This window comes from Pteronotus mesoamericanus, unplaced genomic scaffold (assembly GCF_021234165.1).
Source record: "Pteronotus mesoamericanus isolate MK-2021 breed Mesoamerican mustached bat unplaced genomic scaffold, CSHL_Meso_final contig_25, whole genome shotgun sequence".
Lineage (NCBI taxonomy): Eukaryota > Metazoa > Chordata > Mammalia > Chiroptera > Mormoopidae > Pteronotus > Pteronotus mesoamericanus.
Window position 1 is genome coordinate 16216301 of NW_026555105.1, and position 129214 is coordinate 16345514.

The 129214-nt window shown below is 42.3% G+C and overlaps 3 protein-coding genes and 1 non-coding gene across 5 annotated transcripts; 2 read left to right on the forward strand and 2 right to left on the reverse strand.

Annotated features, from left to right (window-relative positions):
* Positions 1–19911: 19911 nt before the first annotated feature.
* Positions 19912–24462, forward strand: GHRH (growth hormone releasing hormone). The gene is made up of 4 exons (XM_054573416.1): positions 19912–19991; positions 20311–20415; positions 21821–21940; positions 24444–24462. The coding sequence occupies exons 1-4, from the start codon at positions 19912–19914 to the stop codon at positions 24460–24462; spliced, it is 324 nt and encodes a 107-aa protein (XP_054429391.1).
* A 6934-nt stretch (positions 24463–31396) lies between these two features.
* Positions 31397–83911, reverse strand: RPN2 (ribophorin II). Of its 2 annotated transcripts, XM_054573784.1 has the most exons (18): positions 83778–83911; positions 80128–80318; positions 68831–68926; positions 68133–68308; positions 64062–64137; positions 62891–63025; positions 60627–60803; positions 58051–58169; positions 56928–57033; positions 46183–46274; positions 44477–44591; positions 41967–42161; positions 40624–40710; positions 39289–39384; positions 37863–37938; positions 36171–36300; positions 34657–34704; positions 31397–31716 (listed from the first exon to the last, which is right to left on the reverse strand). In XM_054573784.1, the coding sequence occupies exons 1-18, from the start codon at positions 83788–83790 to the stop codon at positions 31704–31706; spliced, it is 1941 nt and encodes a 646-aa protein (XP_054429759.1). In that variant the 5' UTR covers positions 83791–83911; the 3' UTR covers positions 31397–31703. The 2 variants fall into 2 exon arrangements, with proteins under 2 accessions (XP_054429759.1, XP_054429760.1); XM_054573785.1 differs by lacking the exon at positions 34657–34704.
* On the reverse strand, positions 47255–47377 carry LOC129070990 (small nucleolar RNA SNORA40). The gene has a single exon (XR_008529161.1). It is a non-coding gene; the product is annotated as a small nucleolar RNA SNORA40 (small nucleolar RNA).
* On the forward strand, positions 83635–119959 carry MROH8 (maestro heat like repeat family member 8). The gene is made up of 24 exons (XM_054573783.1): positions 83635–83924; positions 86623–86744; positions 86993–86994; positions 88794–88964; positions 92329–92448; positions 93099–93178; positions 93953–94097; positions 94995–95090; positions 96167–96271; positions 98957–99092; positions 100541–100659; positions 102225–102374; positions 104174–104334; positions 106216–106351; positions 108353–108543; positions 109560–109697; positions 109958–110072; positions 110406–110546; positions 111627–111791; positions 112383–112538; positions 114644–114766; positions 116217–116316; positions 116570–116635; positions 119794–119959. The coding sequence occupies exons 1-24, from the start codon at positions 83635–83637 to the stop codon at positions 119940–119942; spliced, it is 3177 nt and encodes a 1058-aa protein (XP_054429758.1). The 3' UTR covers positions 119943–119959.
* Positions 119960–129214: the final 9255 nt, after the last annotated feature.

Below are 129214 nucleotides of genomic sequence, written 5' to 3' on the forward strand. Positions count from 1 at the left end.
TCCCTGAATCCCTGACCCACAGAATCACAAGCTAAATAAAAGCACTGTAAGCCACTAAGTTTGGGGGTATAGGTTAGAGAAACTCTCTAAGGAGACTTCCCTTACTTTCTCTCACAGCTCCCTACCCATTTCTTTGACAGCATTACCACATCTATAATCATCTTTTTTGTTCACTTATTTATTATCAATCTCTTCCCCAAAAGAATGTAATCTCTAATTTTCTTTGTTGGCTCCCGTCTCCTAGCACCTAGGTACATGTAGTTAAAATGGCTGGGACCAGAAGCCGGAGCCCTTCTGAAGGGTACTGGAAGAGAACATGGACTTCGTGGAGTGGAGGGAAAGCTGGAATTTATCACTTGGGCTGCCCAACATCTGAGCCCCTGTTTGTGGGAATCCCAAGAAGCAGGAAGAGGCAGCTCCCTCTCCCACTACGCCAGATGGATGGGGTAGACACACCCTCTCCTCAAGCCCTGCTAGAGTAAGGATGCTGGACCTAATCAGAAGCCCCCACCCCAGACTCTGAATCTGAAGGCAGAAATGCCAGCTACTAGGGTGAGCCAGGAGTCCGGGGCCTTGTTCAGAGCAGGCGGTTCTTGGGGCAGGGTCCTGGCCACATCTTGCTTTGGGTGGTTCCATCAATTCCTCCTCTGCCTTAGGTTCAGCCCAAGCGTGAAACCAAGAATGCTGGATTGAAGCAAGGGGCTGCGTTCCTCCAGAAGACAGAGACATTTTCTGTGTGCTAGGAAGTCCAGGGACACATTCCTACTGGAGCCAGCAGGGCCCAAACAGCAGTGCAGATTCATCAAATTCTGGCCTCTTTCTCTGGGCCTCCGGGAGCCTCATAGCAGATAAACAACTTTGACTGTTCAAGGCCTGTTCTTTTCTTGCTTTCCACAAGGTGTGGACTCAGGGTTGGAGTCTACTCTCAGGGTCTGTAAATATATAGTGCCTATTCTAATACGAAGAAGGAAAGGTTCACATTTCAACACTGGGCTCATTAGAAAGGTCATCACACAGAATTTCCATCAGAAAAGAGATTACATGCCAATACCAGAGAGGGCCTGCCCTTCCCAGGAAAACCCAAACACCTGAACTTGTTCTTGAGACCCCAAATCTCCCAGAGTTCTGAAACCTGAACAGCTTTATTCAGCAGACATGCCAACTGTATGTCAGGTAAACACTGGGGACAAGATCTTGACCTCTGGTGGGAGAGACACATAGAAACAAACTAATACAATAGGATATTTTGAGTTCTAAGAAGTGTGTGCGGAGTGACATAAGAACCCAGGAGGTGCATCAGGCTCTGCCTTTGGCAATCATGGAAGGCTTTCCAGAGTAGGTGACATTCAATCGCCAGGAGGAGATTGCAGCAGAAGCGAAAGCCCAGGCCAAGGCTCACACTCTCAGTTCCCCCAGAGGAGATAGTCAGAACGTTCTCTCTCTGAAATGCTTCAGTCATGGAAACAGCACAAACTTTATATGCATCCAACATCTGGATGGTATTAATTATCTCCTCATTTATCAAGTGCGCCATTAAACTTGACTCTAACCAACAGCACAGTTGGCTCCCTGGGTTAAATCCACACTAAATATTCAATTAAACACAGCACAAGCACAATTATATTTGGCAGGGATTAGTTCACGTGTCCTGTGAAGGCACTTTTCCAGCTAAATAATAATGGTGCCTTTTAATTGGGTGGTATCTTCCTCTTGAGGGAGTTGAAGCGGGGCTGTTTCCCCAGAGGGAGACAGAAACTGGGTGTCGTCATCTCCATTTTGTAGTTGGATGAACTCAGTAAAGAGATCTGGCCCTCGCCACAGAAGGTGGGATCTTATTCCTGCTTCAGGACCTGGTTCAAGTGACCTCCTCTTTAAAGATTTTTCAGTTCCCCCAATGGCAGTTCCCAGCAGTACACAGCAGTGAAAAGGCTAAGAGAAATGGATGAGCCCTCTCTGTGTGCCGTGAAGGATCCCTGTGTGTCCTGTGAAGGATCCCTGACCTGCATTCTCTCACTTGATCGTCCCAGCAACCCCAGGGGAGTGTTTCGTTTTCACAGCTAAGGAAACGGAAGCATAGAGAAGTTGAGTGGAGAGTCCTAGATTACACAACGAAAAAGCATTAGAGGCAGGGTTCGAACCCAGGCCTCCAAGCCTATTTTCTTAACCACACACAATTCTGGCCCATTTATTCAACGAACAAGTATTTTTTGAGCACCTACTGTATACTCAGTACTTGCTAGGGATACGGTAGTGAGACAAACATGGCCCCTGCCCTAACAAAGATCATCCTCTAGCAGGGAAAACAGATTTAAAATATCTCCACAAACAAGTATTTAATTATGTATCAGGCAATGTTAGCAGAATTTGACAGAACTAAATAAGACAGTAGCAGGGCACGAAATGAAACCAGGTCTCTTAATGGCCCTTTCTTTTCTCTAATTCAGGGATCAGTCCATTTTCCTTCTTTTTTAGATTTGGTAGCTTTTGCAGCCAAGCAGTGTCTAAGGATGCCAACACAACTCGGGGAATTACCACATATCCCACTCTGAATCACAGCTTTCCGGGCTGTAAGATGGGAATGAAAATAGAAAAAGACTGTAAGCAACACAAAATGTCTATCAACAGGAACTGCTTAGATACGTAATGACAAATCTATACCATTGAATACGCAGCTCTGAAAAAGCATGAGGCAACTCTAAATGCTGGAGAAGTGTTGCTAAGACATATTGAGTGAAAGAACAAGGTACAGAGTGTTGGGTATGGAATCCTGCCAATTGTGTAAATAAAAAAGGAGAAAGGAGATAAAGGAACACGCTTACATAGACATGGGCTATCTTGAGCAAAGATGCACAAGAGGCAGGTCCCCTTCCGGCGCGGACCTAAACACTGAGGGTCATATGGAGACTTACTCTTAATGTGTGCCATTTTGTACCTTTTGAATTTTACACCCTGTGCATGTACCTTCTTGAAAGATAAGCCAATCAGTTCATGACAATTTTAATACAACATTTGCTGAGGATAAAAATGCAGTCAAACAGACCTGCTCACATCCACCCACCTCACGGTGTTACTGTTAGTTTCAAAGGAGAGGTCAGATTTGGCAGCCCTTGGGAAATCTAAAACAATTAGAACACATAATGCTCTTAATGAGACAATGGAGGAATGAGGGCCAGAGAAGCAAAGAGGAGAAAGGAAGAGGAAAAGAGAAGAGAGACAGAGGCCATGCATAGATAGAGTGACCAGCAGAGAAAATCCACAATTTCCTCAGCGCAACTGAGACCCCAAAAGGCACTTGGGCTACCTGCTTCTTTCTAGCCAGCAGCCAGGTTGCCATGGTAATGCAATAGCCTGGGATAAGCTTATTTATGATCCTGAAAACATAAAAAAAAAAAAAAAAAAAAAACCACCAGCAAGCTGCTGATAGGCAGCAATGAGCACACAGGGTCCTAGTGAGCGTGGGAGGAGGCCTCGGGGTGACCTTCCTGGAGCGTGAGGTGCCCCCTTGAAAACTGGTGGGATCAGCCTAGAGCAGAGGGTTGCAAACCTGAGCATGTTTCCAATCACCTGGAGAGCTAGTGAAAGCACAGACGGCTCTGCCCGTCCCCAGAGATTCTGATTCAGTAGATCTGGGGTGGGGCATTTCTTAAAAGTTCCCAGATGCTGCAATTTGGGGACCACATTTGGAGAACCACCATCGTAAATAACTTCTAAAGTCCTCTCCAAATCCGGATTCTGTGAGCTGTGGGCTTCAGCTTCCACTTGCCCTGAGCACATCCATCCCTGCCATCAGCTCCTCCATTAACTAAGCAACTACGACGTCCTGACAGAAGGCCAAACATAAGTTGTAAGGTGTCCCAAAGCACCTGGTAGGCCAAGGGCTTACGGGGCAGTTTCCGAGGCAAAGGCCAGTGCCTCATATAAGCAGTTACATGGGAAGATTGGCCAGCGTTCCAGCTGTCTTTGCCAGAACTCCCTTCTGGGGCCAATTAACTGGGTGTGATGACCAACAGGTGCCACTGGGCCAGAGAAAGGCAGCTGCCAGTCAAGACTGGCAGAGCTGGCTAGAAAAGATTTGAAAATAACAGAAGCCAAATCTTCAGGCACTATAATTTACAGCAGTGGGATCCCACTTCCCCACAGAAATGGAGACAGGCAGACACATGCGAACACCCAGCCCCATCCAGCACACGCTGCATGCTGAGTGAGAACGCTCAGAGCTGGGGTAGAATGCAACAGTAATGGCAAGTCCCTCCAAATTGAAGATTTCCCGTATATTCAACAAATATTTGTAGGGCACCAACAATGTGCTAGACACTACTCTGGGTGAAGCACCCCTGGGGCCATGAGCAAGAGTAGCCCCTGCCCTCACGGAGCCTGCGTTTAAGTAAAAGGAGACAGACGTTACGCAAAGAATCATACAAGTTAATTGTGCTGTGGTTATGTAAATGAATGATCTTCTTCTTAGGAAATAATGCTTAGGTGTTTAGGGCTAAAGGGACAAGATGTCTGCAACTTATTCTCAAGTAGTTCAGAAAAATAACAATCCTGTATAACATATTGTATTATATTACCCATATATGTATGCTTATATAAACTATATTTTATATATATATATATATATATATATATATATATATATACACCTATATAGAGAGAGAGAATGTGACAAAATGTTAACAGTTGTTGAATCTGGGCAAAGAGTATGTGGGAGTTCTTTGTATTATTCTTGCAACTTTTCTGAAAGCTCAAAGTTATTTCAAAATTATGAATTAAAAAAGAATCACATAAATACATGAAAAACTATGCCAATGAGGAGAGTTATTTTTTAAAACTGTGTAATGGTATAAGGACCTAAAAATGAAATGGTATGTCTTAGATTGGGAAGCCAAGGAGGGCTTCCTGGAGGTGGCAGGTTTGAGCTGAGGTCTGAGCGGAGGTTGACCAGAAGCAGAGAGTTGCCTTGCAGGCAGAGGACACAGCTCCAACAAAAGCTCTGTCAGGGGAACTGAAAAAAAGAAATCAGGGCAGCTGGAACAGAGAGCCGCCACATCCTCCCCTACCCCGCACCCTCTCCTTGCCGGCCCAGAGGTGAGGAGCTGGGTCGGGGCAGGGTTTGTGGGGAGGGCTGCTCTTCTGCCCCTGGACAGGGTATGTTTTGTTTCTTCCCTACCCTTTCTGGTTCACGTTCTCAGTGTGTCTTCCTTTGGCTCCCCTCCAACCTCAGTGCTTAAGATTCTACCCAAATGCAGTTCCTGGGGCCAAGGCCCAGAATCCCAGCAACATATGGCAACGTCATTTGACAGCTTCTCACAGCCCCCGTCCCTTTAGCTCCATTTCATCCCCAAATCCCTGGTTGCCATCCATCTATCAACTCCTTTACCTGCCATTAACACTCACACACGAACACACACATGGGGCTGTCATGTAAACTTCTTTCTACAGTTGGCTTCCTGGGCCTCAGGCAACCGGCTCCATCTGTGGATGGCTCCGTACATTTTCCATCTGCTCTCCCTCCACCGCCGGTTTCCTGCGAGCTCACATGGAGCTGCCTTTGGATTTCCTCCGGGGGTTCAGCCAAGCGCAACTCCAGGTGATTTTGAAGCACACACCTGCATAATGGACGTGGGGCATCTCCAAAGCTTCATTCATCTAGGTTATCCAAACATCTTGCAGACATGGGGCAACCTCAAACCAAATCCTGGTAACACCGTCGAACTTCCAGAGGATGAGCACCATTTCATTAGGTGTTCATTGCATCAGAAGGTTCAGAACGTAAAGGGAACTTTGAGATCTTATAGTCTAAACACCTCCATGTTGGAGATCAGCTCAGAGAGGTGAAATAACTTGTCCAAGACCACAGAACAAGTTTGTAGAGGAACTGGACCTAGAAACCAAGCTCCCTGATGCTCAGTGGAAGGGCAGGATCCAGTTACTAAACCAGTTAATAATCAATGTACAGCACCCCCCAGGAAACGAACATTCTGAATAGCAGTCACCTTACAGTCCTTATCTATGAACTAAGCAGCCTGGAGAGCCTTGGGGGGAGACGAGCCCCACGAATCTGTCTCGTTGCATTTAGCAGCTACTTGTTGTGTTATTTTTGTCCCTTTGGTTTCATTTTCGACCTGGTTCCTATTTCACAGTTACGACTAAAGGCCCTTGGGTGAGGAAAGGGGAAGTTGGGAAGAAGATTCTTTCCTTTTGTACTCTGTCAACCTTTCCAGACTTTTTTTTCCTTCATAACATTTCCTTTCCTGGGCCCTGACAAGCTTTTCAAAGCTCCTGCATTTGCAATCCTCTGTACGTCTTCACTGTAATTATCTTGGGAAAATTTGAATTCCTTATCGTGGCCTTGTGACAATACCGGCTCAAGATAAGCAAGCCGGCTTCCATTCCGAGGTCTTGTCAAATTGCCCTCAATAGGTTGACTGAATGGGAATTATTGTTAGTTTTTTTTTTAAACTGTGATAACGGCATTGTGACTATGTTAAAGAAAGAGCCCATATCTTTTTGAGATACATACTGAAATGTTTATGGATGAAATGATATGAGGACTGGGATTTGCTTCAAATTATTCTGGTGGGGGGAAGTAAAGAAAAACATGCTCCCTTAACACACTTTCCCCACTGCCTTTCTCTTCCAAGTTCTTTTTGCTGCATCTTTCTCAGCTCTACTTCCCCATCCCAACCTAGGAAATCTGTTGATTTTGAATCTGGGGATGGGATTTGCCTCCTGGAGTCTCAGCAGAGACAAGAGTATGGGGGCTGAAGCCAAAGGGGCTTGCATTCAAAATTCCAGCTCCACTGATAAGCACAGTGATTGAGGACAAACCATTTCTGTGTCTTAGCCCCAGCTGTCCCACCTGCAGGGTGGAGACGGGAAATTGACAACAAACAGCCTGCTTTTCCAATTTGTTCTTCTGGCCCACCTTTTCTTCCCCATTCTGCCTCCACCTGCCCTGAAAATGTGTGCCCTCCCCAAGGTTCCACCTGTGCCCCTTTGCTCTTCAAAAGCTCCCCCCACAGCTTCAGCCACCTCCTCTGAGCCTTGGCCCAGCTTAGATCCAGCTGTTTGTTATCTACCTCCTCCTGGAGGTCCCATGAGTCCTAACACCCACCGCACCTAAATCAGAACTCATCGTTCCTCCTCCTAACCTGTCCCCCACCAAAGAATCCGGTCCCTTCTTAAGGCCCCCATCTGGAAACGTCAGCTTGATGTCAACATCTCCCTCTCCTCCACTGCCCTCATCCCACCTACACCAGGCCCATGGTCCCATCTTCCGGAGCCCGCTCAAGTCCACCTCCAGGTGCTCCTGCCACTTCCTTGGTTGACCTTGGCTCAGACCCTCAGGACCAAGGCCTGGACAGGTATAGAAGCTTTGTAACAGGCCACTCCACTCTCCAGTACCCCTCCAGGCTGCTGACAAAACTCTCCTTCCAAAACTGCCCCTCTGGACTTGAAAGCGTGCTATGGGCTCTCCCCGCTGAGAAGAGAAAGACCCAAATTCCTTAACGCAGCATTTGGCACCTTGCACAGCTTGGCCTTCATGTATTGTTCCAGAATCATCTTCTACGTTTCCTACCAGTGAAGCCCTAGACCTGGGTGTCTCAGACTATGGTCTCTCACGTGCATCAGGATCATCTGGGGTCTTGGTTAAAAATTCAGAGCCCTGGACTACATGAAACTAAAAAGGTTTTGCACAACAAAGGAAACCATCAACAAAATGAAAAGAAACCTACTGAATGGGAAAAGATTAACCAAAGATATATTTGATTAGGGGTTAATATCTAAAATGTATAAAGAACATATAACTCAACACCAACAAAACAATTCAACTAAAAAACGGGCAGAGGACCTAAATAGACACTTATACAAATAGACATATAAAAAGATGCTCAATGTTACTAGTCATCAGAGAAATGCACTTCCACAATGAAAATTAAAACCACAATGAGCCCTGGCTGGTGTGGCCCAGGGTATTGAGCACCAGCCTGTGAACCAAAAGGTTGCTGGTTTGATTCTCTGCCAGAGCACATGTCTAGGTTGTGGGCCAGGTCCCCAGTTCAGGGCATGCGAGAGGCAACCGATTGACGTTTCTCTCCCTCTCTTTCTCCCTCCCTTCCCCACTCTCTGAAAGTAAATAAATAAAATTTAAAAAAAGGAAAAGAAAAACCACAATGAGCTATCACCTCACACCTGTCAGAATGGCTATCATCAATAAAGCAACAAACAACAATGCTAGTGAGGATGAGAGAAAAGGGAGCCCTCGTGCACTATTGATGGGAACGCAGATTGGTGCAGGCACTAGGGAAAACAGTATGAAGTGTCCTCAAAAAATGAAAAATAAAATTGCCTATGACCCAATGATTCCACTCCTGGGTATATATTCAAAGAAATCTAAAACACTAATTCAAAAAAGATATGTGCACCCCCTTGTTCATTGAAGTATTATTTACAATAGCCAAGGTATGGAAGCAACCCAAGTGCCCATCAATAGGTAAGTGGATAAAAAAGCTGTGGTGTATAGATACAATGGAGTATTATTCAGCCATATAAAAGAATGAAATCTTACCATTTGCAACAACATGGATGGACCGAGATGGTATTATGCTAAGTGAAATAAGACACATAGAGAAAGACAAATGGCATATGATTTCACTTGGAATCTAAAGAACAAAATAAACAAGCAAAACAGAAACAGACTCATAGACGCAGAGAACAAACTGATGTTTGCCAGAAGGGAAGGTGAGAGGGAGACGGGTGAAAAAGCTGAAGAGATTAAAAAGTACAAATGGGTAGTTACAAAGTAGTTACAGGGATGTAAAGTTCAGCATAGGGAATATAGTCAATAATATTATAACAACTACGTATAGTGCCAGGCAGGTACTAGACATTGAGAGGATCACATTGTGAATTATATAATTGTCTAACTACTATGTCATATACCAAAAACAAATTTAAAAAATACTGAAAGTCAACTGTGATTGAAAAATAAAATTTTAAAAAATTACTAACTTGAATTTTAAAAATGCAGAACACTGGGCCTTACTGCAGACAACTGAATCTGGCGACCTAGGACGAGCGTACACGAAGGCCTGAGACCCTCAGCTGGGCCACACCAAATACGTGACCATTCACTGATTATGCCTCCAGGCCTCTGCTCACGCTGTATGTGTCTCCCCTTTCTTCAAGGTACAGCTTAAATGTCATCTTCTCTGCAAAGCCTTGTCTGCTACCCAGCAAATGAATTCCCCGCCCACTCTGCTCCTACAGCACAAGGCACATGCCTCTGTTATATACCTTGTATAGCACACTGTGTGGAATCATATTTGCCTGCATGCCTTTCTACCTAGAATGGTTCCTCCGCCAAAACAAGTCTGCAGACTGCCTGGAGTCCCCAGCCCAGTAAATGGCACACAGCAGGCACTTGATAAATATCAGCTAACTTGAATTGTATCTTACTACCTCTTGGCTCCAATGGGTGTTCCTACATTGTGTCTGATAGGTGCATTATCAAAGGATGGATGAAAGTGTGAATGAACGATGAAATATGCAAATAAATTAATGATGAATTTTCATCATTGATTAATATTTCATCATTGCTTAATGTTGTGCATGCCTGAGACTATGTCTAACGTGAAGGATGTGTGAATTGGGTCAGAGGTGAACCTGGGACCTTGGGTTCCAGGTTCACTGGAGAAATCACCAAAGTTCCGATGGTAATTAGAAATGTCCCTCAGACTGTGGCCTCTCAACTGCATCAGAAGCACCACGAAGAGTGCATGTGAAAAGTACAGCGCTACCTTGCAACACGATCTCTCTGTCATCAGCCATGGGAACTCCTCACTTATTATATGGAACACTTCACCTTGCAGGGTCCTCAGAGACCCTACTGATAGTGCTCAAAGGGAAATCCGGTATCTGTCGTGAGGAGCTGGGAGAAATCAGCCTTACGACTCTGAGGCTGGGGCACGGGTGGTGCTGTTCCAGGGCGGTAAGGCTTGTCCAGGGGCAGACAAGTGCCACTTCCACCCCTGGCTTCCCCGTTTACTGTCTGTGTGAGATTGAACAAGTTACCCAGTGGCTCTGACACTCAGCTTCTTTCCCCATGAGATGAGATCACCTTGGGCGCCTCACCTTTACAGTGACGGATTGACATCACGTGTGTTCTGTGACTAGCACATAGCCATCATCCAGAAAAGTTACTGCTTTCCTGCTCCAATCAGGGCAGCTAGAATCCTGTGAACCACCCGGTGGTGCTCAGTGAGGCTGACCCGGGAGCTGGAGCGACAGGAGTCAGGCAGGAAACCGGGTCTCAGCCGTGGATTAGGGGTGGATTCTGGGGTGTAGAGGGGACTTCCAGCTCCAGGGTGGGACTGAACGTGGAAGCTGATCTGCTCTGTGGTCTAGGTGTTCAGGACCACATGATGCAGGGTGGCGGGCAGCCAGCAGGATGTGGCTAGACGGGGAACCTTGGCCCTGGAGGGGATCCCCAGGGACTCTGCTTCCAGTTTGGAGTGAGGGCCCTTCGGCCCTGACTCGGGAGCCTAGGTTTGCTTGCATCCATGGGTAACGGAGCAGCTGTAATGGCACTGCAGCCACAGAGGGGAGCAAAGCTATAACCTGGCTCTTGAAACTGGGCTCCCATTTCACATAGGAAACTGGAAACTGGAGTTCCAGGCGGCCTTCGGGATTTCCTGTAAAACGTTCAAATAACGGGAACTTCCTCTCCCTGTGTCTGCAGATTCTGTTGTCACCAAAATCCTCCAACTCAGACTCCAACAGATGCCTCCTCCTCACCAGGCCGTGTTCTTGCCTGATGAGCCAGGCTAAAGGAAGGATCCACACAGGGAGCTTTCTCCTGGGGATCCTGGGGCAGAGGCTGAGCCTGGGGATCACACAGCCTCCCCTAACTGGAAACATAGCTGAGAAACCATGGCAGGAACTGGGCAGAGAAAGATGGGGGGTCTGGGTGGTGGTGGGGCGGCGGCTCCTGATAGATGTAGCAGACCTGGGCCCCTCGATGCTCCCCAGGATTTCACAGTGAACAAAGCCTGGCGCTTGGGACCTCTGGCATCCGTGGAAGCCCGACATCGCCAATGTCTGGGGAACAGCGACATCTCCTGGCTGCCTGCCGCCATGGCCCTCCTCCCTGGTCAGAGAACCACATGGCACTCAGAGACCCATCTTAGATGCCCAATGCCTTTAGAACAGTGATTCTCAACCTTATCTCACAACGCACATAAACTAATTACTAAAATTCTGCAGCACACCAAAAAATATTATATTTTCTGCCAATCTGACAAAAACTAGGTATGATTTTAATTCATCCACACCGGATGGCTATTGTGCTGGTCGTTGTCTTTTTTTTCTTTTTAATTTGACAATCTAAAGGAAAAGAGGTCAGTGCCGCTGACTACATAGTTAGGCATTGTATGTTTTAAAAATTCTTGCAGAACAGAGGTTGAAAATCCCTGCTTTAGAAGCCTGGAACAAAGAGGGTTTGGCCTCTGATTCCTGCAGTATGGGGTGGAGCCCCAGCGTCTGCATTTCTAACAACTTACATTTCAATAAAACTGGGGGAAAGGAAGGTGTGGAGGGCTCAGAGATAAATCAGGTCTGGTCTCAGATGCCCCACAGGTCTCAGGAAAGTAGAGACTTTCCACGTGTAAAATCAGTCAACCACAGGCAAGGCCAGCCGGCGGGAGCAGGTACAGGGATGCTTCTTGGAGAGGCGGAATCCCAAAGGGTCTTTACCAGAGAGGTTTCCCGAAGGATCAGCCTTTCTGTGCCAGCGCGCCTGGCACCTGCACCACGTCTCCCAACCCAGGAAAACAACCTGGTTAACACTGATAATGGCTGATTTGGTGCAGCCCCAAAGACGCCAAGCAAGATGACCGACTGTTCAAAATAAGGGGCCAATGTTTCCAATCAACCAGAGTCATTTCATTGATTGGCTAAATCTCATACAATCAACGTCACCTCTTAGAAAGAGCTGTTCTAATGACCTTCCCAATGCAGACTTTTCCAAAAAGAAATGAGCTTCTGAATCACCACCCGATCACAGGCCCTTGTGCTTGGGTAGGATGTGAAGTAGGAGAAAGGACTCCATGAGCCCCATTTTATAGAAGAGGAAACTGAGGCTCAGGGAAGTCAAATGACTTTGCCTGAGGCCACCCAGGAAGGCCAACCACTCGAACCCTGGTCCCTCACTCTACATAGCACTCATCAGTGCTCCTGTGACAGCTTCTGCTGCGGACTCCATGGAAGGCAGGCGCGAGGGAATCTGGGAGTCTGGGGTCCGGGCCTCCCCTTCCCTGCACAGTGGCCTCGGGCTGGGAAAGCTGCCATCATCCAGGGAGGGCGATGAAAGCAGCTTTTACAAAGCAGGGTCTGAGGCCCTCAGACAGGCCCCCTTTGTCACTTCCTCTGCCCACCCCCCAGCCCCCATGCCCACTGCCTCTAGCATCATCCTCTCTGAATGGCTGGCTCTGACACACTGGAAATTTGCAACACAAATGCTCAGCTTGTCTCTCTCGGTGGAGCCCCGCTGCCCTGGCCCTTTTGGGGCCTTTTAAAGCCTGCCTTTCTCTGGGTGCTTTTTTTTCCACAGTGCAAGCCCCCGGCCCCTCGATGCAGGCAGGATCTCTAATTAACGCTGGGTTAAACCCCCGTCCTGAGAAGAGAGCTGGGTGGCAAGCGAGGCGAGGCGTTCCCGCACCGCCTCTCGGAGGATAAGTACATGGCTAGGGCAGGAATCGGACGGCTGGGCTCTTGCTCTCAAGCCTCCTCTGGCTTCCTTCTGCCACCCTCTTCCTCGATGGGTTTGAGGATTGACTGCAAATAAAGCTTGTCACCCAAGATGGCTGCCAGCTCTCCCCCCACCACCCCTCCTGGCTTTCAGAGCTCAGCTCTGATCAGAAGACCTAGAGTAACAGCTACCTCTTGCCAAGTGTAACAGACATTTTACATGCGATTTCTGATCCTCACAACAACTTGAGGAGTCAGGGATCATCACCCCCATTGTACGGATGCGTTAACGGAAGCTCAGAGAGATTAACTACCTTGCCAGAATCAAGCAGCTTGCAAGTGACAGAGCTGGGTTTCAAATCCAAACCCGTTTGCCACCCAAACTTGTGTCTCCTGATTTAGGCCTTTCTCTGTTCCTGTCTGATACTCTCGCAGCCTCACTGTAACTTTGCTCTTCTCTCTGTTCTTTATGTCCTTGCCTGGGTCTGCCTGCCCAAGGTAATTCCCCAGCTCCTCACACACCCGCCTGCGGCAGCTCTCTGAAGTCAAGCGCATGCTACTTTCCTCTTAGCACCCAAGAAAATGCCATTCGGGGGAGAAAACACCCACCCCACTCTCCTGTCAGCAAAAATGGGACCAGGCCTTCTAGATATGGACCGCTAATCCAGCCATCTCTGTGTGAGCCTAATTAGGTGGTTAATAAGTGTTTGTAGGATGAGGAAATAACTGCTTCTTTCAGAACTGGTGGGGTAGCTCTCCAGCACTATTCCTGAGAATGTAAGAGGTACTGCCACTTCTGAAAATAGTTTGGCGGTTTCTTAAAAAGTTAGCTCTTCACTTACCATATGGCCCAGCAATTCCATTCCTAGGTACCTATCCAAGAGCAAAATAAGTATATGTTCGCACAAAGTACACACATGCTCATAGCAGCATTATTTGTAACAGCTCCACTGGAATCGACCTGTATCCCGCAAGGTGAATGGGTATAAAACGGTGGTACATCCATACAATAGAACACTACTCAGCCATGGAAAGGAACTGACTACTGACACATGGCTCAACATGGATGAATCTCAGAAACATCAGGCTGAGTGAAGGAAGTCTAACACCAAAGACCACAGGTTATATGATTCCATTTCTGTGAACTCTCCAGCAAAAGGAAAACTACAGAGACAGAAAGCAGATCAGTAGTTGCCTGAGGCCGGGAGTAGGAGTGCGAAATGACAGCAAACTGACCGAAGGGAAGTCTCCGAGTGGTGGAAGGTGTTCTAAAAGAGGGTCGTGGAGGTTGATGGTGGCACAACTGTGTCAACTTGTGAAAACTCATTGAACCAGAGACTTCAAACAGTGACTTTTATGATATGTGAATTATACTTCAATATGACTGTCAAAGTTCCTTTAAAAAAAAAAAAAAAGTAAAAGTAAAACTAGCGGACCATGGAAGGGCCTTAGGAGACCCTCAGGTTAGTGTGGGGTCCCGAATGGGAAGTCAAAGCCTTGGAGTCCGGGCTCTACCGCTGCCCAGCCGTGTGACTGTGGGCAAGTGGACGACCTCTCTGTGCCTCCGTTTCCTCGTTTACAACAACAACAATAATAGCACTGGTAAGAGCCAGTTTATGAGACTGACTCTGTCCCAGGCCTGGGCTGTATACACTGTTAACGTTTAATCCTCACTCAGAAGCCCAGCTCGTCGATGAGGAAAATGAGACGAGGCGTGAAGTCCCTGGTACAATGCCTGGCACAGGGTTTCCACTGGGGTTAAATTCTGATCCCCGTGGCTACTCTGTGGGTCCTACATCTGCTCTCCAGTCTGATATCCGTTCTGGCTGCCCAGCTCTATGTGGTCTCTGCCATGCATTTGGTGAGATAACCCCGCAGCTCCTGACTGTATGAGAACCCATTGGCCTGAGGGCTCCTGGCTGTTCCATCTGCCACCTGCTGCTGTGACCTGTCAGCCCACTCTTAATCCCTGGGGTTCTGGCCTGACCACTTCATGTCCAGGTTGGCAGGGTGGCATGCCGCTCAGCCCCTGCTTGTACGGGGAACATCTCATGTTTGCTCTGTGCCAAAAACATGGCTCAGTGAAGGCCAAGAAGCAGTATCATGAAGTATCATTGCTAGGAGGTTCCTTCAGGAAGCACTAGTCCCAGCTGACTTACGGAAGTGTCTCAGGTGCAAAGGGAGTCTCCACTCCTCCCTCTTCAGCCAGAGCAGTCCAGTTCATTTTTAAAACCTGTTTTATAGACTGAGCTTCTATACAAGATTTCCAAAGAAAGGGATGTGCACTTTTTTAAACATTTGAAAGCTGTTGTTCTCTGCCAAATCTTGGTTGTCCAGATATAGAAATGGAGGTCCGAAGGGTAGAAATGACTTGCTCAGGATCACAGAGGTTGTGACTGACAGACACAGGAGAGGCGGCAGGTAGGTGGGCTTGAAGCTGAGAGCTCTTCCTGCCCATCCGCGGCAGCCCAACAGGAGAACAGCGTTTCTGCTTCACACAGTTTTATGCCACTTTTTGAGGATCCTTTAGCTACAGGCTAGAGAAATCTGGAAGCATAACCCTCTCAGGGTATTCTGTCTCTTTCCTCTCACCTCACACATCTCTGACACAACCACCAATTTGGCCACCTCGATACGTGTCAGTGGATGCTCCCGGGCAAGCTGCCTGCACCAGCCTGGGACCATAGCAGGTGTAAATCAAATAGAGGAAAATCTTGATAATTGGACGACAAGGGAGATGGTGAAAAACTTTCCTACTAAGGAGAGAAAAACACTTATCTCTATGTTGGCTCCCGTAAAGTGAAATAAGGTGGTACATGGACAAAACTATATGAACTTTTTTAAGACATGTTGATCTCAGAGAGTAAATGAACCTTTGGTGTTTTCACTGTTAAGAGTGCTCCCATTATTAGAGTAGCAGTATTACACTCTCTGTTCTTTGTGGAATAATATAACGTTGTCCTCTGTGTACTCCCTCAAAGATAAAGGGATAGTCCAACATGAACCTCAGTTTGTAAGGGGCAAACCTCTTTCCCCTGTTGGGGCTCGTCAGTGTGATGCTAAAAATGGCCCTTTGGTTGACTTGTGAGTAATTGATTCTCTGACGCTGACAACACTTAGGAAAATGAAGGTATAAATGATGGCAGCGTTGCGCAGCCACCGAAGCAAACGCGAGCCTGAGGACCGTGGAACTGGAGCAGCGCCTCATAGCAGAGGGAGATCTGCCACATCGCAGGTGAGAGGCGGCAAGAGAGTTGACCTTCCCACCAACTCAGAGACACCAAGTCAAAGAGGCCCACTACCATCCTCTTTGCCCGTGGACTGGTGAGTACATTTAGGCCCCTCGTTAGGGGCTCTGTAACATGATTTTTGATGGTTGGCGCCATATTGCGCTTGTCTGGGATGTGTGGCACCTCGACCCATGAGCTGTGGCAGGCAGGTAGACATCTTGCAGGTATCTGTCGGAGGCGCATGAGGTCTCAGTGCTCCTTCAGGCATGTGTAGGCAGGCTTCTGGGGCAAGGTGGGCTGGCTAGATTCTCCTGTCGACAACGGGCTTCTGCCATGGATCAGAAAGGAGCCAAGCAGCTGTGCAAGTCAATACTGCACATCGATCGCTGAGAACCGATTCAACATAATTGCCTGGAAATTGATAACATTTCGCTTTCTTGCTCAATTGCAGCTGCACTCGTCCCTTTAGGTTTTAGATACAATTACCTGCCCTTGGAGCGCTCCATTACCCCCCTGCCTGTTTTCTGATTCTTACTTTAATGGTCTTGAAGTATTTGTGTCTTTCATCATAAGCCGCCTCAACCCCCAACTGGAAGGAGACGGGGTGTCATTCCCTTGAGTGACAATTCAAGACAATTCCTCGTTAAAAACTTAGATCTCCTGAGAATTGGAACACTATTGGCAAAACAGTTTATAAACTGGACTGGGGTCCTTAAATTATAAAGCAGAATATTTAAGAAAGGTAAACAATTTTTCTCCCCAGGTGTTCAAAAGAGGCCTTGGTAGTTCAGGGATTTGAGACCTGACCTCTGTTGTTAGCAGAAGAATTCTGCAGAATTCTCGTGGCATTTTTGGCCTGAAAGCTGGCGAAAGGTGCCAACTGATGTAGATCAAGTGCCCACTTACCCTGAATCCAGATGGACCTCATGTATATCTAATCACAGAATTAGTTTGTAAGCTCTGTAGAAAGCTAACTGATCCCCGTAATGACAGATGATAAACCCTTAAATGCCTCTGGAGACATCAAGGAGTTGTCGATGGTGTTGTTGGATTTGTGCTACACTTAAATCAGTGAATTCTAGCTCCTTAGACTGGTCATATGGAATGTGTCTGTCAATAGCTCCTTTATCCTTGGTGATGCAACCTCTATTCTACTCATAGCATAAGCTGGATAATTCTTATTGTTTTCCATCTTGGTCTAATGGGATTTTCCAACCCCATGGACTGGGTTCTCACAGCCCAAATGTTGCTGTGGTGCCTGACCCATCCCTGGGGCACTTGGTTTATGGCAAATGCTGTGCGTCTTGATTGACCAGGCCATGTAGCTGCTCAGCACCATTCTGAATGAGCAAGGGGTTGCTGGATTTACTATGACTTACTCTCCCAATCTGCCTTCTTACTATGTTATTTTCAGCTCCCTAAACCACTGTATGTATATAGGGATGCGCCAACCAAGCAGGTGTTTCTGTTTGTCCCCCTTTTTCCTTCCCCAGAGACCCAATGACAAAGAGCAAAAGCTTTCGGTTTCCCCAGACCCGTTTCCCACGTGCAGGTGATGAATTCTGAAGCGCCCCATGAATGCGGAGCGCTGTGAATAGGGTATTGTATCTGGGAGGCTGCTGCGGGGAGCAGGAGGAAGTCGGCTGGCCTGGGAATTGCGAGGCCCGTCCTGAAGCGCGCACTCCGAAACTAATCCCACGGAGGACCATGGAGAAAGGCCCTTCTCTCTGGGCTTGTTTCCTCAGCTCTAAAATGAGGATCGCAATACCTGCCCCCAGGGCGAGTGTGAGGGTGGGCTGTGCGGGCCAGGAGGGCACGGGGGGCTGGGGATCACCTGTGCCAGACCCTGGAGAAGGTGCTGGAGGCGGGGAGGCCAAGGGAGGTCGTAGGCCAGGAGCAGAGGTTTGGGCTTTGTTCTGGAGGGAGGGGCCAAGGGCTTCTGAGCGAGTACCTGGGGTGATTAGAGGCCTGGATGTGCACAGGTCTTTAAAGGACCAGCTACAAAGACAGGAAAGCCCAGGCTGCAGCTGGGAGACAGAAAATGGAGCGGCTGTGTAAAGGGGCCCTTCTTGCCCCCAAAGATCCCCCTGCTTAGGAAACTGGCAGTGGACCAGGTCAGGAACGGGGGAGCCACATGTGATATGGTGTGACAAGGAGGACAGAAGACTGAAGATCCTTGGTTTGGGGATCAAAGACCTAAGCTAGATGCAAAACACGTCTGAAGGGCCTGTCGAGTGGATGAAGGTGCAGGAGCTCTGGGTGGCATGGCAGGTGGATGTCGAAGGGGCAGCCCTGGGGGGCAGATACCATGTTCTCATCTCTTCTGTAGCCTAGTCCTTGCCAGAAGCTTAACAAATATTTTCAAGTTAAGGGGACTTGGACTTGACACAGTAAGAGGAACCTCCTAACAAGGAGAGCTGTCTGGAAATAGGACCGAGGTAGTGAGCTCCTTGTCATTCACTGGCAACAAGTGTTTGAGCAGGAACTGAAAGATTGCCTGGGGGTAGGGTGGAGGGAGCGTGCACATCAAGGAGGGGCTGATGACTGAGGCCCAGATGGCGGCTCCCTCCAGGTGTGGAGGTGCTGGGTCGCGCGTGCATTGAGCTGCCCCATGTGTGCTTCCTTGGGTCTCAAGGCAACCCTGGGTCAGGACCCGGTCTCCGGAAGGAGTGCAGTGAGGCCCTGAGAGGTCAGGCGAGCCCAGGAAGGGAAGGCAGATTCTGCCTGGGCCGATCCTGCTTGCCAGGAATGCCTCCTAGGCAGGATCGGGGTGGAAATGGAGCAATGAGGGGTGATCATGGGAAAGGAGGGTGCCCTGCCCTCTCTGGAACTAGCGGGGCTTCTGGACAGGTCTGTATCCCCTTGAAGTGGATACCCCGCTGAAGGGGGTGGGGAGCATGGGAAATGGGAAGACCCAGTTAGTTCCCGGGGCAGGGCTGAGTCACACCAGGGCAGGTCTGCGCTGACAGTGGAGGCACCTCCCCAGCAGAGGAGGGCTCTTTCCCTGTTGACTGTTCTTCCTCTAATTGCAGAGAACCACATGGCAGGCCCCAATTAAGGGTAATTACATGATCTATGAGATAATTCTGCTGCATGAGCTCCCCAGGCTCCCTGGTCTCTTCCACGACTCAAACTCTTTGGTGAAACCTAAGTGTCTGGAGCCAGATTTATAGCCTTCCCTTCTCTCCGACTCCACACAAAACTAAAACAGCTCATGACTAATTTGACTATCCGAGCAGGTCTAATATTAGATCATCACAGCAAAAGTTTGTGGAGCATTCCCCACGTGCCCAACGACAGGTGCCTCATTTCATCTAATGCTCACAAGGACCCTATGCAGTAGACATAGTTAGCGATTCCATTTTATGGACAGGGAAGCTAAACTGAGGCCCAGAAAGGAGAAGCCACTTGTCCCGGAAGGCACAGCTAGAGATGGCAGAGCCTGATGGTGAACTCAGGTTCGACTGACTCAGGGCCCGAGCAGTCAGCCTGTTCTGAACTGTCAGGGCCACATGGGGGTGGGGCGTGTCTTGGGAGAGACCAGGGGAAGATGCTTGCTCCTCCCCTGTCGCTTGCTGAGGCCTGAACTCCATGTATAATGCCTCAAAGGAAGGGGCAGTTTCACCACTCTCTTTATTTCCTGCTCAAGCCTAAATCAGCAGGATAGCTCCAGCATGTCCATTTTACAGATGGAGAAAATGAGGCCAAAACTCGGGACTGGCAGGGGCAGAATTGGAACCCAGGTCTATCTGATTTCTGGGGTCTGGGTGTTTTTTTCCTACCCCACATTTACAAAAGATAAAGGACCAAAGCTTGCACTGAGCCAGGTCCAGGGCTGGGCCCACCCAGCCAGCAAAGGGCATCTCTGTGGTCGTGGCTACCTCTGGCCTTCCCTCCTGTCATCTTCCAGGTGCCACCACAAGGGTGAAGGATGCTGCTCTGGGTGTTCTTCCTCATGCTCCTAACCTTCAGCAGTGGCTCCCACTGCTCCTCACCCTCCCTGACCCTCAGGTAAGCAGCCCTGCCAACAGGGCTTGGATTTCTGCTGCCCCGAAACCGTCCCTGTGGGAGGAGGGTGCTTAGAGGATGCAGAATCAAGCCATCAGCTGGCCTCAGCCGTCTCCTCAGGCAGCCCCCACTGCCCGCCTCTGGAAGGGGGCCAGGCTCTGAGCTCCAAAGAGGTTGTCCAGCCCAGGTTCCAGCTCTCTCTGGGGATGAGCAGGGCCAAGGGCAACACAAAGCCTTACAGAGACCTGCTGAGTGTAGCTACCTGGGTCCCCTTGCCTGGTTCCACCGTCCTGCCCTTTGACCTTTGACTCCTCCCACATAGGATGCCGCGGTATGCCGACGCCATCTTCACCAACAGCTACCGGAAGGTGCTGGGCCAGCTGTCGGCCCGCAAGCTGCTCCAGGACATCATGAGCAGGCAGTTGGGGTGAGCAGCCACTCTTGGGATTGCTTTCTACACTACACAAGCATCAGTTGGGAGGGACCAAGTTTGGCCTCTCCCTCTGCACAGCATCCGTCATTTCTGGACTTGTCAGAGCAGAAGGACCCCAATGTCAAAGCTTTGCTTACCTCTGGCTATTAAATGATCGTTGAACACCTATTATGTGCCTCTCCTTATGCTGGGATCCAATAGTAACAATACTGATGGTAGTTACCAGTTGAGTGTGATTCTGTGCCATAAACAAAGGCTCTGCACCGGGACACTCACATGTCCTTGGCACACTGCTGGACACAGTAAGCCCTTGGTAGTGTTAGCCATTATTCTTCATTTCTTATTTGCTCTAACAACACTACAAAGTAGGACTCTTACCCCATTGCCCAGGGCCATTAATAACTTCTAAGGAATACACACCAAAGATTGGCAGAGCTTAACTCCACAGCCTGGGCATTTTGGAAAAATTCCAAAGGTATAGAGAAATTGCATCGATGGTACAAAGGACTTCCACATACGCTTCCCTATATTCAACAATTCCTAATATTTTTATCATATTTGCTTACTCTATATCTATACCTAGATAGAGATCTACACATATACATGTACACACTTATTATTATTATTAATATTATTATTTTGCTAAACTCTTTGAGAGTAAATTGCAGTCATCATGACTCTTTACCCTTAACTACTACTGCAGGTATCTCCCAATATCTAATGAAATGACATTCTCTTACATAATCACAGTATAATTATCACTTAGAGTCCCTATTCAAATTTTCCCAAAATGTCCTTTACAACAATTATTTCTTTTTGTGATTTGGGATCCATGGGTTGCATTTAGTTGTTATGTCTCTTTAGTTTCTTTTAATCTGAGGCAGTTGCTCAGTCTTTGGAACAGCTGCCATTGACATTTTGTTTGGTAAAGGCCAGTTGTTTATGGAATGGCCCTCACATTGGATTTGCCTGATGCTCCCTCATGACTGGACTCAGGTTATGCAACAGAAGAGATGCTGCTATCATCTCTGTGCCTCGTGTCAGGAGGCGCACGAGGTCACTTTGTCTCATTATTGGTGAGAGTGACTTTGATCACTTGGTTAATGTGGTGTCTGCCGGGTTTCTCCTCTGTAAAGTTAATCGTTTTCCCCTCGTAATTAAGAATTAATCTGTGGGGAGATATTTTGCAAATGTCTATTACAGAGCCTATGCTCTTCACCATACTCGTATATACTGCCTTCCTATATGTTGCTGAATCCAACTCAGCTGGGTGGGAGCATCCATACCAGATATCAGAATAGGCACAGGGACACACCTGCTCTATTTGCTTTGCCCTGGCCTTTCCCAGACCTCTCCACCCAAACAGCAACCTCAATTGTTTCTCTTTCTGATGAAACAGAGAGAGAAACCAGGAACAAGGAGCAAAGGTACGGCTTGGCCGTCAGGTGGACAGTGTGTGGGAAGACGAAAAGCAGATGGCATTGGAGAGCATCCTGGTGGCCCTGCCAAGGAAGCACAGGTAGGAATACGTGCATGTGTGTGTATATGTGTGTATATATGTGTGTGCATGCACGACATGTGTGTATAGGTATATTTAGGGAGCTCAGAGGCTTCCTTCCCTGAAGGTCAGCAGGATAAGGAAAGAATCTTCTCCCCTCCAGTCATGGGGCTCTGCCGGCCCCTCCTGACTCCCATCAAGAACTGGACCAAGGGCAGAAAATGTGAGATAGTGACTAGATCTTATCCACTGCTGCATCTGCAACATGCAGCAAGAGGCCAGGCTCAGCGTCTGTGTCCAAAATCTTTACTGACTCAGTCGTTCTGGGATAAGACCCAGGAACCTGAATTTTCACAAGTGTCCCAGGAGGTTCTGTTGGGCACGATCTGAGAGGTGTGTCCTGGGTCCCTTGCCAAGTTCACAAAACTATAACGCCAAAGGAAGTCCAGCCCCTCCTGACACCCTCAGGTAAACCAGCGGGAGCAGCACTCCTGCGAGGGAGAAACAGAGCAACAGTCATTGCCCATCTCAGTGACTCTCACCTTCCCACGGGGAGTCAGGGGAGATCAGGAATGAGTGTTCCCATTTTACAGAGGAGGGAAACTGAGGCAAAAAGGGCCAGCAGCTGGTTTCAAGTCAAGGACTGGCAGGCCCAACCAAGACCTGCTCTGCTTCTCTGAAGTTCCTTCACAGGAAGTGCATTTAACAGATAGTTTCCCAAGAATGGCACAACTGGAGGAACTCTGCTATAATTTTGAGGCTGATTTTCAACTGTGAGCCCAAACATGCATGCCCCCGCACGACTCTGCCAGGCACCTCTGGATCCATTAAGCAAATCCAGTTCCCAACAGAGCTCTCCGTGTCCTCCCTCACCTTCTCCCCAAACTAATTAGATACCAAGAGCTCGGGGATCTCGCCAACTACAGTCCTGTGGAGACACCAGCGGCAAGCAGCAGGCTGACAGGCAGGCTGCCGGGGGTGCGGGAACCAGGCTGGGGGGCAGGATGCGTACCCGGGCTCCAGGTCTGGTTTTGTGGCCAATTGACTGTACACGGCAACTGGTTTCCTAGTTTCCTCCGTGAAAGGAGGGGGTTAGCCCCGACCACCTCGAAGGTCCCTAACTCTTCTAAGTGTAATGCCTATCCTGGGCCTCTCACACTGGGATTAGGTCATCACTCACCTGCTTTATGACTCCTTCCAGGCCCCAGTGGGGTGAGTGGCCCCACAGGGAAGCCAAGCCCTAAGAATGCAGGCTTTGTTCCTGCAGGTCAAAAGCCACGGCTTGACAGAGCTCCAAGTCATAGTACAGTGGGAAAGGGCCTGGAGGCTGCTACAGCCATCGGTCCGGCAAACACCAGGATGTCACTAGTGAGCCAGGGCAAACGGAAACTAAGCGTGAGTCCTTCCATCTTGGTGACGCAGAGCAGGATGATTTGCTGGATGGCACACTTCCGCACTCACCACACTCGTGTCCCCTAACAGCCCTGCACGGTAACTGAGGTTCCGATTTCTCTGCCCTCCGGCCCCTTAAAGATCATCCAGTGACTTTTACGTGCCAGGCTCCGGGCTGAGGGTGCAGCAGCGGTCCCTGCCCTCGTGGCATTCCTAATGCACCAAGGCAGGCAAAACTTAAACAAGTACTTGTAAGGCGGATTGGTTAATTTGTAATAAATGATAAGAGACGCAAGGGGTATGGTGAATGTGTGTTCCGTAGGGATAACCTAATCTAACCCTGTCTGGGGATGAGAGGTGACTTCAAGGGGAAGTGGCCAGCCTGGGATCGCAGTGGGAGTGGGTCAGCAGAACTGGGGGTAAGAATGAGGTTCTTTTTATTATTTTTTAAAAACTCTTCAATGATAGTTGACATGCAATATTACATTAGTTTCAGGTGTACAACATAGTGATTTGACATTTATACAGCTTACGAAGTCATCACCCCGGTATGTCTAGTACCCATCCGATACCATACATAGTTATTATGATATCATTGACTATATTCTCTATGCTGAACCTCACATCCCCATGACTGTTTGTATAACTGGCAATTTGTACTTCTTAATCCCTTTGCCTTTTTCACCCATCCCCCAAAGCTCCTCCCATCTGGCAACCATCAATTTGTTCTCTGTATCTATCATCTTTATCCAGTGGTCTATTCATGGGTACTTACAGTACTTCCAAATCTTGGCTATTGTAAGTAATGCTGCAGTGAACACAGGGGTGCATATATCTTTCTGAATTAGCGTTTTGGATTTCTTCAGGTAAAGGCCCAGGAGTGGGATTGCTGAGTCATGGGGTAGTTCAACTTTTAATTTTTTGAGGACCCTGCATCCTGTTTTACTTGGTGACTGCACCAATCTACAATGCCAGCAACAGCGCACCAGTGTTCTCTTCAAAATGAGGTTCTTTTGGGACCCAGTCAAGTCAGTCCTGACACTGGCGCAGCCATCACCCTAGTTCCAAGTGTCCCCGCCCTCACTCGCCCTTTCCTCAGTCCCCTGATGGAGTTTTTTCTTTCTTTCTGCAGCAGGAATTCCCAAGGATGAAGAGTCTGCCAGTGTTTTATGCTGCCTGCAGGCAAAACACAACTGCATCCAGTTAATCCTATTTAATTTTTGACCTACTTTTTCCTCTGTAAATACAATAAAATTCCCCCATCCTGGTCTGCAGTTCGGTTTTATCTTCAGCCTAATTTTTTATGTGGTTTACATAGTTACATTTCCCAAAGTGGTATTACACGGTGTAATTAAAAAAAAAAAAAAAAAGCTAACATTTATTGGGCACTCAGAGTACCGGCTGGGCAGCTTCATGCCTAGAATCTCATATACTACTCACACAGCCCCACGGGAGGTATCGGCGTCCTTCTCATTTCACAGACAGGGAGCCGAGAAGGTCAGCTGGATTGCACGGGTACAGCCGACAAGGAGAGAACGGGCATTCAAACTGAGGCCGTCCAGCCCAGAGTCAGCCTCTTAACTATATTCTCCCACTCTGCACCCGGCTCACACTTCATCCATTGATGACTTGTTTGTCTATGAGCACCACCATTTATTCATTCAACAGATAGTTATAGGGTACCCACGATGTGCCAGGCACTGTTTGAGGCACTGGGAACACAGTCGTGGACAGACAAAGCCCCTGACCTCATAGAGCTTTCCTTCAAATTAGGGGAAGAATAACAAAAAACACGTAAACATAGAGTACGTCAGATAGTGGCAATTATGAAGGATAAAAATTTAAGGGGATGGAGCCCTGGTGGGGTGTCTTAATTGGTTGGAGCACCGTCCTGTGCACCAAAAGGTTGTGGGTTTGCTTCCCAATCAGGGCACATACTCATGTTGTGGGTTTGATCCCAGGTCTCTCTCTCTCTCTCCTTTTTTCTCTCTTTACAATCAATAAAAAACACACCCTCAGGTGAGCATTAAAAATAATTTGAGGGGATCGGGAGCTCTGGAGGGCATTCTTTTATCTATAATGTATAAATGTTCTGTGTAGTGGTCAGGGAAGGCCTCACTGATAAGGTAACATTTGAGTAAAGGCCTGAAGGAAGCAGGGCCTTGGCCTTGTGAATATCTGGGTAAAGAACATTCCATGCAGAGTGAAAATCCAATACAAAAGCCCAGAGGCAAGCGTGGGGAAGGAGGAAGAGCAAGGAGGTCAGTGTGGCTAGAACAAGAAGGTGTGAGGGAAAGAAAAGGAGGCCCAGACAGAGCAGGAGCCCGGCTCATGAGGACCCGGGGAGGCCACGGTAAGGACTCTGGAACTCATCCTCGGTGAGACAGGAGCCAGCACAGAGTTTAAGCAAAAGAACAACATGATTTCACTTACCTAACACCGCTCTGAGATAGGGTCAAATTCTGGTTACATTTTTAGGGTAGAACTCATTTGCCAATGGAAAGGGTGTGGAGATTGGAGTAAAAAACGACTCCAAAGTTTTTGGCCTGAGCAATTGGAAGGATGGAGTTGCCATTTATGAGTTTTGGGGATTGGGGAAGAATTGGGAGACGGGTTAGACATATGGAGCCTGAGATGCTATTAACAGGGCAAGTGAGGGTGTCGAAGAGGCACCTGCACTTATGGAATCTGGAGACTGGGGTCAGGAGAGTGGTCTGGGCAGCCAGTGTGGTTTGGCAGCTGTCACCATCTAGAAAAGTGAGCGAGCACGCCAAGGAAAAAGTACACAAAGAGTAGAGAAGAGGTCCAAGGCCCGACCCTGGGGCACCGCAGCATTTGAAGTTTGGAAGAAAGATGAGGAACCAGCAAAGAAGACTGAGAAGGAGCAGGCAATGAGCCATTGGGAAAACTACAAGAGAGAGAAATTCCAGAAGTCAACTGAAAAAACAAAAGTATTCCAAGAAGGGAGTTACCTACTGTACCAAGTGCTGCTGATGGGTCAAGTCACATGAGAACTGACCACAGCAGTAGCCATGGAAGCCACCAATGACCTTGGCAAGAACGAACTGGGTGCAGCAGTGAAGGCAAAAGTCTGACACGAGTGGCTTCAAGAGCAATTGGAAGGAGAGGAATCTGAGCTGATGAGTTTAGCTGGTGGCCAATATGGTGGCCACAAACCGCAGGTGGCTACCGAACACGTAAAATGTGGCTGGTACGAACTGAGACGCGTGCATCGAGTGTAAAACAGACACTGGATTTCGAAGACAAAAATGAAAGGAGACTATAAAATCACAACATTTTTCGTACTGATTACATGTTAAAATAATATTTTGGCTATAATGGGTTAAGTAACATTAAAAATAACTTCATCTGTTTCTTTTTTACTTTTCTATTGTAGTTACTAGAAATTTGGAAATCTTTGGTAGAGATAATTCTTTTGATTTTTGCTATAAAATGAAGCTGAGAACTGAAGCCACTTACCAGAGAATCTATGTCAGCAATTATTCCACTTTTTCTACCCATGTTTCTTATTAGAATCTGAACTTCCTAGAGGAATCAAAATGCTCTATATTTTGGACAATGGTTACACCAGTGTCATTAGATGTAAAAATGCATTGAGCCGCACACTTAAGATTTGTACATTTTACTATAATTAAATCTTTTTTTTTAAAAAAAAGTCTGGGTGATAAAATGTGTTTTGATTAAAAGCAGAAGAATCACAGCATTTTAGAGTTGGTGGGGACTCAGAGATGAGCAATGCCAACTCCATCATTTTCCAGCTGGGGACACACAGTCCCATGGACCTGTCTCCCCGCACCAGAACAGAACCCGCCACCTCCGTTCGTCACAGGGTTTAGACCACCTGCTCTCTCTGGGCGCCGTTTACCTTCCCAGAAAGGGTGTGAATCGTGGGAAAGGCTCCACGGGGGCCACTGCAGTGGCAGGCAGAGGAGACAATAGGAACAATAGGGAAACAAAAGCCCCCTCCAGAGGCGAAGGCTGGCTATTGAGGGCAGGCAGCCCACTTCAACCAAGAGTGGCGGGCGGCCGAGAACCTGCCAGGGAACAAAGGAGGGGCCTGCTCAATGGGGGGACGCGCGGGGCCAGCCGCGAGCCTGTTCGGTCCCCCAGACCCACCTGCTCATCTCCTTCCTCTGCCTGTCCCCACAAAAGCAAACACTGAAGGCTCTCTCAACTTCCAATTAGTTTTTCAAATGAAGTAACGACCACCGGGAGCCGCTGCTACTTGCGGTTTTCGAGGTGAATGCAATTAGAAAGGCAGAAACGGCGATGGCAACAATTCCGGTGCTTCATCACCATTAACGTTGACACTAATGGAGTCTTAAAAGACTTAACCCCTCCCCACAGAGGTGCTGGGAGCTTCCCATCCCGTGGGGGTCCTACTAAAGACCAAGTGCTATTTTTTCCCCTTAAAGAAATGCTTTAATCAATGGGGGGCTCATGATTTTTAATAATAACCCCTTTTGTTTGTATTCAAGTTCATAAAGAGGTGTCCCCTGCATTACTTCATTTGCTCCCCAACACAGCCCTCTGGAGAGAGGCACAGCAGGGGGGCCGGCCTCCCGCAGAGGTGAGAGGTCGGTGACTCAGCCAGGAAACAATTCCTGATTCCAAGGCTCCAGGCCCCTCAGGAAAGGCAAGCTGGGCAATCAAGTAAATTAAAAGAACACACATGGACCTGGTACAGCTGTGTCCTGGGCCCCTGCTAACAACACACAGGAAATAACAACATCTACACTAACCAAACAGAGTCCATGTGAAGTGCCAGGCACTGTGGTAAGTGTTTTGGGTGTGAACGCATTTCATCCTTAGAAAACCCTCAGAGGTATTACCCTCATTTTACTGAAGGGAAACTGAGGCCCAGAGAGATGCCAAACGACACACAGCAAGTTAGGGAATTCAGACAGAGCAGGTCAGTTGGACTCTGAACTGCTATGCTTAGTACTCCTTAGAGACGGCCCAGCCCTGCTGTGGTGTCAAAGGAAAACCAGAGATGCACAGTAGTTAAAGTGGTTAAAACAGATACTATTCAGGACTATTGCAATAGGGGAAGAGACCGCAGTATAGAACTTGGCTCAATTCCAAACACTGCATAGGCCAAGTAGGGACTTACAGTCAAAAAGCACAGTGGGGATCAGTGGAAGAAAAATATCACAGGCCAGTTGGATTCTGGCTAAACCGACCCAACAGGATTCTTGCTGAAGGCAGGTCAGGATGATCAGATGTCACCCAGGGAATGCTGGAGGCTGAGGAACCTGATCAGGTATCAAGGTGATCAGATATTGAGGGTGGGGGGTTCTGGTTAAACTGACTCAGCAGGGTCCTCGCTAAAACAAGATTTTATGAGGAAGTGCACAGAGGGGCCTAGGAGAAGGTTTGGGAGCCTAGTTAAAGTTTGGCCAAGCAAATACTCTGTCAGTGCTGAATAATGTGAGCGACAAATCTAGTGTTCAGTAGCTATGGGAACTAGGCCTGCTGTCAACTCCAGCCTTCCCAGACTCTGCCGAGACTTGCTTCAGAGCTGGGAGCTAAGGGCTCTTCAAAAAATAAATAAATAAATAAAATCTGCATCGAAGAAGGGAGGCAGGGAGAGAGGGAGGGAGGAAAGGAAGGAAGGAAGGAAGGACGGACGGAAGGAAGGAAAGAAGGAAGGAAGGAAGGAACTCTTACCTTTTGTGACAACATGGATGAAATGGTGATTAAGCTAAGTGAAATAAGCAAGCCGATGAAAGACAAATACCATATGATCTCACCTATAAGTGGAATCTATTCAACAAAATAAACTAATGAACAAAATAAACCACAGGCAAGGAAACATGAGCAGACTGAAAGTGACCAGAGGCGATGGGGAAGGACGACAATGGTGGAAAGACGGGTAAGGAACTAGACAAAGGACATGTATGAATGACCCATGGACATGGACAACAGAGTGGGGACTGACTGTGGGAGTTAAGTGGGGGATGGGTGGAGGGAGGCAAAGGGAAAAACTGAGACAACTGTAATAGAATAAACATGATTTAAACATTAAAAAAAGACATTAAAAAAAATGTTTCAGCCAGTGGGAGGGCCAGAAGGGAGGGCATGTGAGGTGAATTTTTGCCTCTGCTAAATCCCAGCATCATATTCAAGTTCCCTTAAATTTGTCATCAGTCCTAAAATCTATTCCCTTCACCATGGCCCTTAAAAGCCGTGTTTGCTCAGGCTTTTCAGGATACCCTCCTCCTGGCTAGCTACACCCTAGTGGCACTGGCCTAATGTCAGCTCAGATTTGTCAAGATCTTGCCTCAGAGCCTTTGCATATGTTTATTCTCTTCCCAGCTCTGCAAAGGCTTGTCCTTGGGGTGTCAGCTTAGCTTTCCCAACCCTGCTAGATAAAAACTGCTTCCTTTAACACTCTTCTCATGCTTGTAATCGCTTTACTCCCTTTCCCTGTCTCCTGCAGGTTCTAAGTGGGTCAGGGGCAGGGTATGTGTCTGTCTTGCTCACTGCTCTAGTTCTGGACACAGCACCAAGGCTGGCACAGAGCAAAGGTCTGCTGTCGCTTGACTCCCCAGCTCCCTCTGGGTCTGCAGGCCAGCCCTGAACCAGCCGTGGCGCGCCTTTGCCCTCTGAGCCCCTTCTCCAGGAAGCTGTCTCCCGGCCTCCTTTCCTCCAGTCACTGCACTTCTATCATCAGGCCCCAAGCCCGCTTCTCTGCACTGCCGTCCACCAGGCCTCATTCGGTCTGTCTTCCCGAAGCCGACAGCCCTAGTCACAGGTGTAACCAGCAGGGTGGGCTCCCCGGCTCCCATCCCTGCCACACCACTCTGAGCTGAGGTCCCAGCAAACGCAAGGGACACTAGAAAGGTGGGATAGCTAAAAAAAAAAAAAAAATTTAAAAGCAAGTCTTCCAGGCATCTGTCCACAGGAGTAAGGCTGGCAAGTGGAGCAGCACGTGTGGCATGAGGACTGACGTCGTGAGGGGCGGGGCTCTGGGGCGACGCCTCCAGAGGGAGGAGCCGACTGTTGAGCTATAGCGTCGTCGGCTCAGGTCCAGCCGATTGTTGTCAACTCTAAATCCAATACCCCAAACCTTTCTCTAGTTGTACGTTAGTCCTAATTCAATAAAAAACAAACAAACAAAAAACCCCACTGTGATCAAACACAACATATCTATGGGCCACCAGCTTGCAACCTCTGGAGGCTGCGGCCTCCTTCCCCCCTTGGAGGCAGCCCTATTGTTGCCCACATTGCCCTCCTGCCTGCAGAAGCCCATTCAGAGCTAGCCCAAAGTTCCAGTATTTCCGTTCGCTTTCCCCCAATCTAAATTCCAATTTCCTCACTGTAGTGAAGTCCAGCTTGGAAAGCAACCTGAATAAAATAACCTTTACCCCAAATTCAATACTGTTAGGATTAGCCACATTTTGAAAGTTATCTAAATGTATCGGTTATGTTTCCATTAACAGAATTAGAAGCAATGACCCCAAGCCCTGGGCCAAGTGCTTCTGGTGTGCAAAGCTCCTCCAGCCAGATGAAGTTATCACCCCTCTTTTACTGGAGAACAAAAGGAGGCTTAGAGAAGTTAAGCCACTGCCCAAAGTCCCTCACCCTAGTGAGTGGTAAGAGCAGGTACCTGGCACTTAAGTCTATACACTTAACCACACTATTCAATATTACTTCTCTGCATTACATTACATAACCCCCATGTCATGGCAGTCCCACGGACAACTTCATGAGAGGCATTCTTGAGGTGCGTGTGGTCCCCCGAAAGCCTAAGACTGCTCATGGGGTTAGCCTTCTTCTAAGACAATCCCTTCCCTCCCCCACTGCACGCCGACACTAAATTCTCAAGGCAAAAAGGAGAACCTTCAGGTACCAACAGGGCTCATACAGAGTTGGTACCCAGGTCTGGAGAAGAAAGGACAGTGGCTTTTCCAGGTGAGAAGGGCCAATGTGAAAGGGCCTAAAAAACATCCTGGCCCATTGTGCCAACAATACATCCCAACTACGTCCTCAGGCATGTGCCCCAGGAGTCCCATCAGTCCAAAGGTACTACAACAAACTCTCAAGCAGGCCTCTGTCCCTGTTATTCTCTTTATTCCAAAACAGATTTATTACAGGCTTCAGCTTTTCCAATGCAACACAAGGGTACGTTAGGAGTATTCACAGCACCCTGCTAGGGCCTCATGCCAAAGAAACAGAGTGTCTGGGCTCACAGGGATCTCTGGCTCTGTGCTGGGGCAACAGAAAAACAAGCAAAAGTGTGACCACAATGTCAACTTTTTTCTTTTTATATAAAGTTGTTTTTTTCATTCCCCTTTACAAACTGAACTGTCCTTTACTCCTCTTCTTGACATTCATTTCAGGTTTCAGAGCTTCCTTTCTTCTGGAACTAATGCGCTGTTCTGAAAGAAAATGGAGACAAATACAAAATTATTGAAGGTTTCAATTCGCTGTTACAATTCCTAATTGGTCAACAGGGAGACCAAGGTATCCTCCCACTATAAGATCCCACTGATAAAGGAAGTCATTTTTAAATTAATTCTATTTATTTATGCCCCATCTCATGTCACAAAACAGTGTAAGACAGCTAGTTCAAACTAAAACTGATGACCACTTAAAAACAATGAAACAAAACTGACGGTAACTAAGAAAGGAAGGGGTATGTGAGAACTTAAGGAGATGAGGTAATCCGGGCACACCTCTCACAGTGCAAGGCCGAAAAGACAGTGTACATTTTGATTAGGTGAACGGAAAGGGCGGTTCAAAGAACGCTCATCTTCAATCCCCCAGACTCCAGGTCCGCCAGCCCACACCTGGCCCTCATGTAGCCTGGAAGACAACCTTCTGACCACTCAGTACAGAAACCTGTGTGTGGTCATGCTCTTGCCAATGGTCAGAATCTGCATCTAAACCTAGGAAAGAACGATTCTCAAAAACAGGACTCAGCTCACAGAAAAATTTTAAGAGCCGGGGGCGGGAACCACTCTCTCTCTTTATTCCTTCTTTCCCCAAGGCTGCCTTTCCCTAGACTCCAGGAAGTAATGGGAAACACACGAGTGAAGATGACAATCTAGACACTGCAACCAGGAGGGTGACAGCACCAAGTACGTGCTCCGGCGGCTCCAGCAAGCAGAGGCAGGGTGCTGACGCGCACACCGTCCTCAGCGGGTGGCTGAGCAGTGCTGAGGGCCGACGCGATGACACCGCCTTGCAGAACAGTGGCTTCAGTCCTCCTCAGCATCCCCGAGGGGCACGTGCAGGCTCAGAACTAATCCTGAGGGCTGAAGGGAGTGCCCCTAGGACTCCACCAACACTCAGAGGTTCCCAGGTGCCTTAAAATGTGTGTTCCAAATGGTTCCCATGGAGAAGACTGCCTGAGCGTGAAATGAGAACGGCTGGCAGGGCAGTGGCCCACAAGCCCCTATCGTGGCTCCGTGACGCCCGACCAGGTCAATGTCTGTCCTCAAACCAAAACCACCTTTAAAATCCTAGGTCCCAACCTCAGAAAGTCCTAAACATCCAAGTAATCAAGTGACCTCCCTCTCTTTCTAGCAGTATGATTTGGGGGTGACTGGGTGAGGGCGGAATATCTAAAAATCAAGAAAAACAAAATCAATCCCAAGTTACTTTAAAGAATTAAAGAGCTCAGTATTTAGCAGAAAGGACCAGTTCTGAAAGCAAATCTCAGACAGAACAAGTATAATTTAGGACAAAATCGAATGGAAACAGCCAGGGAATGAGAGTGGAAAGGAGAGACTAAGAAGGGGCACAGGGGCACTTTTGGGGGTGTGGAAGTTGTCTGTGTCTCCACTGATGGGGTATTTCCACGACTGTGTAAGTTTGTCAAGAGTCACAAAGTTGTACACTAAAAAGGGTCAATGTTACTGTATATAAATTAAACCTAAAAAAACACCCCCCAAAACTAACAACAAATGTAGCCTCTTCTGTGCTGAGGACTAGATGTTCCAATATATGCTCACACATCAGTGAAAGGGCTCTACAGTCATGCTTTTGTTGATTTTTCTTATTTTCAGAGGATTAAAAATTAGACGGCTTCATTGCCCTGGCAGGGAAAGCCATTTTCCACTGCAAGGGATGAGAGGGAACATGACTAGAAAATTCAAATACTTCTCTCCCCCTTTCCTAAGACTTCACTTATTTATTTTTAGAGAGAAGGGAAGGGAGGGAGAAAGAAAGGGAGAGAAACATCGATGTGAGAGAGAAACATCGATCGGTTGCCTCTTGCACACTCCCAACCAGGGACTGGGCCGCACCCCAAGCATGTGCCCTGCCTGGGAACTGGACCGGCGACCTTTCAGTTTGCAGGCTGGCAGGTGCTCAACCCACTGAGCCCCACCAGTCAGAGTGCTCCCTCCTCTTTGCTGGTCTAATACAGGGGTCAGCAAACTATGGGCTACAGGCCAAGTCCAGCCCATCGCCTGTTTTCTTAAGTAAAGTATTATTGGCACATGGCCTTGCTCATTTGTTTCTCAGTTTTTGGATGTTTTCACATCACAGTGGCAGAGCTGAGTAGTTCTAATAGAGACTATATGGCTTGTGAAGCCTGAAGTTCTACCTGGCTCTTTCCAGAAAACTTCTGCCGATCCGCGGTCTAGAGGGACTGATCAGTGAAGCATCAGACACTCTCTCCTTCCCTCCCTTCACCTTGCTTACACTTCCATCCCTGCCTTAGGACTAACACCTGCATGGAGAATGGGTAATATTTCACATGACATTTCAGTCACACGGGGAGCAGCCCCGAACCATATCCGAAGCTCCAAGAACCCGTGTTCTGACACTGGCTTTGCTCTGTGGCCATCAGTCCATAATTCAGTCTCACCAAACACACTGTTTGGCCCAACCAAAGGTTAGTGTTACAAAAAGGCCTAGAAACAATGACAAGGTGTGCCAGGATTTGCCATCGGACCACCACGTAATGAATTTAGGTGTTCCGAATGAGGTCCCCCTCTAAGAAGTTCAAGACTGGGCCTGTCTTATCCTCAACTCTGTTGTCCTATAAACAGAGAGAGGGACCATTGTCTAAAAAGCACCCCATGGGGAGTAAGGGGGATGGAGTCACGTAGTTAAAGCCAGGCCAAGGCTGCTCTGCTGCAAAGTTACCCCCTCAGCTGGGCTAACTCAAGGGGCTTTGGCTTTTGCCCCAGGCCAGTCACAACCTGGGCCATGAGGTGGGAAAATGGTCTCAGAATTCAGCTTGGGCTGAGGGAGGAGGGGTGGGGAGGAAGGAGTGGGCTGCAACTAGGTAAGCAACTGACATGCATGAGGCAGGCAAGATGGGAAAGGGGCCCTGCTTCTGGGACGAGACCGCCCTTCATCGTTACCGTAATGTCCTATATTTTGCCAATCTACTGCTCTGCTCTGCAGCGATCCTGCCAAAGGAAAGAGGGATTGAGAATCAAGAAAGGACAGTGAGAAGAGAAATAAGTTGAGGAAAGAAATGGCAAACACTCAACCAGAGCTTCCATTAGGGTCACTGACTTTCCCAGTGGCAGAGTTCGTTCTAGGATTTGCACAGACGGCAACTCAAGAGCAGGCTTTACCTCTCCGTATGGGGCGTGTGCAGGGGGGAGAGGAGATTAGAATCATGGTCTCTTTCCCCAGAAAACAGACACAATTTTAGGATTCCAGATTAGGAATTCATGCTAAGCAAGCTCTAAAGCAAACGGTTTCCACCCCTTTCTTCCCTTGATTTTACTCGTCTTGTGTGGGCAATTTCCAGAAAAGAGAGAACGCAGCAGAGCATGGTCTTTGGCTCCCTGGGGCCTAGGACTGGTTGCTGCAAGAGACCAGGACTCTGCTTAGAAAAAGTAGCTGAGGCCCTGGCTCTTTCTCAGATGCAATGCATAGCTGCCAAGGTAAGGCTACGGGAGGGGCAGCAAAATGAACAGCTGCCACTGCTGGGTGCTAAGGGAAGCTCTGGTGCAATCTGGGTGACTACAGGGAAGTCCAGGAGCACACTGGGGCCGGGTCTCCTCGGGGAGGCACTCAGCAAGCTCACAATGGAGACCCGGGTGGGGATGAAATGCGTGGCTCTCCCGCCCACTGATGGTCTCTGAGGAAGCGTCTCCCTGATCTGACCAACTTAATCGGCAGCCTTGCGGGAGGGCACTCTCCTGAATTACATTCTCCCAGCCAAAGTCCTATAGAGGAGAAAGCAGGGCATGTCTGAAAATGCTGACTTCCGAAGGTGAAAGCAAATCTGACCTTTTCTTACTGACCTTTACGTGGCTGAAATCACCCAAGTCAAATCAATGACAGACACCTATGTGACACAGAAATTTGCCTCTAATCCAGGTCCAAGAGTCAAGCTGCCATCACATGGAGATCCAATCCTTGTGTGAACCTACGATTAAGACTGTCTGGTTCTTGGGCATGTGGAACCACCTGCTGAGCAGGGCAGCAGTTTCTGGGGGGGATCCCATGGACCTCTTGCTCAGGAGGAAAAGCCCCGGGAGCCTGGTGGAGGTTAGAGAGCAGTAACTCCCTAGAGCGGGGCCCTCTTGGTAGCAGAATATTTTTATACAGCCAGCACGTTAGCAACGATCTTCTGCCACATGTTCAATCCATTTTAATCTTCATAAAGTAATTGTTTTCTTATTTTGTTCTAATGTGCTAGGGCATAAATGGCTGTGGTTTTAAAACACTTAAGCTGACCACCAAGACCCTTTTCTCACTTAAAAAGGCTTCTGTACTGGGCTGGACCAACATGTCACACATGCCCCTAAGGACATGACTCTCTTTGCCACATACCATTGTTCAGAGAGTTGGGGGAGCAGAGCTGATAAAAAAATATTTCTAATCCCATGCTGGGACCGTGGTCCATCCCCAGCCTTACCTTTTGATTGCCTGATGGGCCAGCATCCGATTGCCAGCCAGAAATGTCACAGTGCCCAAGATGGCCAGGTACTTCAGGGTCTGGAACATGTTGAGCTGAGTCCAGTAGATATACATGAGCCCCAGCATAGCTACAAAACAGGCGCCATGACAGCCAATTAAATGAAACAGTGACAATACACTGGGGCAGAGGACAGTCAGGAGCAGTAATTGCTGGATCCTAAAAAGGTCTGTATTTCTAGACCAGCTCAACTTATTCCTTTTATCCAACACCAAAATATGGATAACTCAATATTCTTGCCTCTAAGACTTGACTGTCAAGAAACTCAGAGGTAAAAACCAGACCTCAGCTACTTTATCTATCTTGTTCTGTATTCTGGCTCATACCTGTTTTCTTTAAGTTTTCTTGTTTTGTTTGTTTTTTTTAAACATTATTGCAATGTTATATTTGGGACTCATTTTATTTTTCAAATTCTGAATAAAAGTATATAGGATTAAATAAATAGTTTCCTTTTATTAAAAAAATTTTTAAGGATAATTGGCCGCTGTGACTAGGAGGGAAGCAAGAGGACTGAGGAGAAAGGTTTAGTGAAAAGGGCTCAGGCCTGGGCATTGAAAGCCCAGGGTCTGGTCCAGGCTCTGCCCTTCTAGCCACTCCATCTTTCTGAGCCTAAATTCTCTCCCCTGTCAAACATGGATCATAATTCCTGCCCCGGTCACCCTCACTGGGGCTGTGATGAGACTCAAATGGGGGAATGTGCATACAAAGCACTCCGGCAAGAGAAGTCACGGCTCCAAACAAATTCATATTCCGGGTTTGTTCTCAGCCTGACCCAGGAGAGCTATCACTCAAATCCTGGAACTGGGCTAAAGAGAAAGGTCATCCTGTCAATATTTCCCAGAAGGATGACAGATGAACTACAGCAGGAGTTCTTAACCATTCTCAAGGTCATGGGCCCCTGTGAGAATCTGACGACCAAAGTCACAACTATCTTTCCTCAGAAGAGAACAGACACACATTTGCCTAAAATTTCAAGGGGTTCCTCTGTGGACCCCTACAGAGTCCGCACACTATGGACACAAGAGGATGACTCCTGAAAGAGTCAAAGAAATTAGAAAAGAATATTGAAGTCTTAGTCAAATACAAGGCACCACCAATCCAATGGTGTCCAAAGTCTCTGGAAGGCTTAGCTGATTGGTGAAGCGTCGGTGTTGTTACGTTTAGGTCCTGAGTTCTCCAGAGAACAATGCAGGACAGTGTGTCTGACTGTAGAAGAAACTGTTTTCTATTACCGCCCAGATACAGCCACCAGCAAATGTGAAGATCGATACAGTGGGGAAAGATAACCTTTGGAAACTGCATTAATGCTCTTCATCCAGGAAGATGGCTCAATGTAAAGCTACAGTAAGTGAGTAATCTCTGGAAATGAACAGGGCTATTAAATGAGGGTAAATGGCCTGCCAACAGTAGCCTAGTACAATGAAACCCAATATAATGACAGCTGTTCTAAGCTGATGGCCCAAACAGGTTTATCATCCTATTAACTGTCCTAAAAGGCCAGGAGGAAGAGGGAAATGTTATACTATTAAGTCATTATAGTTAATAGGTTGTGGGTCTACTTTACAGGGCGTTTGCGTGGGCAGGCTAAATGTCAGAGGAGGCTAAATGGAATTAGCAGCCGGGAGCGCTTACCAGCATGTCCCAAGTGAAAGATTATCGTGCTAGGAGCAAAAGTGAAGTTGGAGATATTGGCACCAATCCGGATCCACTAAACGATGGGGAGAAATAAATTAAAAAGACATTAGAACTTAAAAGGGAGGCAACACATGGCATGTCAGTGCTAGTCCAACGAACAGCCCTAAGGGATTAAAAGTTCATGCATACTTGATGGACAGGGAATTTTTCCAAGTGACAACTACTCTATTCTAAGTCCAAAAATTGTTCCCTTTTCTTTAGAAAGGCATTCCAACACCTGCTCTCAAATGTACTTGGGTAACTCAAACCTGAACATCATTTTTAATTACAGCAAAATTTTTTATTTTAAAACAGGTGGACCCATGAAGCTGAAAGGTCAGAAACTGTGAAGTTAATTGGTACCCCTGCTAGGTTCTCTAAGTGTTGGTCAGATGAACCTACCCACAGCTGGTAGGATGCGTGTTCTTTCTGTGGGTTCCGTGCCTTTTGAAATTCTGATCACTCAAATATGACAACAGGTGCCCATACCCTAGGGTCTGGTTCTGAAAGCTTGTGGCATGCCTTTCAGATGTGGACTGACCAATAATTCTTTTATTAAAATCAATGAATGAATTAGAACATGGGCAATTTTCTGAAAGTAAGATCTAATGAGTCTTCCATAGGGTTCTGAAAATTCTCTGAACTTTGATGATATGCATCTATATTTATACTCTTTAAGAAGAGAGAAAAAAATCAATTGGTAAAAAAAAATTCAAATAGTACTTTAAAGTATAAAAGGTAGAATGTTTCTTTCTCTATACTCCTTAAAAAGTCCTCTCCTTAGAGGTGACCAACACTAATAAATAATGCCTTTTCAAGGTTTTACACAAAGATGATCATACTAAACATAGTACCTCTTGCCTTTGTCACTTAGTAAGTCATTGTGGCAATCTTGCCATATCAGCATATAAATCTATCCATTCTTTCAAAAAACTGGACAATATTCCACTGTTTGAATATACAATAATTTATTTACCACTTGCTTTTATGAGAACTGTAAGTTGCTTATAGTTTTATGCTCCAAACAAGGCAGAGTCTCTGTACTCTATTTTTATACAGCTATAGAAACTAGGCCTTATTTTTTTCACACTTAACCTTATCTGAACATTCTTACAGAGAGCATCCCAGTCCATACACTTTTATCATTTTTAATGGCCAGTAGGTGCCTTCTCATGCCCCTTGTTAATGGAGTGGTTTATCTGGCTGCTCCCTATAGCGGGGAATTTCAGTTATCCTAAAATTTTTTGACCATCGGTGCAGGTCACAGCTGCTGAACCCCTCTGGAGCTGTGCTGAGGCCAGAGCACAAAGCCTCCTTTGGAACAGCTACATCTGCTGAGTCTGGCGCCAGACACACGCTGCCCATGCTAATTACAGCTACTTACCAGAGCAAAGAGCAGGAGCAAGGGCGAGAGGATCAGGGCGGTGAATGTATTAGACACCACTGTGGGGGGCCTCTTCTCAGGCTCACGGAACAGGTGCTGCCAAAAGAAGTCACACCAAGAATATTTAAGAACATGCTCTTCTCAGAAGGGGCTGCCATGTTTACCAGGGACCAAAATGCCAATGACAGTCAAGATGAGGAACTGTCTCCCGGATGCTAAAACCTCCTGGCAATGAGTGGTCACTTGACCTTTTGTTCTCAATGCTGGCTTCTGATCCCAGAGGTCTCCTTTCAAAGACACTATACTAGTCCCTGCTCACTACTTGGCCAACCCTCTTTATCCCTTTAAAGACTCACTGCCAATTTAGAGGTTGGAGATATGCAATCCATCAAGTGGCATCTGCCAGTATCAAAGAGGGGGCCCAGATGTATGGCTGCCCTGAGTGACACATCCAAGGCAGGACTCTGGGATCTCATAATGCTTCTGGGTTCCTAGGGTGGACCCACGTCACTCCCCCACTGAAGTTCACTAACTGGTATTAACCTCCCTCTCTTTCACAGAGCCCTAAAACTATACCCTCTGGACCTTTGTTCTTTTTTAAGTAGTGAAATAAGAGTAAGTAGTCTGCTTGGAATACTTCAACATTAATTTACACAGAGGTTTCCACATTACGACAGTGACATGTTTTCTCATGAACGCAAAATAATTCACTAAGTGGATCCACCTGTTTTCTTAACCAGTACTCGAACTGTTTAACAATTAGTGTTTACTTTGTAAAGTGCTTTATAAATGTTTCAAAGCCTCTCTTGCCTTACCCATTATCTATTTTGATCCTCATAGCAATCCTGTGGACTGGGCTGGGCAGGAATGGCTAATATTTGTGTGCAAGGAGGGTGAATCCCATTAGAGAGGAAGGACTTGCCTCAGGAGGAAAGCCCTGCTGTCCCAGTTGAGCGTTCCACCTGTCGGTCCCACCAGCCCTGACTTACGCAGGAACAGAGAGAAAGCAAGCCAAGCCTAGCTTTGCTGTAGCTGTTCAGCAGTGATCTCAGGGCTGTACCTCCCAATGTTAAGGAAAAACAGACTCAGGTTCTCCAATTATCTGCTTTCTGGAAGTTGGTCACTGGGCTCTCTGAGCCTGTTTTTTCAGCTCTAGGACGGGACTCATACTTGCTCTGCCTAATTCACAGAGTGGCTAGGACCAAACTATAAAGCATTATATAAACAGGGTAGAGAAGGGACTAGAATGCCACCATTCGGGGGGGTGTTGGCCTGTAATTGTGCCCATTTCACATTTCTCCTCCATGCTTAATGGGGAAGCCCCTTCAAACATACCTGGATTTCCTGTTTGGGGGTGAAAAGGTTCTTAGACTGGACAGTCGATGGAGCATCTTCTTCAGGGAATTTGATGACCACATCAGCCTAAAAAATTAACAGTAGCGTTTAAAGGCACAGGGGCACAGAAGGAATAAGGCTCATCAGCATGACAGCACCCCCTACCTCACAGCCAGGACCGTAACTGAAAAAAGCTCCAAGCACTCCAATCACTTCTGATCTATAACATGACAAATTGAGGTGGTAAAAATCTCAAGAACAAAATAAGTATTTGTTGAAAATGCTTTTTAGAGTAAGAGTTCCAATTTTCTACTGGCCTGGTGAGCCCCGTAGAGCTGCTTTAATACAAAAACCTCAGCTGGTACTCAAGCTGTTACAGCTGCAATCAGAAAATGCTCAGTGTCCCTGGGAAGTGTGATTTAGTCACAGAAAAGAAAAGAAATGACAATGTGCTCTCATACAAAAAGCAGTCCAAAGTCCAGGAGAAGAAAAGGAGCTCTGAATACAACACAAGAAACACAGCTGCCCCTTTGTCTTGCAAAGGATGCCAACCACCATTCAAGGACTGCAATTTGGCCTCTGCTACCTTTCCAGCCTCTTTGCCTACTGCTGCTGACCAGACTCATCAGGTGCTCCAGGAAAACAGACCCACTCACACTGCACTCAAAGAACATCGGGCTTTTTTTGCAGGCTGTTCCCCAGTGATCCCCCCCAATCCCATACACTGTTCTGAAAAACCTTGCCATTCTTCAACCCCTAGCTCTAATGCCATGTCTTTCAAGAAAATTTCTCTCATGACACCAATCAAAAGTGAGATACGTGGGTGAAAAGCACTATGTAAACAACAACATGGTACTCAAATGTTGATTATTAGTTTATTAGCATTTTGCATATCCTACAACTCACTCTCCCACGCCATCCTGAATTGTTACTGGAACTCAAATCTTACCCCACCCCAACCCCACGAGGCTACACCATATCTCAAAGGCCACAGCCTTTAGCTCTTATATCTACGCATTCCCCGTAGTGCTTTGATGTAATACAAAAACTTCTTCCAGTAGAACTTTTATAGAAATTTGTTAGCACCCACAAGGACAAATGTGTACGTCACTCATTCACTCAATCACTATTTACTAAGCACCTACTATGTGCCCGGCCATGTGCACGCCCCTAGGATTCCTAACAGTGACAGCACACAGTCCCTCGCCTCCCAGTGCGTATCTGTTGCCCCACAATGGCAGAGGCAAGGCTGGAGTAAAGAGCCCAGACCCCTGAAAAGGGGCTGCCTGTGTCTGACTGCAGCAGTCACCTTTGCCTGGGTCAAGGTGCATTTAGGCACATACCACGTTCCAAAGGATTGGGTTCTTCAAAGTGGCATCTCCGATGATCAAGTAGAGAGTGTAGGTGCCGGACGCAGAGTCAAATTCAATCTTTCTCTCAGAAGTATCCAACTCAAACTTGTACACATTCTTGCTGTCTGGCTCAGCAACAAATACCACTTCCTGGCCAGTCTTCTGGTTATGAAGTCGGACAAAGGTCTGGATGGAACAATAATATTGTATTTCATCTGGTAATTTCAAAACTCTCTGGGCTCAATATTGAATCAATGAGACTGCAGACTGCCGGCTCTTTCATCACAGTGGGAGCTCAGGCCTTCACCCGACCTGCCCGAGAGAGCAGAAGGAGCGGCCATTCTACCCTGGTTCCTAGCTCAGGAGCAGAGATAACTTTCGCTAGTGTGAGAAATTTAACTTAGGGATGTAGCCAAGTCTCAACTACTTGGAGGCTGAATGCCCAGTTTGTGGATGATTTAAGCCCTTTGCTGTTGTTGCAATTTCTTCTCCCTGCCAGCCTTTTGGCCACTTCACTGCCCAATTAACTTCTTCACCAGAGGGTAAAAAGAAGGGAAATGAGGTGGAACTGTAAGAGGCCCATTTTCAATTTCCTAGTGCCTCCAGCTAAAGATTTAGTAGAGCAGGCTGGGAGATTGATAGCGAGGCAGAACTCTAATCAAGCAGAGCAGCCTGGTGTCACCAAGAGCGCCCAGGCTCTGAGACAGACAGATTTGGTTCCACTACTTATTAGCTGAGCAGGTTACTTAACCTCTGCCTTGATTTCTTCAAGATAAAAAGATTAACTTCTACGGGTGGTATATCTGTGTGAAGATTCCTGATAACGTAGGCAAAGCATTTAGCACAGGACCTGGTACACATCACCTAGTCAACAGTGGCCAATACTGTCAATATGATGGTACCAGTCTAATCCCCTTATCCACCCAACGGCATAAGGAACTAAGGTCTCTGCGCATCAGAACTGCAGCGAAACAACATAGACTCAGAGCTCTTCTCTGAAGGGTTTCAAAATAGAGAATTCAACAGGGCAGGTAGATTGGTTCCATTCTACAGATCACAAGGTGCATAGATTAAATGAGCTACATGGTCACACAGCTCGTGCTGGATCCACAGGAAAAAACACAAATCTCATTTGTTACTCTACACCTGGGCAACAAAAAACCATCAAAGTATTTAGGGAAAGGAGCCCAGAGATGTGAAGCATCCTGACTACAGAGTCTGGGCCAAGAATGGGATTTAGCAGCCCGGATGCCTGAGCTTCCTCCTGTCACAGCTAAGTTCAGGCGGCAGCCAGGCTCATTTGCAAAACGCCGTCTCTACCTGGGAGGTCTCTAAGCCACGGTTTCCAAAACAGAATCTTGGATGAGACAAGTATGAAGTTAAGGTTACATTTCCTCACTAACTCTAACCCAAAGCTCACCAATTTAGTCTTATAATTTCCTTTCTTCATATTTTTTTCTTCCCTTGTGTTGTTTGGTTGGTAAATGTCATTCTGAGAATGGGATACAAAATGCTAAGAGGTCCGAAGTGTTTAAAGGCTGGTTAGCCATGGCTCTAACTGAGTGCACCAACCAAGCACTTGGGGGTGGGAGGGAGAGAGGAACAGAGAAGTGCCAGGACGGTGGCCCTGAGGGCAGCCACTCTGCGGCCTGGGCACAAGCACAGTTGCTATAGCTACAGGAAATGAAAAGCGAAAGATTTCCAAGTAAATTCACCCACCTCAGAGTTCTGCTCTGAAGCCGCCCCTCAAGCACGGATACAGGTATGCTGGCTCTTGCTAAAGTATCGCTACAAGGCACCTAAACCAAGGCCACTAGGTCCCACATTCTTTCCTCTCTTTCGGCGTTCAGGGTATTTACCTGAATTTCTCTTTACAATATGACCGTGGATGGGGCAGAGCTAAGCAGTTAATTCCAATCAAGGGGGATGACAGAGGTGAGGGAGGAGGCGCCTGCGAGGACAGAAGGCCCTATCAGAGTCTCTAGTGAAAGGGCCTGGTTTGAAAATCTTTTAAATAATTATTATTACTTTATAAAAAATAAAGCCTATTGTTTTCATAATATGAAGTAGGCACAAGTTAAAAAGAGAACTATTCTTCAGATTCCCACAAATGGAAAAATCTGCTTTGGCCAGAACAAAAACATGCCTTGGGCCCATTGCCTAGGTTTTCCTTTTTTCAAAATTACTTTAATACATGGTTTTTTGTGGAGTTGGTTTTTTTTTTGGTCAGGAAAAAAACCATTCAATTAAATGCTAATCTGCCTTAAATGTATCTTCTCAACACTACCTAAGCTTTTAAAAAGAAGAGTGTTTTCCAGGTTCAGGGTTATATCCAGTAACCGAGAGGGGGCAGAGTGTCACGTGGGAGAACCCGATCAAGATTCGGAGTGAGGGTCTGACAGCAGGAACTTGGAATTTTCTCTAGCCAGTTATATACATATCGGCAACTCTAGTGCACTGTACTGTTTCAAGCCCAGAGACAGTCTGGGCTTCTTCCTGACCTGATGAGGCGTGAGCTCGGCACCGGTGTTCACATCGACCAGCTGGAAGAACAAAGCAAAGTTCTGGTGGCTATCTGCGATGAACGTGCCCTTGGCCTTGGCTGGGTAGGTCACCCTGAAAGAGACATTTATACAGTAAATCTTCAGAAAGGATCTGCATATATCTAAGAATAGAGTGAGAAATACAAACTTCATTGCTTAATCTTCCCTCTTTCATTGTAACACTGTTCTGCTGTGGACAGAGAGAAGTGGAAAACTGTCTGTGGCCTGAGGGCAAATGGGACTGCTGAAACCAGGACTCAGAAAAGCACAGTTTTTATGAGTGTCTGGGAAAAACTCGATGTGTAGATGCTCAGGTTTTTACTTCAAGGACCTAAGGATGTCAAGTCAACCAAGTCAGGAACCAGTGGGGCTCAGGTGTCCCCCCTGCAGGCACACAGAGGGACTGAAGAGCTGAGATGGCAAAACCGCAAGGAGAAACAACCATAGGATCAATGTTAGCAGCACATGTGAGCAAGACTGAGAGACGAGGGGGTAGGAGATGCAGAGAAAAAATGGGTACTTGTACCTTTCTATTCTTTTTTAAAAATGCTGTATTTTTTCCTGGACACTGTTTCAATTTATTTTTCTCCCTGAAATTGAATTTTAAAAAGTCACTTTCTCAAAAAGCCGTCTTGATGAGAAGACTTTCTTTTCACAGCTAGTTCCTGGGATTTTAGGTTAAAATGGCCAGGGTATAGAACAAACCAAATGGTTATAGACCTCAGACATGGCTCTACTTATACTTAGGCTTTACATTTATTTATGACTAACACCAACTCTTCATCTATATAGAACAATAAACTTTGCAAAGCACTTCCACAGACATTACTGCAGTGGATTCTCAACAGGGCTCTCATCTCCAGTGTCGCTATGAAAATATCCCAGCCAGACGCAAAAGGCCCAGCGCTGTCACAGGATGTAAAAGAAGTGAATGCTTCACATCTAAGCTCTAGTTAATATCCCAAATGGCCTTGAGGGTTCACCTACTTTCTTTGGCATCTATAGCCACCCCAGCTGAGTCAAGTTGGGGGTCTGACTATACCCAGAGGTATAGATGGGCCCCCAAAATAAGGATCTGGGAGAAGACTGACAAATGGGCTTCATACAGTGTTCTTGACCAACTCTGATAAGTTGCTAAAGGTTACTTAGGAGGTTGTGTTAAAAGGGAACACATGCTGTGACTGATGGATGATGCCTTCCATGAACTTGAGAAAAGGAATTGTAGCCCTAATGCTAGGTAACTGCCATCTCAGTTCTAAGGACCTATGAGGCCTCCAACGTTTTTCAGCCACATTGTAAGCCAAAGAGAGTTCCTATGAGGACACTCAAAGCAACTTCAGGACTGTGAAGATAGAGATATTACACCAGAATATAGATTAATACACTGCTTCCTTCACTGAGCAAGTCCTTTAAAAAACTGTCATCTTAATTAAATAATGTGCTTGGTGACGCAGCTGACTAACTGGGACTTATATTCCGAAGTAAGCTCCGTATCTCGTGGACTGGTTTGCTCGGACCGAGCACTGGTACACACATCCCCCCAAACTGCTTGGATGCACCGCAGCACCTGTGGTGGTGCGAGCTGGGTCACTGCTGACACGGAAAGGGCATCCAGAGGGGCTCAGCTCAAGCCTGACCCCACGCCCAGGAGGCACCCCACCTACCGTGTAGTTTTGGGTGCAATGCTCTGATCCTTATCCACAGTGGAGAGATCAACATTGGTGATGCCGACTTCAGTTGAGATCTTGACTTTGAGCTAAAGTGAAACAAAAGAAAATCGCCAAGTCAACTGGTGGGTGTGCCAGGAATTAACACACATACCCAAACTTCTCTCTTATAGGTGAGTGAAGGCATGAAAAACTCCTAAAATAGGAAGTCACCTATGATTTTAGTAAAATTGACCCAGTGAAGTAGTATTTCCACCTTTCCCATCCTGGGGCCTAAAAGTAACTCCTTGATTTTTATCCCTTCTTCCCTTCTCTGGCTTTGGTTGGACTGTATATATTTAAAATAAAAAAAAGAAAGAAAAACAGTGGGTTTCCCCCGCTCCGTGTCCTTTAAAATAAATAAGGGGGAAAATCCTTAAGCATTACCCTTCAAATAATGTAAATCAAAATCAGTAAATACTCAAATTCTAACGACAGCTAATGTTTACTGAATGTTTACCATGTGAAAGACACTGACTTTACAAAAACTATCTCATTTAACCCTCACAACTCTGTAAGGTAGTGCTATGTGAGATGAGGAAATTGAGTCCATGTTCTTAGACACCCTATCTACCTTCCCAGAGACATTTACCCTGTGCCAAGCAGATGTCTGCCCACGAAGACCTAAGAAGGTAAGGCAGCTTGGTCTGTACCATGCATGCACCAAGTACTTCTGGTTCTCCTGAGCTTGTGACAGAATTGTACTTCCCTGCCCTGCTGGAGTCAAGTGTAGCCACATGAGTTGCTCTGGCCAATGAAATGTGAGCAGAGTGAAGTGTGTCACTTTCAAGAAGAAGCTTTAAGAGTCAGTGTGTGATTCTCTTTTCCTCTGACATGGACAATGTGTAGAGAAAGAGGCTTGCTCCTTAAGCCTGGATCCCAGAGTAAGAAAACCATGAAGCAGAGCCCCCACTTGACAGATTACAGATACCTAGCATGGGCCAAAAAGAAACTTTTGTTTTAAGCCACTGAAATTTAGAGTCGATTATAAACACAAACCAGTCCATCTTGACTCTTTATTTTTTTAAATCATGTTCCTTTTTATATGTATCAAAACTCATACTGAACAATGAGTTCTGGGTTGCAAAAGAGGATTTATTTTTAGCACCTGTAGGGAGTCTTTGCCCACAAATTAAAAACAAACACAAGTGCTACTCCATCTTGACTCTTACCATGTTTGAATTCTATACTTCCTTATGTAAACATTTTCACAAAGAGAAGTTTGCCAATGCCAGTAAACAAATTTTTTAAAAATCAGATTAAAACAAGTGTAAAATTCCAAAAATGACAGAAAACACACTAAAATTCTATTCATGGGGGATTTTTAATTGAAAATATAGTTTGAATGTGCAAATTATGCAAACAAACCCAAGGAACTTTTTATGTGCAAACATCTGGGAAGCTCCCAAATATCTGATAAGCTTGAATGCAATACTTAAGGAAATCTCTGCCAAATCCACTGGCTTACAGTCTAAGTCAGGACCAAGAAAGAGAGAGATAGGGGGCTGGGCAAATAATTGAAGCATAGCTTCAGCACTTTTCTAAAATATACTATCAAGGTGTGACAGCCTCAAATCAAGGGCAAAGAAAAATTAAAAAAGAAGAATGACAGCTATCAAGTAGTTCCTCTTAACAGCTTTCTATTCTGCCACCATAATAAGTATTTTGTGACAACAGTCTCAATTATTGTCAGGTTGAGTAGGGGGTGTTCTGTTTTGCTTTAAAAAGAAAAAACCTGCAAAGATTTATTACTGGAAACTGTAAGATATTATCTCCAACTCTTTGAATACACAGCCACCTAATGGCAGAATTATATTAAGTATCATTGCTTGTCACTGAACCTAGACAACTGAGTGAATTATGGCAGTGGGGAGGAATGGTTAGCCTTCAAGTTCAATAATTCTGCAAGGAGAGAGCTGGGAGCCTCTACTCTTGCTCTCTGGGCTCTGTGCTGAGCAAAAAGCTTCACAACTCATACAGGGCTCAGAGACAGAGCAGGCTTTGCTACATAAAGCCCAACCCAGAGAAGCACTGACAACACTTCCATTTGAAAATAAAACTAGAGTGGAAGGTTTAAGCACAAAAGTAGCCAAAGAACTCTAACTGGTATCGCCCAGTTGATTGGGCATCGTCCCACAAAGCTAAAGGCCTCCAGTTCAATTCCTGGTTGGGACACATGTCTGGGTTGTGGGTTCAGTCCCCAGTTAGGGCGTGTGCAAGAGGCAACTGATCAGTGTTTCTCTCCCTCTCTTTCTCCCTCCCTTCCCCTCTCTCTAAAAATAAATAAAATCTTAAAAAAGAAAAAAAAGTAGTTAAAGAACTTTGATGAGGCTACTCACTTATTTAGCAAGACACCTCCTGAGACCACTTTCTCTACATCCCCCTAGAGCACACGGAGTACCTGGGTACAGGGGGCATACAAAGACAGCAAGATGTACTTCCTGACCTAAAGGGAAGCATATATGCAAAGCTAAATTAAAAGAGACCAGGCTACTGCTTTAATGAGGGATGTACAAAGTGCTACAAAAGCGCAGGAGAAGGACTGTGTCCCAAGTTGGCCTTGGGGTATCCCTGGCTGGGGAGCAGGAACGTGTAGCAGGAGGCCTTAGGAAGGCCTCTGGTTTGGGGAGAGGTAGGAGTTTAGTGCTGCCCCATGCCATTAAATCACTACCACCACCACCACCATCGCCCGTCTCCGCAGTTAATTACTCTGCACTCTTCAACATTTAATTAAATAATTCCCTCTTCACTGCTGTGACTCATTTTCTTCAGGACTCACTCATTTAATTTGTAAATATGATCTTAAAATCATCGTCCCAACTAAATGTCCATAAACAGGAGACAAGTTAAATAAATAACGGTACATGTACACTATGCCGTGGAGCAATTCAAAGGAACAATTAAGTGTCTATGAACTCCTACTTTTGAATACACAGGCATCTATGGGCAGAGTTATATTTAACATCACTGCCTATCACTGAGTCTAAGCAACTGAGTGAATTATTGCAGGGGGTGGGGAGAACATCAAGTTGAACTGATCCCCAAGGTGAAAGCTGGGAGCTTCTACTTTGTGACAAAAGTAAAGAAAGCAAAAAATACAGCTGCTTGTAGAATGACCCTTTGTTTAAGTAGGAAAGGCTATGCAGATGGTCACCGATACATGTTACCTGTTAATACCGGATTCCCTCTGAGGAGGGCTGGATTGAAGGTTTGAGAGAAGGCTCTTAAACGTCATTATCTACCTTTCAGTACCTTGAAATTTTTAACTACATGCATATTTTTCTCTTTTTTAAAAAATAGGCATTATCTGAGCAATGAAATTGTGTGCTATATACCTTCTTCTTTATACACACTTTCGTATTAAAAAGTACCACCCAATATATATGATTTTAAAAATAATTACTCTCCTTTCAGCAGATAGATGTATACAAACTGATGTTTAAAGATTTGTGTAAGGCTCCTCAGGTTTTTACTTAGAATGCTGACTATAAACTTGCAACAATAACATGGTCGCTAAGGCCTGCTAAAATCAAGATTCAATTGTGTGTTTGTTCTAAAAACATCATAAGCATTCCCAAAGAACACAGACATGTGGAAAGGCAAACTGCAGACAACTCGAGTCGTTCTGGGTTTGCTCTCAGCCTTAATTTTAAAAGGCCCCTAAGCTGCAGCTTTCTTTACTGCACAGAAACAGTGCACAGCTGTCCGTAAATAGGGAAGAGATTAAAACATCCTTCTGCTCCTAAAGTCTTACTACAAATGGGTCTCTGAAAACATTGAAAAGCATTTTTATGCTCTTTTAAAGCAAACTGAGAAATAAAATCATTGTAACTTTTTTCAAAGCTCTGTTGTAAAGGGTTCAGAGTAGGATTCCTGTTGGTTAGCTGCTTCTTCCTTTAAATGAACACTGCAAGATTAGTTTTTATAATAGCAAAGGGGCTTGTTTAGCCACTTTAAATGCAGCTAAGCCTGTTTTACAGTGAATCATGCTAAGTCCTTTCTTTGCTTGTGCTGCATGCCACATGCACCTCAAAAAATGTTTTAACTCCAGGAAATGCAGTCTTTCTGCTGAGTAATAACCCCCTGTTTAGCTCATTACTGTCAAAAATGACGGTGCATTAGGGGCAATTAATGCTAAAGATAGTTTTAAAACCCATGCTTCCCATGACACCAAGTCCAATGTCGACGAGTGTTATTACAGGCCTTCCCCACCAAACCACCTTTAATGCACTCTCTGACCAATGTCAAGCATCCCTCAGGAGAGCAAACAGGACCTGCTGACCCACTCTAAGGCTGAAAGTGTGACTATTACTGAAATTACACAGTAAAGCTGCATGTGTGGAAGAGGTCAGAGCATGCACACACACAAACACATATATAAAGCTCTAATGTAATGAAGAGGAAGAGAGGAGACTGTGTAACGTATACTCCATCACTGTGAAGTAAAAGGACACCAATGGCTTTAATAGGGGCTTATTTCATTGCACAAATAACAGCTATTAACCATTTCTGCTATTTTGTACTTAGATAATTTTCCCAAAAACCATAGAAACACTTAGACAAACATCAGACGTGATGTTTGCACAAAAAGCCAAGCTGTTATGGTAATCAAGACAGCATAAAAATACAGACTAATGAAACAGAATAGCAAGTCTAGAAATTAACTCATCTTTTAGTCAACTGTTTCTGACAAGGATGCCAAGGCAATTCAACAGGGAAAGAAGAGTCTTTTCAACAACTGGTACCAGGACAGCTAGCTATCCACAAGCAAAAGAAGACAATTAGACCCATACCTCACACCATATATAAAGATTAACTCAAATTGGATCAGAAACCTAACTGTAAAAGCTAAAACTATAAAATTATAAAAAAACAGGATTAAATCTTCATGAGCTTGGATTAGGTAATGGTTTCTTAGATATAACATTTAAAGCACAAGCAGTGAAAGAAAATAAAGAAATTGGACTTCATCAAAATTAAAACTCTTTGTGCTTCAAAAGAAAAGTGAAAAGACAGCCTACAGACTCTGAGAAGGTATTTGCAAATCATATATCTCATAAGAGCCTTGTACCCAGAATATAAAAAGAAGACATAACTCAGGAATAGAAAGACAAATAATGTAATTAGAAAAGAAAATAAGAGGTGTACATATATATATCAAGAAGAAAGAAATAAAAGGACAAAAAAATATCTTTAATGGATAAAGGATCTGAACAGACATTTCCCCAAAGATACACAAATCACCAAAAAACACATGAAAAGATGCTCAATATCATTAGTTACCAGGGGAATACAAATCAAAATCACAATGAGATAACCACTTCACACTTAGGATGGCCAGAATAGGGGAAAAAAAAGTTAAGTGTTGGTAAGAATGTAGAGAAGCAGAATCTTCATACATTGCTAGAGAATGTAAAATGTTGCAGCTTCTTTGAAAAACAGTTTGTCAGTTCCTCAAAAAGTTAAATATAGTTATCATATGACCCAGTAATTCCATTCCTAGGCACATACCTAAAATAACCAAAAACACGTATTCAAACAAAAACTTGCATGTGACTGCTCATAACATCAATATTTATTATCCAAAAAGTGGAAATACCCCAAATGTCCATCAACTGATAAATGCATAAATATGATATATCCATATAATGGAATATTATTCAACCATACAAAGGAATAAAGTACTGATAAATGCTATAACATAAACCTTAACAAATGTTAAGTTAAAAAGCCCAGACACAAAAGTCTACATATTGTATGATTCCATTTATATGAAATGTCCCTAACAGGCAAACTATGGGGACAAAAAGTAGATTAATAGTTGCCAGGACTGGGAGGAGGATATAGTCCTATAGAATAAGGAGTACCTACTAGTAGACCTGAAGATTATTTTTTGGGGTGATGAAAATGTTCTGGAATCAGATAGTGGTCATGGTTGCACAATTATATCTTCAATAAAGCTATTTACAAAAAAAAAAGCCAAGCTACTTTGTATAGGGTAAAGGCTCAGCCCTAGATGACAAGTTACCATAGTTATAAGGGGATGCGAGAAAACATCTTCTCTTCCTTTAAGTGGTCTGAGATGGAAACTAAGCACTGAAAAAACAAATTTGGTCTCCACCCACAGGGGTTCCCAACCCATTGAAAGAGCAACACATAAGCAAACAATGGTAATGCAATGCAAAATTTGTATTATATTACAAATTAGAGATAATGTGTAAAAACTATGGCAAGAAAAATAAACTTTATAAAGTAAAAACAACTTAAAAACTTAGAAGAAAATACTGGAAACATGGACATGAACAACAGTGTGGTAATTGCAGCAGGATATAAGAGGGATGAATGGTAATGGGAAAAAAATACAATCAAAAAATGAATTTGAGCCCTGCCTGGTGTGGCTCAGTGGACTGAGTGAACCAAAGGGTCACTGATTCAATTCCCAGATAGGGCACATGCCTGGGTTTCAAGCCAGGTCCCTGGTGGGGGGCATGAGAGAGGCAGCCATGCATTGATATTTATCTCCCTCTCTTCCTCCCTCCCCGCCTCTAAAAATAAATATATAAAATCTTCAAAAAATAAAAATAAATTTGAAAAAATATTGGAAGGTATCTTTTTGACCTTGAGCAGCACAGGATTTTTGAAAGAAGACATAAAAAGCACAAATAATATAGGAAAAAATACTTTTAAATTACGCTTCATTGAAATTAACTTTTGGGGACCAAAAGATGCCATAAACAGCACTGAAGGAAGATATCTGATGTTCATAACTGAGGATTATATTCAGAATATATACAGCTCCTAAAATACGAATAATAAAATAAGACTAATAAGCCAAATAAAAACAAAGGAAACCCAAATGGTCAATAAACACAAGATCCTCAATCTCACTAGTAACCAGCGAAAAACATCAAAACAAAATATCAGTTCATAACTAAATCATCAACAACTCTTAACACCAAATACTGGTAAGAATATGAAGAAAAGAGCAAGTTGTCAATACTTAATCAAGTGGGGAGATGAACACACCCTATCATTCCATAACTTCGCTCTAGATCTGTGATTTTCAACTGGTGTGCTGCAAGAATTTTTAAAACATTCAAGAGCTGACTACTTTAGTCAGGGGCACTGGTCCTCTTCCCCCTAGACTGTCAAATAAAAAAATCACAACAGTCAATACAACTACAGACATCTGCTGTGAATGAATTGAAATTATACTTATTTTTTTGTCAGAATGGCAAAAAAATACTTTATTAGTGTGCTGCAGAATTTTAGTATTTAGTTTATGTGTGTCATGAGATATAAAAGACTGAAAATCACTGCTCTAAATAAAACATGCATAGGGACAAATTAAAGACAAATGTGCTAATAATGTTCATAGCAGCACTGTTTGTAATAGTGAAAATCTAAATGTCCAACAATAGGAAAATTAATGAATAAAATCTAATTTATTCACAAAAATGATTACTTTTATGATAATTACCATACTTATGCATATAGCTCTAGTTCTACATGTGTAAATATGGCTGTCATAAAATAATGAGTGAAAACAAGCAAATTGCAGAGGAACACAGAGTATAATATATAAATTTTGAGAAGATGCAAATCAATGTAATATGTTTTTTAAAAATACATACTATATACGAAGCAGAAGTGTAAAAACTGGCATTGGAACAGTAAACCCCAAATCTGGGGAAAAAGGGAAGAAAAAGTGTTTGAGGAATACAGACAGCTTATATTTAATCCATAGGGGCTTTTCTTAAAAAAAAAAAAAAAAAAATGGAGCAAATAAAGCAAAATGTTAGGGTTTGAAAAAGATGATTGGCTGGTAGGTACATGAGGATTCACTGGATTATTCTCTGCTCTTTTCTGTGTATTTAAAATAGTGCATACCAAAAAGTAAAATTAAGTCCTATGGCAGCACAGATGAAGGGACAACATTTGAACTGGACCTTACGGGATGAGCAGGCCAGCAAATGAGCAAGGAAGGAGAGCAGTACTTGGAGGAAATAAGAGAAGTCCAAAGGCATGAGGATACTTAAGCACCAGTGTGCAGTCAAGAGCAGCCAGAGCTAAAGCACACACACTGAGGCATGCGCATGCACTTTGGGGAGAACCTTCTAAGCCATGCCAAGAAGCCTAGCCGTCACTCACAGACGACAGGAAACCAAAGAAATGTTTAAACAGGAACAATGTGATTTTACCATTCTAGTGGCACTTACGGAAAATTAAATGAAAAGGGCAGAGATCAAAAACAATAAAACTAGTTAGAAACTACCTTATCAGTTTAACCTGAGTAGGAACACTGGGACTGAAGAACAAAGAGTTCATGCAAAGAACATTCAAAGGTGAAATCAAGAGACTTGGTGACCGAACAGAAGTCTGACTGGAAAGAAAGAAAGAGGTTAAGAACGACTGTAATGGAGGGGTATGGCACTTCTGCTGAACATGTAGTCATCAAGATTGTAAAAGTAGAAGAAAAAAGAGGTTTCAGACAAAAAAAAAAAAAAAGACAAAGTTTGCCTTTTAATGTGTTTAGTTGCCAATAAGGCCCCCTAAGGAAGGAAACTAAAATGGAAAGAATCTGGATATTAAGGTTAAAAGTGCATACTACAATAGTTCCTATCCAAATTTTGTGCTCGTAAATGAAATAGGATTAGATGTCTCATGCCTGAAAAGGTCAGACATGGGGTAGAGGAGGGAGAGGGAGGGGGAGAGAGAGAGAGAAAGAGAGACACTAGAGTTCAGAAAATATCTTCCTTTCTGCCAAACTTTAAATATGTGTGTGTTCTACCTATGATAAGTAATGCCCACTTTTGAGAAGGTCAAACTTCCCAGCTGCCTTGTCCTATCATTAAAAAAAGCCAAGTCTCTTCAAGGCCAAATCTGGGATAATGTGAGCAACAAAACAGATGACAATAGTGAATCATAATCCACAGAGTAAATATCCATGAGTCCAAAGTGTTGTAAATAATTGAATAAATAAATAAATTGGGGTTTGGGGGGGACAACTTGCTCTTACAATAGAATTCCAATTAATAAATGTAGAAGAAATGAAAGGAAGAGAAAATCACCTTTGTAGAAGTACCATATTGCAATAACAACTGTTGCAGGCAAGATCATCGGGATATTTGCAAGATCAAAGTTTGGCTCCATCAGATACTTAATTACAAAGCAGAAAAACAGCAACCTTGCAGTGGAGAAAACTGTCCTAAAGACAAACTATCCTAAGTTGGAGAAGGCTAAAAGGACACGACAACTAAAGAACTACGTGATCCTAGGTTGAATCCTAGGGACCCTAGTAGGATAACTAGCAGAATTTTAATTAAAGCCTATGGACTAATTAATAGTATTTTATCGGTATAAAGTTCCTGGCATTGACAATCACATTAGTTATGTAAGACATTAACATTTGGGGAAGCTGGGTAAACGGTATATGGCAATTAGTCTATTTTTGCAACTTAAGTCTGAAATTATTTCCAAATAACAAATGAAACATTTTAATTTAAAAAAGTGAGTAGAAAATATTTGATAGGGAAGAGTTGTCACAAACAGCATATATTTAACTATTCAGGAAAGGCACAATACTACTCAAAGTTCCCCTGACCCAACAGAGTACACGACAATGTAGCCAAGTAGAAGCAGCAAAGAACAGGGACAGAAATACTGAGAAATGACAGCTGAAAGGAGGAAGTAATATCATGAAAAGGCCAGCTGCTGGAGCTGCACAGGATTCTGCAGCCTCTAGGTTCACTCTCTGGTCACCAGGGCATACTAACAAAACTGGTACTGTGCAGGGGATTCACCAAGCACAGGCTGGATGACGTTAGACAAGTTACTCTACCTCTCTGGGCCTCATCTATGAAATAAAGATGACTCCACCCATCTCTTGGGGTTATTGTAAGAATAAAATAATGTACAAAAAAAAGCACATAGAAATGTGCTTTTCATGTCACAGGCATTCAATAAAGGGTTCACACTAATGATTCTAATTCAGAATAAGAAAAAGCTAAACTATATCCATAGTTTAGGGAAGTAGGAAAATGCATAATTCATCGTAAATGTCTATCCGCAAAGGTTAAAATGAAAGCCACAGTGCCTGGAGGGGTAAACTTCAATTAGCTAAGAAAACCACTAATGTGAAATACCTCATTTCCACAAAGCATCAGATAAATGAGGCATAGCTTTCCATCCCTAAAACCACTTGAATCTTCAACCCAACTGGTGTCAGCTAAACATCTGAAGCACATTTCATTATGAAAGATTACCAATTTTCTTTTATACTCTACCCAAAAAGCTCTCTACAATGTTACCTGTCACTTCATGCTTTTCATTGCCTAATAAGCATTAAATACTGTTGCTCTAAATCTATCAAGGCCCACCACACAAAATATTTTAAGAACACTTATGCCTCAGTGGAATTATGGGTGATTTTTATTCTCTACTTCCCAAACTTCATGTAAAATAGTAGCACTAAGTTATAATGAAAAATTAATAATTTATAAATAAAAGAAAACTCACTGCGATCAAGTTCTTGGCTAAGTTTGTCAAACAGCATATTGTAAACCCTTCCCTCTTTTAACATGGTCACATTAATGTGGCCATAAAGTGAAGTCAATATACCACACAATTAACGCCATGTGCCTATTTGGTCATTTCTTTGGATATATTAATATGGCAGCAGGGATGACAAGAAAAGCACTTACCTCTACACTGTTTGCAATATAACGGTTGTCACCTTCAACTTTGACAGAGAAGTCATAATAACCACTGGACAACTTGACATTCACAAAGTTTAGTTCAAAAACATCCCTGTTAAGAAGGACAGTGGCGTTAACAAGCACTCATGAGGGAAAGTCACGAGTAGAACGAGAGCGCTGGCTGCAAAGGGAGGCGCTCCTGGAGACAGCCCTTACGATCATAATGTGGGGAAAACTTCAAAACAATTAAAAAAAAAAAAAACCCAACTCTTTCAAGTCTTGAAAGTCTTCTTTTCCTTTGTTTCCCCTCCTTGCTCCTAAAGTCCCACCTCCCTGGGGGAGCACTCCATAATTAAATGCCAAACAGGTGACAGTATGAGTCCCATATTAAAAAAAAAAAAAAAAAGTGAATTCTTAACTGTAACTACACAGCAAAATCTCCAATGTCTTTTACCATTCCACTAGTTATTCCTAAAAATGATTTTGCTTTTTTATTTCACATATTGCCTATATATCTTTTTGGCTGACTATGAAATGCATTTTAAAACTCAAAGTTCCTGATCTCTGTAACTTACTAATTTAACATTTAACGAAGTTTCACATAAAATTGACTTTTTATTTTTTTAAATTTACATAGTAATAATATGCAGCCATTAAAACTAAGACTGTAAAAGAGTATTTAATCCTATGGGGAAAATGGTCACGACACACTGTTATAGATAAATCATAATCTTAATTCAATTTTAAAAATTATTTATATGCACAGAAAAAAGCTGATAAAAGAGATAGCAAAATGTTAATAGCAGTTATTTCTAAATGGTAGAATTATGGGTGAGCTATATTTTCTTTTTTGTGCTTTTCCATATTTTTTCCTATAGTAAACACGTATTACACATCAGAAAAAAATCAGAAATATTAAATTTAAAACTGGCTACTTACATAACAATGACAAGACAGAAACAAATACAGGATTTTGATACCAGTAGGTCCAATTTACCTAACCAAAGTTTAGATAAATCTGGTTTTATGATGTTGGTAATATCTACATTAATCTATGCTGTATTTGCTGCAAGCTAACTCTCCAAAACAAGCTTACTGGTGCCTGATAAAAACATTCCTCAGGACTTACCCGACAGGGGTAAAAGAGGTCTTCTGGAGGACAGTGGCTCTGGAAGCAACGGATTTAGCATGCTCTAGTTTAACAGTTGCCTGAGTCAGAGGCTGGGACAGAACGTTGGTGACCTGTAACTGGAAATAAATTTTAAAATTATCTGTAGCAACCAAGGCTGAAGGAGTAGAGAAGTTTATTCTGGGGCGCTCTATCCGAAGGGAGTGAGCTCTAAAGAAGAGGAAAAAAAAAATGATGATCTTGCCCAATGATCTCACTTTTCAAATAGGGAAACTAGAGCCCCGAGAAAGAGAATGATTGGCCCCAGATGGATGTTCCCTTCTTTCTGCATTCTGTTCTATCCACTGTACTAAAGTATCTTTTAATAAAAAATTTAGTCCTGACTGGTGTAGCTCAGGTAGTTGGCATGCTGTCCCATATACTTAAAGGTCCCAGGTTTGATTCCCAGTCAAGGCACATGTCCAGGTTCCTGGTTAGGGCGTGTACGAGAAGCAACTGATTGATTATTATTCTCTCACATAGCTGTTTCTTTCCCTTTCTCTCCCTCCCTCCCTTCCCCTCTCTCTAAAATTAATAAACATGTCCTCAGGTGAAGATGAAAAAAATAAAAATTAAATTAAAATTAAATTTTTTTAAAAAATTAGCAGGAGAAATACTTCAGGAAGGTATGGATAATGAGAAAATTGGAGAAATATGGATAACATTAATAATTATCATTTGTTGAAAGTCAACTAATTGCCAGCTATGAGGCCAGCTCCTTTACATCTTCCCATCAATCGTCAGCAAAAGATAGCATATCTCTATTTTACAGATGAAGAAAGCAAGGCCACGAGAGGTTAAGGGACTGCCAAAGGCCACATTGCCAGTTAGTTAAGTGGTTGGTCTAGGACAGCAACCTTTTTCATCTCAGGACACACATAAACTAATTATTAAACTTCTGCAGCACACTAAAAAATATATTCTATTTTTCGCCAATCTGACAAAAAAAAAAAAAAAAAAGGTATAATTTTCATTCATTCACACTGGACAGCTGTTGTTGCATTGTCTGTCATTTTTTTCCTTGACAATCTAAGGGAAAAGAAGTCAGCCCCTACCTAAATAGTCAGGTATTGCATGTTTTAAAAATTCTTGCAGCACACCGGTTGAAAATCACTGGTCTATGCCCTGACCTGTGTGGCTCAGTTGGCTGGGTGTCATTCTGCAAAGCGAGGACTTGCCAGTTCGATTCCTGGTCAGGGCCCATGCCTGGGTTGCAGGTTCAGTCCCTGGTCAGGGCGTGTGTAGGAGGTGACCAGTTGATATTTGTCTCTCACACTGATGTTTCTCTCCCTTTCTCCCTCCATTCCCCTCTCTCTAAAAGTAAATAAATAAAATCTTTTTTAAAAAATCACTGGTCTGGCACTTAAACCCTAGTCTATCTTCAAAACCAATACTTTTTCTACTATGCTCTCTCAGTACCTCCTGCCTCATGGTGAATTATATTAATTAGGTTATTTCTCACCCCATTCTTTGCTGAGGGGATGCAGGTTTTTAGAGGTACGAGGAGAGGCAATTCTGAAGTACAGGGCACTTCCTCAAGAGAATATATGCAGGAGCCATCAAAGTAGAACTGATGGGACAGATGGAACTGTCCTACGTAGGTAGAACCCCAAGGTTTAGACATAAAATGCTTCATTTCTTTTTTTATATCCTCACCTGAGGACATTTTTTCACTGCTTTTTAGAAAGAGGAAAGGACAGAGAAACACTGATGGGGAGAAACACTGATGTGAGAGAAAAGCATTGACTGGCTGCCTCCTCTATGCTCCTGGACTGGGTATTGCACACACCCAGACTGGGCATTATATGCACCCGGACCTGGGACTGCACTTGCAACCTAGACATGTGCCCTGACCAGGAATTGAACCCACAACCTTTCAGTTACTGGTCAACACTCCAACTGGGCCACACCAGCCAGGGCAAAATGCTTCATTTGTTATACAGAGGTTAGCTTATCAGTGATTTCCAAACAGCAACAAAAGCCTCATTTGAGATGAAATCTCTAAGCAAATGTAAGAATGGTGCATTTGCTCTGTTTAGAGTTAGCACAAAAGAGAAGTCTATGTTCACTGCTGAGTGAGGGAGGGCTATGCAATCAAAAGAGAGAAAAATACAGTTAACACCAGGGAGGAAGAGACCTGATATTTATTTTAACAACTCTAAGTACCAAAATTACTTGGGAATTTAAAAAGTTGTCTTAAAATAATGTATTTAGAAAGTTTTGGTACTGAAAAATGCATTTTAGAAGCAAGACTTCTCTATGCATCTGGAGTTATGAACCCAGATATGCAATTTTCTTGCACTTAATTTACTGAAAGCCTTATTATTTAAAAACCTGTAGAAAAAAGTACATTTTTTGATGGATTCGAGGGGTTTTGTGACTATCCCATTTCCAGGCTAAGGGAATGAGCCCTGTTCTACATTAACAGGTATGTCCTCATGGGGTGACAACTGGCTGTGCAGCAGTCTTTAGATTTCTGAAAACCCAACCCTGGAAATGGCAATCAGGGCAGTTCATTTTGGGCGCAGAGGTCATACCCGCAGGATCGCCTGTTCGTGAGTGTCAGAAGGAGAGCCCTCGGTTACCACCACAACCGGCACGTGGTAGCGATTCTGGGAGAGCGCGGCAGCGGCAGAGGCCACACTGAAGGCTTCTGAGAGCGAGTCGAAGTTCTTCTTGCTAAAGATAGTATTCATTAGCTGGATGACCTGGTCCTGAAAGGAAAGCAAATGTGGCTCGAGACCTTCCTCCGGCAGGAAGGTGGGCGAGCCACCCCTTCCTCCCCATCTGACTCAAAGTCATTCCTTGTATGTTTCTAGGTGTTCACATGGAGGGTCTTTTAGTCATTAATTCAAGGTGATAGGGAAAAAGCAAATATCTGCACTTAGGTTTAAAAGTTGGATTTGGTTATTTGTCTGTTTTTTCCATCTTCTGGTATAAACTGAAATTCATGCATTTATTTGCCAACAATTTATTGAATGCTTACTAGACAAACACAAGGTACTTCTAGATGACTACTGAGATATGAAAGTATATTGTGAAATACATATAACAGTAGCCGATTGTTCAATGTCCATATGTGCCAGGCACTGTGATAGATGCTTTATGTGCATTAACTCAAATCTTGACAAAAACCCTGAAAAGAATGATATTATCAATGTTTTTCAAATGAGGAAACTGAGTCTGAAGGAGGTGAAGTAACTCCTACAAGTTTTAACATAAAAAAAAGCAAGACCAAAATTCACATGTAAGTCTGTTTGCCTTCTAGGTCCTTCCTCAATAAAATATGTCCTTTCCTGATTTCCCTCACCCTCCCAACTAAGCTACCTCCCTCTCAGCCCACCTCTAAGCAGAACATCGAAGTTAAGCCTGTATTTACAAGACCAAGCCTTATAGTCAAAATATACATTAGAGAGAAACTAAAATAACTCTCCATTAAGAACTAATGGGCTGCTTAGAGGAGAAAACTGAAAGCATTTTTTAAAAAACGAAACCTAAATGGCATTATTAAAATTCTGGAGGTTGTTTACTTAGGAGGAAGCATTTTCCATTTCAAACAGTTTTGTTTTTTAAAATCTACCATCTAAAAAAAAGCTCCCTTGTTCCCAACAGTGTTATTCACAGTCAACATGAAATAATTTTCTTTAATTGTACCAATTACATTTTTCCATCACCAGGCTGATGACATGTTAAAATGGGTGACTATTCACCAGAGCACTTATGGCAAAAGCAGTGACAGCAAAATTACTCCATCCAAATACCTGGTAACTAGGAGCTTGGGAATAAAGCAAGAGAAAATTTAAGTTATATAAGAAAAATACAATTTATCTAACATGCTGTATGTAAGAGTCCCTAAAAGATCTGTATCCTAAGACCCACATTCCTGCACTTTAACCCAAAACAGAAATTAAAAGATACCATGATTTCTCTAGACCTCCTACACTTAGGATGAAGGCAAAGACAACATTAGAATGCCAATACATGAATAAATTATTAGGTCATATCCTCTGCAGAAAATATGAAATTAATTCAAATTACCCAAGACAGATAATTATTTACTGTTTACTTGAAGAAACTCAGCACAAAACTCCTAATGCACAAAAGAAATGGAAGTTCTAACTTGAAACCCAAATCTCTTCTCCTAAAATTAAAACAGCAGCAGCTTGTATGTTAAGTCCTTTAGATTAAGGGTGGTAACCTTCCCACAAACAAGAAATACAAAGAGGGTCCTACTCCAAAAGATTTCCCACACACATTCCAACTAAAGGTTCTTTCAGGTTAACAAGCTCCTCTTGAAAAAGAAAAAAAGAATTAACTCCTGGTGGATGTCTGGTAGACACACATGCCTCTCAGTGAACTATGTCAATCAACAAAGATTAGCTAAGATTTAGCCACTGCTAAATGAGGGGGGAAGGAGAACAGGCAATTTTGAAGTACAGGGCACTTCTCAAGAGAAAGAGGATTTGCATGGGCCACCAACGTGGAAAGCATTCACAAGACAAGCAGGAAGAAAGGGGAAATGAAACAAGACCAATACACTTAGCCTTCTTGTGGCTACCTCATGACATGTTTGTTCCCCATTTATAGCAAGTGTAACCATCTGTTTACCTGTCTTTCCCACCAACAACTAGTTTCTTGACAGAAATTCCATCTTCCTATTCCTCATTCTCAACGCCTAAACTAAGACATTCAGTGACTCTATCCAAGGCTAACTACTAGCCCTCTCTGAAAAAAGCTGTCCTGAGTAGATAAAGTCAACAATCCCTTTGGGATTCACTTCTGAGAACTGTTAGACAGGCACCTCCTTAATTGATGGCTCAGTCCCCACATGGTCCATGAGCTTGTAGGTGGCAGCTACAAATAATGCTGTTGTTTCCAGTCCTTCTTCAAACTGAAGATATAGGCCTCCCAGTTCATCCAGGCGAGCAACAAGGTCCTGCCACAACAAAATAAAAGCGATAACAAAAGTTGGAAGTCAAGCCATAACAAAAAGGAGATGTACAAACCCCTGTCACCCCAGTGCAAACAGTTTCGAGAAATCTCACTCTAAATCTGGAGACTACCTCAGTCACTTAGAATTTCTCACCAAAAAAAAAAAAAAAAAAGGGGGTTAGGTGGAAAGCAAAGTATACTGAACAGGCACGTGAAGAGAGGTGTCTTCTGCAGCTCCGCGAGCACACCTTCCCTGACCCCTTTGTGCTCAAGTCCAAGCCCAGGAGCCACGGCACTGAAGGCGCCCGCTGCTCTGGGCAGAAGGCCAGTGGGTCAGGCTGCAGCGCACCCAGGAGCACTGTGGCACAGACGGATTCCAGGGCCATCCATTTGGATACAACTACAGAGACGAGCATTTCTTTCTCATTCAATGCTCTCAGGATGAGGAGAGACCTACTGCTCTCCTGGGCAACACGGTGAGGCAACTAATATGCCCATGGAGCAGCCAGTGATGATGCTGTCTGGCCTGCCTGTCATCACCGGCTGTGCAGTCCCTGAGAGCAGTCTCTGAACAGCAGAGGTCCTGGCACTGGCAAGGATAGGGTAATAATACAAAACCACAGTGGCCACTTGCTCAGCACCTATTATATACTAGGCACTTTAGAACCTCACCTGTTCCTACAATCTCTATAGAAGGAAATTGAGGCTCAGACATTAATTTGCCTGAGATTACAAAGTAGTAAGAAACAGAAAAAATTTTGAATTTCAGGTATTTCAGGCTCTTAAAAAAAATCTGTAGCCTGTGAAACTATAAATACAAAAGGCTGGAAAAGTATTTTGTTGTCTAGTTGATGTGATAAGTATACTAGCCTAACAAGTACTCCCTAGGACACTGCTGTGATACAAAGAACATAGCGTGCCATGAATATGAAAAGAAGTGTAACTGGCTGTAACAAATCACGCATGTCTATCTGCATGGCTCTTCTACAGAGTTTCAAAGACAGGAGCTGGAAAATTCCTTTGGCAAAATAAATTTACACCTCAATCTCCTCCACGATACTCCTCAGGTCAGCCTGCTGGGACAGGTGAGATGCCGTCTGCAGAGCCTGGATTGTTCTGGAAGGTAAAAAGTAGAACCCTAATGAATAGCAAGTCTCCTTTCATCTACTCACTCCTTCTTGTATTGAGACACCTTGACAAATATCCCTTTCTTATTCTTTAGAAGTACAATACAGCCTCATCCTTTACGGAACTTACTTACTATCTCATTGGGAAAGATGTGACAAAGACCAGCACATTGTAAAGATTATTATAGCTAGAAAGAAGGCAATCTGTACAACAGGACCCACAAGAAGTACTGCGGGCACCGAGAAGAGAGGGAACACAGGTTTCCCTCCCTCTGAAAATCTGGTTTGTTCCTAATGGCATCACATACAGAACACTGAAGCTAGATTAGGTTTAAAAGAGAGATACTCTTAGGGAGAACGGGATTCAATTCAACCAAGGTCAACGTGGCATAAGTTTGACCAGCTGTTAATTTTCTGCTTTTCTTACTCTAAGACCAAAGAAATATTGTAAAATTAACATAAGTAGATTACTGGGTAGAATTTGGAGCAACTTTTCTGCAATCACATGAATGCGGTATGAGCAGGCAGTGTTCAATAAACACATATTGAATGGCTTGTGCTTTCACCATCCTGCTGGGAGACCTGAATGTCACTCACCCTTCAGGCATTAAATAAGATAAAAGGAATAAAAGATTTGGTTCCAAAACCACAGTATAGTCTCTTTTACTTTCTTACCATTTATTTCTGATTTTTATAAAAGTACACGTTTATCAAAAATCAAACAACACATTACTTAAGAAGTTAAAATTCCTATAACACCAGTCCCTAAAAGATAACTGTTCTCCAATTTATTTAACTTAATATATTGTATATATCCTTCCATGAGTACATATAAGTGTACTTCATTCTTATTATCAATGACATAGTGTTTCACTGCTTAGCTACCATAGTTATGTGCAACTGATAAATAATAAATGTTTTACTAGGTCATTCAATGCTGTTAACTGATAACCCTCACTAACGTGTGTGTGTGTCTGTGTGTGTATATATACTTTTTAATTGAAATTCATATACCAAAATTAGCCATTTGAAAGTGAACAATTCACAATGTTGTACAATCACTACTTCTCTCTAGTTCCAAAATATTCCCATTAATCCAAATAAAACCCTGTTGCCCATTAAGCAGTTTCGTCCCCCCGCCCCCAGCCCCTGGCAACTACCAACCAATCTGTGTTCTTTCTCTATCAATTCACCTGTTCTGTATGCTTCATATAAATGGAATCATATAATATATGCTCTTTTGTGTTTGGCTTCTTTCACTTAGTTTGTTTTCAAGGCTCATCCATGTTGTAGCACGTGTCAGTATGTCATTCTTTTATTATAGCTAATTCATGTATTTTTAACTGCTGCTAAGTGTATTTCTGTGCGATAAACTTTTCTAAAATTAAATTTATTGGGGTGACATTGGTTAATAAAAAGATAAACTTTTTAAGATAGGTTTACATGAGACTTTTTATTAGAGTCTACTTTCTTAATGCAAATAACTAGAAAATATAAATGATGCTTTTCTGGGTGGAAAGAAGAAAAGCTGAGGACCCCTGGTGGTAGAGCAGACTGCTGCTCAACCCAGGAATGGCTCCCTAATTCCCAAGACAGGATTGGGCCTTTGTGTAAAAGCACCATTTATTAAATCAATGTGTTGGGGAATGTAGGGAATTTGTCTGCTTTCATCAAGATCTTAACAATTTAGATTCCCTCCATGGAAAACCAATTCCATTAGGATGACAAGCTGGAAAACAGAGAAGTCACAGTTCACAGAGAGGGAGGCTCTGGAGTATTCAACAAGTCCTATGGGACCTCTGCTGCTACAATGCACTTGAGAAAATGAAACTGGAATTTATCTGCCCATGATAAATGCTGAGCCCAGATAAGACTGTTAGGGTACCCTAGAAAGAACTTTGCAATTAAAATATCATTTTTCTCTTCTTTGGAACAAGTGAGCATCATGCTGGTAATAACCTCATAAGTTTCTAGAATGAAATTAATCCACTTAGCATTTGAAAAGTTTTGTCACTGACTTTAATTACTTACCCCAGGCTGTACTTTCTTTCTCTCTTGAGTACTACATTCAAGCACTGAGAAAGCAGACCCTACCTCAGCAGATGATTTAAAGATGGGTTATGGGAGAACACAATGGCATCTTTTCAGATGGTTCATTCAAACCTGTAAATAATTTTTTTTTTCCTATTCTAGGCAAGTTTATGAACTTTCATTTCCTAAAATATGTCCACTTAAATGTAGAAGGCCCATTAAGAAGCGTCCTAATTTATATCAGGTTTCAATAAATAGGGCATATTAGTAATAATATTATATGAGGCACCCTGCCTGTTGGATTTTCACAATAACCCAGTAAGACAGACATCATGCTCTGTTTTACATATGAAAACACTGAGGTTGGGGTGGGGGGGTAAAAAGGCTGCTGACGGTTACAGAGGTATTAAGTAGGAGAGTCTGGATTTGAACACAGTTCTATCTGAGCCTAAGTGTGTGCTCTTCCTACCTGTAAGCTTTCTACAAGAGAATCAAAACACAAAGTTTAGTTTAAGCCTCCATTAACTCTTTGTTGGAAACCTACCATGCACCAGGCTCAATTAGCACTGCAACTAAAAAAGCTTACAATCTAGTACAGAAAGAACTACAACACAACCCAGGAAGTAATCAGCTCCCTAAGAAAGGGATCTAAGAAGGATATGCTCTAGAGAAGGAACTCCATTTGTTGTATGCCCACTAGTCTCTTTATATGTTATTTAATTTTGACCTTCGTTCTGTGATGTAAGGATTATTGGTCTCATTTTATATATGAAGCTCAGCAAGGTTAGGAACTTGCTCAAAGTCACACAGCAAGGAAGTAACAGAATTTGTGTTCAAACCCCAGAATAACTGACTCCAAAATGGATTATTTTCTCTGTACTTTTTCCTGTTCTGGGGTTTTAGGGAGGGAGAGTTTCCTTTTTGCTCAGAGGGAAATGGAAAGATAATGTGTACAAAACATCAGTCCTGGGAAAAGTATCAGACCCAAAGTCACTGATTACGGGCTATGTGAATATAAACAGGGTGTGAGGGTGACAGAGAGCACATCAACTGACTGTGACCCCTGCCCTCAACAGAGCTTCAAACTTAGAAACATTATGGTTCTCAGGAAAAAACCAAACAAACAAAAAAAAAAACCCTTGGGAAATGACTGAACTATTCTGCCATAGGGAATTTGTGCCACAACCGCTTACTAAATAATTAACAGGAATCCCGCCACTCTACTCTCTTTCAGGGGCTACAATTAAATGGGAGAAGATAGAAAACAAAAAATATATATACTGTTTAAATGAGGAACCTCAGTGTTTTAAAAAACTATATATATTATCACTTTTAAGTTTGGTAAATGTCTTATCAGTTACAACACTTAAAGTTATAATAACCAGGAAAGCTGCTTGGAGTTCTTTTCCTATAAGGTGCTTCTGTTTCACTTAACCCTTTTGCAGAGCAGAAGAATCTGATTTCTAGAACTCTCTCCACTCTGAGCACCCACCTCTCCCACCAGGTGCTGTCTCTCACTACTTCAAGGGATTCCATAAGCCCTCCTTCAGTGCAGAGACTCCACTGCCGACAGCTCACCGAGCCCTGGCCAAGCCTCAGCAAGAACAAGAGACGCACGCGCCACGTGGCTCGTTGGCTCCATTCTCCCTCCGTCATCATCGACCCCTGCTTTAGCCTCTAACCTCAAAAGGCAACTTTGTCTCTACGTGGCAGTGTTCTTGCTCTGACTCAGTATTTGCCTTCAGCCTAGCAGCTTGGAGAAGACAGTGTCTAGGTAAGCTGCATGAGGACAGGGACCTTGCCTGTCTTAGTGCAACAATACACCTAGCAGTGCCTAGCAGAGCACCTGGCACACAGCAGTTGCCCAGAAAATATTTGCTGAACAAAGGATGAACCTCTCAGGATGTACCCAACACAAATGAAGCCAGAGGAGCACTTGAGATGATGACTCACGCAAGCACGGTCTCCTCCTTGCTGAGGCGAGCGGTAAGGGCACTGAGTGCTTCTTGGGAAGCCAAGGGAAGGCCAAAGCCACTTAGGGCTGCAACCGCGTGGTAGATCTGGGTAACAGAAGAGTCTTCACTGACTGCTGCCAGAAGCAGATCTTTGGTCTCATTTGAAATAGAGATCTGAGAAAGGATTGGCAGACACAGAGTTTTAGAACAGGTGCTGGCAATTAGTGGCAGGCATGCCAAAGATGGCACACAAAGCAACTGCCTAAGTCACACTACCCTCCTGGCACATGATCATTCCCCCTCGTCTTCTCAGACACCAGAATTAAATGTTTTTAAAGCCTTAACATAACAGTTGAGAAGATTCTGCAAGTCACCTGTCTACTTATATTGTTTTCCTATGTTCAATAAAATGGATTTCTAGAAACCTCGTGTGGGACATTCTTTCCTTACATTAGACATTTTTAAATGTTAAAAGGAAACAGAAAGAAAAAAGCAAGGCTTCCCAGAAGAGAGGCAACTATAGGAGAAGAAAAAGAAAAGAAAAAAGAAAAGTAAAGAAAAGAAAAATCACAAGAATGGAATTCCCACTCTCACTAATGGATTTTTATTGTTAAAAAAAAATCTGACATGACCCTCTTTCTTTAAAAACATACTTTACAGTTTAAGGTAAATATAAATGTAGGAATCTGGACTCACCTCACACCCTGAGAGGGCCTGGCTGGACTGGGCTGCGTAGAACAGAGAATCCACATTGCTGGGATCAAGGTTTGACTTAATGAAGGTGCATGCTTTCTAAAAAGAGGAAAAAGTCAACGATAAGTGGTGATATACATGGTGATTGGGAAAAGCATCTGTGTTTACTGCATGACAAAATTCTAAATAGTCTATGATGGCTTAAAGTATGAGCAACACAAGATTTCATTTTTTAAGTATTTTCCACAGAACACTGTATTACCCAAAATTGCTGACTTCAAAGGAGGAGTGACAAACCTCCAGTCCTTGCAAATTCTAGAAAGGAAGGAAAGAAACCACTTCCACCAATTGCCTGCTCTGGTCATGACCTGTGCTGGCTATTTACGATGCTGCTCCTTTGAGCGAACACAAGGACCTTGTGGTAAAGAGTATCGCCCCCATATAACAAAAAAAGAAACTGAGGCCTTGAGGAGGGAAGGAATCAAAGCTAGTAAGTGGCAGAGTGGCTCCTTTGATTCCAACTGTACAGGCGCCTCCATTTAGATGTCTACAAAGCTAAGTCAGGTTGAACACATCTAAAATGAGCTTGAAACCTTCATTTCTTCACCTGGACTGTCCAGCTCATGTACAGGCATCACCATACACCCAATTACCTAAAACAGACACCTGGGACTCAGTCTTGACAACTTCCCTTACCCTCCAAATCTACTGAGTCTATCTCTTCTTTGTTTCTCGAACCCAATCCCCACCCTCTCATTATTTCATTGCCTTATTTCAGACCCTTGCCATTCCTCACCACATTGTTACAGTCACCTCCTAACCGGTCTCAAGCCATGCAATCTACTCTGCATGCTGCTTCAAGAGTGAGCTTTACAAAATACTGTACAAGTGTGACCATCTTACTTTGCTGTTGTGGTTTCTTACGATTACCCTCAGAACAAGATAGAAAGTTTCTGATATAACATAAAATGTGCTCCTGGCTGACCATTACACTCTCTGCCAGCTTCATCGCACCCCCATCTCCAACTCCAAGATCTTACCCCGCCAGCCCACTGCAGCTCCTCAGACATACTACACTCTCACCATTTATGTTTCAGACCCAGCTACTCCCCCTGCCAGGAGCACCTACAGCTTGTCCTACTCATCTGCCAAATCCGGTCTCATCTTCACCTCTGCTCAGATGTCACCTCTTCCAGTGATTCCAGAAGGCCTTCACTGACATTTATCCCAAGACAGGACAGGGGCCCTCCCTCCTAAGTGGTCCCCCAGAGCCCTTACCATACTGTACCCCCAAAGCACTTACCATACTGTACCAACAACCTGCCCCCATGACTAAATTACCTGAGAGCAGAAACTCAATGAACCCCCATCACAATACCTGGCACACAGGAGGCACATAATAAAATCCATACTATTTCTACTATATCAAACTCCAAGAAATATTGTTTAATAGTTATATCGTTAATATTTTCATTGAGGTAATGTAAAATTCAGCTACTCGAAATTAAATGATAATAAAAATAGTTGAAAGTGGGTGCTTCTGGGGAGTAGGACAGGAGTAAGGCAAGGTGAGCCACGCGATGGACCGCTGCTTTTCACAACGGCTGTTCTACATTACCTCATATTTCACTGTGTGTGCTACTTCAACCAAAAAAAAAAGCTTAAAAAAATTTTATGAATAAAATTTAAATAAAGAGTCTCAGAACAAATGAGTTTCAACCAGAAGTTTGAAAGAAACCAAAGAGAGAAAGGAAAGAAACAAATACTTCACACTGCACAAACTAGGCATCTGAAAGGAAAATCTATTCTAGGAATCCTTTCGGTGGAATTGTGGGTAAGCTTAAACCCTGTGCTTTGCTGCCATCTGGTGTTCAACAATGAAATGACAGCACGGAGACCCAAACAAGGATTATGGTCACGGCTACTTTTTGAGCGTCTAAAATGCACCAAGCACTGTCTAAGTGCATTATGTGCATTTCTCATTTAATAAGAGAACCTATGCATTGGGTCCTCTTACTGTCTTTTTAAAAAATTTTTTAAATTGATTTTGGGTGGAGGAGAGAAAGAGAGAGACATCAATTTGTTGTTCCTCTTATTTATGCGTTTATTCATTGGTTGCTTCTTGTAGGTGCCCTGACCAGGGATCCAACCTGCAACCTTGGAGTATTGGGACGAAGCTCTAACCAACTGAAATACCCGACCAGGGCAGTCCTCTTATTGTTTTAAGCTTACAGAAAAGAAAACAGGCCAGAGAAGCAAAGTAGCTTGTCCAATTTCATTCAGCTGTTAATAGAGGAGCTGCAATTCTAACTAACCCAGGCAGCCAAGCTCCACAGTCTGAGCTATCCAACCTCTACCTCTCAAGTGACCACTAAAAATGATCTGTTCTGAAGTAAAACCAGCATCATGTCTACACTAATTTTTTGCACAGACAATTCAAGGTGAACAGTTTCCAGCGGTCAGTGGCTTCAGAGTTCGCGATGTTGACAGTGTGGTTTCAACAGCAGAAGTGGGACAGGACCCGATGAAACAATCTCTGAACTCACTAAGCCCAGCCAGGGCTGGGCCTGGGGAAATGCCGCTGGCACAGAGAGTGAGCGTCAGTCAGGAGGACACTGCGCACTGTACCCAGGAACATGTAACTCCAACTCAGCTGCCCTCCACGCCCAGCGAAGGCTGAAAGGCATCCCCTAAATGCCCATTTTCCTATCTGCTCCCCTCAGCCTTCTGTGCCCTGTGCTGATACTCCAATGACCTAAGCATTCTCCTGAGTGAAGGACATCAGCGATTTCCTGTACCCACTCTAATCTACAACTCCCTGAACCGAATCAGGAAACAAGTCCTACAGAAAAGGCAGTAACCTCACTCTCAGTTCTCTCTTCCTTCTTGTTTGCTCCATTAACAGCTCCCAGCCACCCATCTCCTCTCAAACTATGCTTCATAATATCACCAGATTTTGTTACTGTGTCCTGTCATCGAAGCTTACCCTGGTGAGAGTGCCACACCAGGTGCTTTGCAACCGGGGTCAGTTTTCCCACATGTGCTTCTCACCACACTTGCCCACACACCTCTACTCTGCTCCAGCTGCCCTGGGCATCCAACTCACTGCCTCTAAAATACAAGCACTTTTAAGGCTCCAGGCTGTTCTTTCCATCTGGAAGCCTGTTCATCTCACTGATTTAGCTTCTCCCTTTCAACTGGCAACTGCTATAACCTATTTTAAAAACTGAAGGCTTATTTAAAAAAAAAAGAAAAACTTCCCCTAATCCTTCTCTACCTTCTCATTTCCCATAAGCCAAGCTTCACCACAGAGTAGCCTATGCTTAAGTCTTCATTTCCTCACACCCATTCCCTCCAACACGGTTTCTGCCCCATCACGCCACAAGTGACTGCCAATCTGTAAAAGCCAAAGGACATCTTCCAGTGCTCATTCCTCAGCGCTGGACAGACCAATCACTTTCTCATTCTCAAACACCCGCTTCCCCTTCACTTCTGGGATTCCTTCCCACCCTCCTGGCTCTCGTCCTACTTCTCTGGCAGCTTCTCAGTTTCAGCTCTTAGGCCCACTTCTCACCCAACCTCTCTCTCTAGACAATCTCATTAATGCTCATGGCTTCATCCAGGACCTCAGTGCAGATAATTCTCAGATTTGCACCCCAGCCCAGACTTCTCTCAATGGCCACCTACACGACTCAAAGGCATTTCAAAGTCAACATGTTGAAGACCAACACTCATCATCTTTCCCACACAAACCTAATTCTCTTCCTGTGTTCCTACCTTATGGAATGGTTTACCCATCCATCCACGCAGCAAAACCCAGAAGCCAGGTGTTATCCTTTGCACCCCTTCTGCATTCAATCTTGCCCTGTATCCTGTCATAGTCTGTCTTCCAAAAAGCAGAAGACAAATTTTTTCAAAATAAAAATTGGATCCTAATACTTGCTGCTTAAAACCAATTGCTCTTTAGAGAAAGAGCAAAATCTTTCCTATGGCCACGACACTGAGACTTGGCCCCAGTCTTTCTCTGCAACTTCACTCCTCTCCCCCACTCTCTGTTTGACTTGGCCTCCATTCAGTCTCTCAAATGTAACCTGCTCCCTACATGCACAGGTCCTTTGCATGTGCTATTCCCTCTGCCTGCAATCCCTTCCTCCTGTCTCCCAGTTAACCGATACTTTCCCTTTAGACTTCAGATCAATCATACCTTCCTTTATTTAACAAACAGCTACTGAGTGCCTACCACATGGCAGGTGCTATTCTACGCACTGGAGATCCTCAGCATAGAAAATGAACAAAGTTCCTGACCTCAAGAAGCTGTAGTTTAAGTGGACATAGAATGAGATTTAAGTTCAAGATTTCCTTGGGAAAGCACTCCCTGACCAGGTCAAAGTTCCCCATGTTACGCCTACAGAAGTCCCCTATTTATAGTAACACCAGTTATCTCTCCTTCGTAAAACTTACCAATAGCGTTATAAATATTCATGCATATATTTGGTTACATGACTAATATCTATCACTTTTAGAGTATATATTCCAAGAGAGCAGAGGCTTTCTTTTTTGTTTAACACTGAATCCAGTGCCTAGCACCAGGCCTAGGACATGGCAGAAACCCACAAAATAAGCTGTTCAGCAGCCAGCACAGATGGCAACTTGCCCCATACAAGGTTGGGCTCATAGTAAGTTTTCTCAGCAGGCAGGGTGAGCGAGCCGCACCCACTGCGAGACTCCCACGGTGCTTTCCACACATTACATGGGTCTCTTGGTACTCAGCACCTGGTCTCACTACATTGGTACCTGTTGTCTTCTCTGCACTCAGCACAATGCCTGGCACACTCAGATGCTCCATAAATGATTAATGCCTGAAAAAATGTCTGATTTTCTTTCCCAGCAACCAAGCAACTGTGTGGCCATCAAAAAGCACTCACCACTTGTTGAACTGGAAACAAATATACTTACTCTTATATGCACTCAGCATGTGCCAGGCACTAAGCAAAGCTCTTTATATTTATTATGTCATTTAATCATCACAACAGCCCTATTAGGTAAGGACTATTCTTATCCTCCTAAAAGTTTATAAAGGGAAAGTGCTAGGTTGACTGACTGACAACCTGTGAACATTGTCTAATGTTTCCTGATTTCACTCATGTAAATACTACCATCACAATGTTGTCATAGTATATATCCCATTTACTTAATATTTTCATTAAAACGAATACAAAACTCTGATTAGTTTTAACTCTTATAAAAAGCTAAGCAATAATATCTACAAAATCACCATTCTCATGTGTTTATTTTTTTAAAAAGATTTATTTATTTTTAGAGAGAGGGAAAGGGAGGGAGAAAGAGAGGGAGAGAAACATCAATGTGAGAGGAAACATTGGTTGCATTTCACACACCCCCAACAGGGGACCTGGCCTGCAACCCAGGCATGTGCCCTTACTGGGACTTGAACGAGCAACCTTTCGGTTTGTGGAACGATGCCCAACCCACTGAGCCACACTAGTCAGCATATGTTTGTTTTTTTTTAAATATACAATATAGTAGCTGACTAACAAAATGAAAAATGTTCACTCTTCATAACTTTCCGGTCTCTAAGCTTCAAGCTAGATTGGACCCCAATGGTCCACAATTTGTCATTCTCTCGAAAATCATTCCATTCATCTCATTCCATTCTTCTCCTTCCACACTCTGCTGTTCTCAGAACTGCTTGCTAGTCTCATATTCTTATTAAACCCCATTCCTCCCAGTTTCACTGCTAAAAGGTCTTGTGACAAAATAACCAAAATCTCCCTTAAGAACCTATCTGTGTGAACAACCAACTCAGTGCATCTAGCAGGGCTGAGGGAGTTCTCTCTACTCAGCTCAAAGCAACACGTGAAGCAGGACATACCCATGACGTGGAAGTGGCAGTAATGGAGACTTTCTCTCAATGCATGTATTTAGTGTGCACACCTAATAAGGAAGTCCAACAGCTCTGAAACGTCCATACAACTCTCTTCCTTCTATTACTTATAAGGCACACACTGCATAATCAACACAGCACATTTCATAAGGGATTAGAAGAACGAAGTACATAATTAACCCATGTATTTTCTGACTAAGAGGCACTTTTAGAGAGCTTTCATTTCCATTTCATTTCCATTAAGCTAAAGTTTACAACTCATTCACTCAACAAATATTTGTTGAACACCCTCTCTCCATCAGGCATTAAGCAATGGGAATGACAGTTTGTAAAAACAGAAAATATCGGTCAATGTACATTGACCGCTCCTCCATATAAAGCACTCTAGTAAGGGGTAATACTTATTACATACTTACTACATGTCATCACCATGCTAGCTACCCTACACACATCAGCTGTGCACTGTGTACTATGATTATCTCTCTCTTGCAGATGAGAAAACACAGATTCTGAAAGGTGTGGCAGGCTGCACAGGTCATTCAACTGCACAGCTGTAAAGTCAGGATCTTGAAGCCAAGAAGCCTGACTTTAGAGTGGGGATTATAAACATAGCCACAGCTGGCCTAATCATGTAATCACTCCCAAATCACAATGCACTGGCACTGTCTGGGCAGCTTCATCTAAATCTTCAGCCCGGACCATCGTACCCTCAAACTCATGGGCTTAGCAGAAAACGCCTTTAGGGGTTGTGTGTTCAGCCTAAATCCATGTGGAACTCCCAAGTTACTGCTCTGGTAAAGTCAAGGTGCCTCACTCCATGATCCCCCTAGACTGAATCCTGTGATTATACAAAAGTTTGAAAAACAACAGCAGAAATCGCACCAGCACTGAAATCTACCAATATTTAACATTAACTTAACATTCCTATTTTATCTCCTACATCTTACAATACAAAACCTCTGCCCTTTCTGGTATGGCTCAGTGGAATGAGCGTCAGTCTGCAAACTGAAAGGTCGCTGGTTCAATTACTGGTCAGGGCACACGCCTGGGTTGTGGACCAGGTTCCCGCTAGGGGCATGCAAGAGGCAACCAACTGATGTTTCTCTTGCACATCGTTTCCCCCCCTTCCTCTCGCTCTAAAAATAAATAAATAAAATCTTTAAAAATTCAAAAATAAAACCTTTACTAGTCAAGACTACGCCACTACTTTCCCAGTTTGTTCTGTTCTCCATGCCATGTGCAGACACCTTCTGTGCAGTACAATATCTGTGCCAGACATGGTCTGAACTCAATAACATAAATTATGAAGAAAAATATTTTTAATATCAATAATAGGGTAGGTACCACTTGAAGGACCTATTGTGGGCCAATTACTTACTGAACATAATGTGATTTCACTTTATAATGATCCAAAGAGGAAGTTATAACTCTCATTTCATAGACAGGTGGCACTAGAATTAAAAACTTGGGCTGACTCTGAAGCCTGTGTGCTTGCTTCTGAGCCAAACCAATTTTATTAGGAGGTATGTTCACCTAGAGAGTTTACAAGAGTGTGATCATGAGAAAAAAAAATCTGTTTCCTTAATATGGTCATGCAGAGGAAGGGAACACTGGGCAGGAACAACGGGTAACTGTCAGGAAGAAATCTGAACATGCATGGATCCTACAGAAAAGAGGGATTAGTAAACTTTCTGTAAAGGGCCAAAGAGTAAATATTTTAGGCTTCTGGGGCAGGCAGTCTCTTTAATAACTATTCAACCTTACTGAGTGCAAAGCAACCCTAGACACTATGTGAATCAATGGGCATGGCTGTGTTCCAATAAACTTTCATTTAAAAAAACAGGCTTCAAGCTGGATTTGACCTTGGAGGCCACAATCTGTCAACTCCTTTGCCATATGGTATTCAGAGGATGGCTGGCAGACATTGGGCAATTAATTTACTTACCTTCCCTGAGTTTCCATTTCCTCCTCTATTCCAGGATAATATTTCTAACTATACAGAATCAAGATGATTAATTCAAGATAATATCCAGTGTACCTGGCACATATTGAGACACTGAATAAATAATACCAACAACTAACTCACATAGAAACAAAGAAAACACACATGCACAAATTTTGGCCCACAAGGAAAAAAAGGGACGTTGTGAGCATCAAAAAGAACTAACCACTGCAATGGGTTGAAAGACATCAAATGGGACTACAAGTGTGGGTCATGATAATATTAAAGGTACTGAATTCACCTTCCTGCCATAAGTAACTATAAAACTGGAAAAAAATATATGAAGACAAGACACTAGACAATCGACAGCACACGGCTGTGATCCTTGAAAGAAAGTAAAAATTATGACAATGATGGCACCATGATGAGAGTATAAAGAAATATACTGCTATATGGTTCTCTTATTCATGATGTGGCAAAATAATTCAAAGTATCCTGTGATACATTAAAGTGCATGTTACAATCTCTATAGCAAAATTTATTGTTTCTAAATAAGTAGAACTAAAAAGAAGAGACAGAATGGAACATTAAAAAATAATCTGAGGAGGAGGAAAAAAAACCCATATAAACAAATAGAAGCCAAATAACAAGATGGTATGTTTAAACCCTACAAAATAGTTACATGAAACACAAACAAACTAAACTCCCCAATTAAAAAGTAGAACTTGCCAGACTGGATTAAAAAAATAATAATAAAGTCATCCTGGCTGGTCTGGCTCAGTGGACTAGGCAAGGGTCTGCGACCCAGAGGGTCACCAGTTCGATTCCCAGTCAGGGCACATGCCTGGGTTGCGGCCAGGTCCCCAGTAAAGGTCATGCAAAAGGCAACCACACATTGATGTTTCTCTCCCTCTCTATTCTCCCTCCCTTCCCCTCTAAAAATAAAAATAAAATCTTTTTTTAAAAATGTCCTATATATACAATTTATAAGAGAGAGACTAGTCTGACAACACCTAAGTCTACTGATCCAACTTCATCATAACTTGCAAGTGAAACACTAGATACTATGTATTATTTATTGATAGGAGGTATACAGCACAACCTATGAAATATTTCTGCCAGGAAAACTGACAGTGAATATAATGAAGCATCAAAAGTTAACTTATCAGTTTACAGGAATACAAGAAATAGGGAGATATGTTCAAAAATAGCATAAGGATACAATCAAAGGCACCATGTGGAAAACTCGCTGGGACAAGTGACCTGGCTTGTTCCACAAATAAAAGGTATGATTTGGGGGCGATGTTATAGATAAACAGAGTTTTGAGAGATATCAACAAATGTAATGTGTGAGGCTTGTTTAAATCTTGATTCAAACCAACTAATCAACTAACAAAACTTTCTGAGATAATTCTAGATAATTGAACATAGACTAGAAATTAAAATAAATTGAAGAATTATTGTTAACCTTGCTAGATAAAATGAAAGGATTGTCACTATGTTAAAGTAGTTCCCATTAGAGATATAAGTAAAATGGTATGTTTGGTGTTTATTTTAAAACACTCCAGGAAAAAATATAAAATAAAAAGGCAAAGGTAGAGTAAATGTAATAAAAGTGGCAAAATGTGAATAAATTTTCAAACTGGCCCATGGCACAAGAAGGTTATTATATGTTCTTATCACTTCAGTGCATGTTTGAAAACTTCCATAAGAAAAGGCTGAAGTGGGAGCTGCTGCTCTGCGGACTCCCACCGGACTGCAAGCTCTCTGAAGGCAGTGAGCACGACTGCCGCGTCGCTGCACGCCCAGGGTACGCGCAGGGCTCCAACACGCACCGGCTCCATCAAGGAGCAGTTCACACTGACGTGGCCTAACCCGCCAATCGAGGGGATCGGAGTGCTCAGAAAGAGAACCATTAGTCTTGAAAAAAGGCAAAGGACAAACCAGAGCCAGGAAGGGTCACAGAGCAGCTATGAGACAAAGGAGCTCCGGAGTTCCACTCACTAAAGTACATTCTTTCTCTGAAGGAGTATAACCCCCCTGATCTGTCAACCCAGGTATGGCCATGTGATCTGCTTTAGGTGACTAAATGAGAAAGATGAAAGCAGTTCCACATGTCTCTCCTGAGAGAAGTTTTGAGAGCCATGCTGTCATTTGCCCTCTGCACAAGCTCTAGGCAGAGACTGCTCCAGCAGGCTAAATCCTGGACTGAGGAAACATGGAACGAAGCCCCAGCTGACCCATAATGGATATCCAATAGGAGCAAAATATAAACTTTTGTCATAAGCCACTGAGATTTAGGGTCAATTCTATCCTAATCCAAGAAAGGATAGGCAGGATTCGAAAGATGTCACCTTTAGATTTCCATCCCCTGCTTATTCATTTAAACACTAATAGAGTACTGCTATGAAAGGATTTTGCAGGCATAATTAAAACCCCAAGTCAGCTGACCTTAAAATTCCGAGATTATCCAGGCGGTCCTGACCCAAACAGGTAAGCCCTTTAATAGGAGAAAGTTGCTCTGGCTGGTGGCAGAAGAGGAGTTAAGAAAAATTTGAAGAATAAGAAGGAATCAACATGCCATTATTGATTTAGAAGGGGAGGGATTCACATGAGAAGAAATGCAGGTGACGTTGAGAAGCAGAGAGCAGTCCTTAGCTGACAGCCAGCAAGAACGTGGGAGCCTCAGACCTGCAACCACAAGGCAGTGGATTCTGCCAACAACCTAAAGGAACTTGAAGCAAATTCTCCCCCAGAGCCTCCAAATAAGAGCCCAGCCTGACCAACACCTGCATTTTGGCTCTGAGACACTAAGCAGAGAACCCAGCCATGCCTGCCTGGACTTCTGACCTATACAACTATCAACTAATAAATGAGTATTGTGTTAAATTGCGAAGTGTGTGGTCATTTGTTATGCAGCCATAGAAAATTAACACACGTCTTATTATATATGAGAGGCCTGTCCCTAATTTCTTACCCAGCTGTTGAAGCTACTATAATGAATGAAATGTCACTTTAAACTGTTTCTATATCCAGGAGATGTTTTAATCATGCTGTACTTTTTTTATCAAAGGTTCACATCAGAACCGCCAGATGACAGGGACAGAGACTTAATAAATCCGAATGCTCTCCCATCTTAAAATCCTTTATTACTTATTAGCGCCACATATAAGGTACTTAACAAGTATGTGTGGTATTGTACAGTCCCACTCAGAGCTGCAGTAAAAGTTTCTAGAGGATCTATGACTTACTCTTCTTTATAGTCTGGTGATACCTTGACAAGGTCCTGAACACATATTAGGCATTCAAAAAAAAAAAAAAAATCTGTCAGATTGGTGTAAGTATTTATTATATTGAACTAACCTTGGTTATCCTCAAATGAGGAAAAGGCAGTTATGAAGAACACATAAGGAACACAGTGAAGGGATGAGGCCACCGAGACAAAAGAAGCCTTACCTTTACATCTGGCACCTGGGCACCGAGGCTGTTGAGTCCCACGATGGAGTAGAAAGCAGATTCTAAACTTGTGAAAGGGCGGTCCAGCGACGCTTTCAGCCTCTCCACATCAGGCTTGGTGAGGTAGTGAGTGGGCGTCAGAGCCAGGGCGCTGGCTATGATTGTCAGGGCCACCAGGACAGCGCTTGAACCTTGGGGGGAAATGACTATTAAACACACTCAATACTATTCCGAGGTTCTACACAGAGTTCAGTGATGATGCCCACCAAGGTCTAGGAACCAAATCACGTGAGGAAGGGTGAGGGAACTGGGGGACTGAAACGGGAGAGAAGCCTCGGGGAAGTGGTGGGCACTGCCCTCAGCTATCTGAAGGACAGTCCTCCCAGCAGCACAGGACCCATCACGCCATTTCCGTTTCTACTCCTGTGACTCTGAGGACTGACCCAGCCCTGAATCCTCATCATGGCCCTGCCCACCTCTCAACCGGGCCTCTTCCTTCACGCCTCCCTCCATCTGTGGCTCTCTGGCCTCCTCTCTGTTCTGCTAAGGATGCATGTTCTTCCCTACCCAGCACTTTTTCATGTTTTCCCCTACTTAAACTTTGCTTAACTTTTACTTTCAAATTCTAGTTCAAGTATCCCTTCCTTAATAAACCCCCCAATTAGCCCTCTGTTGGATTAGGTCCCAAGTCAGTACTATAACGTAGTGAAGAACATGGTCTCTAGAGCCAAATTTAAATCCAATTATTAGCAATGTGACTGTGGCAATTACAATGTGGTCAGCTTGTGCCTCAGTTTCCTCAAGTGTAAAAAGGTATTAATAACGGTACCTGCATCTCAGAGTTAAGAGCACTACCTAACATACAAAGATCTTGGAATAGTGACTGACACATAATAGGAGCTATTTAAATGTTAGCTAAATCATTATTATTGCCATATCCACTCATAACAACCTGTACTTCTATATTTTCCAGTTTTAATAGTATAATGTCGGATGCCTCTGCTACACTCTAAGCTCCATGAGGATAGACTATTTCTCTTGTTCATTCCAATATTTCCAAGTGTTACATACTGCCTAGCACAGAGGAATAGAAAATTCTCATTTATTATTCTCAGGGAACAGGAAAAAGTTATAGGAGTGGTACACTGTACTTTTCATTAAAACACATGCACACACACTTTTGAATGGGCTGTCATAAACTGTGTGCCATCCAAGAACAGTAATCACAAGGCTATCATTAATAGTCCTAAATCCTTTGTCTAGAGTGTCAAACTTAGTCTGAACTAGAACCTTTTAAGAAAGGAATCATTATATCCACTTTACAAATAAGAAAACTGAGGACCAGAGTAGTTTATACATAGCCAATCTTGGACTCAAGTCCAGGTCTAACTAGGGTATTCACGCCCCACTATTTTTTGGAGAATGATATAGAAGGGACGCCTACCTTGGGGCATGAAGGTGAGTTCTATTTAAGTCCTTCTGTGTATTAAATAATCTGAAGAATGTAAAAGCTCTTTTTAAAAAACACTAGAGAGATCTACAATGTGCAGTATTCATTCATCTAATATTTACTTAATTTGTAATATGCACCAAGCATTGTTTTGGTGTTAAAAGATACAACAGGAAACAGAGCTATAGGAAAAACCTCCAACCCCATGGAGCTTACATTCCAGTGGGAAAAGAAAAATATCATGCAAAATAATTAAGATGCATTATTTATCATTTTAAAAGGTGAAACATGTTACGGAGAAAAATACAGCACAAAAGGGGAATGTGAGAAGAGCTTCAATTTTAAATATGGTAGGCCAAGTAAGAAATAAAAATATTGTGAGAGACTTGAAGGAAAAGAAGGAGCAAATCATAAAGGCACTTGGAGGGAAATAAGCACAAAAAGAAGGCAAGTTTGAAGACCCTGAATTGGGAGTGTATATGGTGGGGGGTTTGGGGTTTTTTTGTTGTTTTGGTTTTTTTTTTTTACATTAGCAAGAACAGCATGGCTAAAGAGCAGTAAGCAAAGGGTGAAAAGTAGGGACAAGGTGACATAGGTATCAGACGCCAAATATGAAGAGCCTTATAAGTCACTGTGGGAACTTTGGCTTTTGCTGAACAAGGTGGGAGCCACTAGAAAGTTCTGAGCAGAAGACTTACATTTTAACACAATCATTGTGTTGAGAATAAACAATACTATGCTGAGGTTATACAGGACCTGGGACCTAAAGAGGGATACCAGTTTGGAGATTATTGCCATAATTCAAGTAAAAGATGACAGTGGCCCAAGCCAAAGTGACAGCAGTAGAGGTGGTGAGGAGTGGTCAGTAGGGCTAAAATTCATAGTTAAAGCCAGAATTGCTAATGGTTAGAAAGATGTGTGCTAATGAGGTGTCAAGACACTAATGCTGAATGAATCCCCAGTGCCTTTTGTCCATGTATGTACTCAATATATTAAGATCCAGTGAATGACTAAGATCTATCTAGTATTTTCCCAACTAGACTGTAAATTACCCTAACATAGAATCTGTGTCAGAATCCTAATCTACTCACCTCCCATTAATGATAACAACAACTTTCTTGGCTAAAATTTGCACACTTAATACGGGTCAAGTACGCCCATACTAATAAGCTAAGTACATTGCATGCATTAAGCCATTAAATCCCAAATATCTAAGTGAGTGCAGTTTACACACCAAGACACTGAGACTCAGAAGTAGTTACCTGCCCTAAGGCACATAACTAGCTGAGAACCAAACTGCAAGCGGTTTGAATCCAAAGTCTGTTTTTAATCTCTATTGCTCTCATCTTAAATAATGGAGCGGTAAGCCACTGACATTGTTACCTTGGGCAGGTTACTTCCTTTCCTGGGATTCCCTCTTCCCTTCGGTCAGTCAATTGGAAATAACGTTAGTACACATGGGAGACAACATGAGATTCTATCCTGCAGTGACCACCTGTTAACTAGCATTGCAGGTGGCTTTTACTGCGTGCTTATTTAGTGACAGGTACAGTTCTAAACTATTCACAGAGATTATCTCATTTAACGACACAGCAATTTATGAGGCAGACAATGTGACCAATTTGTTTTATAGATGAGAAACTGAGGTGCAGAGGGGTTAAGTAACTTGCGGTGGGGTCATAGAACGAATACGTGGCGGACTACAAATTTGCATCCGGGAAAAATCTAACTTCATTACTTACTCTCTAAACTCCCAGACAGGTGTTTTTGTTTGTTTCTTTGTCTGTCTGTCTGTTTGCCCCATTTCACTAAAAAAGACGCTATGGCCCAAAGGATGATTTGGCCAAAAGCTCACTCTTAGGCCTCCTGGCCGGGGAGCCCGCGCGAGTCAAATGAATGGGTGAAGACAGACCTAGAGTTAACCAGGGCCGCGGTACACAGCCTGGTCCTCGGGGGTACCCGTAGCTCGGCACTGCACACCCCCCCCCCGCCCCGCCCAACCTTCCTCAGGTCCCGGGCAGTCCCACCCGCTCGTCAAACTCGGAGTGCGGGAACCCATGCCCCTGTCCCGCAGAGGAAGGGGACCACCCCGCAGGGCCGGCTTCCGAGTGGTAAACACTGGCCTCCCACAGGCGCCGGCCCACCCGCCGAGGCGTGCAGTCCGCGGGGCCCCGCCATCCAGCCATGCGCAACACCTCACCCGGCAGCGCCATTCTTCCGAGCAGGTCCCAAAAGAGCCCGAAACGCAGGCTGACTTCCGCTCGGAAAAGTGGCTCCAGGAGCACGCCGGAGGGGACGCCGGAGACTCGTGGCAGGCTCCGCGAGCTGAGATGGACTCTAGGCACAGGTCAGTCCCGGCCGTTCCTTTGGGCCGGACTGCTCTCAGTAGCCACGGCTGGAATTCCAGTCCTCGTACGCACAGGGCCCTGCGGTCGTCGCGTATAAGGCCGCCTCCCCCGGCGCCTGGGCCCACTTGGAACCGGCCGCCTCGCAACGGTCCTATTCCGGCAGCTACCGCCACACTATTGGGCGACGCTTCAAGGGTGGGCTCGAGACGGGGCCTCCTCTGGTTGGTCGGTCGCCTGTCACTCAGGCTGCAGTGCAGCGGGCTAATTTTAAAGAAATGGGGAGGGTCAAGTGAGAAGGGCGGTCGGTAGTCGATAGTGGTTGTTTTTTTTCTCCCTTTGAAAAATTATGGCAGTTTCCTTCCAAGATTGTTTTAGTGGTTAATAACTGACCTGTGAGCGACATTTCATCTGATTTGCAAAGCATTTGTGTTGACTCAGTGACTCCTCATAATAACTCTTTGAACAACGTGTTAGCCAAAGTGTACAAGATTTTCAAGTTGCAGGCTCCAAAATAGAAGTGAACTTATATTAAGAGCTAAATGATAACGAACTCCCTTTATTGAGGGTTAACAGTGCAGCCGGACAGTGTACTAAGAGCTCTACGTACATTTTTCACTTACTTCTTATCACCATTCTGTGAGATACACACTGTGATTCCATTCTATAGAGAAGGAAACTGAAAGATTTGAACCAAGGCAGTTTGACTTCATAACCTGTGCTTTTAACTATAATGAACATATGAAGCATGCACAATATGGTAACTGCCCCATATTAGTGCCCCAGATATGATTATCCCAAATTGGGAGAGTCAGTTCTTGCTATGTCTGGTGGTGGTCTGTTCAGTATGGTAGATACTGGCTAAATGTAAATATTTAAATTTGAATTTAAATTAACTAAAAATTCAGTTTGTACTAGACACATTTTTAAATGCCCGCGTGTGGCTAGTGGATATTGTTTGGATAGCGCAGAATTATAGAACGTTTTTACTATCACAAAATACTACTGGACAGTACTGATCTAGAATATGTAAAGAAATATTTCAATTCAGTAGTAAGACAACCAATAGTGTGCTGGAGCCATCTCAGACAGGTTTGCTAAAGCCAATTGTTGAATTTGTCCGTAATTTCCAAATTGGTTGTTAAATGCCGCTATTTAGAAAAATTAAATCATACGAACTTAAAATGAAATAAAGGATATTGAAAACCAACCTTAGCCCTGACCGGGTAGCTCTGTTGGCTAGAACGTCATCCCCATATGCCAGGGTTGCGGATTCGATTCCCTGTCAGGACACACGCAAGAAACAACCAAGGAGTGCTTAAGTGGAACAACAAAGCAATGTCTCTCCCCTCTCCAGCCTCCCTAACTCCCTTACTCTCTCCCTAAAATCAATAAATAAAGAATTGAAAAAAGAAAACCGAACTCATCATTTCATAATCAATTTAATTTTTTTTTAAAAAGCCACTTTGTGGGGGTTTTTTAATTTTTTATTTATTTTTAGAGAGGGGAAGGAGGGAGAGAGGCATCAGCGTGGTTGCCTCTAGAGCGCCCCCTACTAGGGATCTGACCGGCAACGCAGGCATGTGCCTTGACTGGGAATTGAATTGGCACTTTGGTTCCCAGGCCAGAGCTCAGTCCACTGGGCCACACCAGCCAGGGGAAAAAAGGAGCTGGAGCAGCCAGCTATGCCAGAGGAACTGCTTTGCAGTCTTGTGTCTCAAACCTTTGTAACGTTAAAAGAGAGCAAAATAACTTCTGCACAACTTTATGTCCCAAAGAACTGTTTGCAAAAATAACAAAAAAAAGCAATTTTTATAACTGATGACACTTGACTGAAAATTAAAAACACTGTTTAGAATTAACGTCACTATATTATCTTCACCAATAGAAATGCTTCCCTTCTATTAATGTAGTTGTTCCCCTTCCCTTTCTCATAAATACTCATTGCCTTTGTCTCCTAATTGCAACATGGTTTGAGCTTCCACCTGAGTTGATTCCCAAGTAGCTATTCTTACTGATCTCAAATAAATACTTGTTTGCCTCTCAATTTGAAAGGGCATTTTATTTTTAGGTTAACAGTTTATTGCTTTGTTAGTGTCTAAACCTAATGGTGGATAAAATGTTAATGGAGATTAAACTTAAAAATGTGTCATGTCTATAGACTTTACATTGTGAATAGCACAAAAACTTGAAGGCATATTTTTCTAGTGTTTGAAAAACTATTATCCAAAACCAGTATCATAAATAAGTGAATCATATATTAGAAGATGTCATGTGCTATAGAAAGAAAAGAAGGGGTAAGGAATTGAGGGAGGTGGGGGGGGCATATTCTATCTCAGCCTCTTTTTAGCAGTGGTGTAGTACTTCTTACCTACCCTTTCACTCCCCATGAGGCTGACAATATGCTAAGTGCTGGGGATACAACTATGATCATGTAGACAAGATTTCCCTCCTCATGGAGCTAATAGTCTAATGGGAGACAGTCAATAAACAACACAAACTAACTTGATAATTGTAGGTAATCATTAAATATTATGGAAAAAACAAAATATCTGTAGGACTAGGGTGGGGAGAGGCTGCTGAACCTAGATTGGTGATCAATAAATGCCTCTGAAAAAGTGACATTTAAGTTTTTACTTGAGTGATGATACAGAAGCAGTCCTGAAAAACTAATTTTTCTAATCCCCTCTTTATTCCTAGGATCTGTAGTTGGAAAGAAGTAGTGATTCCTTATGCTTCTGACAGTGATTCAGGAAGCGTGGATTTGCAGCTGAGCAACTTAGAGGATATTCAAAAGAGTCCAAGTAGCCTTGAACATACAGGTGAACAGGGAAAAGGATAAGGAAAAGGGAAGGGGCATCTCTTTTCAAGTCAGATGGCTGGGTGACCAGCCCTCAACTAGACTTTGACAACGAATTTGATCCCTGACTTTAAGACCTTGGAATATGGTTGGCAAAATGAGATAAAATGTTATTCTAGTCATACAAGAAACTAAACTTGGTCCTGAGACAAATAGTCCTGCCAACTTGCACAGAGTAGTGCAAGAAGGATTCTGAGAAGGGAAAGGTAGATGTGGGTGAAATTTGGCTTGAGCTATGGAGTAATTCTTTCATTTATTCCACAAACATTAAGTACCAATTACTGGGCATAAACAATGAACAAGACCAACATGGTCTGTACCCTCACAGTTGTACATCATAGTGCTGAGGACCAAAATAAGTAAAGAGACAATAAATAAAGTAATTATAAGATGTAGTAAACACTACAAAATAATTAAAAAAGGGGCTGAGCCAAAAATTACAGGGATGGGAACCCAATTTAAACCATAATTTGTTAGAGAACACCTGTCTGAGAAAGTGTTATTTAAACCTAAAGGAGGTCTCAAGGACATGAAAGAACAACTCATGTGAGAAGTAGAGGGAAAAGCATTTTGATAGGTGGAACAGCATTTGCATGAGACAGGAAAGATTATGGTGTGTTTGATGAACTACATTCATTTGTTTCTACATTCATTCAACAAATATTTATTGAAGCCCTCCTGTGCTCTAAACACTGATCTAGCTTCTGGAGATACAGCAGTGAAAAGAACACAGTATACTCATAGATAAACAAATGACTGAACCTCAGTGTAATATGTGTGATTGGTGATAGAGGTAAGGGAAAGGAGCAAATATAGAGAGCTTCATTCGTAGCTAGAAGGATGCTTAGCCAAAATGGCCAAAGAGGTATTCAAGAAAAGCATCCTGGAGCTGAGCCCTGAAGGACAAGTAGGAGTTCGATATGCAACAAGAGGTAAGGGAAGGTGGGGGAGAACAAAGGGAGACATGCAAGCAAAGGAAATCCAGTGCGAAGATAAGAAGTGAACAAGAACATGGCTTCTACCAGATGGTAAGAATGTGGAAGGCAGTGGGAGGAATTTGCAGGAGAGGCTATAAAAATTGAGTGGTAGAATCCCTCAGATAATAGGTGTGTTAAGAGGGAAATAGTAAACCTATTTGCCCAATAGGAATAGGTATTTGGTATTGCAACGTACAGGAAAAAAGGATGTAAAGCTACATGAAGAGGAAAATGACGCCACATAATTATTGTCACTGAGTGAGCAGAGGAATAATATTTGCCAGCACTTCTTTGGTGTTAGTTCTGTATCAAGCAAATAAGGTAGGTTCTATTATCATCCCCATTTTGGAAATGAAGAAATAGGCCCAGAGAAAGTAAGGTCCCACAGGGTCAGAATGCTAGAAAAAAGCAAAGATTCCCAACTCTGGAGCCTGAGGTCTTAATCAAAGTACATCCCAGGTCAAGAAGAAAATACCTCAAGCACTTACTGCAGCCTGGTCAAGTGGGAAGAGATCAGTAAGGGGTTGCTACTATATTTTAAGCTCTTGTCATCACAGAGTCATAAACTTTTGAATTTGAAGAATATGTACCATTTAAGTGCTTACTGTGGGCCACATACTGGGTGGGATAAGTTTTGCATTTCCTCACTTAGTCCTCACAATAATCCTGTTTTATGGGTGAAGAAACTAAGGTTCCAAACAGGCAAATTAACTTAATGAAGGTCATAGAACTAATAAGTGAGAGAGCCAGGATTCCAGCTAACCTGAAACTGATGTGTAAAGTTTGTGCTCTTAACCACTCTGGCACAGTTCACTCTTAAAGGTTTTTGTAGCTTAGAAAGCCCTTAGAGAACATTGAATTTGTAATTGAGAAAACTGAGACTCATAAAGGGAAAGGGACTTGGGCAGAGCAAGTAGTGAAGGTGAGAATAGGACCTGTCTATCCTGATGTCCAGTGGTTCTCCCCAATAAACCATATAACTTTACATAGTATGGAAGCATTATCTGAAGTCTGTCTTTCAGTATTAGGCTCAGACATCTCTGTCATCTCTTGACCTCCCTCTGGAATCCCTCACAGATAGAGTCAGACACCTGACCCATGAGGACCCCTTCAGCGAAGACCCCTTCAGCGAGGACCCCTTCAGCGAGGCCACCATTGAGAAGTTGATTGAATCCATCCAGGAGTTTTTTAATGGTGAGCTAAAGGTATGCACAAGCAATCTTTACAAGTTATCCAACTTTATTTTAAACACTTGTTTCTTTTTATACAAATTTATAAGCTATAAAATTTCTACTTTTGTTTATTTTATATTTGTAATATATATTTATATACATTTATAAGTTATACCTATATTTATACTTATATTTATAAAAATTATCAAATTACTATAAAAACAAAGAAAACCATAATAAAAATTAAAAGTTAATCTTTCTTAATTCCACTCTCCTAAGATGACTACTGTTAATATTTTGGTATATATATTTTCAGACTTTTTTCCTATGTATACCAATGAATGTAATTATAGAAAAATAAACATCAGAAATGGTGGGAGAAGAAAATTTCTAAGTCAATAACTAAAATCTATATTATCCTACTTAATACAGTATTCCATTGTTTAGGTGAAGCATGCATTCATTCATTCATTCATTCTATGAGAATACATAATAGAAGAATATATCTTAATCTAGGGGTAAAGGAAGGCATTTCTTTTTTTTTATTTCCTGTCTTTAAAATACTTTATTTTATTTTTTAATTAATTAATTAATTTTTTCAAATGCGTTTGTCTCTGCCTACCCCCACCACTTTACCCTGCCTCCCTCCCCCACCTCCCTCCCTCAATCCTTTCCCACTTTGGCTTTGTCCATGAGTCTTTGATATATGTTCCTTGACTTGACCCTTCCCTTCCTTTTCCCCGCCTACCCCTCCCTCCTTTCCTCTTGTCTCTGTTGGTTTCTTCTTTCTTTCAGTGTTGCTGGTCTTATTTTCCTTGCATCTTTGTTTTGTTGGTTAGGTTCCACTTATAGGTGAGATCATATGGTATTTGTCTTTCACCCCCTGGCTTATTTCACTTAGCATAATGCTCTCGAGTTCCATCCACGCTTGTCGCAAAGTGTAGTAGTTCTTTTTTTCTTTCTGCTGCGTAGTATTCCATTGTATAAATGTACCATAATTTATTGATCCAGTCATCTACTGATGGGCATTTAGGTTGCTTCCAACACTTGGCTATTGTAAATTGTGCTGCTATGAACATTGGGGTGTATAGGTTCTTTTGAATTGGCCTTTTGGGATTCTTAGAGTATAGCCCCAGCAGGGGAATCACTGGGTCAAAAGGCAATTCCATTTTTAGCTTTTTGAGGAAATTCCACACTGTTTTCCTCAATGGCTGCACCCATCTGCATTACCACCAACAGTGTACTAGGGTTCCCTTTTCTCCACAGCCTCGCCAGCACCTGTTGTCTGTTGATCTGTTTATGATGGCCATTCTGATCGATGTGATGTGGTATCTCACTGTGGTTTTAATCTGCATTTCTCTGATGGCTAGTGATGCTGAGCATCCTTTCAAATGTCTCTGGGCCCTCTGTATCTCTTCCTTGGAAAAGCGTCTGCCCAGGTCCTTTGCCCATTTTTGATTGGATCATTTGTGTTCTTAGAGTGGAGTCGTGTGAGTTCTTTATATATCTTGGAGATCAAACCTCTATCTGATGTATCATTAGCAAATATATTTTCCCATATGGTTGGATCCCTTTTCATTTTGCTGATGTTTTCTTTAGCCATGCAGAAGCTTCTTATTTTGATGAAGTCCCACTTGTATATTCTTAAGGAAGGCATTTCTAAGGAAGTAACTCTTGAGCTCAGATCTGAGGAATGAATAGGAGAAAACAGAAATTAGAATTGGAGTGAGTGTTACAGAAGTAGAAAATGGTGTGTTTAACAACCTTTTGGGAGAAAGGGGCAGAGCATATTTAATAAACTCAAAGAAGCATGGTACGTTTAAATAATAGTGTCAAAGGTGATTGCCATTTATCAACAGACACTTAAGTTTCCATATTTTGGGTATTGTGAATAACACTGCAAAGAACAGGAAAGTGCAGATATCTCTTTGAGATCCAGATTTCATTTCCTTTAGATATACACATATACACGTATGTTTTTGGTTTGTGAAAATTCAACACGCTTTACATTTTCTCCATATATAATACAAATAAAATTTTATTAAAATAACTTAAAGCCAGAATTTTGGTATTCACTTTGACTCAGACTATTCTTTATGCTTCATGTCATAGAGGATTCTTTGTAATTAATAATGGGCTTGGATTGCTGCTGTGAATTGGCAGGGGTGGGAGTGGGGGGGTGGGGATGGAGTCCATCTCCTGCCTTAACCTGAGTCTTCAGCCAGTCAGTGAAGCAGATGAATTAAGGTAATTTTGTCATAGTATTACAAATGGCATGATAGCAATATACACATGGAGTTCATGGATACACTTAGGAAGAGGACCTGACACTGCTTCAGGAGGGAATGTATGATCCAAGTCTTAAAGGATACATGGATTTGAGTCAGTAAACAAAAAGAAGTGTAGAGAATTCAGAAGGTGCAAAGGCCCAGAAGCAAGAGAGGGCAGCATAAAAGCTAATTTGGCTAAAACACAAAATGCTGCAGACAAGGTGAGAGATGAACTTGAAAAGATTAGCTGGGGTCACATTGGGAATGGCCTTGACCTCCATGGGTGCTATTGGGAGATTTTTCATAGGAGTTACCTGGTCAAATTTGCATTTTTAAAAAGATCACTCTGGTGATAGCCTGGGGGATAGATAGGAGAGAGGCAAAACTAGAGCAGAGAAACCTAGTGTTGCATTGTTAAACTAATCCTGGTGATAGAGAATGAGGCCGTCAAGTCAGCTTCTTGCTGTGTATTGCTACTTGTTTTCCAGAGAGCTTATACCAGTTTTATACCATCTATGTGTGTGTTGGGGGGTTGGGGGGTGGGTTGCAGGGGAGCGGGAGCTGGAGATGGGAAGACATTTTCTCAAAGATTGTGGAATTATCGGTCTTTTATTTTCTTCTTTATACATACTTTATTTTTTCTAAGTTTCTATGACAATTTGTGGCTTTATATTTAGCAAAAACAGATAATATAAAGAGATTTTATTCTTCAAATCAGAACTTGCATTTCTTAATAGGAACTGTAAAGACTCAAAATAATGAATGTTTAATGACGTCAAGAGAGCTAAAAGTAACAGCATCAGAGGTCACCTTTAGGAATCTTAATCAGACAGCAGTGGGTCTGATACAGGGTGGGTCGGTGAGGAAACAGACTAAAGGTGAGGAAAGCCATTAGGGAGCACTTAGAAATCTATCTGAGCAGGAAGACAAGGTCACAAACCCAAGCAGGGCCACTGGACAAAGAATTTCAGTCCTCTGTAACTTATTCATCCCTCATAATAAAACATACTAGATTGAATGAGATGTCAGATGTTTAAAACACTCCAAGAAACTTCAAAAGCCCTGTATAAATACCAAGTGGGATTATAATGTGTAATTGAGTTTTTATGGTTTTTTCACAAATTCAGACTGAAAACGAGAAGCTGACGTTCCTGAGATCTTTGTCTTCTCTCAGCCGAACTTTACCTGATGAAACCACAGAATCGTTCATTCACAGCCACATCGCAGACATTGTGCATATCCTATATGTAAGTATTGTGACCTTATCACAAATTATCGGAACCATACAAATTCGGTGACTTAGCTAACAAATGTTTTAATGGTGTAACCTATGTTGTTGATTCCCTTATCCTTTTCTCATATTAATATCTATGCATGGAGGAGAAATACTCAGGGGTACTCCTTTTCTAGGACAAGTAACTTAAAATAATATTAGACGCTATATTAGAGATGGCTGGTTTAGTAGAAAGAGGAGTTAGGATGCCTAAACTGGAAATAATCACTAGTAATAAAAATAACGAATAACAGACACTGTCTAACAGTTTTTGAGGGCTTCTAGGTATTATGAATTAACTTATTTAGTGCTTACAACTACCCTAGGAAGATAAGTAGCACTGTTAACCTCAGTTTACAGATGAGGAAACAGGTAACAGGAGGTGAATAACTGTGTCAGCTCAAAGATCTAGTAAGAAGCAGAGCCAGGCCTCGGGGTCTGGCTCCAGAGGATAAACTCCTGGCCTCGCCACTGTCCTGCTGCCAGTCCTGTGGAGCTGTGGAGCGGAGCCCTCTGAAGGACCTGCTCTTGTTTTTGCAGGCTATCCACACATCTCATCATTTGGCCTAATGACTTGGCGCATTCTCGCCACTCTCTCCCAAAGTTCTTTCCCTCTCATTGCAGATTCTGGTGGAAGAGGAGCCCCTGCACTCTCTCTTCAGCCCTGTGCGCCAGGTCATCTTTGTCACCATCACTGACCTCAGGTGACATCCATATGCCCTCTACACATGCATCATGGAACTTCATTCAGGGCCAATAGCCACATCAACTGACATGTTCCATATTTTTAACTTCTCAAAACTATTTAGATAGAGCTGTGGGAGCCAAATCTATATTTTTGTATAAGAACTTTGATTTCGTACATGCTACCATTTGTATCTGCAAGACCCGATTGGAACTCCTTAGAGTTCAGTTTTGTCCAAAGTATATTCAGTGGAAAGTTGCTACTATTTCTGCTTCATGACAGAGTTCCACAGACCAAGAAATTTGGTAGGGCTGTCTTCTGTTTACCTTTTTTGGAGATTTGCACTGCACATTATCTGATTAAAGGTCCTAAGAAGTCCTTTAGAACTAGTTAAAAAGGTTTCTAACTTGGTTTAACCTGCCATTCCCCAAACAGACACACACTCAGCAGAACACAAAAAAGCACGATCTTTGAAAAATTGTACTTTACTATGTTAGACTATAGCAGGCTTCTCTTCCATGGATGAACTGGAGGAAAACCTGGAAGGACGTCACCCCAGTGACCTCCTGGAGAGTAGGTGGGGGAGGTAAGGGGAGAAGGATGGAGGCTCGGAGCCCAAAACTCTTTCTCTAGCCTTTTGTAAGATGTTATCTAAATACACTGACAAGCAGTCCATTTATCTCTTCCATCAGAATGATACACTGATCCTTTCCTTTTGGGCTACTTTGATCTCTGCTTATCAGTGTCAAGTCAAACACTTCCCAGCTTGCTATCCCAAACTGTCTTTTCTTAGTTACCAAGATATCCATTTGTTGTTTGGCTCTGAAGATCGAGTTGACTTGTTCAGCCTTATCACCAAAAGTATAATCACTCTGCCCTCTGAAAAGACTCTTACCCAACTGCAGGAAATCATGCCAAGTGGGTCCAGCAACTCAGAGGTAACTCACACTTAAATAACTTGCCATCCCCCGGGTCAGCTGCTATTGGCCACTAGAGAGTGTGTTTGATTTTTTTAGAACTAGCCAAAAACCACTTAAGCCAAGTCTGGTGAATAGAATAGGTGGTTAAATTAAATAGCATGTTTTTCCCCTTTTGTCTTCTTTTCCCCTTCATTTCTTTTTTTGTTTCTTTTGGATTTAAAATAAGGCAGAGCTTTCGTACACCTACCAGGTATTTAGGGTTACCACGTGCTAAGCATCATGGTAAGCAACAGAAATGTAGCAGTACACTCTCCAATCCAGGGAGCTTGCACCCTAGTGCAGAGAAACGAACCGCTGCTAAATGTGGTATCAGGTGGTAACAAGTACTATGAAAAAATAAAGCAGGGAAAGAGGCTAGAGAATTCTGTGGTTGGGAGGCATGGGGCTCTTTACCTAAGGTGGTCAGGGGAGGCTTTCCTGATGAGGTGACCGTTGAAAAGGCAGAGTGTGGATATCTCCGGAGGAGAATCTTCCAGGCAGAGAGAAGAGGAAGAACAAAGGCCTTGATTTCTTTCTGCCACTAGTAAACTGGTTGGTAAAGCACTTGCCAAAGGGGACTTTATTCCCCTTCCTTTCAAGACATCAGAAAGAGTCACAAGTCAAACTTTAAAAGCACTTTGATTCCCCTAAGTAATTCCCCAAATGTAGTTAGAATCAGTTAACTGTGTTCCCAGTAATGTTGAACTGTCCGCGTAATACAAATATATATTGTTTCACAGACTGTCTACCAGTACTTTCTTACTGGTTCTGCAATGTTAAGTAAAGTTCTGCAAGATAATGAGGAGAGCCTGAAAAGTGTACAGTATTGGGGAACTTCATATGGGGGGGGCATCACTTATCCTTGTGCCTTTTCAGTGTCTCTACAGGCAGACATTTCAGGTGTTCTCTGAGATGCTCCAGAGTTTGGTGGTAAAAGACCCACATTTGGAAAATTTTGACATTATTTTTAAGGTAAACAGGATATCAAGAGAATGGGAAACTTTATATTAACTGGTGAAAGTGGAAGGAGAAAATGTGGCAGGATTAAGTCCTGAGAGATAGGATAATAGATAAGAGTATCAGCTATCTGTTTTGAGTCCGACTTGGATTCAAGTTCTGACTCTGCCATTCATTGATTATAAATTCAGCAAGTAATGTGAGCAAGCTCTCTTGGCCCTTTTCAAGATGTAGATACCCTGGAAAGGGGTAACCCTTTAAACTATTATTAATCATTCGTGCATAAATACAGATGGACATTTATCTTTGCCAAAATCAACCTTAACATTATTTCTCATTTCTCTTATTTTTGTATATCAACACTCCAGGCAAATTGGGTTTATCTCCTTTATCCAGTTGTACCATGTACTCCCCTGCCTTGGCAGCTTAGTTCAAGTCGTTTCTTCTTTATGGAACTTTTATCGATGGATATTATCTTTTCCATGAATCCTTCCCTGACTTTTGCAGGCAGATGCAATTTCCCCCATCCTCAGAGTTCTTTAATAGCATGTAATTAATTTCCTTTCTTTCCAAAGCAGGTTTCAGAAAGCTGAAAACACAGAAAAGAATAGAATAAATAATTTAAGAAAGTGGGATGAAGGGAAAATAAGTCTAGAAAATAAGCACCTATAGAAGCCAGAGCACCTGATAACCCTACCAGGGTATCCAACCTTTTGGCATCTCTGGGTCCCACTGGAAGAAGAAGAGTTGTCTTGGGCCACACATTAAATACGCTGTGACACGTAATCACAAAAAAAATCTCATAATGTTTTAAGTAAATGTATGATTTTGTGTTGGGCTACATTCATAGCCATCTTGAGCCACATGCGGCCCGTGGACCACAGGTTGGACACCCCCGCAGGCCTTTGTGCCTCGTTCGTCCTCGCACCACTTTAATTTCCAACCAAAACTAGTTTATCATTTAGAAAAATATTTTTAGACATTGTAATGACATGTGGAACTTCCCTCTCCACATTTTCTTCCCATCACAGTAAAGGAGCTATCACAGATTTTCCTTGACAAATCATGTAGGCTCCCTTCATTTTTCATAGCACATGGAACCATGGTTACAGTCAGTTAAAGACCATGAGCGGGAACGAGCCACAGCCAGCATGGCTCAAGTTCTGAAGTGCTTATACAGACATCTCACCTTGAAGGTAAGCAGCCCATCAGTGGCAGGGGAGGAAGGATCCAAAGCCATCCTGTCAAGTAATAGCCAGCCTGTCAAGTAATAGGCATCCTATTACTCCCTATTTCCCCTCCTGTTTATGACTCCCAGGCTGGTGACTCCCTGGTGCTTGCAAAATGTCATGGCACTTAGCATTAATCATGTACCTACTCCTCTCCTAAAATTCAAGCAGCTTGAGGCCAGGTACTATGTTTATTAATCTTGTATCCTCATTGTTTAGCACGAGAGCTAGAACATAACAATATAGTAAATGTTTTTGAATGAGTAAATAAATGTAGTCTAAAAATATCTGAGGGCCCACAGAGATAGTCACTGTTAACAATTTTATTTATTCCTTCTGAGTACTTTTTGTGCATGAATGTTTTGGGGCAGGAGCTTCTACTTCAGTTTCTTTCAGTTCTCTATATGTAGTCAGAGTAATCTTCGTAAACCTGTGTCACTCTTTTGAGTCAACAATTTCCAACTGTTCTTAGAGTACAAGGTCTTGTATGATTTAGCTCCTGCCTACCCATCTATACTCCCTGACTTACTCCAGCCATGCTGACCTCCTTTATATTCCTTACCATACACATCTTTTCCTGCCTCATGGCCTTTGCATTACTACTACTTCTGCTTGGAATGACCTTCCCTAACTCTTCACATAGCTAAACTCTCCTCAATCCTGAGTGCTCAGTTTAAATGTTTCCACTTCAAAAAGGCCTTTGCCTACAAATAGATCTACCCTTGTTCTCTATCTCTTCACTCTCTTTTCCTATGGCTTCTTAGAATCAAAGGTTATCTCACTTGATTATTTCTTTACTGACTTATGTTTTGGTTCCCTCTAATAGAATATGAATTTTGCCAGTGATCATGTTTGTCTTGTTTACTGCGGCATTCCCAATGCCTTGCATAGAACATGCCACATAGTCGATGCTCAATTAAATATTTATTGAATAAATGTAGGTCAGGTCATGTCCCTTATCTGCACAGACACTTCCAGTGGCTTCCCAGTTCACAAGGAATAAAATCCAAAATCCTTACAATTTTCTGTGAGTTGCTATGTGATCTGGCCTCATCCTCATCTGCCTCCCATTTCTTTGGCTGCTATATACTTTGCTCCAGCCAACCTAGCCTGCTTGTTCCTCAGAGACACCTCACACCGTCCCTTCTCTTTGCACCTGCTGTTCTCTCTGCCTGGAATGCTTTTCTCCCAGATTTCTACATGGCTCAATCCCTCATTTTAATATTAATGAGGTCTTCCCTGACCATTCTAAGATAGCAATTCTTACACTTTTCCTCTACGTTTTTCTTCATCATTGCATATATCACCATTTGATACATATGCTTTTTGCGTTCCTTTTTGTTCCTCCAACTAGAATATCACCTCCATAAGCAGGGATATTCTTTTTTTAAAAAAAAAAAGATTTTATGTATTTATTTTTAGACAGAGTTCAGGAAGGGAGGGAGAAAGACAGGGAGAGAAACATCAATGCGTAGTTGCCTCTCGCGTGCCCCAACTGGGGACCCTGGCCCACAATCCAGGCGTATGCACTAACTGGGACTCACACTGGCGACCCTTCGGGTAATAGGCTGGCACTCAATCCACAGAGCCACACCAACCAGGGCATAAGTAGGGATATTATCTTCTGTTCACTGGTTATATCACCAGTGCCAGTTAAAGTGCTTTAGTCATAAGTGCCATAGTCATAACCAGTTCCTGACACAGTATTTTTTGATTGACTGAATGAATCAAGGCTACTGGTGAATTAAACATGTTACACAGCTTTGTGCATGTGTTGCTGCATTTACTGTAAATAGGTTGTAGAGGCTATTGTTCACAATATCTTAGTGTATTTTTCCAAAGAGCTATAGAAGAAATTTCTTTCTTCCCCAGTCCTAGAAACAGTTGTGCTTTCTCTGCATGGCTTTTTGCTTCTTATGGGCGATTTGAATTACTTTGTATGGACATTGTGTGTACCTCTGCATTAGCCCTGAGAAAATCCAGAGCCTACCTCTGTGGCCTAGCTCCATGGCTTATCTCAAGCAAATGATGACTATGCATTCTGTATGCTAAACAAATTCTTAATTTATCTTCTCTACCTTCATTTTTTATTTTATCCCATTTTCACTATTTATTTTAACTTATATTTCTTTTGCAGATATGCTTTTTGCCAGCTACTTTACTTTTTTTCCCATAGTAAGGCAAAATACCAATAAATACATCTTTAAAATAGTATTAAATGGTACACCTTAACTTTGTATCCAACTTTTTCACATAGAAGACTAGCACATTTTTCTGCATTATTATAATTTCCTAGGATACCTGATTCCTAATCATTGTATTCTTAGGGTGGCCAAACCATAGTTTTCTTTACTCTTGGACAATTATTTTCAATGTGGGGTCTTTAAAACAGTACTAAAATGAACATATTTACATATAAACTTTTTCATTTCTTAGATTGCTTACTTAGGTTAGAGGTTGCCATATTTGCTATAATTTGCTAGATATAGTGTATCTACACATGTTAAATAATAACCCTAATGAGATCCAAGGGATGAATGACTCTTGCACTTTTCTTGAATAGGTGGTCAAAGTGGAATTCTCATTAACTTAAATCTAAGATACTAAATACACCTGTATTATAATGGCATTTTTCTTTTTCTACCTAACTAGCTTCCACTGCAATTCCAAAGACTTGGACAACTAGTGGCTCGGATGGCTCTACTGTGTGGGGACCTACTGAAAGAGGTGGCCGAGGAGGCTGCAGAGGGCATGCATTACCTGCTACATATCACCTTGCGGCTGAAGTGTAAGGCACTGCTGAAGGCAGCCAAGCCCTGAATAAATTCTCTAGTACAACACAAGCACCCATCTTCCTGCACCCTGACTCCTCACATCCTGGGAGGACTTTTTACAGTAGTTTATAATGAGAAAGGTGCCTAGTCCATAGTTAGAGATGAAGCAACACTGACTTAATGGTTAGAATTATAACCCTGGATTAGACTCATCCATGTCAGCCGCATACATGGCCATGGAGTTGAGTATCTAAACATGTAGTGATTAGTTTGGTCAGAAGTGGAAAAGGTTCTTGCCATCATTTGGGCCTTTGTTCATTTATTTATCTCATAAATGTTTACTGAGTACTTACTTGGGATACAACAGTAAGGGTCCAGTCCTTATATAACAGAGCCTAGTGGGTGAGTCAGACAATCAAAGAATCACAAATAACTCTGTTGTTATAAATAAAGATAATTGCAGTGAAGGGCAAATACTGGGGCTATGAGTAAGAATCACATCTAGTATGGGGTTCAGAAAAGACCTCTCTGAAGATAATCTGAAAAAGAACATTAGCCAAGTGAAAAGTAAGAAGAACACAGGCAGAGGGAACAGCACGAGAAAGGGCTTTTAGCAGGTATGATATGAGCTTGAGGAGTTTGGAAAATAGAAAGAGGGACTTCAGAAGATACCTAACCAAGCAACACACCCAGTGCTTGAGCCTTAGTCTACTCTATCCCCACTATGTAGTTGCCTGGGCTCACTCATCCCTGGATAAGGAAGCTCCATGCTTCCCAAAGTGGCAATCTAATCTCTGGGCAGCTCCAAGTATGAGAACTGTCTACCGAGACATCGAGTCAAGGAAGTATGGCTAATTACTTATTCAACAAATATTTGTGAAGAACTACTGTTCTTTAGGAGTGCACTGGTGAACAAGACAGGTAAGGTCCCTTCCCCCAAAGAGCTTTTTTTCTAGTTGAGGAGATAGTATCCTCAACCAAGGGCTCAAAGACTTCCCCTGAATAAATTTCTAGAGAAACAGAAGGCACTGTGAGGGAGTATTGGCAGACTCAATAATCAGCAAAACTATACACATAAAAAGTTCTGATATCAGAATATGAGATACAGTACGAAATTGTGCAATTTTTTGTGGGGACCTGAGCTTCATCGGGAGCCCCCTCAAAGGTCCTCTCATGGGGAAAGGTTTAGCATGTCTTAGTTGTACGCCCAAATCACTCCAAAGCTCTGCTTTTACAAAAAGCTTTTTCTTTCAGCCCTTCTTATATATTGTGCTACAACAGAGAGGAAACAAATCAGCCTTCAGATTAACACACACTCCTTCCCCCAGGCATTTTTATTCAAGTGAAAAAGACAAGAAGAGCAATCTTGGGATCCACTTCAACCTGGAAATCAACCAGACTTGCAAAATCAAGAAGAAAGAAATAAGCCAGAAAGTATCAATATTTAATATTTTCTTTTCAGATATCACTGAGGACAAGAAAAATCACCGAAGCTTGAGAGGAGCAATGAAAAAATGTCAAGAGCTCTTAGAATGCCTCAGTATTAAACAGTTCTACAGTTGTCCCTTCAAAGTTGGCCAGGTAATCAGAATGGCAAAAAGTATTAAGACAGACAACTGGAAATGTTGGAGAGGATGGGAAACAACCAGAGTCTTATACATTTGTTCATGGGATTGTAAAGTGGTAAAAACACTTTGGGAAAAGTTCTGGTAATTTATTAAATGGGGCCAAGGTCACTATGGACAGTTTCTTCAGACAAGCTCTGCTCCAATTTTTTTAAAAAGATTTTATTTATTTATTTATAGAGAGATGGGAAAGGAGGGAGAAAGGGAGAGAAACATCTATTGGTTTCCTCTTGTACATGCCCTGGCCAGGGACCGAACCCTCAACCTCAGCATGTGCCCTGACCAGGAATTGAAGAGGTGGCCTTTTGCTTTGCAGGACAATGCCCAACCAACTGAACCATACCAGTCAGGACTGCTCCCATTAAAAAAAAAAAATTTAGAACCCTGGCTGGTGTGGCTCGGTTGGAGTGTCAAAAGGTTGTGGGTTCGATTCCCAATCAGGGTACATTCCTAAGTTGCAGATTTGATCCCCAATCCAGGCACATGTGGGAAGCAACTGATCTGTGCTTCTCTCTTGCATCGATGTTTCCCTCTCTCCCTTTTTCTCTATCCGAAAGCAGTGAAAAATGTGTCCTCAAGTGAAGACAAAAAAATATTTTAGAGCAGAAGGGAGAGAGAAACATGCATTCATTGGTTGTTTGTTGTATGTGCCCTGACCAGGGATCAAAACCACAACCTTAGTGTATCAGGACAATGCTCTAACCAACTGAACTACCCAACCAGAGCAAATTCTGTTCCCATTAATTGTCCTCTTAACCCTAGCCAGCCTCTTACATACATAAACCGTTGTCACAAAAAGGAGCTGTAAGAGAATGTAGTTGATCCCAAAAGCCATACACTTTTTAATTGGTATACTTATTCATTATTCACCCAATATTTAAGCATCTACCAAGTACCAGACATTATGTTAGGGGGCTGGGGGGAAAAGAAAGCCTACAGGTCTTATGTAGGGTCAAAGATATCAGGTAACTTAAATTCTCTGTGCATCAGTTTCCTCATCTGTACAAGGGGGACCTGTAAAAATTGGGATGACTCAAATGCTGTAAGTGTTATATGAGATGCTGGTATGGAAAATGCTTTGCTTAGTGCCTGTCACATAGGAAGTACCCAGTCAAATTATACCTATTATAATTGTGGGATGGACCTTATATACAAGTGCAGTGAGAAGCAGAATGACATATTCTTTCAATACATTGTCTTCAAACAACGTATTTTTAGCTATGCCTGGGACCCTGTCATCTATATAGCATTAGGGCTTTCTTTTAGTTCTATTCCTATGAAAGTGTGACTCTTTCTCAGTAATAAGTCTTTCTAAAAGTCAGAGCTATGACAGGCCATGCAGAGTCCCAGCAGTGGACATTTGGGTTGCTTCCAGTTTTTCACTTTTATAAACAGAACTGAAGGAAACATCATTGTACATATTTAAACATTTGCCTGATTGTTAACTTAGAATTGATGTCCTTTTTCGGTGCTCTATCATACCATATATCTTGGAAGTTCATTTATCCTAAATCATTTCAGATCTTCGAAGTTTTTCTCGATTCAGATGAGCTCTGCCAGTTTGCACTGACTATAGTGGATGGCCTAAAAAATCTGAAATATCCCTGTACCCAGCAGTCAGCAGAATTGCTAATATCATTGGTGAAAAATGCAGAGTCCCGATTTGAAAAGGTAAAAAGCTCAGTGGCCATTTCCTGGGTTTAAAATATCGGCAACACTTCTCCCTCCTGCAGCTGCTGGGGTCTCTTCTGCTGCTTCTATTCCTCTGAGAACAACTGCTGAAGGAGGCCAGGGTCAAAGCCTTAGTCCATTTGGTCAATGTTGAACATCCATCTATTCAACAATTATATAATAAACAACTACTGTGAATGCAACTAGGGAAGGCAATTTTTACAAATCTAAGGTGTAGTCCATATTTTCCAGAAGAGTACCGTTTTTCTGGGAAGATGTAATTAGTACATACTAGAATGGTAACTTTACTTCAGATCCTCATCCAGGTTGATTAATAGTGTCAAATTTTTAAAAAGCCATTAGTGATCCTAGAAGGGGGCTGACTTAGTAAGTATAAAATCAAGAGAATTTATTTAAATGTATCTAAAATTAATATATCAAGAAATAACAATATAATTATATCACTTAGAAATATGGAAGAACATACTGGAAGCGATAAAAGTAGTTGTCTTTGGAGAGCAGACCTGGGGAATAGGCAAGAGAAAGCCTTGAAATACCACTGGAACTTTAAAATTGTGTGTACTTTGATAAAAGAATACATAATTAGTAAATGATGAAAACTCATTTTTAAGCTATTAAAATAGCAAAGATGCAAAAAGAACCATATAATGAGAGTACAGTGAGATGAACACATATCAGCCTGGTGCTTTCAGCTGTTTAAAAAACCAGCTGTGAGAAGCTCAAACCAAGGATTTATCATTTCATATAATAAAATAAGAAGTCTGGAAATAGAGTATATTTTCTGGGATTGGTTTGGTAACTCAACAATGTTATCAGAGAGGCAGAGACTTTTGCATCTTCCCACTTTGCCTGTTCATATAGCCATAAGATACTTGCCACAGTTTCACACTTTATGACCAGATAAGACAAGACTGCTCAGCAAAGAAGAGAGATGTTTGCCTTTTGTCCCTTTAATCAAAGAGGGAACTCTTTCCCAATAACCCCCAGTAGATTTTCCCTCCTGTTTCTCTGGCCAGAAGTACATCACCTGCCATCCTTAAACCAGTTTCTGGCAACTGGTGATAATGACAAGCATTTATATTTGGTTGTTGAGGCCTGCCTGTCTGAGGTGCTGATATTTCCCCAGAGCCTGGAAGTCACAAGTCTACAAGCAGGAAGCGTAGGTTCAAGCAGAGAAATGGACCAAAGTCCAGTGGCAGGTATGACTCCTCTGCCAATCTCAGAATCAGAGTGAAAAAAATCCAGCTTACTTGCAACACTAAATTTAGTAGTTTGTCTTATTGTAAAATCAATACATAATCGTTGAGAAAAAATTAGAAAAATACATAAGCAAAAAAGTTAATATCACTCAGACACATTATTGACATCTTTGTGTATATGTTCTTCCAAATCCTTTTATGTGCATATACATACATATGGCTATATTTTATGTAGTTTTGATAATTTTAAAAAAAAGATCCTGATTTTTAAAAAATTATTTATTTACTTTTAGAGAGAGGAGGAGAGAAAGAAAGGGAGAAAAACATTGATTGGTTGCCTCTCACACATGCCCTAACTGGGGACCAAGCCTGCAGCCCAGGCATGTGCCCTGAGCGGAATCGAACCAGAGACCTTTTGCCTTTCAGGATGACGCTCAACCAACTGAGTGAAACCAGTCAGAGCAACAGTTCTGTTTTAAAAGTCAACCCCAGGACCTTCCAGAAATAACCATAGTATCCTCAGTTACATATCAGTGTCACACAGGATTAAGGTCTTAGTGATTTCTTTTCCCTCTTCAGGTGCCAGAAATTATAGGAGTTATCTGTGCCCAGCTATCCATGATCAGCCAGCCTAAAGTCCGCCAACAAGTCATAACTACCGTGAGTTTGTTTATCTCCAGGCCCAAGTACACAGATATAGTGATCAGCCACCTTCTGTATCATCCAGTACCATATGACAGGTAACAGAACCTGGTATAGCCTCGGGATTAAATTTGGGTGTGTATTGTAGAATATGGTTGCCCTAAAAAAAAGTCTAATGATATTCTGCCCTGGCACATTGATATGGTTCATAGGCTGGAAGGTTGTCCTCCCATGCACCAAAAGGTTGGGGGTTCAATTCGCACATGCCTGGGTTGTGGGTCAGTTCCCCAGCGTGGGGCGCCCAAGGGGCAACCACACATTGATGTTTCTCTCCCTCTCTTTCTTTCTCCCCTCCCCCTCTCTAAAAATAAATAAATAAAATCTTTAAAAAAAACAAAACAACGCAAACTTGGTGTATCAGGAAGACTCTCTAACAAACTGAGATACCTGCAGGCCTCTAGGTGAGTTTTTAGTGTGAATTAGCCAAGTAGACAGGAGGATGGGGGAGTAGAAGAGACATTCTGGACAGGAGTAGCAAAAATAAATGCCAGGAAAGTATTAAACAGTTTAATGAATGCTCATTCCCAAATGATGGGCAAACAAAAACAATGTTACATCTACAGAATCTGTATCACTGGAAGTGAGCCCTGTTCCATATTTTTAACAGACTCTCCAGATGATGTTTTCAACACTAAACTTTGTGAGGACTAATAGGCCCATGTGTGTGTTTTCCTAATTCAGATGCATTCCCAGCATGCTTACAAATGTGCAGAACCAAAAGCATTTCAAAACCCTTCTTTCACAATACCTTCTCAAGTCCTTCATGAATGTTAATAGTCTACAAGGTGTTTCCCCAGCCAGGAGCCTTTTCAGTATCCTACGCAGCCTCCAGCCTTCTTCCTTTTAGGAGTCCTTTAGAATCAAACTTTGTTTTATTCACAGATTAGAATTACCAAAGTAAGGAGTGAAATGCTGGAGTAGTCTTTAAGCCTCTCAAATTTTAGAGTGATTCTGAGCAGATAGTTGGAAAGCCACACTTTAAAAAAACAATGAGTCGAACGCACAAAGATACTTAGGTAGATTCTGAAAATAAAAGGATGGAATAAAAGCATGAGTAACTCCCAGTCTTCTCCTCGTCCCCTGTAATGCTCCCCCACAGTGTTTATGTAACTCAGACCCTACTTTTGAGTCAGTGGTAGAAGAGAAGTTATTATATGCAGGCTCTAAAAAGATATCTTTTAAGGAGGATCAAAGCTTTGTTTCATGGCTTGATATTAGCCAAAATTAGAGGACCATCTACTAGACTGAATAAGTATGTTTTTGAATGCCTTCTGTGAGCCTGGCATTTTGCTAGACCCTGAAGGATTCATAGAAGAAAAGCCAGATGTATCCCTTCCCTTCAGAGGGAACAGATAGGCACACATACAGAGAACCAGCAATAGCGCATATAAGACCTCTATAAAGGACAAATTTTTAAAGTATTATGGGAACTCTCATGAATGACATGGTGAAGAAATAGCAAAGGCTTCACAGAAGAGATGACATTGGATCTGGACCTGGAAGGATTTTGATGGGCCGCTGAGAGTTTTAGAAAGGACCTTTCAGTTTTAGGAAATAACATAAGCAAAGGTATAGGGTTTTCAGAGTTCATTGTTTATTTGTTAAAGGTGAGTGGTTTAGGGCAGCTAGAGCACTAAGTATGTGATAGGGAGGTTATGAGACTGAAAAGGTAAGTTAGGGCCAGTTTGAGAATGGTCTTGAAGTCCATGCTGAGGCAATAGGGACTTCAGTCTATAAGACCTTGGGAGTGACTCTTACAAAATCAGATAGTAGAGGTTTGGTTTTGTTTTTGCTACCCTGAAGAACTAAACAACAGGAAACCTCATATAGATTGTATTCCAAACATTCTAAAAACGTTGTAGTCATGATAGGCCTTAGAGAAGCCGTTCTTCTGAAGCTACTTACTCTGGGATTTCCAGGGACCTGGCTGAGATGTGGAGAACTCTGAAGGTGGAGCCACCCAGCACTACCTGGATTCTGTTGAGGCTCCTGAGGAAGCTGCAGAAATGCCATGATGTGCCCACCCAGGAGAAGATGGCCTATGTAGCTGTATCTGTAAGCCATTGAGCTCTGTCCCTCCAGCCTCAGCCTGCCGTGCTCCCCTTTGGGATGACCGGCCCAACACCCTTTCCGGAGAGTGTTCCTTTTGGTTCCTCTCAAAGTTTGTTTCTGTCACCCATTCATAAATCTACATGTCTCTACCAGTGGATTGACATGGAGGGGCTAGGGAGAGTGAAGGAATCAGTATGGTTTAATGTATTTTAAACATTCCTTCCCTTATCCTTGAAAAAATATATATCATCGTGGTTAAAAGTAATACAAACTTGTGAAAAAAATTTTTCAAGTAATACATAATATAAAGTAGGAAGTAAAGGTCGTCCTTAAGCAGAGGTCTGCCAATCTTTTCTGTAAAGGACCAGATGGTAAATATTTAAATAACGGCTATATATTGTCTCCCTAAAAGAGAACTTTTTAGAAGTGTTTATACAAATATGAACTTCTGTATATGTGTTCAGTATGTTTTTCCCTCTTTTTTCCTTTTAAATAGACTTTATTTTTTTTTCGGCAGTTTTAGGTTCACAACAAAATTGAGCAGAAAGTACAGCATTCCAACGTACTCCCTGCCCCCCACATGCACAGCTTCCCTCAGTATCCACATGTACTTTTTACTTTCATTTCTTGCCTACCATTTATGGTTCAGCTTTCCCTGGCCTAACTTATCATATCATCACACTTTCTACTATTGTTCTCCTCTTCTCTTATGGTTCTTACAGATTTATGCCTTTTTAAAAATACCTGTAATGTCATTTTAGTACAGTTTTAGGACTTAGGGCACCCAAAGCTATTTCATTATATTAGTCTATAGAGTTTTTGTATATACATATATATAGGATCATAACACATGTATCATGTGATGACCTGTTGTTTTTTATTTAACAATATATGAGCTACTTTCCATATCAATACTTGAGGCTCTCTATTATCCTTTTCATGACTGCATAGTAATTTATTTTTAATTAACTTTTTAAAAATAGGTAATACAGGGTACAAAACCATTTATTTTATTATCATGTTTCATATTAGTGAACATTCTGACAATTTTCAAACTTTTGCCATTAAAACAGTGCTGTAGCAAACTTAATTATACACACATAAATTTTGTTACACTGTATATACCCAATTATTTTCTTAAGATAAAGTGCATTGAAGGGGGATTTCTAGGTCAAAAGGTGGGCTTACTGAAAATTTTGATGATGTTCCCAGATGGTCCTCTAGAATGTTGCCGTTCTACCAGTCATGTATGAGAGTGCCCATTTACCCACACTCACCGCATGGGGCATTACTAGCCTTTTCATTGTTGCCTGGAGAATAGGTGAAAAAGGACATGTTTTAGTTATAATTTCATTATTGGTGAGGTGGAACATTTGTATGTTTTTTAATTGGCTATTTATAATTCTTCTTTTGTGTCCTGTCTGCTCATGTCCTGTATTCCAGTGCATCACAGTTTTAATATGCACACAAACCCCAGTCATCTAGAGATCTGATTGAAATGCAGATTCTGATGCAAAAGGTCTGGGGCAGGGCTTTCAATTCTCCTTTTCTAACCAGCTCCCAGGTTGATGCCAGTGCTACTGGTGCGTGGCCCACATTTTGAGTAGCAAGCCTTAACATTTTTTCTTACTGATATGTGAGAGAATTTTATATATTAAGAATATCACATTGATGCAAATACTTTCCCAGGCTATTTGTGTTCTAACTTTGTTTATGATAAATTTTTCCCAGCTTTTTATTTGTATGTGGTCAAATATGTTAATAGTTTCCTTTATAGTTTATTTCTGGATTTCAGGACTCCCCCTCACTCTTTGGTAACTTTTAATGACCACTTTACTTCTATTCCTTTTCCCCTCACTTTCACTTCCCTTCACTGAGTACCACTACTGTTCCACTTTTGGGATAGTAGAACCAGAAAGCATGCTCTGGCACAAGCAGAAGTAAAGCAATAGCAAGGATTAAGGCCAGCACATTCACCTCTGCTGTGTGCCTTTTCTACCACAGGCAACAGAGGCCCTTTATGAGGTGTTTATGGGAAACAAGCTCCCAGAAGCTACATTCCAACTCTTTCCTCAGCTTCTCATGACACTGCTCATCCAGATTCACCACAGCATCGGCCTCACCATGTCTGATGTCACCATCCCAGCTGGCCTGTATGCTGAACAGGAAATGCCTTCAAAGGTCACCCCTTTGTGGTACTACTGCCCGTTGTGATTTTACTGACCTTAAGTAACACTTACTAAGCACCAAGCAGTGTAGTGAACACAAGGATGGCCACGATGTGGTCCCAATCGTGGGAGAGCTTACAGTCTGCTACCCTCATGAGATGTCAAGATGAAACGTCCAAGAATTATTCTGGTTCCCATTGGTTGTCCTTGGTTTTATTGGTGCCAAGGTAAATTAGGCTATCTGGGTCCAGTTGCTCTGCAAAATGATATCTGATATTATTCCAGTCTTTTTTGAAAAATCAAACGGAGACAGAGACTAGCAAAACAGCCTTAAACCGACCTCCAAAACCATTCAGATCCACAATTGAACAATTTCCCATTTCTGCTTTATTGCACAGAGGTGTTTTTAGTTACCCATTAGGCTATCAGTAGATATTTCTTAGTGTTTCTGTGGCACATGGATTTCTTTCAAAGGAAGTGCTCTGACAGGAAATGTTTGAGAACACCTGACTAAGAGTCGGAAAAACTGAGTTCTAATTCATTTAACTAGCTGTGTACTGTGGGCAAATTCTTCTGTGGTCCTGTGCCTCAATTTCCTCATCTGTAAGTGAGGTCAGGCTAGGTACTCTCCCAGGATCCTTCCAGCTTTCAGATTCTCTCATATCCAAGATACTAGTTCAATAAGTAGTTTTAAAAAGTAGTGGAGGTAAATTTTATGGGTTATAAATAAGTAGTGTCTAAATAAACCTTTACAAAAAAGCAGTGGGTATCAGTTTAGCATCCCATATCATTTGTTTTAACATAGATTTCTTCCCGAATCTCAAGGAAACAAAATCTAGTCAGGTTTCTTTCTGCCTATAATTTGAGTGAGGGGTCTTTCAGTTATTAGAGCATTCAGAGGCTTTTGGGAAATCTAGAAAGAAGAGAATTACAGTCTAGCAGCTATCCATGCATGGCCCTCCTCAGTGAGAACAGGGTCATTGTATGCTGGTGGAGTTGTAAGGACCTGTTCTATTCACCTGCTCTGTTTTTGTCTGATTTAGCTTTGCCATACAGGCTACAAAGACTCTCCTCCTCAGAACATGGTGCTTGCAGGAATTCCACATCATGGAAAAGAATAAAGGATGGACCCTCCTGGCAAGAAAAGATTGCCATCTTCAGGGAGTGTCTCTCCTAGCCAAGTAAGGCTGCTTTGACATGCATACCTGCTCTAAAGCAGCCTTGTTTTAAGGTATTTTCCCCCCTTTTAGTTACCACAGCAACCAAGGTTGAATAACCTCATCACAAGCTGGGCAAAATTATCAGAGGTCCTGGCCCTGCCATACCCTCCTGTGCACCCAAAGCTGGGCAAACACTTTGGAGGGCCCCCAGCCATGGGAAAAATGCTCTCTACTTACAGGAATATTTCTAAGAGTTGTTCTCTTTTTATTCTGTTTTTCAGTGCATTGCTGGAAAGAAATCACGTCCTTGCACATAAGATCTTGTACTTGTTAGTCCCTCTTCTTAACCGAGGGAATGATAAACATAAACTCACATCTGCAGGTTTTTTTGTGGAGGTAAGACTCCTTACTTAGAAGCTGGATTCAGGAAGCCTATGAAGCAGCGGGGCCTGCCTTCCTAGGCCCTATTCAACTTAGTGGCAGGCTGCGATCCGTTTCAAACTTGGGATAGAAGTAGTTTCAGATTCAAGCCTACTGAAATTCTTCTTTCCACATAATTCGTTATTCAGCATTCCTTACTTGCCTACAGTGTAACCATCACCTTGTAATGTATATGCTGTATAGTACAGGTTTTAAAGGGTTAGTATTTTGGAGTTGGTGGGAAGGTGGCTCCTTTCATGAAAAAGGGCTTAAAGTTAACTTCTTTGACCGATTTCTGGATTCTTTCAGCTTCTCCAGAGTCCAGTGGCTAGGAGACTGCCCAGCATATACTCTGTGGACCGCTTGAAAGACTGGCTATATCATGGAGATAATGTCTTTAAAATTCTTGCCCTCAGGGGACTGTGCTATCTTATCAGACACCGGGAGATGGTAGGAGGGGGCCCCAGACCACTGACTCATAAGCCACAAATAAAACATACCCCAGAAAGATACACAAGAAATTAGTAATAACTGAGGAGGAAAATTGTGTAGCTGGGCGCATGAGAGGGCGGGAGTGCATACTTTTGTACCGTTTGAAATCTATACCTAGGAAATACGCAAGTGTAGACACTTAATGAGATTTAAAAAAATAAAAAGGTCTATTCACAGATAGTCATAATATTTGAAACCTGCAGTTTGATTATCATCACAACCTGCACAACATTCATGTGCCTTTTCATGCCTTGTACCAAGTTGCCTTATCATCTAAGAGTCACTGACATTCATGTTGAAAGCTCATCTTCCATGGGCCTAACTAGACACTAAGAAGGTCAGAAGAGAAAATTAACCCTTCTATTTTATTACTTCAGTTCTGTTTCTTTTACTGCAAATACAGGGGTGGGCAAAACCCCTGTATTGTTTGCAGTTGTTAAGTATGGGAAACAGGGTTAATAAAGCTATTGTAATAATCATAACCTGCATGTTTTTTTCCATTTTGCCCACCCCTGTATGTATCTGAAACAAACTCTGGTTGGTTGGATATATGAATATTTGTGGCTTATTCTATTTAATTTTTACATGCATGTTTTAAACATTAAAACCCTGAGACTGCTCCATTTGGGGGGTTTCAGAAGAGCGGAATCCCAGTGGATTCCTCCAAGGAATCTTTTAGCCTCTGTTTGAATACCTTCCATACTGGCAAACTTTCTGTGACCTGAGCTAGCCATTCCACTTTCTTTTTGTTAGGTGAGCAGTTCCTCACATTAGGCCCAACTCCATATCACTGGACACTCACCTGGTCCCACTTCTGCCCTGTGAGGCAACTCACAACTCTGCTCCCTTCTCTGCATGTCAGTCCTGCTAGTACTGAGAGAGGGCAGTCATGCCTTCTTTACTCTGTTGGTGACCAGCTTGTAGTACAAAAAATTCTGTAAGCACTGGATACTGAGTAAAGGTGCCCTACTTTGTTTGGTATCGGATGAAGAGCAATCAGGAGAGGTGGTGATGTGCTTGTTCCCTTTGGGCACACAGAGTGAAGATATCAAGAGCCTGATGCCCTGCATCTTAGACCTGTTATGTGAAACCGACGAGAAGATTGTTTTGTTGGCCATCCAGATACTCCTGCAGGTTGTTAGGACAATGGATTTCTCTACCCTGACGGCCATGATGAGGGCGCTGTTCTCCTTTTTTGGCGATGTAAGATAATGAGAACAGAGAGACTTTCCGAGGGGGAGGGTAATTGGCATAACAGCGAATAGAAGTTGGGATAATAATAAACACTCTGTTTCGTATAGTACTTTTATTTCAGAGCACTTTAAAATCTCCTCTCCTTGGGCCCTTTCGGGTGACCCATAATGTTGGTAGGGTTGGTGTTACTATTTTTCAAATTAAAAAAAAACAACCCTAAGACATAGAGACTTGACAAGGTACTCCCTTCCTTCATGGGACGGGGAAAGAGCTCTATAAGGAAACATTATCTTTCCTTTCAAGTAACATTCAGGACTGGGTCAAGGTGGTAGACTATATATATGTTCCCATCCTAAATCACTAAGATTTTTTTTAATATGCATGACACATAATGAATTACATGTACAACAAACTACATGTAACAAGTAGTACAAAGCATCAGGCCTTGCTCTTTCCACACACATTTGGTTTCTTGCCCTCAGCCACCTACAGCTAAATAGCCTCATGTTAGGATTGGCATTTCAACTAACCTAGGGCTCTTACAAGTTAAGCATGAACACTTTTCAGTGAGTTGCTTCTCTTTGGATATTTCCTTAATAGGTGAGACCTGATGTTCATTGTTTCTCCATGACCCTCTTTGGAGCCTCCATAAAGTCTGTGAAAAATACAGATAAGAAAGGTGTAGAGAACCAAGTCCTGGACAGCTTGGTCCCACTACTTCTGTACTCTCAGGATGAAAATGATGCAGTAGCTGAGGTAATGCCTACTGTCAACTTCTTTCTGGATTTTACCTCAAACCCAGAGCAAAATCTGCAAATAAGAGTTCATATCTTTGAAGGTAGGGACTTTGTGGTACCATCTTTATTTCCCATTTCCTCTGGTATAAGGCTACCTTTTAATTACCTTGACTAAGTGAATTGCGCAAAAAATATTACTATTTCTCTGTAGCAAATCATGGCCCTTTGTGGGTAAGAAAAAATGTATTACATCTTTTTGTAGAACAGCCCCAACATTCGACCTAGTACAGAGCCCTAGGTACAGTGCCCAATTCAACTAATTATTTTTATTGATGACAATGATAATATTCTTTTTCTTCTTTTGTCTAAGAACTGCTGCTTAGCCTTGTGACAGAAGGACTTTTATTGTGGCTAAGTAAGAAATAGTAGCTGCTCTGACAATCTGGAGAGCCTTTACCTCTCCTTAATCTTAGAGATTCTGCCATAAGAGTTGTGAATGGGATGTCGTCATTATTAGCACTTACTGTCCCACATCTCCCAAGTCCATCCCAAGGTGCTAACTATAACCACCAGTTACAGCAAATTAGAGGAGTAGGTTTAGACTCCAAGGATTCTGGAAAAATGCTGGAGCTCTCACCTACCTATGCTCCTTACAGAATTGAAAGCAGGTTCAGAAACAGGATTTAAGATGACAGTAGACCTTGGCATCTTGTTAAAGAGGAAGTTTTATGACCTCATAGCCATAAATGTGAAATATGTCAGACCCCCAAAAAGTATAAAGCAGAGTTTCCCAACCAAGTGATGGGAAAGTCTGCCATGTAGGGGTTACAGAGCTATGGAGGTATTGATACTCATCCACCCCCACCTCACCCAGCCTTTGGCAATCAGCGAAGGCCTAGAGCAGTGGACCCTCTGGGCTTATTTTTCTTCAAACCATGAACAACCTCTAGTCACCTTTTCAGGGCTCCTCTGTGCGTTGGCCTAAGCAGAGAGGAAGGATCTAACATTAAACAGCTTACGAATCACTGATACAGAGAAGATAATGAACATCCATATATCTACCACTCATGCTGAAAAATTAATCAAGCACTTATTCCCAACTGAATTCTCCTAAGACTGGCATCCTGGATTTTATTTTATAATTTCTGTGATAATATTTTTCATGTTTTAAAACCTCATATATAAGAAAACTTTGTATGTTGTATCATTTCTATATCTTTCAGCAACCTTTTTGTTTAACATTATTCTTGTAAGATTTATCTGTTGTATAGCCGCACTTCCTTTATTTTCACTGCTACATAGAATTTTATCATGTGACTATCTTACAACTTATCCCATTTTCCTATTCCTAGATATTTAGATTTTTAATTTTTTATTATTACATTGCTGCAAATGAGCATTCTTCTATATATTTCTTTGTGTATACATATGGGAGTTTCTTGAGGGCGTAAAACCAGAGGCAGAATATCTAGGTATCTTTAACTTTACTAGATATTTATAAATTACTAAACAAAGTAGCTGAACTAATTTGTATTTCCATCAGTCCCCAATGGAATTTCAGTGGCCCACGTATCTAGTGGACCTGGGACAAAATGCTTGGAGTCATCAGAGGTGTTTGTTGGGAGGCATTCTGAGAGCGGCGCACAGAGGGGAGGCCCACTCACTAAATTTTGCTCAAGTATCTGAATCAGGAATGGATCAGTACTCTCCAGAGATCCCACATGGACAATGAGGAACTACACTTTCCTGGGTAGACTGACAGAAAAATGACACAGGAACAGCAAGTGGGCATAGGAGCCCTATCTGTAGAGCATGGGATAGTGGAAACTCCTGCCCAAATCCCTGGTCTGGGTGTTACATCTGAGAGCTCTCACTCTGCCCTAGACCAGTGGTTTGTACATCCTCCCAAGAACCCTGCAGATTCTATGGATTCCCTTTAAGGACTAAGAGGAAGTTAAGGGAGGACAGGACTCTGGTTCTTTCCACCCCTCTCCTCACTTCAGCCAAGATAATTCTGAGCTTATCAGCTTTTCACGTTGGACTTTAGTGTCAGTTTTATTTGAAGAAAGATTACCTCATCTTAAAATATTTGAAAATACTGATCTCTGAACATTGTTTTCACAGGAGAGCAGGCGAGTCCTAACTATATGTGCCCAGTTTCTGAAGTGGAAGCTGCCCCAAGAAGTGTACTGCAAAGATCCCTGGTACATCAACCCTAGTGAAGTTGAAACAATCTGCAAATTCTTGGTATGTGAGAAATAATGGTTTTGTTAACCCTTTAATATGCCGACATTTTTTCAGATGTAGTTTTTAATCAGAAGTTGATATCTGTGAACTGTTTTGTACTGTGAATCTATAGTTTCCTCCCAATGGAGTCACAGATACACTTTATATTACCACCCTTCCTCATGGAAAAGACTGGTGAATTCTTAGAATCCCCCCAATTCTGGGTAAGTCTACAGGGTTAAGCTCATAGTACATACTCAAATAACTACTTGTGGAGTGAACTAAAATGAAGCCATGTTTTTCCTTTACAATGATTTCTAATCCTTTCCTTGTATATAGTAAATTGTATTACCCTCCATCAGAGCATGTTCAGGGAGCCCCAAGCAAGGGCTGCCATGCTGTCATAGGCCATTCAGCATGATGACAGCATGCCACTGGCTCTACAGGTCCCTGTAGACATCCTTTCTCCTCACAAACTGGACAAAGGATACCATGGGCCAATCTTAGGGGTATGCTTGAGCCAGAACAACTCCGGAGGCCCATCCACTTTTTTTCTAGACAATTAACTCTAGAACCACTGGGATCCTAATGAAGGCCCTAAGACTGAGTATTGTTCCCAGGGACCTTCCATATGTGTAGCCTCTTTAGGTCTCAGAATGGGCTCCTCTAATCAGACTTACAGGGCTAAGAAGCCCATAGTACCCTTATGTCAGACTTTCCACTGGGGATTATCTCACTGACATGCAACCAAACTTATAACCGATGCACTGATGACAGTATTCAGAGCAGGAAATTCAGTGTTCTCAGTGGATAAGACTGCAGATTACCCATGGTGAATCCTAAGTCCTATGAGAACAAATTTCTGTTCTCCTCCTCCTATTCCTGAAGTACCTGTCCTTGTAAGAGATCCACTGAGAGGTAAGCTCCCTCATCCAGTAAGCATAACACATCCCATGTGCAACAGGCCGTGGGGAACCTAGACACATGCCAAGGATTAAAACTTCCTAGGGGAGCCTGCAAGCTAGTAAGGGAGATAAAACCTCTGTGGAATATTAAATAGAAACTCAAGGTGGGAAACATGTGCCAAGAGAGGAGTACCAGCAAAATACTAAGAGCAGGGTTAGATCAGGAAGGCTGGAGCTGTCAGGGAAGAGCTCACAGGGAGGCAGAACTCAAGGTGGAACTTAGAGAACAGAGAAGACTTAGATACAGAGAAATGAAGATGGATTTAGAGGCACTACAGGCACAATATGCAGCATGAGTGGGTGTGAGCAAGGTGCATTCAGAGGATTTAACTTTGTCTAGGGGATTGTTGTGGCATAATATTCATTGAACAACTGTAGTTATTTCAAGCACTGTACTGTATATATGTGTATCTAACCTAGTTCTTGACTCTGGAAACTACAGTGAGGCTGATAAAAATAGTGATACTACTTCACTCCTTTATACTCTTTCTTTTTTCCCCACTTAGGGAAAAAAATGCAAGGGGAAAGTTAACATCCTAGCCCAAACATTGATGTTCTCCAAGAGTCCAAAACTTCCTATCAGAAGAGCAACAGTCTTGTTTGTAGGTACAAAGAAAATCCTTTTATTTCTACAGTCACTTCTATCCCAAACTTTCCCAATATATGCTGTTGAATATCCCCATTCTTTGTGAAGATGGCCTTGGAAATACTTCTTTGGAGAAAGGGGCTATGTTTTCTATAGGTAATTATCAAGGACTTCTAAATCCAGTTTTTACAATCTAATTATCAAAGGCCAGTTCTGCCAGCTGCTTAGAGCCAAAACCAGATCACAGACTCACTGACTTTATTCTGCATTTAGGTCTCTTTTCAAAATACCTGGATCGCAGTGAACTTCGGATGAAGGGTACTAAGTGGATAGAGGATGGTAAGTGATAACTCACTTGGGTTTGGCGTGGCCCATATGTTAGATAGTATCTGAGGCAGTGACTGTGGGCAGGCCCTGCGGCAGAGTGAGACCCTGAGAATCAGAAAGCCTGACTTTTGCAGTAAGCGGAAGCTCTTGGGGACTTCAGCTGAATGACAAGCTCATCCCAGTCTAATTTCCCTCTTTAGTAAAAAACATGACCCTATTTGTCTGGAAACAAGCTTTGATGAATTGCCTCAGGGACAGTTCCAAAACTATGTTGGGAAATAAGACATTACCTAGAAATACTATCTTGGTAAATTATGATGACACTCACAAGGACCACACTGATGAGTGCAGCACTATTTTCTATAAGTGGTTGTCCTGTAAGGTGGTAGGACTTGATAATAAGGATGTTTTATAGTCATATAAGGCAGGCATCATGCAGATGGTTTTCTGAATTGTCAGTGAGTGAAAGCTTTTTATAACGATACAGCTTTGAGGATTTAACACTCAAAGAATTATTTATTCCCACTTAAGAAGCAGTCCTACAATTAAAAAAATGCCATGAAATGCAAAGTCTTACAACCAAAAAGCAAGTACTTTGAGGACCAAATTAAAATCCTGAATAATTCACTACTTTCAAAATAAAACTATATAACTGGTAGAATAGCCAGAAGCTAAAGCTTATTTAGGAATGATCATGCCACTTTTCTCCAAGGTCTCCTACTTCCCCACAGATACCAGAAGCAAAAAAAAAAAAAAAAAAAAAAGGAAGGTCCTGTAGATTATTTTATTCTATGAGGAAAGATTCTACATGGTTGATTCTATTTAATTAAAAATAAATTATTTTCACCAATGTTGCCCCAAGAAATTCAATAAAAAAGTAAAATAAATAAATAGCTAATTATTTTCTAATCTAAAAGGGGAATCGAAGTTCCTCTTCTATATAGAAAATTTAGAGTATGTATATAAATTATATGCATATATTAGGATGGATCATAGAAAATTGCCATTTTGTAGGGCAAAACAGTCAAATATCAGCAATCTTATATGGTTCAACCCAATGAAATAATTCTACACTATTCCCTCCCTAACAGTAGCTAATCTGTTTTAGAAATAGGGTAGAGCACCCTAGCACTCCTTTTTTTATTTTTTTAAATATTTACTGATTTTAGAGAGAGAGGGAGGGAGAGAGAGAGAAATATCAAATTTGTTGTTCCACTTGGTTATGCATTCATTGGTGGTTTCTTATATGTGCCCTGACCTGGGATCGAATCCACAACCTTGGGGTATCAGGAATAATGTTCTAACCAACTGAGCTACCTGACCATGGCTCACCCTAGCACTCCTTTTTTTTTTTTAATTAATTAATTTATGTTCTCAAATACATTTGTCTCTGCCTTCTGTTTTTGAAGATATTTATGTTCTTTACCACAGGAAATTTCAAGCAAATTTAAACAAAAATATCAATAGGTAAAATTCAATTTAAGTTAATTTCATGACAAAATAAATTTGAATCCCTTTAGATTCCAAAATTGATGAGTGCTCCCTTATGGATTCTGTAGAACATGTAGAGACAGATTTTACTGTAGGAACCAAAAGAAACTAAAAACTCGTCACATATTCCATCTTGGAAATAAACATGATGAGTTTAAACACTAACATGCTACTTAAAAAATATAAAGCTCCTAACTATTAAGAGTTCCTAAGCATTTTTGAAACCTTAGAGAATTAGAAATTGAGAGCCTTTTCTAATATGATGCAAACACAGATCCATGAAGTCAAAGAATAGTTGATTTGTCTATGTAAAAAATTTACAAACCAACTTTGAAACAAAAAGTAACAGACTAAATTGAAAAATAAGCAGAAATAAGCAATAATATGGGGGGGGGATATATTTGCCATATGATAAATGGTTAATAGCCTTAAAACAAATCCATACTTTCTTAAAAGAAAAGTGGCAATCAATATGAATAAGCAACTCATAGAAGACAAATGACCGATAAATATATTAAAAATATTCAATATTACTAGTAATCAAAAGTTTGCAAAACAAAATGATGAGATACCAATATGTGTTTTTCTGTCAAAATGGCAAAGATTATTAATTAATACTCAACATTGGTGTATCAGGACAAAACTGACATAATCATACAATGTGCTGATATGAGCATAAATAGATACAACTTTTTTACAGGGAAATTTGGTAATATGTATCAAAACCCTTTAAATAAACATATACTTTGACTTATAAATACCACTTCTAGGAATCCAATTCATGAAAATAAGCAGAAATATTTACAGGAATGTTCACTTCAGTATTATTTACAGTGCAAAAATGGAGCCCTGGCCAGGTAGTTCTATTAGATATTGTTCTGATACACTAAGGTTGCAGGTTAGGACACATCCCTGGTCAGGACACATACACAAATTAACCAATGAGCCCTGGATGGTGTGGCTCAGTGGATTGAGTGCCAGTGCACAAACCAAAGGGACACCAGTTCAGTTCCTAGTTAGGACACATGCTTGGGTTGTGGGCCAGGTCCCTGGTTGGGGGTATGTGAGAGGCAACCATGTATCTCTCACACATTGATGTGTCTCTCCCTTTCTTTCTCCCTCCCTTCGCCTCTCTCTAAATAAATAAATAAATAAATAAATAAAATCTTTAGAAAAATTAACCAATGAATGCATAAACAAGTGGAACAAAAAAAATTTATGTTTCTCCCTTCCTTCCTCTCTCTCTCAAAAAAAAAAAAAATAGAATACATTGCAAAAATGGGAAACATCCAAGATTAGAAACAAGGAAACTATATCATATACATAGTGTAGAATCATATGTTGTGAAAAATATTGTAGAAAAAAGGGAATAAAGATTTAAGAGTAACCTCTAGGACCAACACAGGAACTTAGAAATTAACAATATTAGTCAAAACTTAACAGGTCCAGATCATCTGCCTATATGTAGACTACTAGGCAGTCTGATTACTATACAGAGTAAAATATTTGACAACTTAAGAAATAAGTTTTGTAGGTCAAAACTGGAGTTGACCTACAAACTTTTAGGCAGAGGCTTGCAAAACGTTAGGCATGCTGTAGGCATGTTGGCTCTTTGGTACCTGGACCAGTGACCATGTCCATCAGTCTTTACCTCCTACCTGGGTTTTCTTGCCATTTAGATCTGAGACATCTGCTGCATGACCCTGAGCCATCTCTGCACATCATCGCCTCCCAGGCCTTGTTCCAAATCCAGAAGGTGGCGGCTGAACCAGGTCCTGAGCAAACAGTTGGCAGGTTGAGGAAGCTCATGGGTTGTCTTTCTACCTAGAAATGCAAGGCAAGCAACATCAGGTAAAAATTTATCCTTCAGAAACTACAGAAGCAACTAGTGCTCCTTTTTTTTTTGCAGACTTAAAGCAATGCCAACATGAAGCTACCTACACCCATTTAATTACCTCTTTTTGCCGTCAAAATCTTTAAGGAATTAGAATACATAAGGGAGAACAGCTCTTGGTTAAAGTTAGCAGGTAGAGTGAAAATGTACTGAGTGTTTGAGGCATGCCAGAGATCCCACAAAGTTTCAGTTTGATAAACGTGTAGGACAGCTTCAAAAGAGATTCTAAATAAATGTTAATGTTGCAATGTTTTTATTATTGGCTCTTTTGTAAAAGCCTAGGCTACTTGGCAATAGTCTAAGAAGAAAGTAACCAGTTCTTATAGTTTGGTATTAATTATCTATTTTTATAAAATTTCTTAGGGCCTTCTTTCTTCCTTCCCCTTTCTTTTAAAAACCTTCAAGCAAGAAAAAAACTTCCGAAGTGGTGTAATGCTAAATTTATCCCAGTATATGTGAGGTTTCCACTCCTTACTTCCCCTTTTTCATTTTTCTGATTACTTTCCCTTCAACTGCTGTTGGATCCTATTATTTGTTCTGTACCTACTCTGCTTTAAGCATAGATGGAGAACATTTTCTTACAAGCAGAAATTTTCTGTAAAAGAGGTTAATCTGTACTTACCAATATTTTAATAAGCTGCATGTAGAAATGGTCACTATTGATCTAATTCTCAGGCTCTTATTTGGTTGAGGAATGTAAGCAAAGGGCCAGAACTGAACTATTTAGGGCAATGAAGGGGCCTCGTAGCATGGGAAAGGAGAAAAGAAATGAGGCAACTACCCAATGAAGAAGACACATCCAATGGTGAATTGCACTAAGTTTTTGTTGCAAAGTGAGCAATATGAATCCTTACCACCCTATCTCCCCACCTTTCACCCCCATCCCTCTGCCAAGACGTTGTTAGGGACAGATTTCTCCATGATTCATGGTGAGTTAGATGTTTTGAGGTATGTGACAACATGCCAAGCATGGCTTCAAGAGGATCCCTGCCCAAGAAGGGTCTTCATGTTTGAGACTAGCAGTCAGGAGTTTGAGCTAAAATGCTGGTCCCACAGCCAGATGAACTAAATCTTCACCCTCAAGCAGAGCCACCATGAGGGTGACCACTGGACGCTAAACCTCAGTACAGCAAGCCCAGTTGGCTTACATGTATCCCATGCTGCTTCCTCCTTGGGTCTCATAGCATGCACCCAACGCCACTATCCATTTTGTGGTATATCCAATAAAAATGACTAAGTCTTGTTGAATATTGACAGTGAGCCAGACTCTAAATATACTATATGATTAGCTCTTTTAAGCCTCATAACCACTCAATGTATTATCTTCTTTTTGCAGTTGGGGAAGCTGAGGAACAGAACGTGAAGGGACCTTGCCCAAGGTCACACAACTAGTAAATGGTAAACTCAAGCACTCTGGCCCTGAAGCCCACATCCTGGACTCGTCTGCTCTGCTCCTCTCCAATCTGGTCTTTCCCTCTAATGTGAATAAATGTAGATTTAGTCTACAATTAATCTTAGTTGCTGGACTCATGCCGCAAACTCATACTCAAATAATGTTATCAAGTATTATTTAATCTCAAATAATAAATCCAAAGCTTGAACCCTTCTTACCTAAAAGTTAGTGTACCTCATTTATTTTTTAATAGGATAGAATGCACATCCCACGCTAAGGAAAGCTGAGTTAGAGCAAAAAGTGTTGATTATTCTTGAGGACTGTTTTTGAATCCTTTGTTTGATCTCATGAACTAGCTGTCTCTCACAGCAGAAAAATAGACCTCTAGGTTTAGGATGCAGTTTAAATCTCCAGTGACATGTAAGAGGTTGAATGAATCCTTTTTCTCTACTTGTATTTACTCTGGAGTCCCTTTTCCTCCAGGCATATTTTTATTTTCTGAGTAACACCATCAACAGTAAGTACAAGCACAACAGTGCTTATTCTATTTCATTTATGATTAACTGTGTTAAAATTTGCAGAGAGAAACATCCATTAAGAGACAGAGGGTTGCTCTTTACTGAAGTGCCTTAGTAGCTTGGGAAGGGCTGAAGAAGTACTTAATAGTAATTATATTAACAAGTCTATTTATTCCATATTATCTCCATTATATTTATACAAGGTAGTCCTCAGAGTTAGATTTATGTTTTTATGGAATTTTTAAAATATATGAAACAAAAATTTCTGGATGTTTAATTTTGCTATACTACGTTGAAATAAAAGTTTAATATAATCAAATATTATTTTGGCTTCATTTTTATTATGTAATATTAAAATGTATTATTCATTATCTATTACTGGCCCAGCTGTCTTTATTATTTTATTTTATTTATTTATTTAAATCCTCACCCAAGGATATGTTTATTGATTTTAGAGAGAGAGGAAGGGAAACATCGATGTGTAAGAAATGTTAATTGGTTGCCTCCCATATGAGCCCTGACCAGGGAATGAACCTGCAGCCTAGGCATGTGCCCTGACCTGGGATTGAACCAGCAACCTTTTGGTGCATGGGATGACACTCCAACCAACTGAGCAACCTGGCCAGGGCTATTTTATTATTTTTTTAATCCTCACCCAAGGATGTATTTTTGTTTTGTTTATTTTAGAGAGAGAGGGAGAAGGAGGGTGGGAAGAAAGGAGGGAAAGACATCGATGTAAAGAAACATTGATCAGTTGCCTCCCGTACATGCCTCAACTAGGGATTGAACCTGCAACTTACATATGTCTCCTGATGGTGGATTGAACCTGCATCCTTTTGGTGCACAGGATGGTGCTCCAACCAGCTGGGCCACCTGGCCCAGAGCTGTCTTTATTATTTAAGATTTTCCCTTTTTAAAATTTGAGTGTTGCTTTTCCTCCTTAGACTGAGGTACATATTTTATAAGAAATTGTTTTTTCTCTCATTGAAAAAGATTAAACTGTCATGTAAGTGAAAAAGGGATTGGGCAAAGGGAGAATCTCCAGACATCAGCCTTGGCAAATAAAACGGCACTAGGAACAGTTGTAAAATAGGTCAAATCTCTCTGTATCTTCTAACTTTCCCTCCTTCTTCCAGGCTCTGGGCTCCATGCTCCTTTTTCTATCTCTCCTTCTTAAGAAAGGATTTGATGAACTCACTGTTAGTGTAAGTAATTAGTAATGCAAAATTAATGAGGTGAACTCTTCCAGAGATTTTTGCTTTTTAACAAAGTACAGTTTTTAAGCAAAAAGCATGAAGCTCTCTAATTAGATACTTTAGGCATTACTGAGCAGGATGGAGAAAGGAGGTATTTGGAGATGGAATTGGGGGTAATGGTGTTGCCATTAGAAATGAGGTCCTTGCTGTGTTGTGAGAAAAGCATTTCCGGGGACCCACATGGGAGGATGAGGTTTAGTGGTAAGGTTTATGGTAGAAGCAAAATTCAAAGACTGCCCGTAGGTTCACAGGGTCTCATCTCTGTCCCACTGTGAGAGAAGTCCAGACTTGTCTTTATCAAGCCCAGAAGAAAGGCCAATGCCCATAAATCCTATGTCATTGGTTCAATCCAGTGTTTCTGGCTACACTCCAGCTGGTGCTGTGCCCAGGCCCATGCTTGGAACCCAGGCCCCAGGTGGCTGCTTGGCCCACATAGCTGCTAAGGAGAGAATGTGTGAACAAAAGGAGTGAATATGCTTTACAGAGAGAGGGGGGAGGGGAGGGGAAAGGAGAGAAGAGGAGAGGAAGGAAGGAGAAGGGAAGGAAGGGGAGGGAAAGGAGAGGGAGAGAGAGAGAGGCACCTTTTATTAGGTTGATTATATTATCTTGGGCTTGGGAAGGACTAGGTGCTTTTTCAAACAAGCCAGTTTCCCATGCCTTTGTGGGTTTGTGTTGGATCCTTCCCCTAACCAATCCATTTCCTAGATTATCTAGGGTTCTGTGTACCTTATCCAATCCAATTCTTTCCCAGGCTAGACAGGTTTGGGTCTCCATCTTGGCTCCTGCTGCACATGCCTCATAGTAGAAGCACCTCCACTTGTACCATCTTGGCTTCTGCTGGACTTGAGCCCAGCAGAGGAATTTCTCCTGCTATTTATCTTCCCCTTAGTAATCCTGGCTAACGACCAGTAACAACCCTTCCTTCCTTCCTGCTTCATGAATTAGGCCCAATGAAGCAGTACCCTGGGGAGCCTATGAATCCTGCAGCTTCCTAGTGAGGCAGGCTCAGTGTTCAATCAGCTCCTTTGTTTATTATGCTTAATAATTTGATTCCCTTAGCTCCCTTACTTTATTAATATTTAGCTATCTATGCTAATAATGGTGGGAAATAGAGATTTTCCTTTCATCCCTGAAGTCATATAAGTCACTTCTTTCCCTACCACTGCCCAAACCCTCCTCAGAACTCAGCAGGGGAAAAGGATTAGAAAGGATAATTAACACATGTTTTCCGTTATGCAAAATACAAAAGGAAGCGATGTATTCTCTCCTTCCTGAAATCTGTAGATAACTGCCCACCATATAGCATGACTTCCCTTACTTAAACACCAAGTGCCAATTACTGAATGATTCAGTTACGCCTGCTACACTTTCTCTCACCCAAGAGTTTATTGTCTAATGTCCAAGGAAAATAGCACTGGTTTTAAATGGTTCCTATGGATACGGATAGTTAATCCATATATCAGGACCCACAAAATTGAGGCTGCCCCAGTGGCCCATTCCACATCACAAATCTCAACTTAAGTCAGTCTGAACTTATAGAAACACCTGCCAAGGAATCCTAACGTACACCAACCACAATCCTCCAACTCAGTTCTAGCTAGCTTACTTTACCCTAGAGAAAGAGGACCTGCTAGCCTTACTAGCAAATCCCTGACCTCCTAGCCAGAAACTGTCCCAGGTAATTAGGAAGCATCAAGAAACAAGAGAGAATCGCCCCCCCACTGCCCCCGAAAAAAGAGATTTAAAAATTTTAGAAAAGAAAAAAAAAACTACAAAAAATGAAACAATAAAATCCTTGTTTCGGTGGGTTTTATATTCAAGCAGAGGGAGAGAAATAATGTATAGTAATATATAAGCATAAAATCATATAGTATGTTAGAAGCTGGAATATGCTCTGGAAAAAAGGGTATGAGATCTCAGGAGTGTGGTGACTGTAAAAAAGAAGATACAATTTTAAATAGGGTGGTTAATAGTAGGCTTCATTGAGAAAGTGATACATGAACAAAGGCTTGAAGAAGTGAGGGAGTTAGCTATGCAGATCTAGGGAAACAACATTTTTAGCAGAGGAAATAGCCATTTCAAAAGTCCTAAGGCACTAGGGTTACCTAGGGTATTCAAGGAACCACAAGAAGGTCAGTTTGACTAGGGTGAGGTGAGAAAGGAGAGAGTAGCAAATGAAGGCAAAAGGAAGTGGAGTTATATAAAGGACCACATCCAGGTCCTCAATGACTTGTAGGCCATAACAAAGTTTGGCTTAATCTGAAAGAAACGAGTTACTGAAACATTTTCAAACTTTAGGATTTCTGCCAATTATATAGGTTAAAAATGGTTTTTCAGTAATTTAAATTTTCATTGTTCCTATTAGAAAGGTTGAGGATCTTTTCATGTCTAAATGCCATCTGTATTTCCTTTTCTAAGACTTAAATCCTTTCCCCATTGTGAAGATCTATTAGGTTTGGTTTTTTTTTTTATGTTGCTCCATAGGAGCTTTTTATATATTGAGGAAATTAGCCATTGGTCTGTTAATTTAGTTACAAATTCAGCTAATATCTGAAATCTAACCACTTGGCTTTTGCTTTTTTCTATTGCATTTCAAACCTTAGGACTTTAGCAATAACATTGAGATTACATATTGAAATTAATTCATGATTCTTCACCCCCGTGTCTTATTTTAAAAATCAAATATACAGAGAAAAGTAGTTTCTGAAATTACAAAATGCTTAGACGTTCTTAAGTGCGGTTTTTAATAAACTGAGATTTAACAGTAAAAAACAGGTAGTAAAAAAGTAACAACTGTCATAGCATACCTATGTAATAGTCTCTTTAATAAAATGGTCATCCATTTTATTAACTTTTGGCATAAGTACAAATTTCAAAAGACACAAAAAGCTGTACAGTAAAAGGTAACTTTCCTTATTCCTATCTCACCACTACTGAATTCCTCTTCCCTTATAAGCAACTATAATTCCCAGTTTCTTAATTCCAGAGATGTTTTATAAAGATGCATGTTTTTATATAATCTTCAGTCTGTTTGCTCTAAGTGAACCCATTTCTAATCTTAGCTAATCAATTTAAATTCATGCACTTAATTTTCAGAAAATTATTATTTTTAACTTTACCCATCCTTATGAATCTTACCCAAGAGTAATAATTTTAGTGTATATTGGAGTGTTCAGTTAGACTGAAAAATGTAGCCAAAGTGTTTTTCAAAAAACTCTGGAGACATTTGACTTGTATAATTCACAAGTTCTGCCATACTTATGTATTAGCTTTACATTGCAATTACCTGATAGATAATAGTCATTAAAATAATCATATAGTCAGTCCATGACCATACCACTCTGAATATGGCCTATCTTATCTGATCCCAGAAGCTAAGCTGGGACAGGCCTGGTTAGTACTTGGAGGGAAGATTTCCATGGGAATTGTGGGTGCTGCAGGCTTAAAAAAATAGTAATAATAATCATATAAAGGTATATCTCTCCAACAGACCCCGCAAAATACTGTTTGAAGTTATTCTTATCTATTGAATTGGGAAGCTTGAGGATACTTTTAAGCAAATCTAGCTAAATAAATGCACCCTGGGGAAAAAAATTAATTCATGCATTTAAGAATCAGTTACATTGATTGAGACACACTTCAAGATGTGGAAATAAGGTAAATTAGAGTTGGTTAGAAAGCAGCCAAGTGTTTCTGGTGCAGCAGGAAAGCAGTAGGAGAAATAGTAAATTATAACTTATTTGTATAGAAATTTCACGTTTTTTTTAACCTTGCACTAATTGTTTAAATAGATGTTACTGTTATCACCATTTTACAGGTGAGGAAACAGGTTGTTGCCAGAGAGCACAAAGTCAGTAAATAGCAATGCTAGGACTTAGATTCAAGCCTCTTGATTCTAATCCTCTGTACTTTCTTCAGTAGCCCCATAGGTAACATGTTGCCTGAGCTGTTTCAAAGAAGAGAAAGAAAATATTAATTTTTCTAAATTGAATGAGGAAATTGAAACAAGTGGAAAGCAACTAATATTTGGGATGGTTTTAGCTAATAATGTTTTGCACCTTCCCTAGGATTACAGAGGAGTAAGATTAAGCCAGGGTAATGTATGGATTCAGGAAACCAAAATGACCCTAAGTTTTGGTTCTAGGAAGAAAGAAGTCTATGCCTGGACAGTCTATTAAAGGCGGAAAAAAATGCTATTGCTATTCTGAAATATCTTCTTATGACCAGAGTGCCCTGGGTATAGATTTTGATGGATAAAGGCCTTACAATCAACAATTTCAAGTTACATTTTTGTTTTCAGTTTTTCAGTTCTTTATCCAAAGTCTAAAGGAAATATAGAGATCACTTAATTGTCCTTGTGAGTAGGGCTGGCACTACTTTCCATGCAGGGACCCAGTGTAGGGACTACCACTTAAGTTTTTCCTTGGAGGAACAAGAACAGTAGAATGATGAGGTCAGGATTTGCTCCTCCCCCTCAACTACAAACTGTTGTGTTGTGTGTTTTTTTTTTTTGTTTTGGACAGTTAGATGGTTAGGTGAGAGTTTTTTTTCTAAAAAGTGCATGTGCTGATAAAGTACCTGTTTAAGGGGCATAGCAAAGGTGGAGGACAAAAACTTTTATTACAATTTCAAAATGAAAAGCCATTCTGAGAAAAATAATCACAACTTTTTTGTACACTTATTTTGTGATTTAGAATTGTTTATATTTTGAATAGCATTTGGGAGAGTGCACACTATAATTTTTTTAGTCTTGGAGCCTCTAAAGGTCATAACCAGGCTTTGGACACATGCTCTGGGGAAGTCTGAAATATTAAACCACAACAGGGAGGCTAATCATAGAGGCTATCACACAATGGGATCAGAATAGAAACAACCTTCATGGTATCTCTGGATCAGAAATGGGGGTGGAGGGGAAGTACTGCTTAAATCTGCTTTACTTCATAAGGGAAATAAGGACACTAAAGTATATTTTCTTTTTATCTTGTCTCATTTCCAAGGCCTATGCTTCCTAATAATTCAACTCAGGACAGTCTGAGAATTACAACATGGCAAAAAGAAAAGTCATAGAAACAAGTGACTGATAGGATGCAAAGAATGACAGATCAGAAAAGACAGGAGATGAAAATGGAAGGCTTCAGGGGTGTCCAAACTTTTGGAGTCCCTGGGCCACACTGGAAGAAGAGTTGTCTTGGGCCACACATTAAATACACAAACATTAACAAAAGCTGATGAGCAAAAAAAGATTATAAGTAAATTTACGACTTTGTGTTAGGCTTCAGTTACAGCCATCCTGGGCTACATGCGGCCCATAGGCCATGGGCTGGACACCCCTGCTGGTTTACATAGACAGGATATGACTTCTTGAAAGTCCTAATTCAGCTCTGAAGAGGAGAAAAAAGCAATAATGCTTCTCATTTTTGTTTGGTGGATGACCTTTGAGAGGTGTTTTTTTATTCTTAGATCTTTTGAAGCCAGCAGTGCCCCTCTGTTCAAGTCTGGATGATCCGAAAGTCACAGCAAAGGAAAAATCAGTATCTTGCACATACCAGGCATTCAGTAAACATTTGTGGAATGAAAAAATGAAGGGTTTTCAAGACTTAGTATGCGTGAATTGGGAAAAGAATCAGGAGACTCAAATCCAGTAGTAAAGAAGAAATGGGCTATAGTACTTATATTGCAACTCACTGCAAACCAAACTACTAAAAAGATGAAAAATGGAGCAATGAGTCTCTGGTTTTGTTTGGTTTATAATTTTTGGGTGCTATTAACTATTATCCTTGTTTCTTTTCAAGGCCAGAATCACCCCTTGCAGTTCATATCTGGGAGAAAAAAAAAGAGATTGATTAGTTATGGAAAAGGCAAAAAACTTGAGACTTCTCAGCTCTTGTTATCTTCTCCAAGAGCAGCTATGAAAGCCAGGATCCCATGGAGGAGACTTACTTTTACTCCATTTTCCCCCCCAAAATTCCAACCATGATGTTTGCATTTGACAGACCCAGTGATATTTCTCAACAATTGTTCCAAACCATTACCACTCTA

Bases quoted from the DNA above. Each gene is read 5' to 3' on its own strand.
- GHRH (XM_054573416.1), top strand. From the start codon at position 19,912: ATGCTGCTCTGGGTGTTCTTCCTCATGCTCCTAACCTTCAGCAGTGGC. The intron at 19,992-20,310 runs GTAAGCAGCCCT...CCTCCCACATAG, and splicing joins TCACCCTCCCTGACCCTCAG to GATGCCGCGGTATGCCGACG. The intron at 20,416-21,820 runs GTGAGCAGCCAC...CTGATGAAACAG, and splicing joins ATCATGAGCAGGCAGTTGGG to AGAGAGAAACCAGGAACAAG.
- MROH8 (XM_054573783.1), top strand. From the start codon at position 83,635: ATGCCCCTGTCCCGCAGAGGAAGGGGACCACCCCGCAGGGCCGGCTTC. The intron at 104,335-106,215 runs GTAACAGAACCT...TGGGATTTCCAG, and splicing joins CATCCAGTACCATATGACAG to GGACCTGGCTGAGATGTGGA. The intron at 106,352-108,352 runs GTAAGCCATTGA...TTTCTACCACAG, and splicing joins TGGCCTATGTAGCTGTATCT to GCAACAGAGGCCCTTTATGA.
- RPN2 (XM_054573784.1), bottom strand. The intron at 64,138-68,132 runs GTGAGTCATCAT...TTTACCTTCCAG, and splicing joins AAGGAGGAGACCGTGCTTGC to AACAATCCAGGCTCTGCAGA. The intron at 58,170-60,626 runs GTATGACCTCTG...ATTTATTTCCAG, and splicing joins ACGAACAGGCGATCCTGCGG to TTACAGGTCACCAACGTTCT.